Source organism: Oncorhynchus mykiss, chromosome 16 (genome assembly GCF_057628025.1).
Source record: "Oncorhynchus mykiss isolate SJ-2025 chromosome 16, ASM5762802v1, whole genome shotgun sequence".
NCBI lineage: Eukaryota > Metazoa > Chordata > Actinopteri > Salmoniformes > Salmonidae > Oncorhynchus > Oncorhynchus mykiss.
Genome location: NC_143037.1, coordinates 18,627,602 through 18,771,482, shown reverse-complemented (window position 1 = coordinate 18,771,482; position 143,881 = coordinate 18,627,602). Strand labels below are relative to the sequence as shown.

Genomic DNA, 143,881 nt, shown 5'->3' with positions numbered 1-143,881 from the left:
AAAGAATCCCCTCGGAAACATAGCAGAGGCGGACACACAATATAGACGCGGATAGCTAGCCACTGACCCTACCAGTCAGTGGTTTTAAGCTGGTAAAGCTAACATCATGGCGCATGCAAACTACTCACTTGCGAAACACACTCATTGAAAATATCTAGCTAGCTACCGGAGATGTTTACGGCAGGGCTCTGGACGGATTTTCCAGCATCCAACTCCGCCCTTTCCTCTCTGCCAAACCGACGTTGGTTTGAGGACAGACATGTATGCTGGAACATTGGTACATTGTGAGAGAAAACCCACCTGTCTAGAGCAGGGATGGATACCTAACGATATTCTACTATGACTTACAATAGTAGAATACACCCGGTACAATTTCTAAATGTGGTTGTGCATCAGCAGTTTTTCTCATGTTATGTCAGTCACTAACAGTCACTAACAGTCACTGACAGTCACTCAATTAGCCCATGTCAGCTAACACTTTTTTAATTGGTAAGTTAGTCTAGCCAGCTATCAAAACATAGTTTAAAATGACAGGAAATTAGCTGTCAAATGTAACTTAGGGCCCCTAAAATGCTAGGTCTCTGACTGCATGTGTGGGTATGGATGTGGGTATGGATGTGGGTATGGATGTGGGCATGGATGTGGGTATGGATGTGGGTATGGATGTGGGTATGGATGCGGGCATGGATGTGGGTATGGATGTGGGTATGGATGCGGGTATGGATGTGGGTATGGATGTGGGTATGGATGTGGGTATGGATGCGGGTATGGATGTGGGTATGGATGCGGGTATGGATGTGGGTATGGATGTGGGTATGGATGTGGGCATGGATGTGGGTATGGATGTGGGCATGGATGTGGGTATGGATGCGGGCATGGATGTGGGTATGGATGTGGGTATGGATGCGGGTATGGATGTGGGTATGGATGTGGGTATGGATGTGGGTATGGATGTGGGCATGGATGTGGGCATGGATGTGGGTATGGATGTGGGTATGGATGTGGGTATGGATGCGGGTATGGATGCGGGTATGGATGTGGGTATGGATGTGGGCATGGATGTGGGTATGGATGTGGGTATGGATGTGGGTATGGATGTGGGTATGGATGCGGGCATGGATGCGGGTATGGATGTGGGCATGGATGTGGGAATGGATGTGGGTATGCAGACCAGCGAGTCACTGAGGACCCTTATTATGAGTTCAAAAGTTGCCCATCTGTGGTCTAGAGAGACTAATAGCATAGAGTAAGTACTGTGTGTCATGTTTTTCAGAACATCGGCAAAAGGATGTCCTGCACACAGTTCATTGACAACCTGGAGGGTCTGAATGAGGGTCAAGACTTTCCCAAAGACTTGCTGAAGGTGAGTCACTGTACTGTACATTGCTATAAAAACACACATACACACACGAATTGTTGTGTTGTCTAGCAGACCAGGAGAAGACTTACTGTACCTTCCCTCTGGTGAATCTCTGCTCGAGATCGGACAACGTTAGATTATGCTATTAGCTTCTCCCTGTTGTGGGCAGCATAATGGGGTTAGGCTCATCTGGGGCCATTCATTGGGAGCCCACAGGCACACCAGCGGATGCCAGATGAGCTAAATCAGTGGGGTAGCCTGCCGTTGACGTGGCTAATGATGATGCGTTTGATTCGTTTTGTCTGCAAAGGGTTCCCTCAACGCGTAAGTCAACAAGTTGTAATGGTGTATCTATAATACATGTGAGAGAAAGGGGGGAAGAGGGAACCAGGCAATATTTTTCACCCAGAAATGAAGGAATATGAATTCTAAAAATGACAGGCTTTGCTGTTATTAAGTCAGGATAGCATCAGCTCCCCTGCCATGGTACAGCTTTAAGGTGAGAGAGAGATGGAGAGAGATAGATAGAGAGAGAGAGGTGGTAGCTGTTTTATTTATGCACTGTCTATATCTAGGAAGTGTATTTTAAATCATGCTCTCCTCCCACTCCCTCTCTCTCCCTCTCTCTCCCTTTCCTCCAACTCCCTCTCTCCCTCTCTCTCCCTCTCCTCCAACATCCTCTCTCCCTCTCCTCCAACTCCCTCTCTCCCTCTCTCTCCCTCTCCTCCAACATCCTCTCTCTCCCTCTCCCTCTCCATCTCTCTCTCCCTCTCCTCCAACTCCCTCTCTCTCCCTCTCCTCCAACCCTCTCTCTCCCTCTCTCTCCCTCTCCTCCAACTCCCTCTCTCTCCCTCTCTCTCCCTCTCCCCCAACTCCCTCTCTCTCCCTCTTTCTCTAACTCTCCAAATGTTTTCCCTGCCCACTTTCTATCTCTCGTTTTCTCTCTTTCTCTCCCACTCCTTGTTCTCCTCGCTGCCCCAATCCCATCCTAGCTTATCCCAACATCATTTCATTCTGACTAAATGACTGTCATGTTGTTCCCGATAATCTGCTTCATATCCTTCATTCCCTTCCCTCCTTTTCCTGCTTTCCCATTTCCCTTCTATCTCTGGTGTGTATTCCCTGGTCACCCATTATCATAATAATGTTACATTACACACACACACACTCATGCTTGGGCCAACCTGAGCCTGACATCCCCACTAAAATACTCAAAGTAGAGGGGCTATCTCTCTCTCTCTCTCTCTCTCTCTCTCTCTCTCTCTCACACACACACATATGGATTTTTTGGGGGAGTAAACATTTTATTTCCATTTAAATCCTATTACCCCTATCCCTAACTCCTAGCCCTAACCTAACTCCTAACCTAACTCCTAACCTAACTCCTAACCCTAACCTAACTCCTAACCTAACTCCTAACCTAACTCCTAGCCCTAACCTAACTCCTAGCCCTAACCTAACTCCTAACCCTAACCTAACTCCTAACCCTAACCTAACTCCTAGCCCTAACCTAACTCCTAACCTAACTCCAAACCCTAAACTAACTCCTAGCCCTAACCTAACTCCTAACTCCTAACCCTAACCTAACTGAACAAAACATTAAATTAAACATGTCACACTTTTTCAGCTAGTAGAAGTTGCACTGATAAATGATAGTAATAGTAGCCTGCTCACCCTTCTGCAGCATGCGTGCCAGTGCATGGATGCACATTTTTACAACTGAATGGGAACTTGCCTGCCCTCCCATTTGATCAATGACAAAAACATTTGATTAACAACTAACTTTACTAACTTTGGATAACAGTTGTTCAAGTTCAGCATAGCTAGCTAGCAAAGCGATTCATATTTCTTGCTAGCTAACCAAATGACACCTGCATCTCTAGCTGTAGGGGGGGAAGTCTGTCACTCACCCACTCCTTCAATGACATGGCATGACATCCTCCTAACAGCTAGCTAGCTAGCTAACGATAGGCTCCACCATGGTGGACTCAAAATGTCTTGTAGTTGAGTAGCCTGCCTAGGCTACTGATCAAATGTTGCTGTAATAAGCCTATATGTTTCTCATTTACATGGTGTTTTGTTGCAGGTTTACTTTTTGGGTAATTCATTGTCAAACTTTAAAAACCGAAACCAGACTGCAACATTTTAGTAGCCTAGCTAGGATTGTGGCATGTCTGTACACTTTCCCTCCTCTGTGCACTGTGAAAGGGACACACGAAAGAAATTGAATTCACGATGCCAGCTCACTGTTGACTAATTTACCCTCGCTTGTGTGTCCTATTGTACTTTAGTAGTGATTTTTCGCCAGGTGTGAATCCTTTATCTTATAACTTTTTGACAATCATGATGACATTTTCTGTAAGCTACAGCAATGACCTGTTGGAACCTAAACTTGGCGTAGACATTTAGCCGACAGAGATGGTCGCCTCGCTTCAGGTCCTTGGGAAAGTATGCAGTTCTTTTTTTTTAAATGTATTATTTCTTACATTGTTAGCCCAGAAAATCTCAAGTGTTATTACATACAGCCGGGAGGAACTATTTGATATAAAAGCGATGTCAACATACCAACATTACGACCAGGAATACGTCTTTCCTGAAGCGGATCCTTTGTTCTGACCTCCACCCTGGACATAGGATCTTATCCCAGAGAGCGACCCAAAACAACGTGGTCGTCGCAGGAGAGGCAGACCGAACGGCATACTGGTCAAACTTAGAAGGCGAGCACACCATCCAATGCTTCTGAGCATATTACTCGCCAATGTCTAATCTCTAGACAACAAGGTGGACAAAATTAGGGCATGAGTTGCCTTCCAGAGAGACATCAGAGATTGTAACATTCTCTGTTTCACGGAAACATGGCTCACTTGGGATATGTTGTCAGAGTTGGTACAGCCACCCGGTTTCTTCACGCATCGCACCTACAGAAACAAATAACTCTCTGGTAAGAAGAAGGGCTGAGGTGTATGCCTCATGATTAACGATTCATGGTGGCATCAAAACAATATACAGGAACTTAAGTCCTTTTGTTCACCTGACCTAGAATTCCTTACAATCAAACCCCCCACCCCCCCAAGCAGATACCTCGACGGCCCTGAAATAACTTCACTGGACTATATGTAAACTGGAAACTGGATTTTAACAAAGCTAATCTGAGAACAAGGCTTCCTAAATTCTATCAGCATATCAAATGCGCAACACGGGCTGGTAGCATTCTGGACCATTGCTACTCTAACTTCTGCGATGCATGCAAAGCCCTCCCCCACCCTCCCTTTGGCAAATCTGACCATGACTCTATTTTGTTGCTCCCAGCCTATAGACAGACACTAAAACAGGAATCGCCCGTGCTCAGGTCTATCCAACACTGGTCTGACCAATCGGATTCCACGCTTCAAGATTGCTTCGATCACGTGGACTGGGATATGTTCCGGGTAGCCTCAGACAATAACATTGACGTATATGCTGACTCGCTGAGCGAGTTTATTAGCAAGTGCATCGGTGATGTTGTACTGTGACTATTAAAACCTTCCCTAACCAGAAACAGTGGATTGATGGCAGCATTCGTGCAAAACTGAAAGCACGAACCACCGCTTTTAATCATGGAAAGGCAACTGGAAACATGACCGAATACAAACAGTGTAGCTATTCCCTCCACAAGGCAATCAAACAAGCAAAGCGTCAGTATAGAGACAAAGTAGAGTCGCAATTCAACGGCTCAAACACAAGACGTATGTGGCAGGGTCTACAGTCAATCACGGATTACAAAAAGAAAACCAGCCCTGTCACGGACATTGACGTCTTGCTCCCAGACAAATTAAACAACTTCTTTGTTCGCTTTGAGGACAATACAGTGCCACTGACACGGCCTGCTACCAAAGCCTGTGGGCTCTCCTTCACCATGGCCAACGTGAGTAAAACATTTAAAAGTGTTAACCCTCGCATGGCTGCCGGCCCAGACGGCATCCCTAGCCGCGTCCTCAGAGCATGTGCAGACCAGCTGACTGGTGTGTTTACGGACATATTCACCCATAGCACTCACTTCTGTCATCATGAAGTCTTTGAGAGACTAGTCAAGGATCATATCACCTCCACCCTACCTGATACCCTAAACCCACTCCAATTTGCTTACCGCCCCAATAGGTCCACAGACGATGCAATCGCCATCACACTGCACACTGCCCTATCCCATCTGGACAAGAGGAATACCTATGTAAGAATGCTGTTCATTGAGGCCTCCCGGGTGGCGCAATGGTTAAGGGCGCTGTACTGCAGCGCCAGCTGTGCCATCAGAGCCCCTGGGTTCGCACCCAGGCTCTGTCGTAACCGGCCGTGACCGGGAGGTCCGTGGAGCGACGCACAATTGGCCTAGCGTCGTCCGGGCTAGGGAGGGATTGGTCAGTAGGGATCTCCTTCTCTCATCGCGCACCAGCGACTCCTGTGGCGGGCCGGGCGCAGTGCGCGCTAGCCAAGGTTGCCAGGTGCACGGTGTAGCCTCTGACACATTGGTGCGGGTTGGATGCGCGCTGTGTTAAGAAGCAGTACGGCTGGTTGGGTTGTGTATCGGAGGACGCATGACATTCAGCCTTCGTCTCTCCCGAGCCCGTACGGGAGTTGTAGCAATGAGACCACGAAAAGGGGGTAAAATTTTAAAAAATAAAAATGTTTTAAAAAAGAATGACTACTGAGCTGCATTGACTACAGCTCAGCATTTAACACCATAGTACCCTCCAAACTCGTCATTAAGCTTGAGACCCTGGGTCTTGTCCCCGCCCTGTGCAACTGGGTCCTGAAAGTTCTACAGGGAGGAGGTGATGGCTGCAGGGAGGAGGTGATGGCTGCAGGGAGGAGGTGAGGGCCCTCAGAGTGTGGTGTCAGGAAAATAACCTCTCCCTCAACGTCAACAAAACAAAGGAGATGATCATGGACTTCAGGAAACAGCAGAGGGAGCATCCCCCCCATCCACATTGACGGGACAGTAGTGGAGAAGTTCCTCGGCGTACGGAAATGGTCCACCCACACAGACAGTGTGGTGAAGAAGCCACAACAACACCACTTCAACCTCAGGAGGCTGAAGAAATTTGGCTTGTCACCTAAAACACTCACAAACTTTTACAGATGCACAATTGAGAGCATCCTGTTGGGCTGTATCACCGCCTGGTACGGCAACTACTCCTCTCACAACCGCAAGGCTCTCCAGAGGGCAGTGAGGTCTGCACAATGCATCACCGGGGGCAAACTACCTGCCCTCCAGGACACCTACAGCACCCGATGTCACAGGAAGGCCAAAAAGATCATCAAGGACATCAACCACCCGAGCCACTGCCTGTTCACCCCTCTATCATCCAGAAGGCGAGGTCAGTACAGGTGCATCAAAGCTGGGACCGAGAGACTGAAAAACAGCTTCTATCAGACTGTTAAACAGCCAACACTAACATAGAGTGGCTGCTGCCAACATACAGATTCAAATCTCTTGCCACTTTAATAAATGTAATAAATGTATCACTAGTCACTTTCAATAACCTCACTTTAATAATATCTACATATCCTACATTTCTACATCCTACATATGTATATACTGTATTCTATACCATCTACTGCGTCTTGCCTATGCCTCACGGCCATCCATATATATTTTTATGTACATATTCTTATTCATTCCTTTACACTTGTGTGTATTAGGTAGTCGTTGTGAATTTGTTAGATTACTTGTTAGATATTACTGCACTGTCGGAACTAGAAGCACAAGCATTTTGCTACACTCGCATTAACATCTGCTAACCATGTGTATGTGACCAATGCAATTAGATTTGATACAACATGTTTAAACTTTCGGTCGGGTACAAGATTTGTTCAGTGCCATTAGTGATGATGGGCTGGCTTCTGTTGGTCAGGGAGGAGTGTTGTGTGAGTGGCAATGCACTGCCGTTTGGTGTGCAGGACGTTCTTCTTCGATGGGGTTTAATGGCGGTTGGCATCCAATGTTAATGGCGCATTACCGCCACCAGCTGGATTAAACAAAAAAAACATTGCGAGAAAGGTGGAAAACGACATCATACAAAATGAAACACGTCAACTAAGAAAACCCATCCCACTTCTTCAATCCCAGTCCACTCCAAAATACATCCCTTCACACGCTCAGGGGCCTGTGATGGCGGTACATTCACTGACAGGATTTCTTGCATGACCTCGACTGTGAAATCACAAAGACCCGAAAAACGTTCAGCGGCATTCACAATGATTCCAGTTTTTCTCAGACTTGTTCTCCGCTTGTAGTTTATGACCATGTCAATAAATAATACAAAGTACACCTTTTTAACAGGTAGCATTTCACTATGCCTTCGATTGATGAGAACCCTTCACTGGTCGTGGAGGCTCTACTACCATTGTTTCTTCCCCGCCACTCGTTCCTTCCCATCTTCTCACCACCTCCAGATAGGAGACACGCTGGACACTCCTTGCCACCTCATTCTCCTTCACACGAACAGGGCACTCCAGGAATTCAGGCTCATGTTCACCTCCACAGTTGCAGCATTTCACTTCATCTGGCGTACGATACTCTTCCCCTCTGCACACACTTGACACATTACCAAATATTTGACATTTGTGACACTGAAGGGGCTTGTGCACAAAAAGCTCCCACAGGGTATCTCATGAATCCTAACTTGGTTTGAGAAGGGAGAGACTCTTCATGAAAGAACAGGAGCATGGATGAAGTTAATTCCTTTTCTCCGTCCACCATACAGGTCAGTCGACGTGCACCAACCACTCCATCGATGTTTTCAGTTATATCCTCTGACTTTACTTCTTGTGCCACGCCAGAAATAACCCCCTTGATGGGTGACCTGCTGCGAAAATCCATACAGGAAAACATTCCACTCCGGCATCTTTTTGAGTCTTAAAACACGCCAAAAATCGAAATAAGACCACTGTTTGTGACTCTCACCACAACTCCACTCTTTGATCCAAATCCCTCACTCCGACTACAAATGAGTTGAGTGGTTTCCTCCACCACAGCTTTTCTTCTCCTGTTTCCCCTTTTCTTCACCACTGTAACACACTCGTTCTCCCTTTCTGTGCTATTAGCTTCACTCGACTCACTGGCAGCTTAAAACAAAACCTCCGTTTCTGCCACTTTCTCCACGATCAACATCACCCGAATCGCGCCTTTCCTAGTCGTGCAGCACATTGGCAGCGCAACGCGGCCGGTATGGATTGACAACCCAAATCTTTGCGTGGCGGGATAGAAATGTGTAACGCCTTGTGTTTGACATGTGACACGTGCGCTAGCCTATTACTCATGTTATGACAGGCTTGTGATCATTGCCCTTGCTAGATTGATTGTATTGACATTCCCAGCCTTAATTACAGTCGTTTTTGTTATTGAGTCATTGAAACTGAAACAGTGCACCCCGAATGGATGGAGGAAGCAAACAATGTATCAGGACAGCTTTTATTTACAACCTGACAGCAATATGTTGTGGACTACCAGGAAATGTATTGGTGAATTATATTAATCATGCATTGAACTGTAACCATCTATTCTGCCAGCAATGCCAGCAAACGTCATGGGATTTTGAGTCAAATATAATAAAAGCTATTATAAAGTTGGTTTTGTAACATAAACTGGGAGTTTGATATTTTTGACTGATCTTATGATTGTTTGTTTCATATCTGCAAAGTAGGTAAAACACTGTCAGTTACACTCTAAGCCTGAAATAGCATTTTAACAAATTCAGGACATGAAAAAAGTCCTGACTTATTTCTTGTTTTCCTACTGTGTCAGGACATTCTGGTGACTTGTCAGGACATTGTGGTCTTGATAAGATAGGAAAACATGTCCACAGACAGACAGACAGACAGACAGACAGACAGACACACACACACACACACACACACACACACACACACACACACACACACACACACACAGTCACACTACATTCCTCCTCATTTCTATATTATGGTCTCTCAGCCTAAATCTCTCGGTCTCTCTCTCTCTCTCTCGCTCTCTCTCTCTCTCTCTCTCGGGCTCTCGCTCTCTCTCTTTCTCTCTCGGCCTTTCTTTTGGTCTCTCTCTCTCTTGATCTCTCTCTCTGTCGCTCTCTCTCTCTCTCTGTTGTTTCTGTTTTCAGTGTAGCACCACAGCACCCCCACCATGCCACCCTCTCACTCTTTGCCTGCTCTCCTTCCTCTCCTCTCCTCTCCTCTCCTCCCTCCCCCCTCCCTCCCTCCCTCCCTCCCTCCCTTTTTCTTGAGGTTCAAAGTGTTTTATTTTCAGCGGTATGAAATAGCAGTGCCCCCGGAGGAGGCAAACCTGTGTGCTGCTCTTCTCTTCAATCTCTAGCTCTAACATCACACTATCTCTCTCTTTCTCATACTCTCTCTCTCTTTCTCACACTCTCTCTCTCTTTCTCACTCTCTCTCTCTCTCTCTCTCTCTCTTTCTCACACTATCTCTCTCTTTCTCACAGTATCTCTCTCTTTCTCACAGTATCTCTCTCTTTCTCACACTCTCTCTCTCTTTCTCACTCTCTCTCTCTCTCTCTCTCTCTCTCTTTCTCACACTCTCTCTCTTTCTCACAGTATCTCTCTCTTTCTCACACTATCTCTCTCTTTCTCACACTATCTCTCTTTCTCACACTCTCTCTCTCTTTCTCACACTCTCTCTCTCTTTCTCACACTCTCTCTTTCTCACAGTATCTCTCTTTTTCTCACACTCTCTTTCTCACACTCTCTCTCTCTCTCTCACACGCTCTCTCTCTCTTCCTCACACTCTCTCTCTTCCTCACACTCTCTCTCTTTCTCACACTCTCTCTCTTTCTCACACTCTCTCTCTTTCTCACACTCTCTCTCTCTTTCTCACTCTCTCTCTCTCTCTCTCTCTCTCTCTTTCTCACACTATCTCTCTCTTTCTCACAGTATCTCTCTCTCTCTCTCTCTCTCTCTCTCTTTCTCACACTATCTCTCTCTTTCTCACAGTATCTCTCTCTTTCTCACACTATCTCTCTCTTTCTCACACTATCTCTCTTTCTCACACTCTCTCTCTCTTTCTCACACTCTCTCTCTCTCTCTCACACGCTCTCTCTCTCTTCCTCACACTCTCTCTCTTCCTCACACTCTCTCTCTTTCTCACACTCTCTCTCTTTCTCACACTCTCTCTCTTTCTCACACTCTCTCTCTCTTTCTCACACTCTCTCTCTCTTTCTCACACTCTCTCTTTCTCACAACCTCTCTCTCTTTCTCACACTTTCTCTCTTTCTCCCACTCTCTCTCTTTCTCACACTCTCTCTCTTTCTCACAATATCTCTCTTTCTCACACTCTCTCTTTCTCACACTCTCTTTATCACAGTATCTCTCTCTTTCTCACACTACCTCTCTCTCACAGTATCTCTCTCTTTCTCACACACTCTCTCTCGCTACAACACTTCCACTCATTAACGTACATACTAGGGAGCTCATGGCCACTCCTCTGTTTTTTACTTTCCCACCTTTCCTTATTATTTTTGTGCACGCCCCCTTCTTTTATGCATATTTTATTTACCATGAAGTTACAAGGCATGTTGTACAGTTGTTTGTTTGTTTATGTACAAGTTTATATTCATGTTCAAATACATCATAGAGACGCTGTTTTATATCTAGACTATTGTAGAATGTTAAAGGAAATCACATAGAGATCTCAGATCAGAAGATCCCGAGTTGTATAGAGGAGGGAGGGTAAGGTGATATTGGGGGGGGGGGGGGGGGGGGGGGAGAGAATACCTTTTGCATCCACAATACTGGAAAAACACAAAGGGAGCATTTTCAGTTATACAGATTTTAGACAAGTCTGAGGTGATATTTTGGGGAATTTCAACCTGTGCCATATGTTGAGGGATGGCTGGGAGGGACAGGCTACACAGAGGGGTACTAAACTGAACCCTCCAGCTACAGCTGAAATCAGGAACCAGGCGGTATGTAAAATAATGAGCAGGCTGAGCACCCCCGCGGTACCCGTTTCACCGTCTCTCATTCTCTCCCTCTGTACTTCGTGCTCTCTCTTTTACGCTCTAACTCTCTTTCTCACTAACTTTCCCTCTCCTCTCTTCCTCTCTCCATCCCCCCCCCCCTCTCTCTCTCGCCTCTGCAGCCTTTTCAGATTAAACCCAGTGATATGTTTCCCATTAACACTACAATAGAGAGACAGAATGGAGCAATCTCCTGTACTGTGCAGATAGCTGGCTATGGCGTCACACTTATCTCTCAGCCTTCTCAACACAATATTAGGCCTCCATAGCAGGAGTTTAGCAGATTTTCTCGGTTCCAGGCTATTCCTTCTTAATAATATAATAATTATTAAACTAATTATGATAGAGGGTTAGAGGGCATTCATTTTCAATTACTTTGTTCAACAACACTGTTGTACGTTTTTGGAGGGATATTGTTGTTAGGTTTCATAAGTGGATGAATGATGTGCTTATAATGATTGTAATAAGTACAGGTCCACCGTCACACTTCCACAGAGGTGAAAAGATGGTCAAGTCTGCGAGTAGATAACCAATGGTATAAATGATTACTGCTTTAAGAGTTCCTTGGCATACGTAACCCACATGTCTGATATTTCGTGTCCCCCTTTCCTGCGTTGCCTCTCTAAGTCTAACCTAATTCAGTGCATCGTCAGCTGCTTCTAGTAGATCATATTACTGTAACGTGTACGTGTGCTTCTGGTAGCGCACACACTCTGTCAAGCTATTTATACATCTATTAGTCTGTGCCTGGGTGTACCCAATTGATACCAAGGACACTATAAACTATCCAGATGTGCGCTAGGGGCCACTGTCCTGTCCCCTAGTCCCACATGCTATCGCTCAGCCAAAATACACTACCGGTCAAAAGGTTTAGAACACCTAGTCATTCAAGGGCTTTTCTTTATTTGGACTATTTTCTACATTGTAGAATAAAAGTGAAGACCTCAACACTATGAAATAGCACATATGGAATCATGTAGTAACCAAAAAAAGTGTTAAATAAATCAAAATATATTTTATATTTGAGATTCTTCAAATAGCCACCTTGATGACAGCTTTGCACACTCTTTGCATTCTCTCACCCAGCTTAGTAGTCACCTGGAATGCATTTCAATAACAGGTGTGGGATTTATGGAATTTCTTTCTTTAATGTGTTCAAGCCAATCAGTTGTGTTGTGACAAGGTAGGGGGGGTATACAGAAGATAGCCCTATTTGGTAAAAGACCACGTTCATATTATGGCAAGAACAGCTCAAATATGCAAAGAGAAACAACAGTCCATCATTCCTTTAAGATATGAAGGTCAGTCAATACGGAGCTTTGAACGTTTCTTCAAGTGCAGTCGCAAAAACCATCAAGCGATATGATGAAACTGGCTCTCATGAGGACCGTCACAGGAATGGAAGACACAAAGTTACCTCTGCTGCAGAGGATAAGTTCATTAGAGTTACCAGCCTCAGAAATTGCAGCCCAAATAAATGCTTTACAGACACATCTCAGCATCAACTGATCAGAGGAGACTGTGTGAATCAGGCCTTCATGGTCGGATTGCTGCAAAGAAACCACTACTAAAGGACACCAATAAGCAGAAGAGACTTGCTCGGGTCAAGAAACACGAGCAATGGACATTAGACCGGTGGAAATGTGTATTTTGGTCTGGAGTCCAAATTGGAGATTTTTGGTTCCAACCACTGTTTCTTTGTGAGACACAGAGTAGGTGAACGGATGATCTCTGCATGTGTATTTCCCACCACAAATCATGGAAGAGGAGGTGTTATGGTGTGGGGGTGCTTTGCTGGTGACACTGTCTGTGATTTATTTCGAATTCAAGGCACTCTTAACCAGCATGGCTACCACAGCATTCTGCAGCGATACGCCATCCCATCTGGTTTGGTCTTAGTGGGACTATGATTTGTTTTTCATCAGGACAATGACCCAACACACCTCCCGGCTGTGTAAGGGCTATTTTACCAAGATGGAGAGTGATGGAGTGCTGCATCCAATGACCTGGCCTCCAAGGTCCCCTGACCTCAACCAAATTGAGATGGTTTGGGTTGAGTCGGACAGCAGAGTGAAGGAAAAGCAGCCAACAAGTGCTCAGCATATGTGGGAACTCCCTCAAAACTGTTGGAAAAGCATTCCAGGTGAAGCTGGTTGAGAGAATACCAAGAGGTTGCAAATCTGTCATCAAGGCAAAGGATGGCTACTTTGAAGAATCTCAAATATAAAATGGATTTTGATTTGTTTAACACATTTTTGGTTACTACATGAGTCCATATGAGTTATTTCGTAGTGTTGATGTATTCACTATTATTCTACAATGTAGAAAATAGTAAAAATAAAGAAAAACCCTTGAATGAGTCAGTGTTCTAAAACTGTTGACAGTTAGTGTATGTCACACAGAGAGATGTTTGTAGACTAGTCATAGTCAACCACCCAAAGGATTCAGTGTTAAATTATGTAACTAGACAGCCAGAACTTTCCCATCACCAATTATTGGAAAGAATTAGCATTTTGGGGCCCTTGTCCAGCACATAGTTGAGATTTTCACCTTGAGCCCAAACCCCTTAAAACCCCTCTTTTTAATTTGTTGGCTGTTAGCCCAAGCCAATGTGTCACTGTGCAGAGGTCAAAGGCTAGCAGGGCCAGGTATCTACTGTAAGCTTGCCCTCTTGGGGACCTTCAATGCTGCAGAAATGTTTTGGTACCCTTCCCTACGGTGAACCATGGTGGTGGCATCATCATGCTGTGGGTGGTGTCAGCATTGTGCTGTGGGATGTTTTTCAGTGGCAGGGACTGGGAGACAAGTCAGGATCGAGGCAAAGATGAACGGAGTAAAGTACAGAGAGATCCTTGATGAAAACCTACTCCAGGGTGCTCAGGACCTCAGACTGGGGCGAAGGTTCACCTTCCAACAGGACAATGACACAGCTAAGCACACAGCCAAAACAACGCAGGAGTGGCATCGGGACAAGTCTCTTAATGTCCTTGAGTGGCTCAGCCAGAGCCCGGATTTGAACCTGATTGAACATCTCTGGAGAGACCTGAAAATAGCTGTGCAGCAACGCTCCCCATCCCACCTGACCGAGTTTGAGAGAATCTGGAGAGGAATGGGAAAAACTCTGCAAATACAGGTGTGCCAAGCATGTAGCGACATACCCAAGAAGACTCAAGGTTGTAAACGCTGCCAAAGGTGACTCAACAAAGTACTGAGTAAAGGGGCTGAGTACTTAGATTTTGGTTTTAAATGTTTAATACATTTGCAAAAATGTATAAAAACCTGTTTTTGCTTTGTCATTATGGGGTATTTTGTGTAGGTTGATGGGGGGGACTATTTCATCCATTTTAGAATAAGGCTGTAACCTAACAAAATTTGAAAAAAGTCAAGTGGTCTGAATACTTTACCACCTTTTCACCTCTGTGGAATTTTTAGGGTGGGCGGTGCTTTTGCATCTACATTTGGCTGTGTGTCTGTACCCAAAAGCTCTGGCAGCCATTCACCCAGGCCACCATATCTTATGCCATGCTGCTGGGTGCCAGCCTTTCAGTCTGGGCTGAGGGAAAGAGGTCATGTCTGGTGCTAGCTGCCTGCTTAAATTAGCAGAGACGTGGGGTGTAGAGTGCACCCCACCCGCTCCCCAAGCTGTCTCACAAGTGAACATGAGAGAGAGAGAGAGAGAGAGAGAGAGAGAGAGAGAGAGAGAGAGAGAGAGAGAGAGAGAGAGAGAGAGAGAGAGAGAGAGAGAGAGAGAGAGAGAGAGAGAGAGAGAGAGAGAGAGAGAGAGAGAGAGAGAGAGAGAGAGAGAGAGAGAGAGAGAGAGAGAGAGAGAGAGAGAGAGAGAGAGAGAGAGAGAGAGAGAGAGAGAGAGAGAGAGAGAGAGAGAGAGAGAGAGAGAGAGAGAGAGAGAGAGAGAGAGAGAGAAAACATGACATGTGGCAGGTTAGCGTTTTTTGTCATTAATCTTGTTCTGGAGGCAGCTCTGCAGTGTGGTCAATAGCTGGCACAGCTACAACGTCATAACATCTGACAACCTTAAACTTAACCTTAACCACACTGTTAACCCTAATGCCTAACCCTAACCTTACATGTTCATGAATTTTTACATTTTAGCCAATTTTGACTTTGCAGCTGGCCCGTCTAGCGGAGATCGCTCAGTTCTGCCTCAAGGACAATAAACGTCAACCTGCATTTGAACTGGACCTCTCAGCTCCGGCCACGGACTTTGATAAGGTCACACAAGGCACTGGCAGGTGTAAAGCATATATGTTGGACAAACATTATCTCTCATTGGATCTAAGTTGTTGCCCTGTTCTCTCTGTCCATTCTGCCCCTCCCACTTCCCCGCAGTCTATCTTGTCGGTGGTATTTTTTGGGGGGGGCACTGCTCATTAGCATACGGAGAATAGATCTAGCTCCATTGTCTAGCCTCTCGGTGTGGAAACCTGAGTGGTTTCAGTCTTGCGGTCATATCGATGAATCACACGCTGCGTGAGTGACACCCTCATTATATCTCTTGTCAGCCCAATGGCTGTAGATCGTGTGATTAATCCTGTTCCCTTGTCCCTCTTATTGATTCTTAATGTGGCAATCAGCAGTTGAAACAATAACAAAGCCGCCCCCTGTTTTCGGTAAAAAAGCCGAGGGATGGAGCTTGAGAACTGTAACCACTCTCAAATTCATAGACACAGCTATGGACACAAGGACTGACCATCCATGATATCAAAATGATAGTTTTAACCGTGTTTTGAGGCTACATAGTGTTTGTTTACAAGCAGTGCTTATATTTGGGGTTCTGATGGGGTGCGACAGTTGAACTAAGCTCGTGAGGTATTTCTAAGTTATATTCTACACACATCAATGGGTGTATATCATTCATTTCTCAGTCCAAAAATTAATGTAGCAACTGCAGATTGCCCCTTTAAGTCAACGATTCTATCTGACAAGAGGCCAGTCCTCTTCCTTCATGGATCTTCTCATCCCAGGTTGCTGACCAGGGCTACATTTTTCTCCTCTATCTCCTCTATCATGTTTCTTCCCTGACCATACCTTACATGCAAATCCTATTTTCTAGCAGTGGTGATAGGGTTTTAGGTTACAGGTGTGCGATTGTAGCTGGGTTGCTCTTGGGGAAAGGTTCGAACTCCAACCTAATCATTCAGAACAGGAGCAAAACAAATAGGCTTTTAGAAATGGTGCTACTGCATTTTGTTTCGTTGTTCAATAGCGTTTGTCTTGAATGTTCAACACGCTTGTTGCTCACATGCGGGCTGGTTTGAGCTCGTTCGTTACGGGTTGAAGTTATGGATTCTTGTTTAGTTGTTGCTCTCTGCATTGTCGGGAAGGGCCTGTAGGTAAGCATTTCACTGTTAGTCCACACCTGTTGCTTACGAAGCATGTGACAAATAACATTTGATTTGAGAGAAGAAAAAAAAACACACACAAGATATCACAAGATATCACACACACACACACACACACACGTGCATAAACACATTTTCCTGCTGATTCCCACCACTCTCTCCACCACCTGACTGAGGAGACAAGCACCGAATGCTAATCACCATTCAAAGAATATTCAGGAGTGTGTGTGTGCTGCGCGCGTGAGTATGTGTGTGTGTGACTGGAGGAGGGAGTTGGAAGTCTGTGATTCGCTGCCGACAGACAGAGAGAGAGAGAGGGAGGAGAGGGATAGAGGGAGGGGCTCATATAGAGAAGAGAGCACATACACAGTTGCCGTCAGGTCTCTCTCCTCAGTACGATTCCGGCAGCTCTCCGACACAGAACCAAAAAGAGGATGACAAAAAGATAGACGACTGAAAGACAGAGAGAAACAAGGAGGGAAAGACAACAGAAGGAGGACAAGCTTTTCTCTAACTCCCCCTCCCCCCTCCAGAGGGCACAATGGGAAGAGATTTGGAACCGTTGAAAAGAAGCATTGAGAGATGGCACGTTGAAGAACAAGGAGAAGGTGATAAAAGAAGTGAGGGATCAAAGAAGTGAGGGATCAAAAGAAGTGAGGGATCAAAGAAGTGAGGGATCAAAGAAGGAGTAGATGCCGACAAGGGACCCGGACAGATGGACGGACGCTGATCTCCTAAAATAGAGGGGTAGTCATCCCTCCATCATTCTGGTTGACGGACAAAAGGGTGGTCATCTTCCATCTTACACTGGGAGCAACAGGATATAACATAGCCCCCTTTTACTCTACTGGGTAGACTGAACCAGGCAGTCCTACGATATCTTGTTCCCCTCTTCTCTTTTTAACTGGACGTTGGTCTAGTTAGACAGTTCCTTCAATTCTTCTCCTGTTTCTTCATTACTTTTTGTTTGTATTTTGGGGGCAAGTGACGCAATCGAGAGTGCTATTTGGAATCCCTGCTCGGGAAGTGGGAGGAGTCCTATGTGGACTCTTTACGTCGTGTGTGTGTGCGTTTCTATGTGTGTGTTTGTGTTTCTACGTGTGCGAGCCTCTGTGCTTTTTACCTCCTTATTTCCGCCCTTGGCACCCATCTGTTTCATGCTGGCTGTCCTTTCACACCTCTGCAAGTGTTGTGCACCATCTGTGTGTGTGTCATCGTGAGTGAGTGTGTGTCAATGTGAGTGTGTGTCAACGGGAGTGAGCGTGTGTGTCAATGTGAGTGTGTGTAAGTATCTGTCACCCACAGTTACGCCACTGGTCAAAAGTTGGCCAGTTACCATTTTTGGAGGCACAGCCCGGCATACTGTTTAAGCTGGGCAGAAGGGGGACAGAGGGCCCGCTTAGCCAACAGCTGTCAAGGGAACAGTTTGAGAGATTCTACTGTCTTCTCCCAATAGGACCGGTAGGACTATTATTAAACCTCCTGGAGGATCAATTCAATGAGGATCTGATCCAAGAACAGTGTTAACTGATCACCTGATACGCCCACCTGTGGACGGTGTCGCTTGGTTAATACATTCAATCCAAAACATGTCAGTGTGACATTGAGTGGCAATGAAGGAATTGCCATACCATGTTCTATAGATGAACTGTCCGATCATCCATTATTTGATCAGATTCCAGATGACCTAATGAGTGTGTGTGAGAGAGTGTGTACCACAGTTTGATGCTCTCGGGGATGCTGTGAGAGTGACAAGAGCTACGCGCTGTTTCTTGCAACAGACGGCCCTCTATGAACTGTCACTGAACTGCTTGGCCCTCAGTCTCGTCACTGTACTTAAGAGCTGCTGAGACAGACTGACTGACAGACAGACAGACAGACAGGCACCTTTTTCCTCTTGTTCTTGGCCATGCCCTACTGTACAGCTCTCTGAACAGGAAGACGAAATCTGGGTGTATCTGGAACCATCGCTTGGCTGTGTGCAGTGTGTACCTTTCTCTGATTGGCCTATCTAGTCCTGCTGTGAAACATTATCCTCGGGGGGGGCCATGATCGGCGTGAACAGCCTGCACTCGGCGGGGCGCCTGCGCTCGCGCTCCCTGTGCTCGGTCCGCTATGGCCGAGACTTCCGGATGATTGACCCTTTCCGCTACCCCCGTACGCCCCGCTCGCGCTCCCTCAAGCCCCTTATGTTCCCAGACCTGCTGGGCAAGGCCCAAGACGGACAGAACCACCCGCAGGCCCGCAAGAGGAAGAAGGTACAATGTGCCACCCGGGTAAGACACCGACTAACATAGCACAACCTGCTGCGTTAAACTGTTCCACACTTAATTCAGCACTTTGGTTGTGTTTGCATGTGTTAAAGTGGGGTTGTGTTTCAAGCTATTTCTTATTTCTGAAGACATTGTTTATCGCTGTCATGTCAACATACTGTAAAATGCCATGCCTAGCACTGTAGGTGTTTGTAATTTAGGGACATTTTTGTCTGTCAACCAAAGACAATGCAACCTTGTACATCCACAGATTCATACATTTATAAATGACTTTTATAGGGAAAGTGAATAATTTGTTAGTTGAGTAGATTGCAGATTGGGTGATCACCAGGCTGACAGGCCCTTCCGTAATCTAGGCTACCGCATGTTGTGTGTAGTAACCGGTGGTAACACCAGCCCTCAAGGCTAACTCTCATTCGCTGCCCGGGTGCCGTGGGACTCTGACGTAGCGCGTAGGTGAAGGTGACGAACATTCATCCTGATCTGAATGAGGCCGACTGCTCCCAGTGACACTGATTATGCCTCTACACCCTGTCCTCCCCCTCTCTCTCCCACTCTTATGGTTCTGACAGGGCCTCCCCATACATCTCACTTATTCCCACATGAACTCCCCCCCTCACCCCCACACCTCTATTACGTTAGACTCCCCTCCACCGACTCCTTGGCAGTCAGGACCAGTGTTACGTGTATATTAACATCTGTCACTCTCAGCTTGATCTCCTTCCAATGTACTACTACTGTAATGCCAATAATTATGGACCCCCTGTATGTCTCAGCTATACGACTTACTCTCATGTTTACTGTTGTGCTTTCGGTTCAGTTTGCCTGGTTTTCCAATCAGAGTCAAATATGAACAGGATTTGTAATTACATTTCAAATCAAATCAAATTTATTTATACAGCCCTTCGTACATCAGCTGATATCTCAAAGTGCTGTACAGAAACCCAGCCTAAAACCCCAAACAGCAAGCAATGCAGGTGTTGAAGAATGTTGGCTAGGGAAAACTCCCTAGAAAGGCCAAAACCTATGAAGAAACCTAGAGAGGAACCAGGCTATGAGGGGTGGCCAGTCCTCTTCTGGCTGTGCCGGGTGGAGATTATAACAGAACATGGCCAAGATGTTCAAATGTTCATAAATGACCAGCATGGTCAAATAATAGGTCTGAGACAGGTAGCACGTCCGGTGAACAGGTTAGGATTCCATAGCCGCAGGCAGAATAGTTGAAACTGGAGCAGAAGCACGGCCAGGTGGACTGGGGACAGCAAGGAGTCATCATGCCAGGTAGTCCTGAGGCATGGTCCTAGGGCTCAGGTCCTCTGAGAGAGAGAAAGAAAGAGAGAAAGAGAGAATTAGAGAGAGCATACTTAAATTCACACAGGACACTGGATAAGACAGGAGAAGTACTCCAGATATAACAAACTGACCCTAGCCCCCCAACACATAAACTACTGCAGCATAAATACTGGAGGCTGAGACAGGAGGGGTCAGGAGACACTGTGGTCCCATCCGATGATACCCCCGGACAGGGCCAAACAGGAAGGATATAACCCCACCCACTTTGCCAAAGCACAGCCCCCACACCACTAGAGGGATATCTTCAACCACCAACTTACCATCCTGAGACAAGCCCGAGTAATAGCCCACAAAGATCTCTGCCATGGCACAACCCGAGGGGGGGCGTCAACCCAGACAGGAAGATCACATCAGTGACTCAACCCACTCAAGTGACGCACCCCTCCTAGGGACTGCATGAAAGAGCACCAGTAAGCCAGTGACTCAGCCCCTGTAATAGTGTTAGAGGCAGAGAATCCCAGTGGAAAGAGGGGAACCGGCCAGGCAGAGACAGCAAGGGCGGTTCGTTGCTCCAGAACCTTTCCGTTCACCTTCACACTCCTGGGCCAGACTACACTCAATCATATGACCCACTGAAGAGATGAGTCTTCAGTAAAGACTTAAAGGTTGAGACTGAGTTTGCGTCTCTCACATGGGTAGGCAGACCATTCCATAAAAATGGAGCTCTATAGGAGAAAGCCCTGCCTCCAGTTGTTTGCTTAGAAATTCTGGGGACAATTAGGAGGCCTGCGTCTTGTGACCGTAGCGTACGTGTAGGTATGTACGGCAGGACCAAATCAGAGAGATAGGAGTAAGAGCAAGCCTATGTAATGCTTTGTAGGTTAGCAGTAAAATCTTGAAATCAGCCCTTGCCTTGACAAGAAGCCAGTGTAGGGAGGCTAGCACTGGAGTAATATGATCACATTTTTTGGTTCTAGTCAGGATTCTAGAAGCCGTATTTAACACTAACTGAAGTTTATTTAGTGCTTTATCCGGGTAGCCGGAAAGTAGAGCATTGGAGTAGTCTAACCTAGAAGTAACAAAAGCATGGATAAATGTTTCAGCATAATTTTTGGACAGAAAGTTTCTGATTTTTGCAATGTTACGTAGATGGAAAAAAGCTGTCCTTGAAACAGTCTTGATATGTTTGTCAAAAGAGAGATCAGGGTCCAGAGTAACGCCGAGGTCCTTCACAGTTTTATTTGAGACGACTGTACAACCATTAAGATTAATTGTCAGATTCAACAGAAGATCTCTTTGTTTCTTGGGACCTAAAACAAGCACCTCTGTTTTGTCCGAGTTTAAAAGTAGAAAGTTTGCAGCCATCCACTTCCTTATGTCTGAAACACATGCTTCTAGCGAGGGCGATTTTGGGGCTTCACCATGTTTCATTGAAATGTACAGCTGTGTGTCTTCCACATAGCAGTGAAAGTTAACATTATGTTTTTGAATGACATCCCCAAGAGGTAAAATATATAGTGAAAACAATAGTGGTCCTAAAACGGAACCTTGAGGAACACCGAAATTTACAGTTGATTTGTCAGAGGACAAACCATTCACAGAGACAAACTGATATCTTTCTGACAGATAAGATCTAAACCAGGCCAGAACTTGTCCGTGTAGACCAATTTGGGTTTCCAATCTCTCCACAAGAATGTGGTGATCGATGGTATCAAAAGCAGCACTAAGGTCTAGGAGCACGAGGACAGATGGAGCCTTGGTCTGATGCCATTAAAAGGTCATTTACCACCTTCATCTTCACAATAGGATGATCGAGCAGCAGTAAGGGCTCTTCGATACTGCACGGTACTGTCTTTCCAAGCAATGGCGTTGTCTTTCCAAGCAATGACATTTGAGCGTCTATATGTAGAAATCAATAATTGACTCAAATTTGACCATGAATCTCAAGTTAATGACATTTCTCAATGAGCCACCATGGCTATAATTGCTGTTGATACTAGCAACAGTAGATCAATCCATCTGTTTTTCGGGTTCACAAATTGACCCCCAGATTTGATATGTTGAAGACTTTTGTGCTACAAAAGAGAGTGCATTGAAATTAGACTTTGAAATGGGCTGAATACTAATATTCATGAAGCTCGTAACACAGTTTGAGTCTCGATTTGTATACAGTATGTCTCCATAGCGAGGGGACATTTGAGCCCAGAACCTAAAATCCAAATGGTCTGGCTGCTCATGAATATTCAGACGTATTTCAATTAGTGCCTGTATAATAGGAAACGTAGGAAATTAGTTTGAATGGATACACTACATCGAACACATTGTTCATTTCAATGGGTTTGACTGAGAAACCACACCTCAATATTATGTCTAGAACAGTCAGTGGAAACCAACACAAACTGTCAATCAACTCGATCGAATTGAATATCATCAGAATCAGTTTCTCAATCATACAACATTTGAAAATAAATAAGCTCAAACTGATTTCAATGGCAGATAAGACCTACTACCTTGTACAGCCATTTGTCCCATCTCCTTATGAAAATGCCATTGTATATTTTCCCAGACTTCAGAGGATCTGGGAGGGACATGGTGATGATGTACTTCCTGCTAGAGTCCTCTCCATCACGTCAGCTGTCACAGTTGTCCGTCAGTCCCTTCTAGGGCCTTGATCTGAATTCACCGTCAGGGGCTGATAGCTCTGCACTCCTCTTCCCCGAAACTCCTTTCACAGAACCTCAGTGCTAAACGGTAGATCATATTCCGCTAGCATATCCCATTGTCACTAAAAGGGGCTGGATTTGAATAGGAATGTCTAAATGGCTTGGCTGTCACAGGACATTAATAGGAAAGCGAAGCGAAACGCGGTGACTCCAAAAGCCTGTTGTATTTGTCAATGAGGGTGCACACAGAAACTGCAGCCTTTTTCTTCAAATCCTGCTGTGTTATTCCATAGACTCCCCTTAAAGGGGCAATCAGCAGTTGCTACATCCATTTTTGGGACTTAGACATTAAGGATGTCTACCCATTGATTCTTGAAGAATATAACATAGAAATGGTGCACGAGTTTAGGTCAACGGTCGTGTTTGCCCCAAAGAGGATTCTTGAAAGGAAGGAGGAGACAAATGATTGATTGGTTAACTGGCTTTCTGACTGAATAGTTTATTGATTGATGGATTCAACCATTTGTTTCTCCCAGGTGAATCTGTGTACTATTTTGTCGTTATTGTCTCATGGATTTTTCTTCCACAGGCCCTGTACAACTCAATCAAGAATGAGAAGCTTCAATGGACAATGTGAGTTCCACTTTAATGCCTTGTTATCAACAGTATATACAGTATTTGTGCATTTAAGTGTATGTTCTGACACACACACACACACACACACACACACACACACACAGTTCACCTAGAATCCATACACACACATAGTGTTTGGATAGTGAAGAGTATTGGTTGATTCGATAGCATCCTTATTAATGACGTGCATGTTGTCAGGTTGTGATGGAAACATTTGTGTGTCAAGGGTTGCTATTCTGGATCTCAGCTCACTGTGCTTCAGAGATGCCAATTAAGTCTCTGGCTTTCCAAGCTTTGTTGCCATAGTTACAGCACCATGGCTACAGCTACATAGCGACCGTTCTGCTCTTGCCTCTGTGTTCTGGTGCAAGCACAATCACACACTTCTGACGACACACACACACACACACACACACACACACACACACACACACACACCTATCATTCCAATAAAAGGGTCCACATTGCATCCTGTACAAAGGTGTGACCACAGCCTCCCACTAACTTCCCAAAAATAGCAGCACTCCCAGAGCAGCTGACTGAAAGGTGGTCAGAGGAACAGGTCTGGGAACAGATCCACAGAGAGAGAGGCAATCCAGTTCAAACATCTCCACAGAAACAGACACCCAATTAAAATACATGGCCATGATGCTGGGGACAAGAGGCTGAGGATAGACTAGTCATTTTTAGACACATCTATACAGAGAGAGAGAGAGAGAGCGAGAGAGAGAGAGAGAGAAAGAGAGAGAGAGAGAGAAAGAGAGAGAGAGAGAGACCCATCTGCTCTATTATTCCTTCTATTCTCCTAATCTTGCTCTCCTCCATTATTGGCTCTAATCATCCTGTCTTCCATTGTCTCCTCTCCTGCTAGCGTCTATCGCCTGTTAGAAAAAGAGATAAGAAGAACCTATTTCACTGGCATTACAAAATAGACACCACCAGTCATCTGAAAAATCATAATAATACCAATATACCAGTCCCGTTTCAATGATGTATTTATTCATTTGTTTATAAGGGACCATGTACCTAAAGCTACGTACCTCATTTGCATGATGATGTTTTTCATAGATTTTGGTTACGATAAGGATTATTCGGATATCATGGCTGAAATGCTTTCTACCATCACGGTAATCTACGTCAGGTGTTGTGATCACTTCTGCTCTGCATCAGGTGCCCTATTCACAGTATACATATTTCACATGGCCACAACTGTATACAGTCAGTAACAGGTGTCATATGTGTTTTAATGGGAAGTGTCACAGGTATGACAAGACTATTGTGTTACACCACATGACCAAAAGTATGTGGACACCTGCTTGTCGAACATCTCATTCCAAAATCATGGGGCATTAATATGGAGTTGGTCCCCCCTTTGCTGCTATAACAGCCTCTGTTCTTCTGGGAAGGCTTTCCACTAGATGTTGGAACATTGCTGTGGGGACTTGCTTCCAATCAGCCACAAGAGCTTTAGTGAGGTCAGGCACTGATGTTGAACGATTAGGCCTGGCTCGCAGTCGGTCTTACAATTCATCCCAAAGGTGTTTGATGGGGTTCAGTTCAGGGCTCTGTGTAGCCCAATCAACTTCTTCTACACCGATCTTGACAAACAATTCTGTACAGACCTCGCTTTGTGCACGGGGGCATTGTCATGCCGAAACAGGAAAGGGCCTTCCCCAAACTGTTAGAAGCACAGAATCGTCTAGAATGTAATTGTATGTTGTAGCGTTAAGATTTCCATTCACTGGAACTAAGGGGCCTAGCCGGAACCATGAAAAATAGCCCCTGACCATTATTCCTCCTCCACCAAACTTTACAATTAGCACTATGCGTTGGAGCAGGTAGCATTCTCCTGGTATCCGCAAAACTAATATTTGTCCGTCGGACTGCCAGATGGTGAACCGTGATTCATCACTCCAGAGAACGCGTTTCCACTGCTCCAGAGTTTATTGGCGATGAGCTTTATACCACACCAGCCGACGTTTGGCATTGCACATGGTGATCTTAGGCTTGTGTGCAGCTGCTCGGCCATGAAAACCCATTTCCTGAAGCTCCCGACAAACAGTTCTTGTGCTGACGTTGCTTCCAGAGGCAGTTTGGAACTCGGTAGTGAGGACAGACAATTTTTACGCGCTACGCGTTTCAGCACTCAGCGGTCCTGTTCGTTGTGTGGCGGCTGAGCCGTTGTTGCTCCTAGATATTTCCACTTAACATTAACAGCACTTACAGTTGACCGGGGAAGATCTGCCAGGGCAGACATTTGATGGACTGACTGACTTGTTGGAAAGGTGGGATCCTATGACGGTGCCGCGTTGAAAGTCACTGAGCTCTTCGGTATGGGCCATTCTACTGCCAATGTTTGTCTATGGAGATTGCATGGCTGTGTGCTCGATTTTATACACCTCTCAGCAACGGGTGTGGCTGAAATAGATAAAATCCACTCATTTGAAGGGGTGTTCACATACTTTTGTATAAAAATGCATGTTACCGTTAGCTTGCTGTGCAGCAATGTCTTCACACATCCCCAGCCTCAGACCTCAAGAGCTACCTGGATAACCGCAAGCAGATGGTGAGGTGGGGAACATACCATTCCAACTCACAGCCAGTCCCAGCTGGAGTTCCCCAGGGTGGTGTGCTCTCTCCCCTACTGTTTGTGCTATGCATGAACACCCTAGACTCCAGCCTTCCAATCAGAATCCATCCTTTCAAGTGTGCTGATGACCTCACACTCATAGAATTGTTTCCTGGCGATCTACCTGGCCAAACACAAGCCGCCGTCAATGCAGTGGCTGAGTGGGGAAAAACCAACTGCCTGTATGTGAATGAAAAGAAAACTAAGGATATGCTCATCAGCTTCAGAAGGGCTGCTGGCTGACAAGGCTTTTCCACCCGCGGTTGCTGTAAACTGCCTCACAGTTGAGCGTTTGCAGTTTTTCTGACTGATAGGTGTGATGGTGTCAGCTGACCTGTACTGGGACGAGCATGTCCGGTATATCCTAAAAAAAAAGCTTCAACCCAGGATCTACTACCTAAGTGAAGCAAGACAAGCTGGCCTCCCAACTGAAGTCCTACTGCAGATATACTTGACCTTCATTCGTCCCAATCATGGAGTATGCCTCGCCAGTGTGGCCTGGCCTTCCAAAGTGTCTCTCTAAGGACTTAGAAGGCATTCAGAGACGGATCTGCTGCGTCATTGGCACTCCCTGCAACTCACTCCCATCTCTGGAGAGCAGGCATGATGAACCTACAGTCAAGACCTTCAAAGGACTCCTGCATGGCCACACAAATCCTCTGCACTAGTTTCTACCCTACAGAGACCGCATAATCTAAGGAGTTTAAGGCAATACTCTATCGTAGAGGTCCCCAATTACATTTAGCCGTGGGCCAATTGTTCCTTGAGCGGATGGTCGGGGGGCCAGATATATATATTTGGTACACTGCAAATTGACCTCAAGAATCCCAAACACATACAGTATAGTATTTGACAAAAACAGAATCATTTCAAACCTTGATTATATTGGGACATGATCACATATGCCTCTCTATCTATGCGTGGGGATACTTGGGAACAGATTTCAGAAATTAAAATAACTTTGAGCTGATTTCCTGGTGATGTTACAGTCTTATGTCCAACAAAAACAAACGTTTTTTTTTATACGTTATTATAAATACTGTATACTGAACAAAAATATGAATGCAACATGCAACAATTTCAACAATTGTACTGAATTACAGTTCATATAGTCAGTCATAGTCAGTCAGTCAATTGAAATGAACTCATTAGCCCCTAATCTATGGACTGCACATTACTGGGCAGAGGCACAGCCCACCCACTGGGGAGCCAGGACCAGCCAATCACAAATAGAAATACTCCTTAGTTTCATCAGCTGTCTGGGTGGCTGGTCTCAGACGATCCTGCAGGTAGGTCCTGGGCTGGCGTGGTTTTGAGGCTGGTTGGACGTACTGCCAAATTCTCTAAAACGACCTTGGAGGCATCTTATGGTAGAGAAATTAACAGTTAATTATCTGGCAACCGCTCTGGTGGACATTCCTGCGGTCAGCATACCAATTGCACGCTCCCTCAAAACTTGAGATATCTGTGGCATTGTGTTGTGTGACAAAACTGCACATTTTATAGTGGCCTTTTATTTCCCCCAGCACAAGTTGCACCTGTGTAATGATCATGCTGTTTAATCAGCTTCTTGATATGCCACACCTGTCAGGTGGATGGATTATCTTGGCAAAGAAGAAATACTCACTATCAGGGATGCAATCAAATTTGTACAGAAAATATGAGAGAAATAAGCTTTTTGTGCAAATGGAACATTTCTGATCTTTTATTTTTATTGAAATATGGGACCCACACTTTACATGTTGTGTTTATATTTTTGTTCAGTATACAATGCATTCGGAAAGTATTCAGACCCCTTCCCTTTTTAAACATGTTGTTACGTTACAGCCTTATTCTAAAATGTATGAAATAAAATGTTTTCCTCATCAATCTACATACAATACCCCATAAAGACAAAGTGAAAACAGTTTTTTTTAAACATTTTTGCAAATGTATTACAAATACAAAACAGAAATACCTTTTTTACAGAAGTATTCAGACCCTTTGCTATGAGACTCGAAATTGAGCTCAGGTGCATGCATCCTGTTTCCATTGATCCTCCTTGATGTTTCTACAACTTGATTGGAGTCCACCTGTGGTAAATTCAATTAATTGGACGTGGTTTGGAAAGGCACACACCTGTCTATATAAGGTCAAACAGTTGACAGTGCATGTCATAGAAAAAACTAGAAAGTATTACCCCTTGACTTTTTCCACATTTTGTTAGTGTGAAGCAGGTTTTCATCAAGGATCTCTCTGTACTTTGCTCCGTTCATCTTTCCCTCTTTCCTGACTAGTCTCCCTGTCCCTGCCGCTGAAATAACTCCCCATAGCATGATGCTGCCACCACCATGCTTCACCGTAGGGATTGTGCCAGGTTTCTTGCAGGCGTGACACTTGGTATTCAGGCTGAACAGTTCAATCTTGGTTTCATCAGACCAGAGAATCTTGTTTCTCATGGTCTGAGTCCTTCAGGTTCCTTTTGGAAAAAGTGGGCTGTCATGTGCCCTTTACTGAGGAGTGGCTTCCGTCTGGCCATTCTACCATAAAGGCCTGATTGGTGGAGTGCTGCAGAGATGGTTGTCCTTCTGGAAGGTTCTCCCATCTCCATAGAGGAACTCTGGAGCTCTGTCAGAGTTTTTGGTCACCTCCCTGATCAAGGCCCTTCTACCTCGATTGCTCAGTTTAGCCGGGCGGCCAGCTCTAGGAAGAGTCTTGGTGGTTCCAAACTTCTTCCATTGAAGAATCACGGCCACTGTGTTATTTGGAAACTTGTGTTTTATGTTATGACATCATATTTGATGTACGTATGTTTCTGCAAGATGTTCAAATAAACCTACACCTAATCAACCTGTTCACTCTCTTCCTCCTCCGCACCACAACCCCATCCGCCTCTCCTCTACTCTTTATTATGGCTCCTCAATTGACTGATTTCCTTATATGAGCTGTAATTCAGTAAAATCATTGAAATTGTTGTATGTTGTGTTCATTTTTTTGTTCAATATATATTGCATTCGGAAAGTATTCACGTTACAGCCTTATTCTAAAATGTATGAAATAAAATGTTTTCCTCATCAATCTACATACAATACCCCATAAAGACAAAGTGAAAATAGTTTTTTTTTTTTACATTTTTGCAAATGTATTACAAATACAAAACAGAAATACCTTTTTTACAGAAGTATTCAGACTCTTTGCTATGAGACTCGAAATTGAGCTCAGGTGCATCCTGTTTCCAATGATCATCCTTGATGTTTCTACAACTTGATTGGAGTCCATCTGTGGTAAATTCAATTGATTGGACATGGCTCATCTCAGCTTTGTGTTTCTAGGCTTTTGTTTTCTCTCCTCTCTTTAGCTCCCTCGCTCCCTCATTTCCGTCCATCTCCCCGCTCTCTCTCTCCCCGCTCTCTCTCTCCCCGCTCTCTCTCTCTCTCTCTCTCTCTCTCTCTCTCTCTCTCTCTCTCCCTTTTATTTTGACTCAGTGTAGAGTGGGATTCACACAGACCAGCAGTTACCAGGCAACAGGCTAGAATTCTGAGACACATGCTCATCAGCTCTCACTAGCTATCCATCATGCTCTCTCTCGTGTAGAGCTAACTGTTGTTATATACGGCTGGTTACTCATTTCATACTCTTAAAGGGTTACAAGAGAAGCCATTTTGATGGTGGTTTGCTTGTCTATTTTAAATGTGAACTTTTACACATGGTGAGGTAACAAGTGTGTAGTCCTCGTTTTAAACTGATTTCGGGTGGATTGACTGACTAGTGTTGGGAAACATTATAAGAAAGGTTTAGCTTTTAACATGAGTCATCCTCTTAACTGCTGCCTCAGGTCCAGATTATCCCACATGTAAAAAGATGTTAACAACACCCCAACCATGGTTGTAGGATTATCATATCAGTAAAGGGACATGTGGTGTACATGGCTTATACTAAGTACAGTATCTTCATTTTGAGTGGGACTAGAGTGATCATCATTTGAACCTGCCTCAAGAAGCGTGCTATCCGGGATCCTTGGGACATCCCTATCCCATTGAAGTTGACATTTTAAATGGTTAAGGGTAGGGTTAGTTAAGTAAAGGGTTATAGTTACAGTTAGGGTAGGGATTATGGTTAGGGAACACATGGAATGGCATCAAGCACATGAAAACCAAATGGAATGGAAACCATGTGTTTGATGTGTTTGGTCATTTTCCAATCATTACATTTTAGCCATTACAATAAGCCACCCTCCCTCCACCAGCCTCCATTGGTATAAGAATTACTCTCAACTGTATACTAAGATACAGTTATATTTTCATCGTGCACTAAAACACACCGACATTTTCTAGTTCTGTAATAACACATCAATTGTAGCCCATTTATTTGTTTTGTTTGAGGTAATTACACATTTGGGAAAACTATGACTTTTCACAGTTCTGGAGCAGTTCCTCTCTTGATCAATGGGGAAAAACAAAACTGAAAAAAACAGTGACAAGTCTGAAATTAGTCTCAAAAATAGGAAGTCCCTAGTGAAACGGAATGCCCTCGTTTTTCACCTCAAGGCCGCCACGCGATGGATCGTGTCGCTCTTCTACTGCAGTGTGTTTTGATCTAGGAGAGTGGACTGGTTCTCTGGAGACCAGGAGGGAATCACAACGACATGGTCGAGGAGGGAAGGACAGAGGGAACGGGAAAGACACTGAATTAAGGCTTTGAAGAAGAAGAAACACTTTTATTCACTCAGGTTCCCCCTAGGAAGACTTGTGCTTTGTATAAATGTTATATAACCAAGGCTATGCCCACAAAATTCACTTCGGTGTTTTTGGTAGATGACAAAAAGCACAATATAACCAGTGAAGGAGTTTTTACATTTAAACTCAGTTTTTCACAATTCCTGACATTTACTCCTAGTAAAAAAATAATTGTATTAGGTCAGTTAAGACGACCACTTTCTTTTAAGAATGTGAAATGTCAGAATAATAGGAGAGAGAATTATTTATTTCAGTTTTTCTTTCTTTCATCACATTCCCAGTGAGTGAGAAGTTTACATACACTCAATTAGTATTTGGTAGCATTGCCTTTAAATTGTTTAACATGGGGCAAACATTTTGGGTAGCCTTCCACAAGCTTCCCACAATAAGTTGGGTGAATTTTGGTCCATTCCTCCTGACAGAGCTGGTGTAACTGAGTCAGGTTTGTAGGCCTCCTTGCTCGCACACACTTTTTCAGTTCTGCCCACACATTTTCTCTAGGATTGAGGTCGGGGCTTTGTGATGGCCACTCCAATACCTTGACTTTGTTGTCCTTAAGCCATTTTGCCACAACTTTGGAAGTATGCTTGGGGTCATTGTCCATTTGGAAGACCCATTTGTGACCAAGCTTTAAGTCTTGAGATGTTGCTTCAATATATCCACATAATTTCCTTTCCCCATGATGCCATCTATTTTGTGAAGTGCACCAGTCCCTTCTGCAGCAAGGCACCCCCACAACATGATGCTGCCATCCCTGTGCTTCACGGTTGGGATGGTGTTCTTCGGCTTGCAAGCCTCCCCCTTTTCCCTCCAAACATAACGATGGTCATTATGGCCAAACAGTTCTATTTTTGTTTCATCAGACCAGAGGACATTTCTCCAAAAAGTACCATCTTTGTCCCCATATGCAGTTGCAAACCGTAGTCTGGCTTTTTTATGGTGGTTTTGGAGCAGTTGCTTCTTCCTTGCTGAGCGGCCTTTCAGGTGATGTCAATTTTGGACTCATTATGCTGTGGATATAGATACTTTTTTACCTGTTTCCTCCAGCCTCTTCACATGGTCCTTTGCTGTTGTTCTGGGATTGATTTGCAATTTTCGCACCAAAGTACGTTAATCTCTAGGCGACGGAACGCGTCTCCTTCCTGAGCGGTATGATGGCTGCATGGTCCCATGGTGTTTATACTTGCGTACTATTGTTTGTACAGATGAACGTGGTATCTTCAGGTGTTTGGAAATTGTTCCTAATGATGAACCAGACTTGTGGAGGCCTACAATTTATTTTCTGAGGTCTTGGCTGATTTCTTTTGATTTTCCCATGATGTCAAGAAAAGAGGCACTGAGTTTGAAATACATCCACAGGTACTCCTCCAATTGACTCAAATTATGTCAATTATCCTATCAGAAGCTTCTAAAGCCATGACAGCATTTTCTGGAATTTTCAAAGCTGTTTAAACGCACCGTCAGCTTAGTGTATGTAAACTTCTGACCCACTGGAATTGTCATACAGTGAATTATAAGTGAAATAATCTGTCTGTAAACAATTGTTGGAAAAATGACCTGTGTCATACACAAAGTAGATGTCCTAACTGACCAAAACTATAGTTTGTTAACACGAAATTTGTGGATTGGTTGAAAAACAAGTGTTAATGACTCCAACCTAAGTGCATGTAAACTTCCGACTTCAACTGTATGTGTTCGGCCATTGAAACTACTCTTTCTCATCTCTGTCTAATAATGGACAGTCACAGAGGGAGACAGCTGGAAAATGATTGGTTGAAAGGTGATTGGTTGACCTGTTGCTAATGAGGCGTGGTAAAACAGCAACCAGGTTGCTCATCCTTCTGTTTGTTGTCGCCATAGCGATGAGGAAGAGATGCGGAAGTCTTTCTCGGAGCTGGGGGACACCAACCAGGCTGACTCCACCTCTAAACACATGAAGAGCATGGCCAGCGGTGAGAAACACCTAGTGACCATGGCCCAGCCCTCGGGAGCCCTGCTGTACAAGAATGGCTTCCTGGTGCGCAAGGTGCACGCCGACTCAGATGGCAAGAGAAGTACGTGTCAAAACCATAGATATATTGTACATTTATAGCTTATTGGTCTGAACCCCCATTGACCCCCCCCCCCCCCCTAATTCCTCATAGTATGTGTTTTATTCCCTCCTTATCCTCATCGCTGTTTATTTGTTAAGCCCACGCCTCTTTATATTCACACTTTTGTTTTGTTTTGACTGCTATTTTTTTGTTTTGTTTTCATTTCTACATTTGTAAAGTGACTTTGAGTCCTTGAAACGCGCTATATAACTCCCATTCTTTTTACTGTTATTATTATCATTATTAATCATTTAGCCCCATGCTGTTTTTTTATCTACAGCGTACCAATTGTGGTCCACATACAGTAAATTGTATAACTTTCTTTGGAACAATGAGAGTTTGGTGGCTCTGTTCCAACATCCATACTTGCCTACCACTTAGTATGAAGCAATGTATTGAGTATGTATAGGTGTGAAGGTAGTATGGACATTTGAAGGGGACCTACTATGTTTTGACCAAACTATTCTCCTGATCTCAGCACCGCGTGGGAAGAGAGGATGGAAGACGTTCTATGGCATTCTGAAGGGGCTGATTCTCTACCTGCAGAAGGTGAGCAGGTGTGACTACACTTCTGTCACTTCTGTCTCACTTTATGAGCTCGCAACACATTCACTGTCCCGAAACTCTGAAAAGTCTATAAATGCCTGCTCAGTCAACTCACTTTTTACATATTCGTATTCAGTGACATTATGTATGTGTTTGCACCAATGAAAACCCCCAAATGTTCCAGAGAATGTAAGTCTAAAAAGACTGCTAAGATGATCCTACTTTGTTACGTGCTCATACACAATAACAGTTGTGATACACCTGGAAGTATACCCATCTTTGATTGACACACACTGAAATACAGATCTCCCTCTCCAGCCATCCGGATGACTTTCCATACTCTGTTGGGTGTTGATATTGTCAGTATGAGGTAATGCGTAAAGGTTGAGTCCTTGGTTCAGTGCCTTCAGACTGCAGACCTGGCATTGCCGTCTATACCCATTTGGACCAGTGGTCCTGGCCTTTGCTACGGGCAGCCCTGCCAGCTTCTTGGACTTGTGTGTAACTCGGCCACTTTGAACAGAAGCAAGGGTCCCAACCAGAGGCGGTCCCATGGCGACCCAGCTGTGCCAATGATGTATCTACTGTATGTCTATTGGTAGTGGTCTCTGGTCCAACGGTCATGTCTGAGTTGGGCAGAGGCAAGGCACCTACTCGGGTGTCAAAAATACCCATTTCCTTAGTATGGTTTGTTCTGTAACATCCCATCAACAAGTCATCCTGCTAAAAGAGAGGTCGGGACACAGTTATCTTCTAGATTGTCCTGATTCAATCACCTACGGTTCAGTTAACCTTTTACTGCCGTGGGCTAAATCAGGGTCACACAGAGTGTTTCTTGATAGTCTTAAACAAATCTACTTTGAAAAAGAGTATACACCTGACAAACATGGTTATGGGCTTAAACGAAAGAAGACACCTGTACCATGTCAGAGATAGACTACAAATGTTTTCAAATTTGAGTTTGCATCCCAATATTACACTTGAATTAAATCACAGAAGACTGAAATATAACAAAACAGTTTGACATAGAAACACCGGATTATGTGCAGGTTTTTAAAAATAATGTTTATTAATTATGAATTTATAAAAGATAGTAATAACATTCCATCCATGAGGCCACTAGGGGGAGATTTGGTCATTTGATTGCAGGAAAGGGCTACAATCAATTGCTGTGTTTTTTGATTGCTGGAATTTCACACCATAACATCCAGTGCCAACTCACTGATGCTGGACATTCTCATATTACAACTCAATTAGATGACTGGTACTCAAAGACCCATCTGGGGGTTGAATACACTACGCTGTGGTCAGAACTACTGCGATGGTCAATAATGATATCAGGATGTAATCACACTTTATGATGATTGTCATTGTTTGACCATGCAGGGAGAGTACCGGCCAGATAAACAGCTGTCAGATGAGGATCTGAAGAACGCCGTGTCCATCCACCACTCTCTGGCCATGAGGGCTGCTGACTACAGCAAGAGACCCAATGTGTTCTACCTCCGCACCGCCGACTGGAGGGTCTACCTCTTCCAGGCACCGTGAGTCCCATCCCTCGCTTCACTCTTCTTCTCTCATTCCTCTGTAAGATTGAGCCATCCCTTGCTTTCACGAGTTCAGGTTACACACTATAAATTGAATGCGAGATGGTTTATTATTTGGCTTGGAGCCATAACCTGCAACTGCTCCCTGCACAGAACACATCTGCCCTCTGTTAACATCTGCCCTGTGTTAACATCTGCCCTCGGTTAACATCTGCCCTCGGTTAATATCTGTCCTCGGTTAACATCTGCCCTCTGTTAACATTTGCCCTCGGTTAACATTTGCCCTCGATTAACATTTGCCCTCGGTTAACATCTGCCCTCGGTTAACATCTGCCCTCGTTTAACATCTGCCCTCTGTTAACATCTGCCCTCTGTTAACATCTGCCCTCGGTTAACATCTGCCCTCGGTTAACATTTGCCCTCGGTGGACATCTACCCTCGGTTAACATTTGCCCTCGGTTAACATCTGCCCTCGGTTAACGTTTGCCCTCTGTAAACATCTGCCCTCTGTTAACATCTGCCCTCTGTTAACATCTGCCTTCTGTTAACATCTGCCCTCTGTTAACATCTGCCCTGGTTAACATCTGCCCTCTGTTAACATCTGCCCTGGTTAACATCTGCCCTCTGTTAACATCTGCCCTGGTTAACATCTGCCCTCTGTTAACATCTGCCCTCTGTTAACGTCTGCCCTGGTTAACATCTGCCCTCTGTTAACATCTGCCCTGGTTAACATCTGCCCTCTGTTAACATCTGCCCTGGTTAACATCTGCCCTGGTTAACATCTGCCCTCTGTTAACATCTGCCCTCTGTTAACATCTGCCCTGGTTAACATCTGCCCTCTGTTAACGTCTGCCCTGGTTAACATCTGCCCTCTGTTAACATCTGCCCTCTGTTAACATCTGCCCTCTGTTAACATCTGCCCTGGTTAACATCTGCCCTGGTTAACATCTGCCCTCTGTTAACATCTGCCCTGGTTAACATCTGCCCTCTGTTAACATCTGCCCTGGTTAACATCTGCCCTGGTTAACATCTGCCCTCTGTTAACATCTGCCCTCTGTTAACATCTGCCCTGGTTAACATCTGCCCTGGTTAACATCTGCCCTCTGTTAACGTCTGCCCTGGTTAACATCTGCCCTCTGTTAACATCTGCCCTGGTTAACATCTGCCCTCTGTTAACGTCTGCCCTGGTTAACATCTGCCCTCTGTTAACATCTGCCCTCTGTTAACATCTGCCCTGGTTAACATCTGCCCTGGTTAACATCTGCCCTCTGTTAACATCTGCCCTGGTTAACATCTGCCCTCTGTTAACGTCTTCCCTGGTTAACATCTGCCCTCTGTTAACATCTGCCCTCTGTTAACATCTGCCCTCTGTTAACATCTGCCCTGGTTAACATCTGCCCTCTGTTAACATCTGCCCTGGTTAACATCTGCCCTGGTTAACATCTGCCCTCTGTTAACGTCTGCCCTGGTTAACATCTGCCCTCTGTTAACATCTGCCCTGGTTAACATCTGCCCTGGTTAACATCTGCCCTCTGTTAACATCTGCCCTGGTTAACATCTGCCCTCTGTTAACATCTGCCCTCTGTTAACATCTGCCCTCTGTTAACATCTGCCCTGGTTAACATCTGCCCTCTGTTAACATCTGCCCTGGTTAACATCTGCCCTCTGTTAACATCTGCCCTCTGTTAACATCTGCCCTCTGTTAACATCTGCCCTCTGTTAACATCTGCCCTGGTTAACATCTGCCCTCTGTTAACATCTGCCCTGGTTAACATCTGCCCTCTGTTAACATCTGCCCTCTGTTAACATCTGCCCTGGTTAACATCTGCCCTCGGTTAACATCTGCCCTGGTTAACATCTGCCCTCTGTTAACATCTGCCCTCTGTTAACGTCTGCCCTGGTTAACATCTGCCCTCTGTTAACATCTGCCCTGGTTAACATCTGCCCTGGTTAACATCTGCCCTCTGTTAACATCTGCCCTCTGTTAACATCTGCCCTCTGTTAACATCTGCCCTGGTTAACATCTGCCCTCTGTTAACATCTGCCCTCTGTTAACATCTGCCCTGGTTAACATCTGCCCTCTGTTAACATCTGCCCTGGTTAACATCTGCCCTCTGTTAACATCTGCCCTCTGTTAACATCTGCCCTGGTTAACATCTGCCCTCGGTTAACATCTGCCCTGGTTAACATCTGCCCTCTGTTAACATCTGCCCTGGTTAACATCTGCCCTGGTTAACATCTGCCCTGGTTAACATCTGCCCTCTGTTATTATCTGCCCTGGTTAACATCTGCCCTGGTTAACATCTGCCCTGGTTAACATCTGCCCTCTGTTAACATCTGCCCTGGTTAACATCTGCCCTCTGTTAACATCTGCCCTGGTTAACATCTGCCCTGGTTAACATCTGCCCTCTGTTAACATCTGCCCTCTGTTAACATCTGCCCTGGTTAACATCTGCCCTCTGTTAACATCTGCCCTCTGTTAACATCTGCCCTGGTTAACATCTGCCCTCTGTTAACATCTGCCCTCTGTTAACATCTGCCCTCTGTTAACATCTGCCCTGGTTAACATCTGCCCTCTGTTAACATCTGCCCTCTGTTAACATCTGCCCTGGTTTTTCTTTTTATTATTTGTTTATTTTATTTAACTTTTATTTAACTAGGCAAGTCAGTTAAGAACAAATTCTTATTTACAATGACTCTTACACCGGCCAAACATGGACGACGCTGGGCCAATTGTGCACCGCCCTATGGGACTTCCAATCACTGCCGGTTGTGATACAGCCTGGAATCGAACCAGGGTGTCTGTAGTGACGCTTCTGGCACTGAGATGCATTGCCTTAGACCGATGCGCCATTCAGTTAACATCTGCCTCGGTCAATAAACCTGATCTTGACTTTGAAAGGGCTCCCCCCTCCTCTTGTCTCCTTGTTTGCCCACTAGCTGTCTTGAGGCAGTCATGGCTGTTACTACCTCCTGCTGAGTGTGCGTGTGTGTGTGTGCGTGTGTGTGTCTGTCTGTCTGTCTGTCTGTCTGTCTGTCTGTCTGTCTGTCTGTCTGTGAGTGAGGAGGAGGGGGGTGTAAATCAAGAATGCAGAGGCACATGATGTGGCCACATGTTCCAGTCGCCCAGGAGGACCAGCTCTGCTCCAGTTGCAGCCTGTCCCAGATACCTTCCTCTCTCGCTCCATCTCACTTTCCTTCCTTTCTCTCCCTCCCTCTCTCTCACTTAACTTCCTTTCCCTCCCCCCCTCTCCTTTCCTGCCTCTCTCACCCTCTTTTTTTCACCCTCTCTCTCTTCCTCTGTTTCTCCCCCCTCTCTCTCTCGCTCCCTATCTCTCTCTCTCTTCCTCTCTCCCTCCCTCCCACCCTCTCGTCCTCTCTTTCATTTCTCAGCCAGTGTCCAGGTAGCTGTGACAAAACCGTCTGATTCAATCTGATTACTCTCTGGGGTCTCTAATGGCCCGTTAGTAGATAACATCTATTAATTGGCCCCTCAATGATTTATTTCTCAACAGCAAAGCAGCGTTTTTCAATACAGCAGCTGTGATGATAATCACTATGATGGCTTAGTTTAGCTCTATGCAGTAGGGATTGATATGTGTGGGGTGTGGTGTGTAAGCTTGTGTGCGTGCGTGTGTTTGTACAACAAGATCTCATAAACTCTGTGTGTGTGTGTGTTTTGTCCTCCATAGAAACGCAGAGCAAATGCAGTCGTGGATCACGCGCATCAACACGGTATCAGCCATGTTCTCAGCACCACCCTTCCCTGCAGCCATTGGTTCACAGAAGAAATTTTCCCGACCGCTGCTGCCAGGCTCCACCTCCAAACTGTCACAGGTACCCGCCCCGTACCATGTACTCATATCACCAATCACATTTACCATACCACATCACTACCATAATTGAAAACATCCCTGAAGGCACTCTTCAAAATGAATGAATAAATGCTATTATTTTAAATGTCCACAAGGATGATTAAAGGACAAAACTCGCAATGATCTCAGAAATAAAGTATAGACCTACAGAGGTCAAACTAGTGATGATCATGTGCTGGGAGAGAATACATGGCCCTCTGGTGACCTGGGTGGTGAACTCTGACCCTAAGTATCTGTGCTTACAGGAGGAGCAGGTCCAGTCCCATGAGGCTCGGTTCCGGGCCATCTCCACTGAACTGGCTGAGCTGCGCTCGTATCCTCCAGACCGAAAGGTCAAAGGCCGTGAGCTGGAGGAGTACCGCCAGCGGGACGAGTACCTGGAGTTTGAGGTGAGCCCGAGGCGACAGTGTGTGAACTTTTCAAAGGCTACAGGAAAAGAAAAGAAAGAAATTGGAATCAAGTCAAGCGTTAAGCAATTATGCAGCACTGCATTTCTGCCTCGCTCACTTTCTCAGTCCTCTCTCTCTCTCTCCCTTCCCCCCTCTTCCTCTCCCTCTCTCTCTCTCTCTCCCTCTGTCTCCCTCTGCCTCCCTCCCCTCCCTCTTCTGTAATGTAGAAAACGCGCTATGGTACCTACGCCATGCTACTGCGGGCCAAGATCCGCTGCGGCGAGGATGACTTGTCCGTATTCGAGGCCCAGATCCTGGAGGACAATGGCCTGCAGCGCGCCCACTCCAGCCCCACACTGCAGGACAGCAGCCAGGCCAGCCAGGCCTCCCAGGGCAGCAGCACCAAGGAGCCGGTGGGCTGCAGCGGTATAGGAAAAGGCTCCAAGCGCACAGAGGGCCAGAGATACAGCTACCGCCAGGCCGTCAAGAAGTGAGTCAGGGCGGGGTGCTGGGTGGTGATGACGTGGCAGGCTTGTCTCCCTGCGCAGGTTATTTGAGATCCGCGTGAGGGGGGGTTATAGGAGCTTGAAAAGGAGCGGGTGAGAGTTTACTGTATACACCACGCCCCCCCCCCCCCCCTCCCCTCCCATGGAGCCCCCATCCAGCACCCCTGATCTCCTCAGCCAGTAGAGGAGGTGCAGAGGTGCAGGTCATATGGCCAATGCCAGCGGTGTGTTGGGACATGAGGAAGGGAGGAGCATTGGAGAGGTCACGGAGCTTGGACAGAAAGTATTTGAGAGAAGGCTTTCTGGATACACTAATAGACTGTCCTATACCATACGGTAAGACAGAGGGTCCTCCTGTAAGCGGTAGCTCCGCCGTACAGGGACTCCCATCCAGCATCCTTTCCTTCTAATTCTTTGAGGTCACCTCTCTCACAAACCCCTCTACCAACCTTTTTTCTTGACGTTGTTTTTTCTGATTTGGGACCAAACATGTTTACATGTTTGACACCTTAAGTCTCCAATGACTGTTCTGTTGATTTCAACATGTGTTACAGTACTGTAATACTGCAGTAAGAGGAGCTAGACCCTAGACTCATTGCAGTTCCATTTTTTCCACAACATCAGGGTGTGTCCACATTCCATGAGGGAGCCTAAACACTAGGGTACTTGCAGTTCCTGAACTTTTCTTTGGGGCAAATATGGCAGCAACAAGGTGGCTCTAGTGGATCCGTAATGGCAGTGCACTATGCATCAGGATCAGCAATGGAGGTTCAGTTGCAACTCTTCCTCCTGGCCCGAATCAGGGCGAGGGCAGAGGAGAGACTGAGCTCTCATGACTTCAGACACTCCACTCTCTACACATTCTCAGTCTTCTCCCCTCTCAGAGAGGGGGTAACTGTGGCTCCCATCTCTATCCTATCTCCCAAATGGGTTGTCAGAGTGACGGATGTCATTTGAGACATTTCATTATAAACTGGGTGGTTCGAGCCCTGAATGCTGATTGGCCGACAGCTGTGGTATATCAGACCGTATACCACTGAGTATGACAAAACATTTATTTTTCACTGCTCTAATTACGTTGGTAACCTGTTTATAATAGCAATAAGGCAGCTCGGGGGATGCGTCGTGCATAAGAACAGCCCTTAGCCGAGGTATATTGGCCATATACCACACCCCCTTGTGCCTTATTGCTTAGTTGTACTGCATCATCCTCTCAGCAAGAGAGACCCATGGTTTCTTTCCTTTTTCTTAAAGGGGCACTCTGCGATTGATATATACCCATTGACTCTTGAATAATATAACGTACAGTATATATGCCTCATGAGCTTAGTTCAACTGTTGTACCCCATCAGAACCCCAAATATAAACTTGTTTTACTCCTTTGTTTGTAAAAAGTGTAATTGTAAACAAAAACAGAATCTCCACAAAACATGGCTAAAACTACGTTTCTGATATCATTGATGGTTAGTCCTTGTATCCATAGCGCTGTCCATGGATGTTAGAGGGGTTACATTTCTCCAGCCCCATCCCTCAGCTGTTTACCAAATCAGTGGCAGGGTGGATGCTTTGTATTGTTGAATCGCAGAGTGCCCATTTAATAACAGTTGATACTACTCCTACCTAGCCAGTTGCTTTAGCTTTGTCTTGTGGTGGGCTTCTGTTCTTCTTTCTTACTTCTCTGGGCTGAACTTTGTTTTTTTCTCAGCATGTCTGCATTGAGCTCAGCTTTTTCTTTTATGCCTTTTTCTTCTTCCTGGAAAAAAAAGAGAGCAGCAACTGTTTGGGTTGTGTTGTATTTTTATTCACACTGTTGTATTGACATGTCCTCCCTGTTACTCCCTGACCTGTCCTCCCTGTTACTCCCTGACCTGTCCTCTATGTTACTCCCTGACCTGTCCTCTATGTTACTCCCTGACCTGTCCTCTATGTTACTCCCTGACCTGTCTTCCCTGACATGTCCTCCCTGTTACTCCCTGACCTGTCCTCTATGTTACTCCCTGACCTGTCCTCTATGTTACTCCCTGACCTGTCCTCTATGTTACTCCCTGACCTGTCCTCCATGTTACTCCCTGACCTGTCCTCCCTGTTACTCCCTGACCTGTACTCCATGTTACTCCCTGACCTGTCCTCCCTGTTACTCCCTGACCTGTCCTCTATGTTACTCCCTGACCTGTCCTCCATGTTACTCCCTGACCTGTCCTCCCTGTTACTCCCTGACCTGTCCTCCAGGTTACTCCCTGACCTGTCCTCCATGTTACTCCCTGACCTGTCCTCCATGTTACTCCCTGACCTGTCCTCCCTGTTACTCCCTGATCTGTCCTCCATGTTACTCCCTGACCTGTCCTCCATGTTACTCCCTGACCTGTCCTCCCTGTTACTCCCTGACCTGTCCTCTATGTTACTCCCTGACCTGTCCTCCATGTTACTCCCTGACCTGTCCTTCTTGTTACTCCCTGACCTGTCCTCCATGTTACTCCCTGACCTGTCCTCCTTGTTACTCCCTGACCTGTCCTCCATGTTACTCCCTGACCTGTCCTCCATGTTACTCCCTGACCTGTCCTCCATGTTACTCCCTGACCTGTCCTCCATGTTACTCCCTGACCTGTCCTCCATGTTACTCCCTGACCTGTCCTCCCTGTTACTCCCTGACCTGTACTCCATGTTACTCCCTGACCTGTCCTCCCTGTTACTCCCTGACCTGTCCTCTATGTTACTCCCTGACCTGTCCTCCATGTTACTCCCTGACCTGTCCTCCCTGTTACTCCCTGACCTGTCCTCCAGGTTACTCCCTGACCTGTCCTCCATGTTACTCCCTGACCTGTCCTCCATGTTACTCCCTGACCTGTCCTCCCTGTTACTCCCTGATCTGTCCTCCATGTTACTCCCTGACCTGTCCTCCATGTTACTCCCTGACCTGTCCTCCCTGTTACTCCCTGACCTGTCCTCTATGTTACTCCCTGACCTGTCCTCCATGTTACTCCCTGACCTGTCCTTCTTGTTACTCCCTGACCTGTCCTCCATGTTACTCCCTGACCTGTCCTCCTTGTTACTCCCTGACCTGTCCTCCATGTTACTCCCTGACCTGTCCTCCATGTTACTCCCTGACCTGTCCTCCATGTTACTCCCTGACCTGTCCTCCATGTTACTCCCTGACCTGTCCTCCTTGTTACTCCCTGACCTGTCCTCCTTGTTACTCCCTGACCTGGCCTCCAGGTTACTCCCTGACCTGTCCTCCCTGACCTGTCCTCCAGGTTACTCCCTGACCTGTCCTCCAGGTTACTCCCTGACCTGTCCTCCCTGTTACTCCCTGACCTGTCCTCCATGTTACTCCCTGACTTGTCCTCCCTGTTACTCCCTGACCTGTCCTCCCTGACCTGTCCTCCAGGTTACTCCCTGACCTGTCCTCCAGGTTACTCCCTGACCTGTCCTCCCTGACCTGTCCTCCAGGTTACTCCCTGACCTGTCCTCCATGTTACTCCCTGACCTGTCTTCCCTGACCTGTCCTCCAGGTTACTCCCTGACCTGTCCTCCAGGTTACTCCCTGACCTGTCCTCCATGTTACTCCCTGACCTGTCCTCCATGTTACTCCCTGACCTGTCCTCCATGTTACTCCCTGACCTGTCCTCCTTGTTACTCCCTGACCTGTCCTCCTTGTTACTCCCTGACCTGGCCTCCAGGTTACTCTCTGACCTGTCCTCCCTGACCTGTCCTCCAGGTTACTTCCTGACCTGTCCTCCAGGTTACTCCCTGACCTGTCCTCCATGTTACTCCCTGACCTGTCCTCCATGTTACTCCCTGACCTGTCCTCCATGTTACTCCCTGACCTGTCCTCCATGTTACTCCCTGACCTGTCCTCCTTGTTACTCCCTGACCTGTCCTCCTTGTTACTCCCTGACCTGGCCTCCAGGTTACTCCCTGACCTGTCCTCCCTGACCTGTCCTCCAGGTTACTTCCTGACCTGTCCTCCAGGTTACTCCCTGACCTGTCCTCCCTGTTACTCCCTGACCTGTCCTCCCTGTTACTCCCTGACCTGTCCTTCTTGTTACTCCCTGACCTGTCCTCCATGTTACTCCCTGACCTGTCCTCCTTGTTACTCCCTGACCTGTCCTCCATGTTACTCCCTGACCTGTCCTCCATGTTACTCCCTGACCTGTCCTCCATGTTACTCCCTGACCTGTCCTCCTTGTTACTCCCTGACCTGTCCTCCTTGTTACTCCCTGACCTGGCCTCCAGGTTACTCCCTGACCTGTCCTCCCTGACCTGTCCTCCAGGTTACTCCCTGACCTGTCCTCCAGGTTACTCCCTGACCTGTCCTCCCTGTTACTCCCTGACCTGTCCTCCATGTTACTCCCTGACCTGTCCTCCCTGTTACTCCCTGACCTGTCCTCCAGGCTACTCCCTGACCTGTCCTCCCTGACCTGTCCTCCAGGTTACTCCCTGACCTGTCCTCCAGGTTACTCCCTGACCTGTCCTCCCTGACCTGTCCTCCAGGTTACTCCCTGACCTGTCCTCCATGTTACTCCCTGACCTGTCTTCCCTGACCTGTCCTCCAGGTTACTCCCTGACCTGTCCTCCAGGTTACTCCCTGACCTGTCCTCCATGTTACTCCCTGACCTGTCCTCCAGGTTACTCCCTGACCTGTCCTCCATGTTACTCCCTGACCTGTCCTCCATGTTACTCCCTGACCTGTCCTCCTTGTTACTCCCTGACCTGTCCTCCTTGTTACTCCCTGACCTGGCCTCCAGGTTACTCCCTGACCTGTCCTCCCTGACCTGTCCTCCAGGTTACTTCCTGACCTGTCCTCCAGGTTACTCCCTGACCTGTCCTCCATGTTACTCCCTGACCTGTCCTCCATGTTACTCCCTGACCTGTCCTCCATGTTACTCCCTGACCTGTCCTCCATGTTACTCCCTGACCTGTCCTCCTTGTTACTCCCTGACCTGTCCTCCTTGTTACTCCCTGACCTGGCCTCCAGGTTACTCCCTGACCTGTCCTCCAGGTTACTTCCTGACCTGTCCTCCAGGTTACTCCCTGACCTGTCCTCCCTGTTACTCCCTGACCTGTCCTCCATGTTACTCCCTGACCTGTCCTCCCTGTTACTCCCTGACCTGTCCTCCAGGCTACTCCCTGACCTGTCCTCCAGGTTACTCCCTGACCTGTCCTCCATGTTACTCCCTGACCTGTCCGCCATGTTACTCCCTGACCTATCCTCCATATTATCCCCTGACCTGCCCTCCATGTTACTCCCTGATCTGTCCTCCATGTTACTCCCTAACCTGTCCTCCCTGTTACTCCCTGACATGTCCTCCCTGACCTGTCCTCCCTGTTACTCCCTGACCTGTCCTCCCTGTTGCCCCCTGACATGTCCTCCCTGTTACTCCCTTAATCTATGTGTATATGTATAGGGCACTTGTTTATAAGACCTATATAACACTCACCAGGCAGACCCTGAATGTTCTTGTTTTTTTATATATATTTTTACAGTATTTTACAATAGTCTGTCGGACATGCTCCTCTTCCTCTTGTGTACTGTTGTAAGCGTCATTGTACGATGAAATATCAAGAATATAAGAAGTATTTTATTCATATTCATAGTAAACTTATGGCAGACGTTTTATAATAACCTGCCAGCTACTATATTAAGCTTATATTGTATCATACATTATACAGTATATGTACTTTTACAATATATCCTGGTGAATATGCATAAAATAAACATACAGAGTTGATATTATACATTCCCTGTATTTAAACGTCCTGAAAGTGTTCTGTGATAATCATGTGTTTTTACGTAGTATTCTTCTGTATGTAAAGGAGCAACAAAGGCACCAGCACAATCTGAGTATTATCTAAAAGCCTATGTTTCTATCAAAAAATGATGAGACTGAGAAAGGAGACCTAGCGAAGTGGGACAGTGCCACAATCAATTCCCATCATGATTTCAACTCTCTGGTCTGAATTATTTTGAAGAGAGTGAGAGAGGTATTCTTCTTTAAATTGTTTGCATGATTTACTTTGAAGGTATTTGTTACTCTTGTCAGAGAGTAATGTTTTGCTGTTGTTGCTACACAAAAAACAGACATGGAATAATGTAACAGGTGAATGTGAAAAGTGGAATGTGAGAGGTTTGCCTTGCAGGCTACAGATGGGGGGGGGGGGGGGGGGGCAATGCATTTACTGGCGAAATATGTATGGAAGCTTATCCATACCATATCCTCAATCAATGTAGATAAAAAATAATCGACATAGCCATTTCATGACATACCTTCAGTTTCAAACATTCACTGGAGAATGTCATATAGTTGCGTAATATGTTTGAAGGATAGACATTTTCTACTCAGGCTTTCAAACGTCGCCTTGAACAGCTGTGTTGCCAGCATCCTACCAGCAGAGAGAGCTGTTTAGCAGGACATTCAGTTAACTTTCAGCCATAACATTGCTGCCCCCGCACTGCACAAGCTTTTTAGGGTGGCCCATTCGCAGTCTCTGGCTAGGGAGTACTGCGGAGCTATCTGTGATCGTTGACAGATAGTTCTGTGTGTGTGTGTGTGCGCGCGCGTGTGTGCGCGCGAATGCGTACATCTGAGGAGATGTGTTTTTGTTCTGTAGGTTCGTGAATGTCATTGAATGCAGTATGCTGCGACCTGGCTGTTCTGCTGTAGGTTTGTGAATGTCATTGAATGCAGTATGCTGCGACCTGGATGACCTGCTGTTCTACTAAGGAGCCTATTTAAGGAATGTGGCTGAGGAGGATATTCTAGCCGGCAGATTCATGTAATGTTTTGAAGCAGGAATGGTTTATCCAGCTGTGTCCATCGCATGTAGTTACCTTGCTGAAAAAAAAATATCTGTACAATTTTAGTACAGACAATTGAATGTTAAGTCGAAGTTTCACTTGGTGTATTTTGCCTCTCGTCTTTTCCTATCTCACTTCAGCTATTTTTCCATTTGTCACCTTCCTTTTCCATGATCTCTTTCCACTCCAACCTCATACCGTCTCTATTTTTCCCCTTCACTCATCCTCCTCTCTCGCGTCACTTCCTTTCCCCCTTGTCAGTTTGCTCTGCCCTCTGTCTCAGTCATCATCTCACTGCTATCACTCTGCTACACCATCTTTTGGGAAGCTGCCTTCATCATCATTTGCTTGTGTATATTGTTACTATTACTGATGACATATACCTTGAATTGTATTGTAACTTGATGTTACTGCTGTGATATTACTGCTTGGTACTTGTATTTACTGATAGATGTTTGACACTTGTGGAATATGTGATCAGGTTAGTCTATCACAGAAGGACATGTCACCTCGGGACATTGGAGGGTACAAGGTATGAGGGCCCTTTACATACAAATGGACGTTGTGTAGTTCAATCAACAGGTGAATCACACTGAAAATGTCATCTTCGACACACTATTTCTTCATATGTTGGGGTCTATGCAGTACTTGCCCTGTTCCCTCTGGCCCAGGCACTAACCATGAGGGAGAGAGGCACAGACAGTTTGATACGGTACGCTGTCTGTTGTACAGCAGTATGATAGTCAGGACTCCGCGTCAAGCTCAGCGAGCTCTCTATGCCCCACCCTGCCACCCCGCCCCCTCTGACGTTATCACAGAGCAGCTGCAGGGTCTCCATGGCACTGGTTTGCATGGAAACCGCTAGTTCCCTCCAAGTATATCAAATGTGCCTATTTGATTGTGACATTTCCGGGAAATCAAATCTAAATGTTGGCTCCTTGATACTGAAATGAAAGCCTAGGTGTTACTGTATGTTTGACCCTTTCCCAGCCAGCACTTCTGAATGTGACATGTGTGTATATACTGTATATATACAGCATGAGATAATATTATAATGGTCTGCTTTCCTTTGTATTATGTTTAGAGTATTTAATGAAAGGTTAATATATAGAACAACATTTTTGTCCTGCAGTTCATTGTCATGATTTTTTTTTAAATTATAAAGCTGAATGAAGGAAAAGTTGTTGTATTTATGCTGTTTTCTGCTCATGTGTTGTAGACACCACCCCAAGCCACCAATGCATTCAAAACTGTGATATAGTGTACTACAGTGGGGTTCTGACTGATTTCAGTTTTCTTAGACTGCTGCCAAGGAGAGACGTTTGAAATGTTTTTACTTGGGTAGTTCTACTCATTTTTAGCTGTACACGTGTCGACTGCCTGTTAAAACCTCACTTCTTTAAGGAAACATTGTTTGTATATGAGCTCTTCTGGGGAGGCATAGCGGGGAAAATAAAAGTGTTTCAGAAAGTGATTGTTTGTGCATTGTTGTATTTTGTCAAATATCATAGTAAAACGACATAAAATAAGATACCACCACAAATGGGGCCAGTACTGGAACTCCAGAGGACATAGAAATAAATACAAAATGTTTCCCTCATTATGTTGAAATCACGACTTACACGATTTACATGGCCAAAGGTGGACACCCCTTCAAATGAGTGAATTCAATTATTTCAGCCACAACTGTTGCTGACAGGTGTATAAAATCAAGCACAACGCCATGATATCTCCATAGACAAACATTGGCAGCAAAATTACCCTTACTGAAGAGCTCAGGGACTTTCAATGTGGCACCGTCATAGGGTGGCACCATTCCTGAAGTACGTAGTGCTTAAAAATCGTCTGTCCTCGGTTGCATCACTCACTACCGAGTTCCAAACTGCCTCTGGAAGCAACATCGGCACAAGAACTGTTCGTCGGGAGCTTCATGAAAAGGATTTCCATGGCCGAGCAGCCAACAATGGCCAACAATGGCAAACTGAGGAATTCCAAACAAACTGTAGGTGTTACAGTAGAGTATGTGTCTAGTCAGTGAAATGATTTGTATGACCGGAGGAGCTGTCCTTCAGCACCACAACATTTTGACTCACCATTTGGGACTGAAATAACCATTCGACTGTATCCTACATTAAATGTTGGAGTATTTAGAAACCTCAACATGTGATTCACTTCGCCTGTTTTGCTGTTAAAAATGTTCTGTACTACCTGTTAATTGTTATTTGCGACTGCGTTTTTTTCTTCTATTGAGAGGCTGACCTCTCTGTTAAAACTATTTACGAGATTAAAATAAACTTTTATTGGTAGTTTGATCATCTTTCATTGGTAGTCTGAAACCACAGACCTCGATGTTAACGTTTCTTGCACTGAACATTGCACATTCAATCCATTTAAAATAGAAGTGCGACCCCACCTTTTGCATGCCTTTAAAATGTGATTGTAGTGGAGCCAAATCTGGAAGACATCTATAACTGACAGACATAATGACGTTTTTGCATGTGTTAATCACTGATCAAAATAAAAAACGGATGCGCTGATCCACCGTGGGCTCTGCCTCAGCCATAGTCAATCTATCATCAATAAGTCCACTCCTATTTATAGTTTATCTCCTGATCTTGACAAAATAACTTGTGTTATTTTTTTGATAAAGAAAAGCATTATCTTCTGATCTCGACAAAACCAGGGCAAATGTATTTATTTATTTATATATCCTCTCTGGACTGTCATAGGCCAGAGCGTATGGAACAAGAAGAAAGTAAAACTGTGTGTGTCAGTCACGTACTTTCTCCCTCATGGCGTTCAAGGTCTTTGGCATGACGTAATACTGAGCAACAATTTTTGTCGGACACAACAGTTGTGGCTAGATGGATACAGCTACCGACGGAATTGATGCATAAATCGTCAAAAAACGTTTTTTTTGTATTTTCGGGGAGAACGTTAACGAACCCTAAAACGAACTATTGTCCTAACCTTAACCTAATTTTCCTAACCTGCTACGAAAAGTAAATGTCCTTAGCTTTATACAATCTAGTCCTCATCAGGAGCTCAATTATAACCGTATAATACATGTAATAAATATCTGCGTGTGCCATTTCTGAAAAGACTACACAAGCAGGCTACAGGCCTACTTACAGTGGTAGTCTATACACTTCAATGCAAAATATCAACTGTCTATTCATCTGTTAAATTCTACTGTAAGTTATGAACCTCGCTCCCTTTCTGATGCAAAAACTTGAAATTACAATATCTAATAGGCACAATGAGAGATGTGCATGGTAATTCGCTGTATGGCTACTTCGGGAATATGAACTCATCATGGCCAGCAAAGGTGAGGAATTTATTCTACAATGGTTATGATACTGTATATGTACAATGTTAATAAATTAAATATTGTCTACTGAAGAAATGTAACATTACATTATTCAGATGCAGTAGCCTACAAATGTCAATGGAAAAGGTGAACCGTCTGTTCTACTGTTAAACTGCGCATCAGTTCGGGTCAAATAGAGCAAATACTTGAAATGGCTTATCTATTTGCTACTGTGAAGTGGTTCCAGTTAAATAATAGATGGAGCGAATGGTAGACTATCCTAACTATTTCGCGAATATTAAACCATCACAGTCATCGTAAATAAATGAGGCCCCTGGCCCCCCGTTTCATTTTTTTAAATTCAGAAAAGCTGCCGGGTTTCTTGGTGACGTCACATCTAGGAAAGCGCACATTCCTGTCTAGGTGCATTGGTCAGACACAAGAAGATTATCTTTATTTTTCTGGAAAAAAACAGCCAATGACTCTCGTATGAAATAGCAAAGTAACGTAATACTTATCTTAGATGATAGTATAACTCCAATAGTTTCCCAGTTTTGATAGCCAGCAGCGTTAGCTAGCTGTCTGTCCAACGAGCTAGCTAGCTAACGGTAGCTATGTTTACTTCGTCTACGAGCTTCGTTGAACAGTCATGGGTACAACCCTGCGAGGAAAATATGGGCGATTGTAAAGTTTAAACGTCTATATTGGCTATTAATACGTTTTGTTTACGGACATCATCTGACGGTGGAGCTAAGTTGAAGGTACTAGTAAGGCAAACTTGAAAGTTGTTTAGCTAGCTAATGTTAGCTAGCACCACTAACGTTAGCTGTTGTAAGTAGTTTAGCTATCAAGCTAACAGTTAGATAGTAAATGCTTGATTTACAGCATAGCTGGCTAACTGTACATGTTGCCAATTTGCATAGCCAAATGTAACAGTAATCGTTCATGTTATTAACGTTACAGCAATGGATAAGCCTCCTTTCAGACAAAACCAAAACTGTGGAGACTGGGAATTCAAAGAGAGATTGGGCATGGGCAGTTTTGCCCATGTCTACCTGTATCAAAATCATGTAAGTATTCCAACTAGCTAGCGAATGTTAGCAACATTTCTATAGTTAACCCTGGTTGTTCTGGATTTGAATAAAGGTAGCTACACATCCGGCTGCCAAATCAGATCTGGAGATATGTTTACAAGTAGGTGAAAGGTTGTCAACCACTTCCTAGATGTAAACAGTAGGCCTGACTGGGTGGCAGATAATGTATCATAGATACCTGCGTTCTGTTTAGTATGATGTAAGTTGTTGATCTGTATTTGAATAAAAATAAATAAAGATAATGTATCACAGGTCCAATGGCCACCAGTTGAGAGAAACACTTTGTAGCCTAAAAATAGCTTTTGGAATACCTACTGTTTTGTCATTTTCCCTCTGTGAATTCATAAGTACACATCTGTTGAATTGACCAGCTGTTACAGGTTCAATCAAGATAATAGATTATACTCCCCCCCCTTGTTTCCAAGGATACATCGGAAAAAATAGCAGTGAAAATGTGTCGTCTGGAGTTAATACCAAGAAACAAAGACAGGTGGAGCAGAGAGATCCAGATCATGAAAAAGTTTGTCTTCATCGTATTATCCTTTTGTACATCATTGAACGCCACACACATTTGAACAGTGTGACTTCTACCTTTTCACTGATACATTGACATATCGGCATTGGCTTGTTAGTATCAAGTACAATGTTTTTCTTATCTCTTTCATATTCAGGTTGAATAATCTCAATGTAGTGACAGCGCGAGACGTGCCAGAGGAGATGAAGCACATTGCCTTAAACGACCTTCCACTGCTGGCCATGGAGTACTGCTCCAAGGGAGACCTCAGAAAGGTGGACTGCAGAGGATGAATACTTACTTGTCAATTGTCCTTAAAGTCCACGCAAATGTGTCATTTTGATTTGAAACCCCTTGGCACCTACATACTCTCCTTGGGGGGTTAGAGAAACAGGGTTAGCCACAGCGCAGTGCCCCTGGAGTAGCTAAGTGGCTTCCTCGCGGAAGGTCACGACAACAAAATAGTTTTTTTGGGGGGCTTGCTCTGTCACGAGGTCTGAAGTATACATTTTTTTCTTCATATTAGCAGCCATTTGTCTAACAATGTGTTCATGGTTGAATTTGACAGATGCTGAGCAAGCCAGAAAATTGCTGTGGCCTGAAAGAAAGTGAAGTGCTTTCCCTGCTTAATGACGTCGGTATGTACTGTACCACACCGTTGTGTTGTGTCAATCGTTGCTCTGCATAGAGCTGATTTTCTGAATGGTCTTAACAGGTTCAGGCGTCCAGTATTTACATGAAAACAAGATCATACACAGAGACCTTAAACCAGAAAATGTAGTGCTGCAGGATGTCAACGGAAAGGTAACCCAACATTTATGGACCAGCACACAGAATGTATCACCATGCTCTGTTTTAAAACAGTCTACATTTTTGTGCTATTGGTGTTGTAAAGTGTGAAATCGACAATGGTGACATTGTCTGTTATTTTGAAAGATTACTGTTCATCTTGCAATGTTACTATTTCTCATGTTTTTCCTTGTTCAGTTGGTTCACAAAATCATAGACTTGGGCTATGCCAAAGACTTGGACCAGGGGAGTCTGTGCACCTCTTTTGTGGGAACACTGCAGTACTTGGTGAGCATAATATCCATCCCCCCCGCAAGCACTCCTAGATCCCTATTGATTCAACATTACACCACTGTCTTTGTTTGTTTGATAAAACCGGACTTCCATATTGATACATTGCATATCTTTTCCCCAGGCACCTGAGCTATTTGAGAATAAGCCTTACACTGTCACAGTGGACTACTGGAGTTTTGGCACAATGATATTTGAATGCAGCTGTGGATTCCGTCCGTTTCTGCACAATCTTCAGCCGGTCCAATGGTAGTTGTCCCTCTGCATTTGATTGTGTCTCCAACCCCGAAATAAATTAATACAGTAACACAGTTCTCAAGTGCTAGTTTTAATTCTAAGTTATCCTCCAAGGGGCACTAGGTAACCATCCTAAATGCCATTTCAATGTTGTTATTCCTCAGGGCCAGCAAAGTGCGGAGCAAAGGTCCCAAAGACATCATGGCCGTGGAGGAATTGAATGGGGACGTCAGATTCTCCACACATCTACCATACCCCAACAATCTGAGCAGGTCCGACGCCATCACACACTTCATTCTGATGGCGTTATTAGCTACCTGTCGCCTAACATCTTTATGTACAGCAGGGTCCTCAAAGGTTGTGTATGCTGGTTCTCATCATAACCTTTAGCCACAGACATATTTCTACCTGGGCAACCAGGTGCCTGTTCAGTAGGGTGTCATGTAACAGAGCATTGAGATATATAGACACACACACACAGTACCAGTCAAAAGTTTGGACACACCTACTCATTTAAGTACTATTTTCTACATTGTAGAATAACAAGGAAGACACCAAAACTATGAAATAACACATGGAATCGTGTAGTAACTAAAAGAGGTGTTGAACAAATCAAAATATATTTGAGATTCTTCAAAGTAGCCACCCATTGTGTTGATGACAGCTTTGCACACTCTTGGCATTCTCTCAACCAGCTTCATGAAGTCACCTTGAATGCTTTTCCAACAGTCTTGAAGCAGTTCCCACATATGCTGAGCACTTGTTGGCTGCTTTTCCTTCACTCTGCGTCCAACTCATCCCAAACCATCTCAATTCGGTTGAGGTCGGGGGATTGTGGAGGCCAGGTCATCTGATGCAGCACTCCATCATTCTCATTCTTGGTCAAATAGCCCTTACACAGCCTGGAGGTGTGTTGGGTCATTGTCCTGTTGAAAAACAAAAGATAGTCCCACTAAGCCCAAACCAGATGGGATGGCGTATCGCTGCAGAATGCTGTGGTAGCCATGCTGGTTAAGTGTGCCTTGAATTCTAAATAAATCACAGACAGTGCTTTGCTGGTGACACTATCACACCACCTCCTCCATGCTTCGCGGTGGGAACCACACATGCGGAGATCATCCGTTCGCCTACTCTGCGCCTCACAAAGACATGACGGTTGGAACCAAAAATCTTAAATTTGGACTCATCAGACCAAAGGACAGATTTCCACCAGTCTAATGTCCAATGCTCATGTTTTTTGGCCCAAGCAAATCTCTTATTGGTGTGGTTTCTTTGCAGCAATTCGACCATGAAGGCCTGATTCATGCAGTCTCCTCTGAACAGTTCATGTTGAGATGTGTCTGTTACTTGAACTCTGAAGCGTTTATTTGGGCTGCAATCTGAGTTGCAGTTAATTGCCGATTTCTGAGGTAACTCTGGTCTTTCCTGCGGCTGTCCTCTGAGAGCCAGTTTCATCATAGCGCTTGATGGTTTTTACAACTGAACTTGAGGAAAGTTTCAAAGTTCTTAATCTTCCGTATTGACTGACCTTCATGTCTTAAAGTGATGATAGGCAAAGAGAAACAACAGTCTATTTGAGCTGTCGATACCAAATAGGACTATCTTCTGTATACCACCCCTACCTTGTCACAACACATCTGATTGGCTCAAATGCATTAGGAAGGAAAGAAATTCCACAAATTAACTTTTAACAAGGCGCACCTGTTCATTGAAATGCATTCCAGGTGACTACCTCATGAAGCTGGTTGAGAGAATGCAAAGAGTGTGCAAAGCTGTCATCAAGGCAAAGGGTGGCTACTTTGAAAAATCTTAAATATATTTTCATATAACAATTTTTTGGTTACTACATGATTCCAAATGTGCCATTTCATAGTTTTGATGTCTTCACTATTATTCTACAATGTGAAAAATAGTAAAAATAAAGAAAAACCCTTGAATGAGTAGGTGTGTCCAAACTTTTGATTTTCTGTCATGTAGAACAGTGAATAATGTCAGCTCAATTTATGACAACATTCTAAACGTTTCACCTCATTGAGAAGCATAACTTGAAATTTGAAAACCGGGACTCTTAACTCGAGAGAAACGACCCATGACCTGTATAGAGTGAACCTATTTATTTCCCCTCCACCGGGGGCAATGTTAATTTGCGCTGTGCTCATTCAGGACACTGCTGGAGCGCATGGAGATGCTGCTTCAGCTGATGCTGAAATGGGATCCTGTCCAGAGGGGAGGCAAGACCAACGCTGACAGCAAGAAACCCCAGTGCTTTGAAGTGCTGGAACAAATATTATGCATGAAGGTTAGTTCTGTAATGTATCATACTGTATTTATTGAGCTGACCATAGATTCTCTGTCAAGGCTGGCCTCATTTATTTGGTTTGGTCTCAGGCAAAATTCAGTGAACTACTTATTTTTCCTCAGTGAGTGAATGTGCAATTAATATACTTTTTCAGCAAAATGTTAAGTTTGACTGTCAGTGCTTGATATTTTGGATTGACTCAATCTGCTAGCCAGTCGGCTTCCTTTATTTTACCCATATATTCTCTCTCATTTGCAGGTTGTCCACATCCTAAACATGACCACAGCCCAGGTCCACTCCTTCCAACTGGTCCCAGAGGAGAGCCTCCATAGCCTGCAGCGCCGCATCGAGACTGAGACCAAGATTGAGCTGGTCAACCAGGAGCTGCTGCAGGAGACGGGGGTGTCGCTGGACCCCAGGAAGGCTGCAGCCCAGTGTGTCCTTGACGGGGTGGTAAGACTCCTTTTGGTTCCACTCTGCTACTTCGTTGGTGTTATGTTATTTGTTAGAATGTTGTTTTGATTGCCTGGCTTCCCAAACTCCTTGCTCCGGCCAAACGCTACACCACGCCCACGGACGTTAGTTTGTTCTCCGCGGTGAGTCTGGATCGGAGTACCTCCCTGACAATTTCTAGAATGGAAATCCGTTCTAGACCGTCTGATTGGTCGCAGAAACCAATATGTTGGGCCAGAGCCAAAACACATGTGGGTAAAGCGATGTTTAGAAAAATTTGGCATTGATACTGTTTGGTTCGAGATGATCCAATCGCTGATAACTTTGGCTTGTACAACACCCCTCATTTTGACTTCACCACAAACGACTTAAAGGACGGCTGTCTCAGACTGAAGTATGTAGCAAACGATAGAGCAGCGGAATAATTCATTTTGAGTCGTCGGGCAGGTTTCGATGCAACACTTTGTAAATCTTACTCACCTCTTCAGCATGAACATGTTTAGCATTTGACCCCCATGTAAAGTGGTTGTCTTTGTGTGTTGTGCAGCGAGGCTGGGACAGTTACATCATCTATTTGTTTGACAAGAGCCTCACCAAGTACTCTGGTCCCTTCAGTGCTAGACAGCTGCCTGATGAAGTCAACGCTATTGGTGAGTACTGTCTTCTCTGCCCGCTGATAAATGTTTTGAGATGTTAAGCCGATTTGGATCGGAATACAAGCTCATGCAATTAGAGGTAGTGTTTTTTTTTTGGGCAAAAACAAAATTGAGCATTCGGTTAAACTAGTCCTCCTTCCATCGTTTGGGTCAAAAATGTCTTCAGTTTGTTCTTCCTTCATATGTGCCAAGCCTTATGTAGAAGCATGTCGTCTTTTTTCCCCAGTACGGGAAGCTAAGTCCCAGCTTCCCTTGGTGGTGCTGAAGAAGGTGTGGGGCGAGGCGGTTAGTTACATCTGTGGACTGAAGGACGACTACAGCAGATTGTTCCAGGGCCAGAGGGCTGCCATGTGAGTAAGCCAGCACAGCAAGGAAGTGAGATTCTTTACGTTGAGACATTACCATATTACCAAACTGAAATTGCTAAAAGAAGTTCCCAGACTTGCTTTCGAAGAATCGGCCAGTTGCTTTTTCATCTGTGGTGTGGGATTCAATGTTCCCAATGAGCTTTGCACGCGCAGCCGTGCAGAAGCAATGCCAGCCCGCGCTGAGACACATGAGATTGAACTTCGGTGAACTGCACTAGTGTTGCCCCATTAGTTTACACTAGCTTTCAGATCAACTTTTCTGATGTGGGAATTTTGATCGAATTAACATAATGTCAGCCTCTTTAAATGCAGCAAACCTAACTTTGCAAGATTGAGTCGGCGATTTTATTGTAAGCGAAAAAGGTTGCAGTAGAATTAGTGCATTTTGACAGGTAGGAGTGCTCATTCAGTTACGAGTAGATGCTCTTAACTGGTACAGCCTCAGTGTTCAGTTAAAGCGTTCCAGAAATCGCACAGAAGGCTCACGATGTTCACCTTTCCGTTCACGTGCGCTGAAATTAGCTCGAGGCTGGTGTTTTTTGGAGGGAAATTGATCCCGTGTTATCTTGATGTACATTTCTGTCTTTGAACAGACAGTTATTCTATTCTGTGTGTGTGTCCAGGCTGAGCCTCCTACGCTACAACACCAACCTGACCCGGTGCAAGAACGGCATGTTTGCCTTCTCCCAGCAGCTGAAGGCCAAGCTGGACTTCTTCAAGAGCAGCATTCAATACGACCTGGAGAAGTACAGCGACCAGATGCATTATGGGATCTGTGAGTGTCTGCCGGCTAATGATTGGTTGTGCCAAGAATAGTCACCCACATGGCCCTGTGTCTGAAATGGTGCCCTATTCCTTACATAGGGCCCATAGTAGAGAATATGGTGCCAGTTCAGAAGCAACAATGGTTTTGGGTTGTGAAAAGATGGAGTTGTTTTCGTGAGATTTGGTTCTTTTTACCCCTCAGCGTCAGAGAAGATGCTGAAAGCGTGGCAGGAGAACGAGGGGAAAGCTGCTGCTTATGCACAGGTACCAGCAGGGGTGGGGACAAACTTAGGAACCTTGCCGCGTGCATTCCGGGTGTAAAAAAAAAAATATATATATATATATATATATATCATTCCAAATTGATTGTTGGTATAGAACACATCTGCCCTTGTTTTGGTAAAAGGCTAAGGGATGGGTCTGGAGAAATGTAACCACTCAAATTCATAGACAGAGCTCTGGATGCAAGGACTGACCATCCATGATATCAAAATGTATAGTTTTGATGTTATAAAACTGTTTTAGAATGACATTGTTTACAAACATTGGACTAAAACAAGTGTATTTTTGGGGTTCTGATGGGGTACGACAGTTGAACTAAACTCATGACCTATTAAGACGTTATATTCTTCAGGAATCAATGGGTACATATCATTAATTTAGATGTCCCAAAAAAATGGATGTGGTAACTGCAGATTGCCCCTTTAACCACAGGTCTAGAATCAGATTACCCCACCAACTGTTATCGTCAGGTTAATAAAAGTATGACCCTCTATCAGTGCTCAGGGACAACTCTACCTATTACCATTGAAAGACCAGGTGTAATGTGTCTGGTCCACCAGGTGGCAGAGGTGAGCCACCTGGACGAGGAAATCATGTCGTTACACTCTGAGATTGTGGAGCTGCAGCGGAGTCCCTACGCCCGTCGCCAAGGAGACGTCATGGAGCAGCTGTGAGTGTTCTATACCAGGCGTGAATGACACGCTCTGTCTCTCCTCCATGAAACGCATCAAGGGTCTATCTGTCTTGAGTGTCTGAGCGATGTTCTATAGATTCCTGGGGTCATTTCATGTTTTCCTGTGTATCTGCACTCTACGTTGTTCAAACATTCAAACCGGGTGAATCTTTCCTTTTTAAGTAGAAGTGGATGGAACCTTATTGAGATGTCTGGCTTCTGTATCCAGCTAAAGCTAGTAGCTGATCTGACAGCTAACCTAATGTTGTTCTTTAATTTGCATTGCCAGTCATATACATTTTAGAGAAGTGTTTCCCAACCCTGGTCCTCCAGTACCCCCAACAGTACACAGTTTCGTTGTAGCCCTTGACAAATGTACCTCGTTCAAGGGCTTGATGATTAGTTGAGGGCTTGATGATTAGTTGACAAGTTAAATCAGGTGTGCTTGTCCAGGGTTACAATCACAATGTGTGCTGTTGGGGGGTACTCGACGACCAGGGTTGGGAAACACTGATTTTAGAAGAAAAGGTCAACTCTTCTGTATAAAATGAATGTTCTAAAATAATGACTTGTTTATTCGTTGTTTTCAGAGAGGAGAAGGCCATTGAACTCTACAAACAACTGAAGATGAAATGCAGAAGTAAGCCACTTTGGACCAATAAACAGTCACTGCACTGCAGTTGTCGTAAATGTCCATAAGACCGTAGTACTTTTGGATATGGAATAGAATCTGTAATGGTACAACTGTCATTCTAAACGCTACCACCACCTGACACCAGTGTGCTGTTCTTCCCTCAGCGCCTGGCCCTGATGTGAGCAGCGACAGCTCCGAGATGGTTAAAGCCATCATCCAGACTGTCCAGAACCAAGACAAGGTCCTCCGAGACCTCTACGCACATCTCAGGTAGACTGGGTCCGGCACTGTTCAATGGACCGTCACCTCACCCGGGTCATCAACTGAGCGTTGCAGATAGAAATAGCATGAGTAGAGCTGACATGATTCTACACTCTACATGTCAGAGAGGCATGTGTCTGTTCAATGCAATATATTTATCTTGGAATTCTGAACGTTCCGCAGAAATGTGGTGATATGGCTGCCTAGTTGGATTTTGCCCTCTTTGCTATTCCTGAGGTTTTACCGTCTGCCCCCCCCCCCATGCAGTAAGATCTTACTGAGCAAGCAGAAGATAATTGACCTGTTCCCACGGATTGAGAAGACGCTGGAGAACATCAAGGATGCCGACAACACTGTGATGCAGATGCAGGTCAAGAGACAGAGAGAGTTCTGGCACCTACTGAAGATTGCCTGTGTGAGTGACAGAGTGGTAGAACCAGAGTTAAGTTAGTAATAAGGTCATGAGATCTACTGTAAGATGGCATTGGGTTATTTTACATCGTGCAATTTTCTATTGAACTCAGCTAGCTAGGTCATAATAAGTGAACACGTGTTCAGTGTAAGTCATTTGTCTTCTCCCAGGCTCAGAACTCTGCAAGGAACTCGATAGCAGCCAGCCCAGAGTTGTCCAACCCCCTGCAGGTGTCCCAGTGGGCCCAGTCTGCCCAGCCCATCAGCAACCCTCACCCCCTGACCTCCCTACCAGGACCCAACGATAGGTACTGGGCTATACAGTAGACAGACGGGAGGGGTTGACATGTTATATATAGCAGAATGAAAAGGAATGCCCTTAGGACAGTAGGTGACTTGTTCTCTTTGTTTCTCCTTCCCTCCAGTGATGCTGCCCCGCGTCTGCTTCAGGAGAACCAGAAGTACCTCAGTCAGCTGACCAGCCTGATGCAGGAAGCTGCTGACGAGCAGTCCAAAAGCATAGTGGTGAGTTGGGACGTTTTATCTCAGCTGGCAAGACTTGTAATGGAAGCCTGGTATTCTGTCAATGCAGCGTCTTATATTTCAGTGTTGCACGTCACCACGTTTTCTACAGTGTGTTAAGTCACACGCACGTCTGTACTGAAGAAAATTTTTACTGCGTTATAGTTCATATAAGGAAATCAAGTCAACTGAAACAAATTCGTTAGGCCCTAAACTATGGATTTCGCATGACTGGGCAGGGGTGCAGCCATAGTGAGCCTGGGAGGGTATAGGCCCACCCACTGGAGGAGCCAGGCCCAGCCAATCAGAATGAGTTTTCCCCACATAAGGGCTTTATTACAGACAGAAATACTCCTCGGTTTCATCAGCTGTCCGGGTGGCTGGTCTCAGACGATCCTGCAGGTGAAGAAGCTAGATGTGGAGGTCTGAGGCTAGCGTGGTTACACGTGGTCTGCGGTTGTGAGGCCGGTTGGATGTACTGCCAAAGTCTCTAAAATTACGTTGGAGGCAGCTTATGGTAGAGAAATTAACATGACGTTCTCTGGCAACAGCTCTGGTGAACATTCCTGCAGTCAGCATGCCAATTGCACTCCCCTGTAAAAGTTGAGACGTTTGTGGCATTGTGGTGTGACAAAACTGCACATGTCAGTGGCATTTTTTTATTGTCCCCAGTACAAGGTGCAGCTGTGTAATGATCATGCTGTTTAATCAGCTTCTTGATATGCCACACTTGTCAGGTGGATGGATTATCTTGGCAAAGGAGAAATGCTCACTAACAGGGATGCAAACAAAGTTTGAGAGAAATAAGCTTTTTGTGCATGTGGAACATTTCTGGAATCTCTTATTTCAGCTCATGAAACATGGGACCAACACTTTACATGTTGCATTTATTTTTGTTCAGTGTATAACGTGGAATTGAAACATGTAGGTACTTGTTAAGTTGGCACCACTGGTGTGCGTCATTTACCAGTCAACACTCTTCTCTATGTCCACTCCCTATCAGGGTGGGATTAGGTGTCCCAGGTCAGGAGGGTGATAAGGTTCCCTCTTGTCTTTTTCCCAACCTTGTGTTGTATTAAGTGGGCTCAGACATGTCCTTAAGGCTAACTGGCGAATCTCATCCATTCGAAACATGTCTGGGGAGGTTGGCTGCCTTTCCCAGAGGGCACTGAGATTGATACGGTGTCTAAACCACAAACCAAACACCATGGTCATCACTAGTTACCGCAGCCCCGAAGTCAAACCCCACCTAATTCTGCAATTTGTCCTCTTAAAATGTGATTTTAAACCTTAACCACACTGCTAACCTCATGCCTAGCCTTAAATTAAAAACCCCAAAACACATTTTTGTTCATGGTTTTTCACAATATAGACCATTTTGACCTTGTGTCGACTCCACAGTTAACCCTTTGTTTGTTACAGCGACAACCTTAAAGCTTCATTGAGGTCAAGTGTTATGTCATCTCTTTGTAGGAGCAAGATTGGAGCTGGACTAAATATGAAACATTGTCTACGAAACTGCTCAAACGAAATGTGTGAATACATGTCAACAGTAAACAAAGCACTGTCCAGCTCATCCCTGCCTGCCCTCCAACCAAGTAACACTAAGGACAGAATGCTGTTAACAAAATGGAGTCACGGCAGTTCATGTAATTGTACATCTTGATGTGCGGATTTGGCAACTCACTTTAACGGCTAACCTGGGCTTCTTAAAAAGGCAGATCAAAAAATACAAATGCTCAATGGTTTTCTATTCTCCGTTTTCTCATCTATTTGGTGAGGAGTGTGGATGATGTATAATTTTGTTTTTAAATGAACAAAAAAAAAAAGAGTCTGAACACGACATGTCAGTCGTCCATTACTCTTCAAGCAAATGTAACCTTTTAATTTTACCTCGCAGATCATTGTGCAAATCTAAGTACCACTATTCATCAAAATCCATATTTTACTATTATCTTATCAAAGTATCAGAGTAAACTGCAATTGATTGTGAGTCAAAGTTTTGGAATGACAGAGCTGGAAAGTGTTTGGGCTAAGGAAATGGGAGTGATAAGAAAGCTTTCTATGCACGCGCGTTTGTGTTGAGCCCCATCATGTCTCGTGATGTGACACAGCACAAGGAAAAGAGAGGGGGGGAGAGGAAATTACAATCGACCAGCAGCACTTTTGACATTCCCAAGCATCCTCCATCCTGTTTGTGCCGAGGAAGTAGTAGTCAGACATCTGGGGTCTTAGATGCCCTCTAGAACCCTGTTTATCAGTCTGGGCCCTTGTGACACAGCTCTTGTTACAACCATCCAACGGGACAGGAAATGTATCAGCTGTATTTGAAATCAAGTCATGCATCGATCAAGGGGAAAGGGTTTTGACCATATATAAATTGTATTTTGATTGACTAAAAGTATTCTATCATGACTAAACACACTTTACATGGAAGGGGGGGGGGGGGGGGGGGGGTGGAAATCCTAAAGTTACTTTGTGACGTTTGTGTCACCAAGAATGCTGGTATGTTTTTTTCCCACATGTTGAAAATGTTTAAACCTGAAAAATAGAATACCACAAGTTAAATTCAGTTTGTCAGGTGCACTGTCATTCTTTCTTTTCACTTGATGCTCATTGAATAGAAACATATGGCGGGCCATGATAAATGATTGAACGTACCACCCGAGAGGTGTAACAAAGATGAAGTACACACTTTGCTCCAGAAAGACATGTACATTAAATCTATAAGTTGTATTTATGTAGTTTTAAGTGCAATGGATGTTTATTTTGTAGTATTTAAGTGACCTGCTATGTCAGTTTCCCTCTTCAAGGTTTGTCACCATCTGATGTTAAAACCCATGTCTGAATGTTTACTTTTTTTTAGTAATTGTATTGTGTAGATATCAAACATTGACTTGGTATTACAATAAAAATGGACTTGGCATGAATTTGCATTGCTTTATATTAGTTCTAAGAAGCTCATGTTTGTGGTGTTCCTTGTTTCTGCAAGTGGTGCCCACTGTCTATATTTTCTGCTCTACCAAATTCCAATGGTGGATTTTAACTGAGGCTTGCTGAAGACGGAGGCGTCTGTGTGAAGGAGTTGCTTAAAGAATGTTTTGATTATTTCATGGTTTGATCGTATAGAATCATCTAGAGCTACAGGCGACTCTGTCTCTTGTGCTTTTGGCAATGATTTCACACGAGGCCTATTTTACATGGTATGCCTAAATACTTATAACCACTAAATACACACGTTTTTCTTGCCATTATTTCATTACCTACCTGTTATTTCAAGTTATCCGTTTGGAGCACAACATGACGTTGAAAGGGATGTCTAAATTGGGCATGCCTATTAAATGATGAAATTGAAGGAATCTAGGACTTATGTTAACTTTGATTGTGTTCGATGAAAATGGTGGACCTTTCAAACGTTGACTGCCTACTGTGCCAAAGGGATTTAGTTGTTAAACGGGAGTGAGGAGTGTGTTGATATAATGGTAATTATTGTCAAAATTCCACTTTTAACAACCATCAGAATTAGGCAATAATTGAGAGTAGACAAAGTGATCATGTCAGGTGAAAATGTATATCAAATGTTTTACCATTGCAACATTTGATGCAGTCACATTCACTGTGGTTGTCTGAAGCAACGTGTGTTGTAGAGTTTTTCGGTTTGCAACAACGTCAATGAGCGTCATCACTATCTTTCCTTTGCGGTACCTCAAACTGTCCTGATTACCATCTGAGATGAACTTGTATGAGTTCATTTGATTCCTGGCTCACAGTTAGTACCCAGACAATCTTAACATCATCCCAAAACCTACTCTGAGTTGTAAAGTTGTTTTTTTGTGTGTGTCTTTAAAACAGGTATAAACAGGATTCCTAAGCCCTTTTCTGAGATGCTTTGTGGATATGGGCCAAATTCTGTTCCTGCACACAAGCTGCGTTTACACAGGCATCCCAATTCTGATCATTTTTTTCACTAATTGGTCTTATGACCAATCACATCAGCTCTGAAAAAGATCGGATGTGAAAAGATCTGATGTGATTGGTCAAAAGACCAATTAGTGGAGAAAAATCCGAATTGGGCTGCCTTTGTAAACGCAGCCTAAGAGACAGTCACTGATTCAATACATGAGTCACTGACCACTGAAGGATGTGCAGGATATACTGGTCTTGCACTTTCCCCACCCTGTCATTATCACCAATGTTTCTTTGTTTCCGTTGAAAAGAGTCACTCTCAGCTGGCCATTTGACATATTAGTTTTACTGCAGATGTCAGGAAATGATTTAAGAACAGTGGGGGGGTGAGTGCCTGTGGAGCTGGACAGGTCATGTCCGGCAGGGGAATGTAACCTACTCCCCTTCTTGGATAATTTTATTAAATGGAATAGTAGGTCTTTTTGTCCTCTCTTCAGACATGTGACCGTAGCTTTTGTCAGATGAATATGTTTGCATTCCCTTCTTCAAGGGGCAGTTGGTTCTCTCTTCACCTAGTAATTGAGCTTTAGTTGCTTGTTGTTTGTGCTTCTTTTTTGCTCCAAAGAAAGGAAGAAGATATCTTCATCATCCATGGTTCTGTGGAACTTCTCATATTTCTTTGCTCACACGGCATAATTTAAATATAGGCTATTAGTCAATCCTACTCTGTGGGTGTCATCACGTCTTCAGGATCTGAGTTAGTTTCTGCTTTGCATTCACTTTGCAGTGATGGATGAGGAAAATGAATTAAACTATTCAGCGTTTGCTGTGGCCTGGCAAACTGCACTAAAATAGCAACTGCTTGTAAGTAACAACTGCCACTGTAGAACTGTATAAAAATAAACTTGTGGTCGGACTGTCCTGAAGCCCAGTCTAGGACTCTAGGTTTCACGAGGCAAAGTGGTTTTGTCTGGTGTTTTTCATTTAGCATTTTACAATACGAACATTCCTTAATACAAGACCCCAATAACTGCTGTACGTTTTGTTCCGTGTTCCAAGTGTTGTGAATGTACTCTTTTCTAATAATACTTATTCTTTGTAATCCCGCCAACCCAATAACTACTTTTGAAATCTGAGTGAACAATAATATTCATTGTTTCGTTGTTAGTTAACTCCGAAATAGAAAACAAGACATCCTTGTTTCAATGTTAGTGAACCAAGTACTAAACTATTAAAACAAGCACAGACACAGCCATCCCATCCCCCATTCTAATAACAACCAGCAGTGTTTTAATACGTTGATACTGAGTGAATCAGACTGAATCATCGGAGGCCTCAGCATGCCTGAGACCAACCCCTACTTAATGCTACATTCCTGAGCATAAAGCATCTGCGTGCTGATCTTGGACCAGGTCCTCCCTGTCCATGTTACCATGTTCCTTTGGGTCTAAAGGGCCAAACTGATCCTAGATCAGGATTCCTGTCTGCTCTACTCCTCAGTCCGAGCTGACCCAGATCAGGGCCTCTCTGGGGAGTCACTCCATGCTTCCCAAACCATTTCCTTAGTCACTCACGAGACTGCCCAGGAGACTGCCTGTAAATCTGGGAGCTGTTCTGAGTCAGTCTGTAAGCAATAGGCTTTGTGGCCAATAGGCCTATGACTCCTGGCTGGCAAAACCATCTTCTTTTGTGGAAAGATTTTGTGTGTGAACTGAGAGAATCTGTCAGAACTGAACTGGATGTCTAGGATAAGAGTAGCAGTAGTTCCTGTGTTTGGGTTTTTCGTCTCTGGTTATTTGGACAAATCAAGATTTCTCAGGTGTTAGCATCTTTTGAATTTCGGAAGGATAGGGGACCTTCGGCCTGTAACTTGCAAAGAGAGAGGGCTGAGCTCCTCCTTTAGCATCCTCTATTTAGCATTTCTTTGGTAATTTTGGATGGTCACTCATGAGACTGCACAGGAAAAGCATCAATCTGGGAACTATTCTCAAAGTCAGTCTGTGTCAACACTTAATATACAGTACACAGAATGGTCCACTGTATATGGGTCAGCTGGTTAGGGCATGGTCCTAGCAACAACACAGTGAGTTTGAATCCAGAGGCTTTGGATGAAAGTGTCTGGGGAAAGTATATCATAAGACATATTACACTTGAAATGATGTTACATCAACGATTGTTCTTTCATTGGATGAGTGTTCCCGTCATGACCCCCCCCCCCCCCCCCCCCCCCGCCAGAATGAATTAGGGATATTTTAGGAATGGTTTCAGGCTATTAACACCAGAGATATCAAGGGAGATAAAATGAGTAATTGAAGACTGCCGTTGCATAAAAGAAGGGACCAATGCAGACACAGTGGACAGATAAGAGACACCTTTTAATACCACGTGTAAACGCCTATCTCAGAATGTGGACAAGATCAGGACCAAGGATGAATGTTAGCGCCAGGTATAAACGGAGCTTAAGACACTGTAAGACTAGAAATCTTACTGATTTAATGCAACGTTTCCGTTTGGCACATTTGCCATCGAATTAGATATTGACAGAATCCAAACTGAATTTGTCACTGAGCTGTTTTTGTTCTCCTAGATGTAGCAATTGCGCAATATATAGATGGGTCTAGCCTCCTGGAGCAACTGGGGGCATTTCCTGTTCTGTTGGTTGCAACATACACAACCTGTTAGTGAATACTGTATTGTTCTAGTGAGATACATACTATATTGTCAACCTCCAGGCCACTGACTGGAGGTTCACAATGATTCACTATTCATTGAGCATGTATGAAATCCTGTGTGCTCCTCAGCTCGTTTCCCACAGACTCGGGCACCCCATGACTGCGGTGCTTGACACAGAGCGGTTCTGCAGCATGTTAACAAAAACAAGTGGCTAACAGCAAGAGATATTATGAAACCATGAAGTACTGTGGAACTAATGCTCTTAGCTAGTGAGACTTTTCTGCTTTTGGCTTATCGTGCAATTAACTAGGTGACTCCTTGGTGAATTCTGTCTGAGTACAACTATTCAGTTCCACTCGAGCATTAGCTTATCATAAAAAAATGAATGATTGTGCTGTCAGACGAAGGAATGCAATGAATATGTAAACATTTCTTTTAGCTTTTCTTGAATATAAACAGTGCTCTCCCCTTTTTCTCTGTCCTACTTCTGGGCTGAGATGAGTAGTGTCTGATAAAACGAAGACAAACACTGTATTTGTTTAGGCACATTTTTATTACAATCAACAGTTTTCCTAGGCCATTTGAAGAACAAGGATGCATTGGACTGGGTTATTGCACATATCACAATAAGCAGGTATAGTACATACAGTATTTCATTTCAGGAAGCCTATCTCTCACTTGTAACATTAGTAATATCTTAAAAAGAATAAAAAGAACTAATATCAATGTAATAAATACATTTTCGTTAAAAAAAAAGACAATGGCTTGAGCACATGACAAACTTAAAATGAACATTCATATGCATAATACCATGAGGCTCTCCACCTCATATTTTTTTTTGAAGCAGCCTATAAAAACAAGTATAACTGCTAGGTTTATTTAAAAGGGAGTGGTCTACTGTAAAATTATTGTAAAAAAAAAAATAATTATAATAAAAAAAACACTGCGTGAGAAATGCACCAGCAATTCTGTTCCAGCATTTTCCAAACCACTTTTCCACAGTGGTTGAGGAGGACATTTTGAGACACCACCATGTTGATGTTGAGTCTTCAAAGACATTCTCCACAGTTGACTTTAGACTCGGTCCTCCAGGACCTCCTAGAGCCTGAAACCAGGACTAGGCTCCTCCTCAAAGCCTTGTCTTCCTATGAGTCACCATACTGCTCCATGCAGCAGTCATCATCGACGTGGCATGGGGGGAGGCTTCAATGCAATCTTGTGGGCTGCTCCTCCTGAGGTCTGCTGAAAACACAGGGATCAATTAGACAGCCATCTTGAAACGTGCCCTTCAATTCTGGTTACGCAAAGAATTACGAACACAAAATGTATATACATTTTTTTACTTTTACTTTCCTGCAATGCAATGGTTTCAGAAGTAATTTTTTTTAAAATCTAACTGCTACGAAGAATTTGCAAGACATGACTACGAAAAATCTAAACAATTACTTGTGGGTATTTGCTGGGTACCTTTGGTGCTGTGGGCTTGACTGGAGGCACTGGGTAAGGACTGGACTTGACTGGAGGCACTGGGTAAGGACTAGACTTGACTGGAGGTACTGGGTAAGGACTAGACTTGACTGGAGGTACTGGGTAAGGACTGGACTTGACTGGAGGTACTGGGTAAGGACTGGACTTCACTTGTGGCACTGGGTAAGGACAGGACTTCACTGGTGGCACTGGGACGACAGGTTTGATTTTCTAATAGAACAATATAAAACAATTGATAATCAGTTCATGATTAGACTGTGTGTGGAGACCATGTAGTTACTTGTTATAACAGTTGTTATACCATGTTGTTAACACGTTAGTCATTGTAATGGCTGGAATGACTCACCGGTTTGCTACTCAGAGTCGGCAAAGGCTTTGATGGAGGTAGAGGTTTAGTCTGATGATCAAATAAAAATGTTTGAATGAGTTTGGCACGGCAGAATACATTTAGAAGATTACAGAGTTTATTAATATGATACATTTAGGTATTTCAATTGGCATAGCTCACCGCTTCAATGCGAGACTGGGGCTGCACTGCAGGCAAGCTCTTTGGTGGCTGCAAGACAACATTTTCTCATAAATATTCCTCTCCATTTAATTGGCATTTATTTTTCTTTCCAAATATCCCTAGTCTATTCAAAGCATACCAACCCTTAACTTTAGGCAGGCTATCTTTACGAGTTCAGCAGCTGTTTCACTTCTTGTTGCTATCAATATATATTTACATAGGAACTACCTACAACAGGTATGATAATACTAGTAACTCCACATAACAGGTCTGGAGTAGTGGTAATTTTGAGATAATGTTAACTTGTGGTAATGTAGCTCACCTGTGGAGGGGGCCTGGAAGGGACCACATTGACAAACTGAGCGGTGCAGGCTTGTGTTGCAGATGACTCCATGAAGGTGGGTTGGCTAATTTGGGGGGGCTTGCTCAGAGGTTTGCCCTTCTCACCCCTCTCCCGGAACATTGGGTTCAACTGGCCGGAGGTAGAGTGGACTTTCCTGCGCATCACACATCAACATGTTGATTATGTACCAAATCATTTGTAATGACAACTGCGAAGTGGCATTAACAATTTGTTTTAAAAATGTGTATGTTGGTGAAAAAAAAACTCACTTTTTGGAGGTGTAGGTTTCTCTCTTGTTTTTCTTGCAGCACATCAGTCCTGCAACCAGGAAAGTGAGCAGCAGCAACACAGCTATCGCTGCTGAGATACCAGCTACCACCCCAAACTGGTCTGCAATGCAAAACATAACCAATCATTAAGATGTGACATGCATGGTTGTTCATGAAAATGAACAACAGAGTGAATGAGGCGTACCTTGAGGCAAGTCTGAATACTTGACGTCACAGTAGGGTGGAGCCCATTCTGGGTCACAGTGGCACTGTCCCTTGTTGTTGCACACCTAACAAAAGGGTGGGATCACACAGATCATCAAAAGGGTGGGATCACACAGGGTGTGATTGGGTCCATACAATTCTAGCTAAGTTGTACAAACGACTCGAAATCGACAGCCAATGCACTCACCCCATTGTTGTGGCATTTGGATGAACAGTCCTCCGTTTGACCATAGACTTTGACATCTTGGCATTTGTGATCATAGCAAACCTGTGGAAACAAAGAATTGTTCACTTCATTTGCCCTCTCATATGAACACCATGAATTAGTGTCCATGAATTCATATAGGCCCTCCTGAGGGGTGATTTGGAATTCATAAACAGTCTTACCTCATTCACACCACATTTAGTTCCTGTTGGGACCATGTCCAGAGATCTTATCTTATCCTGGTCCACTGCTATGTTGCATGTCCCCCCTCCCTGCATATTGTAGAAGGCCTTCTGCCCAGTGATGGGATACTCATCTCCTCCAAAGCAAAATAGTGTTCCACATTTCATATTCCTAGGAGAAGAAAACCAATTGACTTAGTATTTGACGTCAAAATATGGCAACATGTTTCTTAACACCACAAACGTATGGAAGTCTTGTAATATCTGTTTTTCTTTTTGTAAATTGCCTCGAGGAGGGACATTGTGTGGTCACATTCGATGGGAAACAGGAAATGTCAGAACACAGGAAGTCAGATGGGCGGGGGCACGTACTGTGGTGTGCAGCGAACAAAGCCATTTTTGGTCCTTCCGCAGTGGGCTCCTTCATTGCCACCCAGGTTTAGATTAAAGCAGGAATCCGTGCCTACTTGTGCCGCTAGAAAACAAGAGAACGGTGTGACAGTTATGACATGAATCCTTACTGTAGATGATCATCGTTGCACAATGTGACGTTCAACCTGCACTGACTGAATGAGATTATATCTAGGCCTAGTTTTTTTTCTCTGGAAGGGTTCTGCTTTGTGCTAATGAAATAACGTCATGCGGTTTGGGATGGTTACACCGTGTCATAACTAGTGTAGTGTAAAATGAGTGGCTATGTACTTAAAACGATAAAGACAGATGTACCTGGTCCCCACAGTCTCTTGCAGTGCTGCTGAAGTGTCGGACATTGCCCATTGTAACAGTAGCCCCGACCATAGCTACAAGGTTTCCCATTCATCTGAAAGGTATCTTCTGGGCAATGCTCAGAAGTTCCAGTGCAGTACTCTGCCAAGTCACAGTCACTGGAAGCTCTTCGACACAAACTGGCTGCTTGCTTCAGCTGAAGATTGAGAACAAATAGTTTAGTGGTTGAGGAATTGCTTTATTTGTACAGTGCTTCTCAAACACTACGCTCAAAGCGCTAACTTCAACACGAAAATTGGACTCTACTACTACGGGAAAGTGTATGATTCTTGGTTAGACGCCAAGTTTGGTTCATACAGTAAAAATGGTTTTCGATGACTGACTATGCCCGCTGAAACGTCTGTGTACGCTGTCCCTGATGCTCTGAAAATAATACAAAAAATGGAATAATAAAGTTTATGCAAAATCTTTTTGAGCGCGGACCCATTAAACCATTTTGTTTGTCTGCCTCTTACAGTCCCCTGACTGTCATATTAAGGAAGGATATGTGCAGCACAGTACAAGGAAACACAAGTGCATCAGTCTGTTTCCTGGTATTATTGCTGCCATTTCAACCCTGGTTTCTCCGAACACTACTTCTCTTGTGGTTATGTTCTTTTTTTTGCTTGGTTGTGTGTGTCTGTCTGAGTGGTGATGAGCAGAGCGAGATCAGAGGTGGACGTTACCAGCTGGTCTGACTCATTCAATCATACGGTGATGAGCAAAGAGAGATCAGAGGTGGACGTTACCAGCTGGTCTGACTCACTCAATCATACGGTGATGAGCAGAGAGAGATCAGAGGTGGACGTTACCAGCTGGTCTGACTCATTCAATCATACGGTGATGAGCAAAGAGAGATCAGAGGTGGACGTTACCAGCTGGTCTGACTCACTCAATCATACGGTGATGAGCAGAGAGAGATCAGAGGTGGACGTTACCAGCTGGTCTGACTCACTCAATCATACGGTGATGAGCAGAGAGAGATCAGAGGTGGACGTTACCAGCTGGTCTGACTCACTCAATCATACGGTGATGAGCAGAGAGAGATCAGAGGTGGACGTTACCAGCTGGTCTGACTCACTCAATCATACGGTGATGAGCAGAGAGAGATCAGAGGTGGACGTTACCAGCTGGTCTGACTCATTCAATCGTATGTTTAATAAAGCACCCAGATTTCCCAGGATTTTACATATGACCGAAAATGCACTTACCTGGCAGTTTTCACAGCATGCTCCATGAGCACAGCTGGATCCCTCAGTGAGGCGACAGGTAGTGGGGTCACAGCAGCTATTCTTACACTCCTAGAAGGGACAAAAATCACACCAATCAGTTACAAAAGACAAAATAACAATTTAATCTAACCAAATGTATCATTTAGTCAGTCATCCAAAATGTATCATTTACAGTGCAAACAAAGCAGTCGTGTGTGTATTTTGTTCTCGCCCTTTTATAAGCTTTTGCAAAGTTTTATCATCCTTCCAACAAAGATAAACCTTGGATTGAGTCCGTGGAATAGTGTGAGACGATATAATCAATGCCAGTGCACCTTGTGAGCCTGACTTACCTCCACAGTTCCACAGTCACACTCTTCTCCCGGGTCCAGGAAGGCATTGCCACAGGCAGCCCCCACATACAGCCTATCAGAGCCAGGCGTGTCCAGCAGACATCTGGGATTGGCTCTCTCCAGGAAGTCACTCAGCTGCTCCTGACTGCAGCCACTAAACAGCCCTGGGTACTCTGATCTAAAGGCGTGGGAATGATGGCTCACTTTAGAATGACTAACATAATAACTAACATAGGACATTCCACACTGTGTCAGTGTGTTAGTGAATGTGAAACGCGTGAGTGTTTTTGTATTTACCTGACCCGACCTGCCATGACACAGTTGCCGTTGGACAGCGATGTCCCACAGGTGCAGCCTGAGGTATCATGGGACATGCCCAGGTTGTGGCCCATCTCATGAGCGATGGTTGAGGCAACGCCAATAGGGTTTATGTTGTGGTCCTGGTTGACTGCACCTGAACTTCCAGTGCACATGGCAAGTTTATTTGCCAGTCCGACAGTATCGCCCAAGAAATCTTTACCACTGTTGAAAACAACAACCAAATGTTGGAGGAAAGCTGTAGAACTGTCATTAGCTTTGCAAACCCCCCGAAACAAGACATTTGGCCGTCGTTTCAATGCTATGCATTGAAAACCAAATTTTATATGGATATTTTTTTACAGCATATAATACCAAACATTAGAATGGAAAAATGATTGTGATGAATTGCAATCCATTTCCTTCCACACAACACAAACACAAGGAAGATAAGGCTAACTACTCACGTGACAAACTGGGCATTGTCATGTTTTGCCCTCTTCAGAAGGTCGTCTTGGCGCCACTGGAGAAAACCATTCAGGGTGTTCTCAGGACTGGCTGTGACGTCAATGTGATCCCTAGTAGTCCATATCTCCAACCCCACCAGCATGACCCGGATGTTCAATGGCCGATACAACTAGGATGTAAAGACAGAGGTCTTTTCAATAACTCCTTCATTAATATAAGATATATGTACTAGAGGCAGGTGGGGTGGGGGACTCCAGGCTCTTGTTATTACAGGAGGCTAATTCAATAGAGCATCCTAAGTACCTATAACTAGAGCCTGGACCAGCTCAGAGAAACTCCTTGATCTAACAATGCTCATGCAGCCATTCACAAACAAACACACAAAATGACTTCCTTGAAAAGGTACCTTATCAACATGATTGGCAATTTCCAGCATTCGACCTCGGGTTTGGCTTCCAAATTGTTTGTACTGAAAAAACAACAAACACACATAGGTTAGCCTCCAACAAAGGCTGTCAGGAGACAAGAAAGAAAACATACATCTATATTGATACATAACATAACATACCTCTGCATAGTCAGCCACCAGATACATCTCCACATATCTTTGAGGCCCAGAGATGGGTTTACTTTTCTATAAAAAAAAATGTTTAAAGAGAGAGATAAGAAAACATTGGACTCTTCTTACAAGATAAATACAACATACATAATCTCTGAACACTTTGGATGTGTATTGTGTAAGTAACCAAAAGGAAGCATTAGTAAGTAACTGCGTACCCAGCCTTTGGACTTGAAGAGGCCTAAGAGTCTGGGGGCCGGTCCCTGGTCATGGTCATAGACCGTGCTGTCGTTGGAGTGACCACAGCTGGTATTGTTGGCTCTGAGGTGCTCCTGTCTGTACAGAGCATGCTCCCCATCGGCAGAGTCTCCTAAAGGTTCAACCAGGTAGACTTTCTGCTCAGCCCTCACAAAGCCACTGGAAAGACACATCAGAGGGCGGTTTTCTAAGTGTTGCATTGGAAAGCATGGACAATCAGTTTCTCCCCAATGAACATAGCATTGTTCCATCAAACGATATGATATAGTATGAATAATCAACATCAGTAAGCTATTCAGTATAGAAACTCTAATCATTGTCTTGGAGGTGAAATGGCACTAGAGCCAATGTCATAAAAGACAGGTACATTTCTAAAGGTGTAAGACCTCTTTCGAAATGATTTCAACCCCAAATGTTTGTCATTCCTATTACACATCTGTGGAAATGTTGAATTTCTCAAAAGAGAACTTTGACTTCCAGTGAAATGTCAAGTCATTCAAAGTCATTCAAAAAGTTCAGAAACTGCTGATAGAAAACAGGAAATATATAGATATCTCACTTACCTAATGCCAGAACAGATTCCAACACTAACGGATGAATCCTCAATGCCTTGAATATGACCATGATAATAGCAGTGGTCCTAAAATGTTGAAATTAATACAAGTATTGGTTGAGAACATATGTTAAAATACTCTACACATTAAATCTGCATAACATGCAATGAATCAAAAATGTGACACAACATGTAAGCTATTAATTTAAATGGCTTAAATACCTCATAATTTGGAAATGTTGTCACCCGTCTTCCATCTTCTGAATAGTGTGTTTCAGCGTAATGCCTCCCAATAAGTTGCCTATGAAAAGAGTAAGTAGTAGAACAATTAATATAACTGCTACCAAATATGCTACCAAAACTCGTCTAGTAATTGGTGGACAGTTAAAAATGATTTACCTATTTTTCTCCAGATGAATAGTGTGGTTCTCTCCATCAATGGTTAATGCATATTGTAACTCGTCAGGATAAACCTAGCAAAGATGTTGTTTAGTTGTCGACAATGAAAAGCTATCCTGTTCTTTATAACGTCCCTCATCATTGGGAATTGAAGTATTTCCCTAATTTGCAGGGAACCACTATTACCACTATTACCTAATTATAGAGATATAACGGTATGTAACGGTATGTAAGCAAGCACCTGGTTTGAGAAAATGTTTCTTTTGACCCGACCAGTCAGTCTCTGAGGTCGGACTACATCGTAACGCTCCACATGATCCAATTTCCTTGCGCCCTTGACCAGTACAACTGAAAGAACAGACATCCAGACCTACTTTAACAGTCATCTTTTTCTTATAGTAATTGTCATTGATTTAAAGTCTAGACTGTAGACATTGATCATACCACGAGCATCATACAAGTTATCAACTTTGCAATGTTATAAATAAGTACTAAATGTGCTATTAACATTTGGGCTAATTAGGTCGCTGTCCTTACAAATACTGTACAGTAAAATACACCTTATTTTTTGTAGTTGTTCATTATAATTATACATGAATATATGTGATATAAAGACCTTCAGATAGCAAATATTAAACCATAATGATATATTTTCAATTTACCCCAATACGTGATGCACAACAGGAAAGTATATATAGTGTATCGCATGGCTGGAGCGTAATATCCCAGAGTTTCTCAAATGTGCTGTACGCACCGATACTAATTTGATAGTGAACATAGAAATTAAGCAGCTCTGTTCCAGTGCCGCCTCTCCATGACGTACGTTATCGCCAAGGGGCAGCTGTTCCTCATAGCAATCATGACATCACTCACATATTACCGGAAAACCGGTCGAGATTTATAAGAAGGCTATAAAGCCACGCCTTACGCCAAAATCGATATTTCAGAATTGATTAAAATTAGGTGAAGGTTAGGGTTAAGGTAAGGATCAGTTTTACGTTTTTGCTATTCGGTTTAAGCTTCAGCTGTGTCCTTATAGCCTCTTCCTCATTAATAGGGGTGAGTGGGTTAAACTTAGCCATTTTTACATTCAGCATCACTAGGTCAAGGGAAATATAGTATTCTTTATAACATAGATTTCAGGATGTGGAGTATCCATGTCAATAATCCAAATTAATGTAAACATAACAGTTCTGAAAACATAGCATGTCCAAAAGTGACCTCTTGGCACAAGTTACCAGGTATTGGGTCAAATTAATATAAGGACAGGGTAAATTGAGCCACCTTCACATTCGTGGGCAAGCAACTAAACCCATGAAACTGGTCAGTGAGATTCTTGATATGTTCAGCAAGCTCAGACTCCATGTCATCAGGAAAGACCTTCTCTGCTACTCTATCAACTCTTTTGCACAGGTACATGTTCATTTTTTGTCAATGTTCCTCTTCAGTGTCACTCAGTCTCATTTTTTTCATCCCTTGATGCTGCTCAAATGGACTTCTTCCCTTCACTTTCAAGAACCTCAAAGGGGGGGGGGGGGGGGGCAGACCCCTGCTCGTTTTCCGTTTGTATACACAGGGCATGATGATGTCACTTTCTTCAATCTTTACTAACAACATGCCCCTGGCTTTCAGTAAGGCCAGCGTGTCTATTGTCTGCATATGACTCAACACCATACACGTCAGCTTCTACAGCGGCTGAACGGACTGTAACACTTAACAAAGAGCTGCAGTTTGTTTCAGAGTGGGTGGCAAGGAACAAGTTAGTCCTAAATATTTCAGAAACTAAAAGCGTTGTATTTGGGACAAATCATTCACTAAAACCTTAACCCTCAACTAAATCTTGTAATGAATCATGTGGAAATTGAGCAAGTCGAGCTAACATTAATGATATGCATGTCAATGTCTCATGGGTCAAAGTGGAAGAGAGAATGACTTCATCACTACTGGTTTTTGTAAGAAGTGTTGACAAGCTGACTGTACCGAGCTGTCTATTTAAACTACTAGCACACAGCTCAGACACCCATGCATTACCCACAAGACGTGCCACCAGAGGTCTCTTCACAATCCCCAAGTCCAGAACAGACTATGGGTAGTAGTACATAGAGCCATGACTACATGGAACTCTATTCCACATCAGGTAACTGATGCAAGTAGAATCAGATTTTAAAAACAGGTAAAAATACACCTTATGGAAGAGCGGGGACTGTGAAGAGACACGCATATGCACACAAATGTTAGCACGCATTCTACACACACAGTATTGTTGTATGGTGGTATTATACATGTTGTATTGTAGATATGTAGTGGTGTAATAATGTTATATGATGTACCGTTTTATATTTTGTTTTATATGCAAGTACCTTAATGTGTTTGTACCCCAGGAAGAGTAGTTGTTGCCTTGACTATATTAGCCCACACAGCTACAAGGATGCACTCCCATGCTAGGTGCATGACCTCATATTGTAGCTTATAGAGACCCCAACTGATGTATAAAAGTCTTAAAAACCAAAATCTACTTTGGTTTAGATACAAACATCATGAAACCTATACCACAAATGTATTTAACTTTGTGAAAATACATTTTTTGGACCTAACTTCCTTACCAATTTTCCCAAGTGTTTTCTTCTTCACAGACCCTAAATATTTGGTCACATTATACATTTTGTGTATGGTTTCCTAGAAACAAGGGGTGGCTCAACTTACCCTTTGGCACCCATTCCCCCCTACTGTTTACTATCTAAGGTGTTTTTTTAATTATGTAAGCAAAGATGACAAAGAGAATGCTTGGGGACATTTAATATGTGTTATTGTACACAGGAAGCACACACAAAAAAAACATGAGGTAAAAAACAAGTTACCCCTATAGAGCTCCAGGTTCTTTTATTTCTTCTGAAAGAAATGCATACAGTTCCTGGTTATTTAATTCTATGCCCCTCTTAAAAAGGGGGAAACACCATAGAGCCGGTTTCAAAACACATCAATATCTATGTTGTTAGTTTCTTGAATCAAACACTAAACCGTTTTATGTTTGATACGGGGAGAAATGTCGTCTTTGAAGGTGGTTTTTATATGGGCTGGAGTAGGAGAAATAAATACATATTGCTTGGGTTACCATCAAGCACACTTTGACAATGCTATGCAGCAGCCTTCTGACTTCTCTCTATAGCCATCCTCTCAAGGCGCTCTGTGTAGAACCCGTTGAAATCCAACCTACGGAATCAAATTCAAAGCAGTTTTTACTAGGATTGTAACTATCTTAGCATATCCATTCAAGCAACTATCTATAGACCAGGAGTTTCCCCACTCCGGTCCTGGAGAGCTGCGGGGTACGCAGGTTTTTGTTCCAGCCCGGCACTAACGCACCCATTTCCAATAACCAACTTCTCACAGTGTTCAGTCTGGACCTTGATCAGTTGAATCAGGTGTGTGGGTGCTGGGCAGCAACAAAAGCGTGCGTAGCCAGTATCTCTCCAGTACCAGAGATAGACCTGTGCAGTAGTATACCCACCGGTAGATGATGTTAATCATGCTGTGCTCACAGTCGTTGGTGCTGTAGACGCTGAGCTTGTCCAGCAGGTCCAGGAGCAGTGTGCTGAAGTTGCTGTCAAACTTGCTGATGGTGGCTTCGAAACACGAGTCTGACTGCAGGGCGTCCATGTGCTCCGCTAGGAACTGATGACGGGGAACAACGACATACAGTTGAAGTCGGAAGTTTAAATACACCTTTGCCAAATACATTTAAACTCAGTTATTCACAATTCCTGACATTTAATCCTAGTAAAAATGCAGTGTCTTAGGTCAGTTAGGATCACCACTTCATTTTATGGATGTGAAATGTCAGAATAACAGTAGAGAATTATTTATTTCAGCTTTTATTTCTTTCATCACATTCCCAGTGGGTCAGAAGTTTACATACACTCAATTAGTATTTGGTAGCATTGCCTGTAAATTGTTTAATTTGGGTCAAACTGTTCAGGTAGCCTTCCACAAGCTTCCCACAATAAGTTGGGTGAATTTTGGCCGATTCCTCCTGACAGAGCTGGTGTAACTGAGTCAGGTTTAGTGGCCTCCTTGCTCGCACACACTTTTTCAGTTCTGCCTACAGATTTATAGGATTAAGGTCAGGGCTTTGTGATGTCCACTCCAATACCTTGACTTTGTTGGCCTTAAGCCATTTTGCCACAACTTTGGAAGTATGCTTGGGGTCATTGTCCATTTGGAAAACCCATTTGTGACCAAGCTTTAACTTTCTGACCGAGGTCTTGAGATGTTGCTTCAATATATCCACATCATTTTCCTTCCTCATGATACCATTTATTTTGTGAAGAACACCAGTCCCTCCTGCAGCAAAGCACCCCCACAACATGATGCTGCCACCCCCATGCTTCACGGTTGGACACCTACACCACCCGATGTCACAGGAAGGCCAAAAAGATCAAGGACAACAACCACCCGAGCCACTGCCTGTTCACCCCGCTATCATCCAGAAGGCGAGGTCAGTACAGGTGCATCAAAGCTGGGACTGAAAAACAGCTTCTATCTCAAGACCATCAAACTGTTAAACAGCCATCACTAACATTGAGTGGCTGCTGCCAACATACTGACTCAAAATCTCTAGCCACTTTAATAATTAAAAATAGGATGTAATAAATGTATCACTAGTCACTTTATATAATGTTTACATACCCTACATTACTCATCTCATATGTATATACTGTACTCTATACCATCTACTGTATCTTGCCTATGCCGTTCGGCCATCACTCATTCATATATTTACCTATTCTTATTCCATTCCTTTACACTTGTGTGTATAAGGTGTTGTTGTGAAATTGTTACTTGTTAGATATTACTGCATGGTCGGAACTAGAAGCATTTCGCTACACTTACATTAACATCTGCTAACCATGTGTATGTGACCAATAAAATTTGAAAGCCTCCCCCTTTTTCCTCCAAACATAACGATGGTCACTATGGCCAAACAGTTCTATTATTGTTTCATCAGACCAGAGGACATTTCTCCAAAAAGTACCATCTTTGTCCCCATGTGCAGTTGCAAACCATAGTCTGGCTTTTTTTATGGCGGTTTTGGAGCAGTGGCTTCTTCCTTGCTGAGTGGCCTTTCAGGTTATGTCGATATAGGACTCGTTTTACGGTGGATATAGGTACTTTTGTACCTGTTTCCTCCAGCATCCTCACAAGGTCCTTTGCTATTGTTCTGGGATTGATTTGCTCGAGGAGACAGAACGCGTCACCTTCCTGAGCTTTATAACGTTTGCGTGGTCCCATGATGTTTATACTTGGTTACTATTGTTTGTACAGATGAACGTGGTACCTTCAGGCGTTTGGAAATTGCTCCCAATGATGAACCAGACTTGTGGAGGTCTACAAGTTTTTTTCTGAGGTCTTGGCTGATTTCTTTTGGTTGTTCCATGATGTCAAGCAAAGAGGCACTGAGTTTGAAGGTAGGCCTTGAAATACATCCAAGGGTACACCTCCAATTGACTCAAATGATGTCAATTAGCCTATCAGAAGCTTCTAAGCCATGACATTTTTCCGGAATTGTCCAAGCTGTTTAAAGACACAGTCGACTTTGTGTATGTAAACTTCTAACCCACTGGAATTGTGTTACAGTGAATTGTAAGTGAAATAATCTGTCTATAAACAATTGTTGCAAAAAATGACTTGTGTCATGCACAAAGTAGATGTCCTAACCGACTTGCCTAAATGTGTGGAGTGTATGTAAACTTCTGACTTCATCTGTAGGTAAAGACATTTTCTGATTGGGATACAGAAATGTTATATCTGATAGATTACACTTGAGACAGAATACAAAACATTCATTGAGATCTTTACGATACTATTGTATTTGGTTGTTGTTCTATGTGACATACCCAGGTAAAACCCATGTCATACTTTGACGTTTTACCTTTTAAAGCCATGCTTCAAGTTGTCTATAGCAGTGAGTATCTGCTGCAGATGAGTGAGTATGTGTGTAGTTACCTTGGAGGTGAGCCTCTTCTTCTCTTGCTCCACGGTGCGTTCGCTCTGGGTGGGAGGACCCTCCATGGTGCCGTGCTCCAGAGACAGGCGGTTCATCTCCCGGTCCAGCTTCATGCTCTGGGTGAAGCGCTACACCAGGAAATAGATACACATTTAATAAGGATCAGCAATGAGAGACACTGTATAGTCACACTGGGGGGGGGGGGGGGTGTGTGTGTATTAGGCTACATATCACCATACTGCTAATGTGCATGAGTTGCATGTATTTGTATTCAATTTAAATGCAATACCATTAGGTGTAAGCTACAACAAGCTGCCTTGACATTCCCAGTTTTTGTAGTTTGCGTTCCACATCCACTAACCTGCATGCAGTTGGTGAACATGACACACACAGACATGAGCTTGGAGAAGATCTTGAGCAGCTCTGGGTTGGTCAGCATGCAGTCCTTCAGGCAGTTGTCCAGGAAGCTGGTGTGATGACAGAGCACGTCGTCTATGTTGGAGGCCTGAGAGAGACAAGATGGACTATATTAGGGCATTCCTGGTCAATGCAAGGCTTGGCATGGTTATGACAGTGTGCACTAAACTGCAGCATGCAGTTATTAGGAGCATATTAAATGAATGTAATATTGAAAGTGAGGACTGGAAAAAAACGTTTGACCGCAACAATCTTAGGTCAAAGCAAAGAAAATGCTTGTGGCTGACATTGGTAATGGATGCCAATCTACTACACTAGGCACAGAACAATTACGCCACAAGTAGCTATAGGCTGATACATGATAGCACTGAATGCTATCAAGGTGAGGAGCAGCCTTGGTTACTTTCCACGCACAGATTTCAGGTTGTTCTCCATGATATGCCAGGTGGGCTCCATGACTTCAAACATCATGTAGTACTGGATGTTCTGGACAAAGTTCAGCATGCGCTGTCTCAGGGCAAACGCTGCTGCAAACCTTCAGGGTGGAGGAAACCAGATAGATCATATTAGAACGTGCTATTAGGAAGTTGGCACTAAGAGGAACAAACAAGGAAGTTAAGAAGTTTCGTCAACTCACCACTTGGCTCTGTGCAAGGCGTACTGCTTGGCTGTTTTGTTGCTGATCCACACGTTGCACAACAGCCTCTCAACATGTTTGCAGTAAAAGATGTGACGGAATAGCATCTGGTATCTCGTAAGCGCTTTCCTAGAAAAATACAAACTCTGAATCAGACAGAACACATGGTTATAGTATTGGCATTTAGCATGCCCTGGGTCCCGGGGGGGGGGGGGCAATAGATTGAGAAAAGCTACATTAGGGTAGAAAAGTATATATTTTTTATTTTAATCCCATCTTCAATTGAGCTTTTTTTTTTGCCTTCATTTAAATCAGGAAGTCATACCAAGGTCAGAAGACCTGGCCTTGGATATAGCCCCAGTGTACCGACCTGTTGATGATAAGTGACAGCGGCCACTTGACGATGTAGTCGAAGGAGAAGGCCTCCAGGCCGCTGAGGGCCACCTCGGTGGGGTCGGCATTAATGATGGCCTTCTCCTGCTTGGTCTCGATGGCCAGCACCCGCAGCAGTTGGGTGATCACGTCATGTGGCATCAGGTCAATCTGGGAAACCGGACCAGAGGGTGAGTGGAAGAGTTCAGTGTGACGCCCCTCCCAAAACAGCCACATTACATACCAGTTGTTTAACTCAGTCTTTTATATGTATATCCTATAGATCGTAATTTCCCCTCTCCCAAAAAAACACTTTTGTGTCGTCAGCGAACTTGATGGTTGAGTTGCGTGGCCGGGCAGTCATGGGTGAACAGGGAGTACAGGAGGGGGCTGAACACGCACCCCTGTGGGGCCACTGTTGAAGATCAATGTGGCGAAGGTGTTGTTGTCTCCCACATTGCTCAGATATATTTTTTTAAATTCTCTCCACTATGGCAAAATGTGTAGAATTGCAGAAAATGTACTCTAAAGATGCTTATGGCACCCAAAAGGCTAGGGCCGGCTCTGACTGCATGTGTGGTTATGGATGTGGGTACGCAGACCCGTGAACCACTGCGGCCCCTCATGATGAGTTCAGATTTTTTGGTGGCCCCCACCTCCATCAAAGTTGCCCATCCCTGCTATACAATTGTGATTCTGCCCCTCAGCAATTGTCTATTACTGTGCTAGAGTGCAGCTATAAGAAATGGTCTAATACAGTGAACAGCAATGGACGCACCATTTGAATAACAAGATAATAAATGAATTTAGATTCACCTCAAAGTAGTCAATAGTGCCCCCAGCTGCTGTAAGCAAATGCTCAGACATATTTTGGGAAGGTTACATGAGCCTATTCATCATAATGCATGCATGAAAGGATATTTAAAATCACACCGTGTAGTATGCATTTAGGTCATGATGCTTGAACTAAACCCATTTACAAAACTGAAACTGAATGAATAAGGTAACCACTAGATGGTGCTGCTGTTATCAAGATAGTATAAATTCCAGACTGGTACTCGTCTAGGATATTTAATCAATAAGGTCAGAGGGGTTTGATATATGGCCAACATACCACGGCTAAGAGCTGTTCTTGGTCACGACGCAATGCAGAGTGCCTGGAGACAGCGGTCTAAGGCACTGTATCTCAGTGAGGCGCCACTACAGACACCCTGGTTTGAATCCAGGCTGTTTCACAACCGGCCGTGATTGGGAGTCCCGTCCCATAGGACGGCACACAATTGGCCCAGCGTCGTCCGGGTTTGGCCGGTGTAGGCCGTCATTGTAAATAAGAATGTCTTCTTAACTGACTTGCCTAGTTAAATAAAGATTACATTTAAAATAAATAAAAACCCGGTTTATAATTACCTTCAGGTCATCTTTGAATGGGTCTGTGTTAGCAGTACTCATCCTCAGAGCCAGCTCTAGCAAGGCCTCCAGTCTGGGAGGGACAATGTCATCCACGGGCTTTTTCAGCTCCTCTTCTGTCAGATCCATGAAATGGACAAAGAAATCTCCCTTGTCCATTAAGAAGTAGTGCTTGATTGACCTAGGAAGAATACATATTTTAGCATACAACTCAACAACAACGTCTCCCTCAATGTGAGCAAGACAAAGGAGATGATCGTGGACTATAGGAAAAGGAGGGCCGAACAGGCCTCCATTAACATCGAAGGGGCTGAAGTGGAGCGGGTCGAGAGTTTCAAGTTCCTTGGTGACCACATCACCAACGAACATTCATGGTCCAAAAACACCAAGACAGTTGTGACGAGGGTATGACAACACCCTTTCCCCTTCAGGAGACTTTGGCATGGGTCCCCAGATCCTCAAAAAGTTCTACAGATGCACCATCGAAGAGCATCCTGACCAGTTGCATCACCACCTGGTTTGGCAACTGCTCGGGATCTGACCGTAAGGCGCTACAGAGGGTCGTGTGTACGGCCCAGAACATCACTGGGGCCAAGCTTCCTGCCATTCCAGGACCTATATAATAGGCGGTGTCAGAGGAACGACAAAAATGTTTTGTCAAAGACTCCAGTCACCCAAGTCATAGACTGTTCTCTCTGCTACCGCACAGGAAGCTGTACCGGAGCGCCAAGTCTAGGTCCAAAAGGCTCCCTAACAGCTTATACCTCCAAGCCATAAGATTGCTGAACAATTAATCAAATGGCCACCCAGACTATTTACATTGACGCTCCCCTTTGTTTTTATATTGCTGCTACTCGCTGTCTATTATCTATGCATAGTCACTTTACAAATGACCTTGACTAACCTGTACCCCCGCACATTGACTCTGTACAGGTAACCCCTGTATATAGCCTTGTTATTGTTATGTAATTTACTTGTTACTTAAAATAATAATAATAATAATAATAATAACTTTAGTTTATTTCGTAAATATGTTCTTAACTCTATTTCTTGAACTGCATTGTTGCATTTTAATTTGAGCATACCAAATCAGAAATACCCTATCAAACTTGAATGATCTATTTATGGTTGTGTTGTTGTTGTTTACCTAAGGCGTGCGACCAGCTCCTTCTCCTCCATCAGGAAGTCTAGAAGGACCTTGCTGGCGTAGTAGTATGATTTTTCTATCTGCTCCACGTAGGCTCTCTCCTTGAGAGTGTAGAGGATCTCCTTAGCATCAGGACAAGTCACGTCCCGGCCACACTCTCTCACCACGTTGAGGTACTTCCCTATAGAACAGGATGAGAAGAAAAAAACAGACACAAAAACTCCACTACAAATGATCAGGACCTTGATACTCCTTGTTTTCTACACTATAAGAAAACACTGTGAATTGCACTGGCCATGGTCAGGATGCACTAAAAGGGTGACCTGAGCAAATCTGATGCGAACAGTATGATGCGTCTTACCTGTACTTAAAATTTTGTCTGCCATTTTCTGAAGAAAGGATGGAATTCTGTGCTGTACGATTGTGTACCGCTGATCCCAATACTTGTCGTTGTAGTCCTCCTGGATCTTCTCTTTCTGTAGCTCGTGCTCTTCAACCATGAACTCACTATGAAGACAAAATAAATCATAAAAAACATGAACAAAACAAACTAATTATGTAAAAACCCTAAAATTGCCATAACTCATGTCCAAGTCTGTGACATAATAGAGAAGTACTTATTTGATTAAATGGTAGAAATGAAGAAAAGTGGGAAATGAGTTGCGTGACAAAAAAAAAACCGATACCTGTAAGGGTCCTTGATGATGCCTCTATAGATCCATTTCTCCAGTATCTCAAAGTAAGGGACACTAGCTGCTTTCGTGAGGTAGAGGCACAGTTCCTGGGCTTGACTGTCTCCAGTGTAGTTGAAGGTACGATCGTGAAGGAGGCTCAACGTCGACCCACCCATGCAGTCTCCTTTGTCCACCGAGGAGGCTTTGAGAAGCAGAACATGCAACCAACTGATTATCTTTTTCTTTTTTACTAGGGGCACTCTTTACTTTGGGCAGTCTGCAACAACATATCACACACGACCATCACATCCTCATAGACCACTGGACAAGACAATATCGGCATAACACCTCTGACAGATCTATCTAAAAAGCAATAATACAATTGAATGTCCAAAAGTGCAATGCAGATACAGCTACCAACCAACCAGAATATATATATGATTGTGTGTATGTATGCATATGGAATGGATTCAAGAAATTCCACAAATTAACTTTTAACAAGGCACACCTGTTAATTGAAATGCATTCCAGGTGACTACCTCATGAAGCTGGTTGAGAGAATGCCAAGTGTGTGCAAAGCTGTCATCAAGGCAAAGGGTGGCTACTTTGAAGAAACTAAAATCTAAAATATATTTTGATTTGTTTAACACTTTTTTGGTTACTACATGATTCCATGTGTTATTTCACAGTTTTGATGTCTTCACTATTATGTTGAAAATAGCAAAAATAGAAAGAAAAACCCTTGTAGGTGTGTCCAAACTTTTGACTGGCACTGTATATATGATGCATAAGGATCATACACTGGGTGTATAAAACATTAAGAACACCTGCTCTTTCCATGACATAGACAGATCAGGTGAATCCAGGTGAAAGCTATGATCCCGTATTGATGTCACTTGTTAAATCCACTTCAAATCAGTGTAGATGAAGGGGAGGAGACAGGTGAAAGAAGGATTTTTAAGTCTTGAGACATGGATTGTGTATGTGTGCCATTCAGTCTTTGAATGGGGTATGGTTGTAGGTGCCAGGTGCACCGGTTTGTCAAGAACTGCAATGCTGCTGGGTTTTTCATGCTCAACAGTTTCCCTTGGGTATAAAGAATGGTCCACCACCCAAAGGACATTCTGCCAACTTGACAAAACTGTAAGAAGCATTGGAGTCAACACAGGCCAGCATCCCTGTGGAACGCTTTCGACACCTTGTAGAGTCTATGTCCCGACAAAGTGAGTCTGTTCTTAGGGTAAAGGGGACAGGTGCAACTCAATATTAGGAAGGTGTTCCCTAATGTTTGGTATACTGCGTTTATATATACGATTTATTGTATGATCATAACAGCTTTACCAATGGAGGCTAGGATCTCCATGGTCCTCATGGTAGGCTGGATATAGAACCAGAGCTTCTGCAGAGAGAGCATGCCCTGCCTGTGGAGGTGCTCCAGCTGGGTCACCAGGATCAGGTACTCCTTCATCAGGGTCCTCATAGCCGCCGTCAGGGCGTGGTTCACCTGGCCATACTCAAAGGACGACTTCTCCTCAGTGAAGCTGCCAGACATAAACACAGCCAAACTGTTATACCAGACAAAACACAAACAAATTGTTTGACAATGAAAGCCACGTGATACATCTCCAGATGGTGTAAGGATCACAACTTGAGTCCCGCAGAAACAAAACAAAGTTAAGTATCTAGACTGAGTGTACAAATCATTAGGAACACCGGCTCTTTCCATGACAGACTGACCAGGTGAATCCAGGTGCAAGCTATGATCCCTTACCGATGTCACTTGTTAAATCCACTTCAAAATCACTGTAGATGAAGGGGAGGAGACAGGTTAAAGAAGGCTTTTTAATCCTTGAGAGGGTGGTAGTAGGTGCCAGTCGCACCAGTTTGTGTCAAGAACTGCAACACTGCTGGGTTTTTCACACTCAACAGTTTCCTGTGTGTATCAAGAATGCTTCACCACCCAAAGGACATCCAGCCAACTTGACACAACCGTGGGAAGCATTAGTCAACATGGGCCAGCATCCCTGTGGAATGCTTGACACCTTGTAGAGTCCGTGCCCTGATGAATTGAGGCTGTTCCGAGTGCAAAGGGGGGGGTGTAATTCAATATTAGGAAAGGCCTTAATGTTTTGTACACTCAGTGTATATTACCTTGTTAAAGTTCACTCACCGTGTTATAGTAGAGTAGTATGAGGCGACTGGTAGTATCCTGTTTACCAGCTCCTTGATGGACATGTCAAGGCTGGGATCAATGATGAAGGAGCGGTTCTGCCTCCCGAGGACAGGCTGGGCTGTGATGTCTCTGCCATCCACACCGATCAGCACAAACAACAGATCATCAACCAAAGCCTGCTCCTGGGCTGGCAGGGGCATTGTACCTGATCATAAAACACCAAAGAGATTTGAGGTACATTTTCACACATTTCCTTATTGCACTCACTACATAAAAATGAGCAGTCGCTGCCTTCAGAAAGTATTCACACCCCTTGACCTTTTCCACATTTTGTTATCTTGCAGCCTGAATTTAAAAAAGGATTAAATAGAGATTTTCTGTCACCGGCCTACACACAATACCCCATAATGTCAAAGTGGAATGTTGTTTTTAGAAATTGTTACAAATGTATTAAAAACAAATAGCTGAAATGTCTTGAGTCAATAAGTATTCAACATCTTCGTTAAGGCAAGCCTAAATAAGTTTAGGAGTAAAAATGGATTAAAACAAGTCATATAAAAAGTTGCATTGGATCACTCTTTGTGCAATAGTGTTTAACATGATTTTTGAATGACTACCTCATCTCTGTACCCTACACACAGAGATGATGTAAAAAAAACTTAAAAAAAACTGACATTGAATATCCCTATGAGCATGGTGAAGTTATTAATTACACTTTGGATGGGGTATCAATACACCCAGTAAGTACAAAGATACAGGCGTCCTTCCTAACTCAGTTGCCGTTGAGGAAGGAAACCGCTCAGGGATTTCACCATGAGACAAATGGTGACTTTAAAACCGATACAGAGTTTATGGCTGAAATAGGAGATCACTGAGGAGATTACCGAGGATGGATTAACAACATTGTAGTTACTCCGCAATACTAACCTAATTGACAGTGTGAAAATAAGAAAGCCGGTACAGAATACAAATATTCCAAAACTTGAATCCTGTTTGCAACAAGGCACTAAAGTAATACGCCAAAAAAATTTAGCAAAGCAATTCACTTTATGTCCTGAATATAAGTGTTATGTTTGGGGAAAATCCTATACAACACATTACTGAGTACCACTCTCCATATTTTCAAGCAGAGTAGTTGCTGCATTATGTTATGGGTATGCTTCTAATTGTTAAGGACGGGGGAGTTTGAGGATAAAAAATAAATGGAATGGAGCTAAACACAGGCAATATCTTAGAAGAAAACCTGATTCCGTCTGCTTTCCACCAGACACTGGGAGATGAATTCACCTTTCAGCAGGACAATGACCTAAAACACAAGGCCAATTATACACTGGAGATGCTTACCAAGAAGACAGTGGCCAGTGGCCAAGTTACAGTTTTAACTGAAATCTGCTATAAAATCTATGGCAAGACATGAAAATGGTTGTCAAGCAATGATCAATTTGACAGAGCTTGAAGAATTTGTAAAATAATAAATGTGCAAATATTGTACAATCCAGGTGTGCAAAGCTCTTAGAGACTTACCCAGAAAGACTCACAGCTGTAATCGCTGCCAAATGTGATTCTAACATGTATTGACTCAGGGGTGTGAATACTTATGTAAATTTGATATTTCTATATTTAATTTTCAATAAATTAGCAAACATTTCTAAAAACCCTTTTCCCTTTGTCATTTTGGGGTATTGTGTGTAGTAGATAGGTGAGAAAAATAATACATTTTATCAATTTAGAATTCCGGCTATAAAAACAAAATGTGGAATTAGTTAGGGGTAATGAATACTTTCTGAAGGCACTGTATGCACAAACTTGATGAAATCTATCAAAATGTGTCAAAGTCAGACATATGAAGAACATTCATACCAACAGCCACTGCTGGGTCTCCTCCTGCTGGTGTGGCACCGGTGATGAAGTCCCCAATCAGAGCAGGCCGGTCATACACCCAGTTTGGAAACACTGGGTTGGGCTGAGTGGGGTTCTTTTTGTTGTGTCTGTCCCTCAGCATCTTTCGTGTGACTTCAGCCGACTGTACAGATGGAGGACAAGTAGTAGAACCTACAGATGTATTCAACTTTAGCCTTTTCAAAACTATTTGGTCCGGCCCACTAGTAGTCATACGCCGTGGGCCAGGAGTTTTTTCTAACTACATGACTTCACCAGGAAAAACTCCAGACTCTACTTTACAACTATGTAACAGACTATAAAAAGGGCCAGAAAATATCCTGTCCCTAATTATAAGTAACCTTTAAAATGATGTGAGTACACACCTGGGGCACGTTGGAGCTGGCAGTGACGTTTCCCAGCTTCTTGCGCAGCTCTTCCAGTTCCTGCATTGACATCTTGGTGCTGGTTGGAGGGATAGCAAAGGTTGTGCTTGTACTTGATGTCACATTACCAGTTGCTTCAGACCTTTCTTTGGCATTCTGTTGCAGACATTGGAGCGTCTAGAATATATTAAAACACAACACATTGTTATTGGGACATAATACTGTACATTAAATTAAACAGTGTAGGAATTGTCAGCATCTGAGTAACAAATGCAAAATGATTACCTCTTTGTCCTCGCTAAGCTTTGATAGGAGGTAGACCAGTGGGTCCAGGTTGCGGACATTTTTTGACTTGAGCTCATCATATTTCCTTAGGAAGTCCTCTGGCGTCTTTGAATACTCTACTATTTTGACCTGAGAATTAAAGTTGAATTAGTCAAGGCTATTGGTAGAAAGAGCATAAACCTTTACAAAATTGGCCAATAATTTCCCCATCAATCACCTTTGCACTGTGTGCAGACACTGTTGTGGTGACATATGGTGTCCTGTTCTTCTGCAGTAAATCAATATACACTTCTGCTCCATCACCTCCTCGCACATGAAGCAGACTGAGCAGCTCGTTGACGTCATGATGTATCCGAAACTCACTCATGGCTAAGGCTGTTGAAATGAGAAAGGTCAATAACTAAATAATCCATCCTCTGTCAAGTTCAACTCTAACAGCTTATCCGTTTAATAATGACATGATGGCAGTTAAAAGTTAAAGCATGCAAATGTATAAATGAATGTGGCTGATTGCTATCTATCAATATGTCCCTCCCCTCCACCCTGGTATTGATGTTGCAGCTTCTCTGGCTACATAGGGACACAACTGATGATGCTTTAGATTCTAGTGGCTGCCCTTTCTGGCTTTAGTATAACGAATTGAGCTGGCTAGACCACATAGCTTGCTAGCCTTTTCCCCGAGAACATTCTTGAACTATTTCCTTAATTAGCTAGTTATGAAGCTAGCTTGATGGTCTTCAAATTGACCCAATTTGGTCGAGCTAGATAGCTAACTAACTAGCCAACCACTTTTAGCAAGCACGTTAGCTAAACTACTAGAGTAGGGTCTGAAAATAGAGCTTGCTAGCGAACATTTTAGCTACCTGGTTAGCTATATAAACTGAATCTTGAAATGTATTATCTGGAAACACTTAGCGAGTAAAGGATGATTAAAACATGAAAAATTGATAGCACATTACCTGAAGCCTCTGTTGACTAACAAGCAGTTACCGCCAACTGTCTGGCAACACAACATGTACTGTTTCAGATCTTTCATAATAAATGTTTTTAGATTAAAATAATTTAATAACGTGCTTAATATAAGGAGATGTACAACATAAACAGAGAACACATTTTTCATTTAAATACTAACTATAGTATGACTGAAAATAACATTTATATTTAAACAATGAACTCTTATTTTGGAGGGGGAAAACGACATAGCGGAAGTATACAGTCTTGACGTTCCAACCCGGAAGAATTGTCCTCTTCTGATTAACGTTTGAATAAACAAGAATGGCCAATTTGTTTTAGGAAAACATTGCAAGCGATGTTGCTAAAAAATATCGTATATTTCAACTAAGAAATATAGATGTCTTGTAAGGCATGGACATGAACGAATGTGTGTAACAACGCCCTAATGTCAGCCACCTTGTTGGATAAAAAGAACCCCGTTGTGTTCACGAATCGGTCGGAATTATTGTTACCCTGCAGTGTGGTTGTTTTTGACGAAGGAAATATGGCTGAATTGCACGTTGTGGAGCAGAGTGGTACTAGCACTATAGAACAAACCGAGCACCGTGATGTCCGAGGCTCTGTTCGGCTGGCTTCGTCCAGTCTCATGGTTCCGCCGCGGAGTAGCTTTCCCACCAGTCCCGGGGTATCGAGTACTAGCAGAGTAGTGTTTGGGTTCCCAATGAGAAGCAACCCCAGTTCCCCGTCAGAGCCAGCAGAGAAACCCGGATCCCGCTGGGTTCGCCTCAATGTTGGTGGAACCTGCTTTGTCACAACCAAACAGACATTGTGCAGGGACCCCAAATCGTTCCTGTACCGATTGTGTCAAGAAGATCCGGATTTGGACTCTGATAAGGTAACAATCTATCATAACCGTTATATCATAAATCAAGGTGCATCAATGTAGCATTCATAATGCATTGCCACTGTGAAGATCGTGCATGAGATTACACCCATCACCTAAAGCTAAAATGTTCGAAAATGGTAACACTCAAAGTCTACTGCTCAGCCATTTGATAGTAATGTATGCTTTGATCTGCATGTGAAGAAGCACCAGAAAAACATTTATCTGACACTAATGGCAGGCATGCAATGGGCTTTTTTTCAAACTTTTATAAATATCTTAGGATGAGACCGGTGCATACCTGATTGACAGAGATCCCACATACTTTGGCCCCATTCTGAATTACCTGCGGCATGGGAAACTGATCATGGACAAGAACCTAGCAGAAGAAGGTAAGACTGTCCAAATAATAGTTTTAAAAAATTGTCAAATACAATCCCGATCACACACCATGCTTTTATTTAGAAGCAATGGGATTCTGCAGATGTGTGATACAGGCCCTCTCCTTATTAGTATCATGCCACTAAACTATTGGTTGGCTGTCTCAGGTGTCCTTGAGGAGGCGGAGTTCTACAATATTGCGTCATTGGTGAGGCTGGTAAAGGAGAGGATACGGGACAACGAGAACAGGACATCTCAGGTATGCCAGGGAAAGGCAGACAGGATAAACAAACCTTAGTCTGGGATGGATGATGGCATTGATGCTGTGAAATAACACATGCTAAACCAAACACTAACATTTCAAAGGATGAATGTGTTTACAAGTCTGTGTTTGTGTGTATACTGGCACACGCACACACACACACATACACACACACACACCACTCACTGTTCCAAAGCAAAACACCTACCCGCCAATTAACCCTAATGTGCTCTGGTAGACCCATGTCACTGTGTGGAAACAGGGGCTTTTATTGTAGTATCTGTTTTCTCTCAGGGCCCAGTGAAACATGTGTACCGGGTGCTGCAGTGCCAAGAGGAGGAGCTCACCCAGATGGTGTCCACCATGTCAGACGGCTGGAAGTTTGAGCAGGTGGGCCTAGTAGTCGTCATGTAATACTTGTCTTTAAATCCATAGGTCATTGGTGGTAAATCTGGTAATGTCCATACCTTTTTCCAGTGCCTTAAAATGTTCTTGTGAAGTTGACTTTTTAAGCTAATTTACAATCTCGCTCACCCTTTCCCCATCTCCCCTCACAGCTCATAAGCATCGGCTCGTCCTACAACTATGGCAATGAGGACCAGGCTGAATTCCTGTGTGTGGTTTCCCGGGAGCTCAACAACTCCACTAACGGCATTGTCATCGAGCCCACTGAGAAGGCCAAGGTGAGATCAGCTGCTGAGAGTGTCTGTGAGTCATGTGTTAGGCATGAAGTCAGAAGATTCTCACGTGTAGGGATAGTTCACTGCGACATCAAAGTTTGTCAGGCATTTTCAGACTTCAAAAATGGTGTAATGTATAGATGAGGCCTCGTCATCGGTTGTGTAGATTGAGCTTCACAGTTTTTTTTTAACCCTAAATTAATGGAAATGATAGGCACTGAATATTTTGAAATCAGCCGGTGCCTAATCTCGGAAACCCAGAGCTAAAATATTGCGTAATTATGTCAGATGCCCGATCGAGTTCGAAAAAGATACTAGAAAGAGGAGCGGAAGCAGAGCAGTAGCTGCATCCCCCTCTGCCTGCTAGTTGTGGGCAAGTTTATGTGCCAATTGTCCCCTCCCCTTCTTAAAAAGAAAAAAATGCAAACCTCCGTGAGATTGTGATTTTTTTTTTCCCGAATGATCAGTGACGGAAAAATCTGTGCAGGGTCATTCGATGTCCTTTCAGCAAGCCACGACACCCGTCATCTCAGAGATTGTTCTGAAACAGATAAGATGAGCATTGCAGAAACATTATTTTGTTGCAATATAATTTGATATCGGAGGAATTGCACCCAAATTGGCCATTTATTTATTTATTTATTTATTTATATAATATTAAATTAATGATAGTATCTAATTTGGACCAAACTTTTTTTTCTAACAATGAGTAAGACATGAGGAATCCAACAAGTTGTCAAAAGCCATCCACAGACCACCCACATCCCACGCCAATCCCACCCCAACAAGTATATCCTACAGTATCAGTTCTCTGTTTGACAAGTAGTATGATGCTACGGCTCAGAGTATTGTTTCTTCATCCTATATAATGTATTCTCTGTGAATTTGTTGATGTTTCTTTCCCCTGTTCAGAGCAATGTGTGATTTAAGTTGTTTATGTCCCATCCTACATCATGATATTAGGTGTTCTGAACACTAGATGGTGCTGTTCCTGCTATTAGGTTATTGTTAAAGGGATAGTTCATCCAAATTACAAATTGGTTTTCTTACCCTGTAAGCAGTCTATGGATCAGGTATGACAGCAACCTATGCTTTGGTTTGCAGGTGACGCACACTCACTCACACAATAGACACACATAAGCTATCACACATACTCACACACACACACAGAGAGCCAATGCTGCTGTCACATGTTATAGAGACATTGAACCACTGGACTCTTCCTGTTACACACTATCAGGTTCTAATTCTCAGAGTAAAACACAACGGACACTATGACAGCTCAAACCAAGTTTATTCTTCCCAGAGGATCAATACAGCTGCATTAGAAGATGATATATTCACACAAGCATTGACATTTAAGACTTCCTCCTGAGTCTCCTCCTACACATCTGAACCGCCAATGCATCTCTGTTGCGAGACAGAACCTTAGTGATATCTGTTCTTCCTCACTTCATCTGACCTGACCTCTGCCCCAAAGTGCTCACTCCTCCCCAACTCACGGCTGTCATGGTGCCTGGTACCGGACTATATCTCTTCACCTCCCAGAGGATCCTTCCCATAGGATCCCTGATGGCTAACAATAACATATCCTGACATAATGTAAACGTTATACATTACCCTCTCTCCTTCAGTGACATAAGTATATTTAATATTCTCAGAACCCAACAACACTGTGTATTAAAATACTGTATCCCCAACATAGCTCATTTTAATATTTCTACTACTGTAAATTGTATTTATTTACAGTGTTTATACACCCCACATGTTTATATACTGAATTCTTGCGATAGCTCACTCAAATCAAATTTTATTTGTCACATACACATGGTTAGCAGATGTTAATGCGAGTGTAGCGAAATGCTTGTGCTTCTAGTTCCGACAATGCAGTAATAACCAACAAGTAATCTAGCTAACAATTCCAAAACTACTACCTTATAGACACAAGTGTAAGGGGATAAAGAATATGTACATAAAGATATATGAATGAGTGATGGTACAGAGCGGCATAGGCAAGATACAGTAGATGGTATTGAGTGTAGTATATACATATGAGATGAGTATGTAAACAAAGTGGCATAGTTAAAGTGGCTAGTGATACATGTATTACATAAAGATGATATAGAGTACAGTATATACGTATACATATGAGATGAATAATGTAGGGTATGTAAACATTATATTAGGTAGCATTGTTTAAAGTGGCTAGTGATATATTTTACATCATTTCCCATAAATTCCCATTATTAAAGTGGCTGGAGTTGAGTCAGTGTGTTGGCAGCAGCCACTCAATGTTAGTGGTGGCTGTTTAACAGTCTGATGGCCTTGAGATAGAAGCTGTTTTGCAGTCTCTCGGTCCCAGTTTTGATGCACCTGTACTGACCTCGCCTTCTGGATGATAGCGGGGTGAACAGGCAGTGGCTCGGGTGGTTGTTGTCCTTGATGATCTTTATGGCCTTCCTGTGACATCGGGTGGTGTAGGTGTCCTGGAGGGCAGGTAGTTTGCCCCCGGTGATGCGTTGTGCAGACCTCACTACCCTCTGGAGAGCCTTACGGTTGAGGGTGGAGCAGTTGCCGTACCAGGCGGTGATACAGCCCGACAGGATGCTCTCAATTGTGCATCTGTAAAAGTTTGAGTGCTTTTGGTGACAAGCCACATTTCTTCAGCCTCCTGAGGTTGAAGAGGCGCTGCTGCGCCTTTTTCACGATGCTGTCTGTGTGGGTGGACCAATTCAGTTTGTCTGTGATGTGTACGCCGAGGAACTTAAAACTTACTACCCTCTCCACTACTGTTCCATCGATGTGGATAGGGGGGCGTTCCCTCTGCTGTTTCCTGAAGTCCACAATCATCTCCTTAGTTTTGTTGACGTTGAGTGTGAGGTTATTTTCCTGACACCACACTCCGAGGGCCCTCACCTCCTCCCTGTAGGCCGCCTCGTCGTTGTTGGTAATCAAGCCCACTACTGTTGTCTGCAAACTTGATGATTGAGTTGGAGGCGTGCATGGCCACTCAGTCATGGGTGAACAGGGAGTACAGGATGAATTAACGTATCCTCTGCAGCAGAGGAAACTCTAGGTCTTCCTTTGCTATGGTGGTCTTCATGAGAGCCAGTTTCACTTCATTTCACTTCACCAATTTGGCCTATTTTGTGTGTCCATTACATGAAATCCAAATAAAAATCTATTTAAATTACAGGTTGTAATGCAACAAAATATGAAAAACGCCAAGGGGGATACTTTTGCAATCTTCTGTATACCAACCCTGCCTTGTCACAACACAACCGATTGTCTCAAACGCATTAAGAAAGATAAATTCCACAAATTAACTTTTAACAAGGCACTCCTGTTAATTGAAATGCATTCCAGGTGACTACCTCATGAAGCTGGTTGAGAGAATGACAAGTGTGCAAAGCTGTCATCAAGGTAAAGGGTGGCTACTTTGAAGAATCTAAAATATTTTGGGGTTTGTTTAATACTTTTTTTGGTTACTACATGATTCCATATCTGTTATTTCATATGTTTTATGTCTTCACTATTATTCTACAATGTAGTAAATAGTAAAAAATAAAGAATAACCCTTGAATGAGTAGGTGTGTCCAAACTTATATATATATATATATATATATATTATTTGTACTTGTTTGACATTTTACTGCATTGTTAGTAGCTAGTAATATAAGCATTTCGCTTCACCCACTACAACACCTGCTAAACTGTGTACGCAACCAATACATTTTGGTTTGATTTCGATTTTTGTTTTCCTTTACAGTGTTTGAAATACTAACTTTTTTTTCCTAGGTAAACAAAACCAAAACATATGTAATTTGGGTGAACTATCTCTTTAACAATGGGGAGGGAGTGATTCTTTAAAAAAATGATCACCTGGTCATATCAGGATGTAGGATGGGGCATAAACCCAACAACTTCAATGACTAATTTCTCAGAACATGGTACAAAAATATCACCATATTCACTAAGAATACATTACACAAGATGAACAAACAATACTCAGAGCCGCAGCTCCATACTACTTGTCAAACTGATACTGTATACTCATTGTTGGGGTCAGATTGGCGTGAGGTGTATGGGGGGTCTGCGGGTTGCTTTACACCATTTTCTTGGATTCCTCATGTCTACCCCAATGTAGGAAAAACGTTCAGTTTAAATCGGATGTTAGGTACTATATTTAATTTGATATGATTCCTATAAATTTAAAATGGCCAATTTTGGGTGCAATCAATTGGCTTAATTTCTCAGAGATCAAACACGTTTTTGCCGTTGAACAGACTGTAAAAACACTGTAAAAACACCAGCAACTCAGCTCCAAGTGATTATAATTTGGGAAAGCTGTTCCAAAGTATTCCCAAGCATAAGAGAGAGAGATGCGATCGTATACAAATGTAAGCAAGGTTTGAAATAGTTTTATTTAAATATTATATATGTTTGGACTTCTTGCGATCAATTTGCTGTCAACAACATATTTGTCTTCTTGATACGGCCCCCTGACCATCCTCTCAAGAAAAAATCAGCCAGCGGATGAATCTAGTTGATGATCCCTGATCTAGACGGATGCATTTTCTCTCCTTACAGATCCTCCAGGAGAGAGGTTCACGGATGTGATGAGACTCCCAGGCCTGAGCTCACCCTGCTCAGCTCATGTGACATTTCCTGATGTCCCCTGCACCACCTCAGCCACGGTCCAAACCTTCACCTGTTTCACCTCCCCCTCCTGTGGGTGTGCCTTTCCACAGTGGGGGGTTCCCATCCCCCTCCCCTACAGTGCTGCAACATAACCCCATCGTCATTTCTTATTCTCAGTTATATTCATGAACATTTTGAGGGATTCTGAAGAGATGGCAATAGAGTATTATTAAATGCAACACCTGTTGTCATAAATTGGCTTTTGAAGATTCAGGTTTTGCCCCTGATCATAATCCCCATCTTGTCTATAGTACCTCCACACAGAGCTAAATCATTGTTAACCTTCCACATTCAGGTGATCACACAGTTAGTGGGGAGCCCTTTCCTTGTCTGTCCGGCTATGTCGATTTGGCGGAAATCTGTGATAATCTCCTCAGGACTTTCAAAGGACGAAAAAAAAAAATCTACTGACTGTGACCCGCCCCACCTACAACCTTGAATATCCAACATCTCCACAGCTAGAGCTCCAAGACAGTTCATAGTTGCTTTAGAGGCTGAAGGCGGGGCTAAGGACAATGAAGCCACCAGAATCTTCTACAGCCCTCAAATTCAAATCTGGACCTCAATCTGGACCCCCCCCCCCCATTCTTCCCCCTCTAATCAGGGACAGATTTAAACTTGGGACACAAGGTGGGTGCGATTTTAATTATCAGGTAGAACAGAAAACCAGCAGTAGTATGGACCTTGTAGGGTAAAATTTGAAAAACCCTGTTCTACAGCATCTCTTTTGGTCATCTTGTGCAGTCAGTCCTGCTCTCACACAAACTCTTTCATAATAAAACTAGAGGATAGTGGGGAGGAACAGACCTTTGTCTAACAGAGGCTCCACCCCACACCGTGGTTCATCAGTGACTTTCACTGCTGAGTGCTGAGCATCCATCACACTGAGCATCCATTTTTATTTTTGGCTCAGGTCAAAATTCTTTAGTCACCTGGAGGGCACATCTTTTTTTTTTTCTTTTTTTTTTTTGCAGCCGTGCTAGTGATGTTTCAGTGCAAAAGAAAACACACAACTTAAAAGACTAAACCACACACATGTACACAATTGTCAGGCATGTGAGGAATATACATCTATATATAATGAAATTATATGGAGAAAATGAATGCAAATTATTAATAATTGTCATATTTTTGTGTAGTATGGTGAGTTTATTCCATTGGAGGAGGACATATCACTCCTCTCGGTGTTTTCCCCCATTGACAAAGGTGTACGTCTGTGTATACAGTTCCTCTCTGCTATACGTCAATGATTGGAAATATGATCAGCGACCCAGAGTTTTTCAATGACAACTTCTAAGTCGATTTTTCTGTTCCTTATAACCCTTTCAAACGATCCTTATTTCTCGCAGCTCTGTGTTCTCTTTGCATATCTTACAATTGTAATCGGAGATAAGAGACGGGTTGCTGAAAAGCTGTGATGGCATGTGTCCAGTACAGTGTGCCTGTTGGACCTGTGATCATCTGTAATCTGCCTAGCCCTGTTTCATTTTCATGCCAATTATCACTCACTGTGCATTTGCCTGCTACACACCTTGGCGTATGTTCAGTTAACAGCTTTGCTTTACATTTTGCAGTATGCACTGTTTTGTAACTATAGAGTATGCGGAAATTAATATTTGAAATGCATACTCTGGAATTGTTTATAGAGTAGGTATACCCACAGGAACATTGGGTATTGAAATTGCCGCATGGATTGGGGGAAAATAAGGAAATTATACTTTGTTTCTCAACAAGTGTTACATCTCTCTGTGCCAACCAGCAGTGATGGGTACAAGCTTGTCTAGAGTATCCTTCTCTTATACGCATATCATTGTCCCAGGAGTAAATCCTGGTATTACCCCTATTTGTACTACATTCTGTCATTTTGACTGTGTACTTAAAATAAGTACCCCGTAGGTGATCAATGTCACATAATCTGTACACCTTTTTCCTGTGTATAATGAATATTTGGTGCGATTATGTTATATCGGCATGTGTAAGAATGCGTTCTATTTAAAAACCACACCCCAAAATAATTACCTGTGCTGTCGTTATGCTCCTTGACTTTTTTTTTTGTGTGACTTTTTTTTCTCCCCCCCTTGGAGTGTATGTTGTGCAATTCTACTACTAAACTGGGACAAAACTGCAGTAGCGCACAGACTGTGTTGCTGGAAGAATGACTGACTCTCTGATAGAGGCTCTTTTTCTCCTCTTTGGGCCTTTTTCAAAGCCCCTGGGGGTTGTTCTCTTTCCCTTTGTCTGTCTGTGTCCAGTGTTGTGCCTTTTGACCTGTGTTGTGCACAGTTGTTGCCCCCCCCCCCCTCCCCCCTGGCTTTTGAGGCTCCTCTCGCATTGGAAATGAAACGCTACGAGGCACCGAGGGACCCGTGTGGCGTGGTTCCTCTGTTGGTTCGATCTCCTGTCATTAGTCAGTGAGAGAAACTCCTGGAATAGACCTTGACCGAGTCTATTCTTCCGTCATGACCAGGTCCTGTTTGTTTACGTACAGTGCAGATTATTAGGCTTAACTCCTTTTTCTTTTGTGCCAATACTTTTTTAACCCCCCCGTTTACCCCTGTACCTTAGCTCCTGAACCATTTCTGTTAGTTTGTCGCTGCATTCCTTTGTTTTCTATCCTGTCATAAATGTGCGTAGACTGTAGGTGCAGTTGGCCTTGTAAGTTTACCCCACCACCAGCTGAGGGGCAGAGAACAGGAGACAGTGGTTGTAGTTGTGATTTTATCTCAGTAAAAGGGTCCTTCCACCAAGTCGGTGCCTTTTGACATGTGTAACTTGGTGAAACAATAACATTTGATTTCACCTCATTTTTACATTCTGTCATAAAGAGCCTGTTTTCTCATCTTGAATTGTTTTTAATGCCTATATTAAGTGCCAAATAAAGTAACAGGGTTGACGATTTCATCTTAAATCAGCCATAACTCCACTTGTGACATAGGAAATTGAAAGTTGTGTGCAACAGCGAGGGGCAATTGGAACGCAAGCTTCACAAAAAACAGAATTGTTAAAACACTTCTAACCTGTGTATCTATGGTAACTCAGTTTTCCACAACAAAACACCAGGAAATGCAGAGTAGAAACAGCTAACCTGATTTTACACAATGATTTGACTATTTGATGTTCAATGTTTCTTTTGAAAAAAAATATTTAAAAAAGGAATAGTTTCACCATATCAAAATGAGATCAGTTTACATAACAGGCTTGAATTTCAAATGTATTTTTCTTAAAATGAATCACTAATCATATGAAATAAATAAACTTCAGAAATTGATTTGTCAAAGCAACAAAATAACTAGGGCTTTACAATGATGGTGAAAACTTGGATCTTCCTGGAAGTCCGAAGGTGCATGTTTGCACATGTCCATTGCTGAATTTTGCCCTTTTAATAAGTCTTTATTCATATTTTTTTAAATATTAAATTCTCCATGTGGTCTATATTAAAAGGGCACATCAGGCATTTAAAATGCAATATTGATTGGTGCACAATTTCACTTAAAATATCAAAGGGACGCAAAAGGCACTCATTTCGTGGAACGACCCAAAAGCCAACAGTGCACTTTTCTTTCGGGAAAATGGCAAGACATGTTTATTTGGCTTTCCATCTTGAATTGCATGTTTAAGGCAACTTATGCTGTCTGTTTTGACCCCATGACAATTACACTGACAAAACGTTTTTTGTTGTTGATGTATGCATTCACTTTGAAGCACTTATTTTTCACTCCAGTGAACCCAAATTTCTCCTTTGACATTTACTTGTTTCCTTTTATACTTGCAGATTGGTTCATCCAATTTTGAAATTGAACTTTGTGCTTGGATACAAACGATCATTGCAACAAAAAAAAGTGTTTTCCCCTATCACTGCACTATTCCGATATTTGTGCTATTTGAACAAATCTGCAAAAACACATGCAGTGTACTACAGAATACGATGTTGTGTACTGGAGTTTGTCGGACATCTGTGTTAGTGCAAACTGTATATGGCGCATGGTTGGAGAGCAGAGGGAGGCATGGCTGTAGTAGGTGTACATTTCTTGTGTGGAACAGTGAGTCTGCAACTAGAAGTATTCTCTAATCATGTTTTGTTTCTGTTGTTTTTGTGTCATGTCAATTTAACAGTTGCTAAAATAAAAAATAAAAAACTAGTTTAAAGTTAACCTCACTAAATTAACAGACTCTTTTGTCTATTGAAAACTGAACACGTTTGCAGACCACAACCTTGGATTTAGTATGGACTCAAACTACAAGTCCACACGCAAAATGAAGAGAGGATCATTTTAATCCGGGCTCCTTCTACCATAGTTAATCTGTAACATCTGCATATGTTTATACACATACATACTTGTACACACATTTCAGATGTACTGAAAACTTAAATTATTTTGAGTGTATCAATTTATCAACAATATTCATGTCATGTGACTATTGTCAATGGAGACTGTGGAGAACTATTTTGAAGCTGAAACAACATTTTGTCTGATTTTCCTTTCCCTTTTATTTTATATTTTGGAATTTTGTCTACCAATGCCGTTTCTTTTCAATTGAATAATTTTAACAAAATCCAGTCTGGTTTTTAATTATAAAATGTGTCTCTGTGTTTCAAAATGTGTGTGTAACTTGTTTTTGTACAGCTGTTTAAATTGTGTGTGTGTGTGAAAGTGGATTTAAAGGTCTTATACCACCTCAAATATTATATTTCATCATTTTAGAAAAGTGAACAAATCCACAAGAAATTCATACACTTTCTGATTTAGCCTATTATTGGGTCCCCGTCCCAAATAGCTGCATGTTTCAGTATCAAACTTCACACATAAAGAGATTAGCCTGAGGCTGCTGCAACCTGGTGTCAGAGCATTTCGTATTATTATGTACGTAAATCAGAGACACTCCATTTAGTATGTTACATTTCGTATGGTATCTATTCATTTGTGGTTGTCCGTCACCCCTTTTGTAAGATATGTTACGAATTTGTAAAATGTACTATCCACCTCATTTTCGAACACTTTTAAAACATGGAAGCCAAACGCGGAAACTGTGGATACAACTTACTCCATGCTCGTGCATTATCATATGCAGGTCACTAGAAATCCCTACATTAGCATGATTCTGTTTGCCGATACATACTGACTAAATACACCATTTCACTGTCCTGTTATTGTGCCTGGACCATGTAGGCTAAACTGCAGAGAAAATCCCCCATAACTGATCAAAATGGTTGCCCAATCAGGCAGGCTAGATGCAGTTATTTCTAAATGAATATGCATTCAAAATGCCAGGCTTTTGATCGATTATTCAAATGACATAGGCTATTAACTGCAGTTTACAGCCTAGACTAGAGTTGTGTACTCACTTGAAAACAAAATGTTTCATTACATTGTGTTGTTGTAGGATACCTTTCTTGTCCCTAAAAAAACTGAAACAATAGGGTAGCTTTTCGAGCTGCATACCTGGGTACTGGGAGGAAGCGCGCTCAGCTTCGGGAGTGTACATATTGTAGGCTACGATTTCATTATCTGATCACTTTTTTTTTTCTTTTTCGCTGTGTAAATTGAATGGATATCTTCACTAGATTATTAAGCCTAACATTGAGTTTATGAATTATGGGCTAATATGCATACGCTTCTAATTTAGGTTATAGTCTACATCTCGAGCCTGTCTGACTTTGTTCTGTTGCACAATTGTGCACCTGGCCTCCGCAACCAGGGCTTTTCCTCTTAAATCTCAAGAGTCTCAAAGCCATACTACAAAAACTGGTTGTAAACTTATTTCAATTAATTTTCTTTAGCCTACTAATAGCCTATTGGAGGATAGATGCATGCTTTCTTGTGCATGCTAAATGTAAGATGGGCACGGGCAGGGAGTTGGAAAGGAGAAGCCCATATTTTCCTATAGCAGTCCTATCTTAATACCGGGCTACATCCTGATAAAGTGGCCTGCTAATGTACCTTTCTGGACATTCTAAACAGTCGAGAATAGACCCAAACGGTTGCATAATCAGACCTAGGTTGTAGGCCTCTGCAGTTACTTCAGCATGAAACAAAACAGGACTTTTGGGCGGATATTAAAATTAGGCTGTAAACTGCAGTGATGTAGGCTATATGGTCAAATAATTGTGTACTCACAATTGCACTATGTTAGCCCTGTTATAATAATTGTCAAAAACGTAGGCCTAGAGGCCAAATCAATAGTGGTGCTTTGTGAGCCCGGGGACCACAGAGCGCAGCAGAATGCACTACAGATCTACCATTACATCATGTGTTAATTATTATTTTTTGCACTTTTGACAGGTAAATATTTATCCTAAAACTCTAATATTTAGCTAAGAAATGGCCTAATATCTAGCTAATATTTAGCTTCTTACTTTTAGCTACACATCACTTCTATTCTAGCTGTTCCCGTGCAAGGCAGGCTATAGGCTTCACAAGGCTCTCTGCAATAGACCATTCCAATAGGCTAGAAAAGCTATAGAACAGTAATTTTTCTCATTTTTATTCTAGGCCTAATAGCCTATTCAGGGAAAGAAGCAGGCTTGCTCTTGATAATTGCTGAATGTAAAACAGGCCTACAGCATAGAAAATGCATGTCGGGGAAAGTTGAGGAAAGAAGGTGCATCGGTGTGATCCCTTTTGGCCAGTTATGATCATATTGTTGCACAGGACATACAGAGAGATGAGCAAAGTGAAAAAGGAGACCCAAAGGAATTGGGAAAATGGAAGCCACTTGCAAACCACTTGAGCAGCGAGGCAATGACATGCTGTAAAATAATTGCTACATTTAAATAAGAGTTACTATATAATTTTTTATGAGGCCTACATGTACAGTACCGTAACAGTCAAAAGTTTGGACACACCTACACATTCTAGGGTTTTTCTATATTTTTACTATTTTCTACATTGTAGAATAATAGTGAAGACATCAAAACTATGAAATAACACATGAAATCATGTAGTAACCAAAAATGTGTTAAACAAATAAAATAAATTATATTTGAGATTATTCAAAGTAGCCACCCCTTGCCTTGATGACAGCTTTGCACACTCTTGGCATTCTCTTTTTTTGGTACCCTTCCCCAGATCTGTTCCTTCAACACAATCCTGTCTCTGAGCTCTATGGACAATTCCTTCGACCTCATGGCTTGGTTTTTGCTCTAAAATGAACTGTCAACTGTTGTAGAAACAGAGTTCAATTTCGAGTCTCTTCGCAAAGGGTCTGAATACTTATGTAAATAAGGTATCTGTTTTTTATAAATGTGCAAACTTTTCTAAAACCCTGTTTTCGCTTTGTCATTATGGGTTATTGTATGTAGATTGATGAGGGGAAAATGTATTTCATCCATTTTAGAATAAGGCTGTATTGGGGCCTCCCGAGTGGCGCAGCAGTCTAAGGCACTGCATTGCAGTGCTTGAGGCATCACCACAGACCCAGGGTCGATCCCAGGCTGTGTCACAACCGGCCGTGGTCAGGAGTCCCATAGGGCGGCGCACAATTGGCCCAGCGTCGTCCGGGTTAGGGGAGGGTTTGTATACTTGTCATCCAAGTTCTACTTTTGACTCATCTGTCCATAGAACATTCTTCCAAGCTAGTATCCAGGCGCTTCCAGGTGCTTTTTGGAAAACTTGAGTCAACTTTTTTGATGAGATGGGTCCCATTATGTCTGGAAAAAACCAAACACTGCATTCCACAGTAGAACCTCATAGTAATGGTCAAGCATGGTGGTGGTGGTAGTGTTATGATTTGGGGATGCTTTGCTGCCTCAGGATCTTGACGACTTGCCTTAATAAAAGGAACCATGAATTCTGCTCTGTATCAGAGAATTCTACAGGAGAATGTCAAATCAAATTGTATTAGTCCCATGCACCGAATACAACCGGTGTAGACCTTACAGTGAAATGCTTAATTACGAGCCCCTAACCAACCATGCAGTTTTTAAAAAATTAACCAATATGAGTAAGAATAACAAATATGAGTAAGAATAAGAAATAAAAGTAACTAGTAATTAACAATAGCGAGACTATACACAGAGTCACCGGTTAGTTGAGGTAATATGTACACGTAGGTAGAGTTATTAAAGTGACTATTGTTAGATGAATTTAGTTCTTGTGTTCATTAACCAATTCAATTAAAACACTCTGTCCGTTTCTAAGAATTTGTAAGATTCATATTTGCATAAAATGGACAGAGACCAGTCTCAAAATTAATCAATAGCGTTTATTTCCGAGAGCTCTGGTCATAATACCATGTACATTGGTTTATATACCTCACATTTCGTCATAAATGTCTCTCCTCCTCTCAGATACAATGGCAATATAATTCACAAGCCTTCTCACATTGTCTGCCACCTGTTAAACAATCTACTACAAGCCCAAGGTCTCTCCCCTCCCTGGGTGGGGACAGAATGTCCAGTAAGGAACACAGTATTCCAGCCGGTCTGACGATAGCTCCATTAGTTTCTAACAAGGAACAGAAAGTCCTTGTTCTAATTCTTGACTAAAACCACACACATTATATTCAGTATTATGATTATAATAAGATTCATACATTCATACAGTAACCGAGTAGTATTCTGTTTAGTTATATTTCTAAGCTAAATGTATACATCATTTAGTCATTATTCATAAAAATCCCATAACATACTATGCATAGATGATAACAGGGTAGCGGGAGGGGGGGGGGGGGGGGGGGGTGCAAATAGTCTGGGTAGCCATTTGATTAGATGTTCAGGACTCTTATGGCTTGGGGGTAGAAGCTGTTTAGAAGCAGAGAGAACAGTCTATGACTAGGGTGGCTGGAGTCTTTGACAATTGTTAGAGACTTCCTCTGACAGCGCCTGGTATAGAGGACCTGGATGGCAGCTGTAGAAGGTGCAGCTCTCAATGGTGCAGCTGTAGACCTTTTGAGGATCTGAGGACCCATGTCAAATCTTTTCAGTCTCCTGAGGGGGAATAAGTTTTGTCGTGCCCTCTTCATGACTGTTTTGGTGTGCTTGGACCATGTTAGTTTGTTGGTGATGTGGACACCAAGGAACTTGAATCTCTCAACCTGCTCCACTACAGACCCATCAATGACAATGCTGGTGTGCTCGGTCCTCTTTTTCCTGTTATCAGGCCATCCATCTGTGAGCTGAAGCGGAGCTGGGTCATGCAAAACAATGATCCAAAACACACAATCAAGTCTACATGAAAATGGTTAAAAAGCAATAGATTTGAAGTTTTGGAATGGCTAAGTCAAAGTCCAGACCTAATCTCAATTGAGATGTAGCAGGACTTGAAATGAGCAGTTCATGCTTGAAAACCTACAAAAGTACCTGAGTTACAGCAGTTCTGCATGCAAAAGTGGGCCAAAATTCTTCCACAGGGATGTGAGAGACTGATCAACAAATACAAACAAATGACCTTGACAATTTATTGTTAAAATGAGAGGCCGCCTGGATCTTTTATTTAAAGACCCTTGCTCCTTTCGGTCTCAATGTAGAGTTCGATCTGAAGCCATTCTTGTGATTCTTGTGTTTTTGCTATCTGTTGTAAATAATGTTTGTAGGCCTATGTAGCCAAATTGTATCTTTGATTGTATGTTATCCATTCATGCTTTTTTATATGCCCTATTTATATCTGTAAATCAACCAATGAAATTAAGCCACAGCTGGCCATGATTACAGACACCTGTGTTCTTTCAAACTACAGTGCCTTGCGAAAGTATTCGGCCCCCTTGAACTTTGCGACCTTTTGCCACATTTCAGGCTTCAAACATAAAGATATAAAACTCTATTTTTTTGTGAAGAATCAACAACAAGTGGGACACAATCATGAAGTGGAACGAAATTTTTGGATATTTCAAACTTTTTTAACAAATCAAAAACTGAAAAATTGGGCGTGCAAAATTATTCAGCCCCTTAAGTTAATACTTTGTAGCGCCACCTTTTGCTGCGATTACAGCTGTAAGTCGCTTGGGGTATGTCTCTATCAGTTTTGCACATCGAGAGACTGACATTTTTTCCCATTCCTCCTTGCAAAACAGCTCGAGCTCAGTGAGGTTGGATGGAGAGCATTTGTGAACAGCAGTTTTCAGTTCTTTCCACAGATTCTCGATTGGATTCAGGTCTGGACTTTGACTTGGCCATTCTAACACCTGGATATGTTTATTTTTGAACCATTCCATTGTAGATTTTGCTTTATGTTTTGGATCATTGTCTTGTTGGAAGACAAATCTCCGTCCCAGTCGCAGGTCTTTTGCAGACTCCATCAGGTTTTCTTCCAGAATGGTCCTGTATTTGGCTCCATCCATCTTCCCATCAATTTTAACCATCTTCCCTGTCCCTGCTGAAGAAAAGCAGGCCCAAACCATGATGCTGCCACCACCATGTTTGACAGTGGGGATGGTGTGTTCAGCTGTGTTGCTTTTACGCCAAACATAACGTTTTGCATTGTTGCCAAAAAGTTCAATTTTGGTTTCATCTGACCAGAGCACCTTCTTCCACATGTTTGGTGTGTCTCGCAGGTGGCTTGTGGCAAACTTTAAACGACATTTTTTATGGATATCTTTAAGAAATGGCTTTCTTCTTGCCACTCTTCCATAAAGGCCAGATTTGTGCAATATACGACTGATTGTTGTCCTGTGGACAGAGTCTCCCACCTCAGCTGTAGATCTCTGCAGTTCATCCAGAGTGATCATGGGCCACTTGGCTGCATCTCTGATCAGTCTTCTCCTTGTATGAGCTGAAAGTTTAGAGGGACGGCCAGGTCTTGGTAGATTTGCAGTGGTCTGATACTCCTTCCATTTCAATATTATCGCTTGCACAGTGCTCCTTGGGATGTTTAAAGCTTGGGAAATCTTTTTGTATCCAAATCCGGCTTTAAACTTCTTCACAAAAGTATCTCGGACCTGCCTGGTGTGTTCCTTGTTCTTCATGATGCTCTCTGCGCTTTTAACGGACCTCTGAGACTATCACAGTGCAGGTGCATTTATACGGAGACTTGATTACACACAGGTGGATTGTATTTATCATCATTAGTCATTTAGGTCAACATTGGATCATTCAGAGATCCTCACTGAACTTCTGGAGAGAGTTTGCTGCACTGAAAGTAAAGGGGCTGAATAATTTTGCACGCCCAATTTTTCAGTTTTTGATTTGTTAAAAAAGTTTGAAATATCCAATAAATGTCGTTCCACTTCATGATTGTGTCCCACTTGTTGTTGATTCTTCACAATAAAATACAGTTTTATATCTTTATGTTTGAAGCCTGAAATGTGGCAAAAGGTCGCAAAGTTCAAGGGGGCCGAATACTTTTGCAAGGCACTGTACATACAACTGGTGAACCACAGTGTTTGTCATTATACCTTGATAAAGACAGCTTGGCTGTCGAAATGTTGGTTATAAAATTATTGCATCTGAGGCCATGGAGTGTGCGGCTCTCCTTTTCAAGTGGTCTTGCGTTACTGCCTTATGAATAGGCAGTGTGCAGTAGGATGCATTGATCAGTTGATTGACAGGTGTTTGTTGGACTGTAGAACGATAAACATTTCCAACTTTCCTCGTGTGGATGCTCACCCACATTTTATAGTTATGTAGCCTATATCTTATCATTGTAGTTATTGGCTTAGTGGATGGCCCTTAACACAACTAACGTTATTATCAGAACAAGCCTACTAGTAGGTCTAGCTATAACGTTAGCAAACTTGAAATAAATAAATAATATTACACTTATACTCGTTTCCTTTACTTTAATACTCTATAAATTAAAGTGGAAGTCGAATCGATCACTTCCGTTGTTTGGCTGTTCCCATAGCAATGTTCAAAATGAGGTGGATATGTTACGAATTTGCGAAATGCATGATAAGTTACGAATTCTAGCTAGGAGGCTAACGTTAGCTAGGCTAGGGGGTAGGGCAGGGGTTCCCCAACATTTTTGGCCCATGACCCCTTTTTGATATCTGATTTAAAAAAAAACTTTTTTAAATTGGTGCTATGGAAGTCAAATGCAAAACGTTCTAACAGTATTTCCGATTGTATTCTTAACTCACCATCAGATACTTTCAATGTGGGGCTATAACAGTCAATTGCAAATTAGTCAGACTTAATTTCTCTCATCTCACCACCACTAATGAGGTGGGTGTGCTTGATGCAAGTCACATCGGCGCTTCTCAAAGTCAGGGGAGGAAATTGAAAAAAAATATATATTTGCTAGCTAACTAGATACGTTAGCTAACTAGCTAAGTTAGCTAGCTAAACAACTCCGTAGCCATACCTATGACAAAAAAATAGGGTAGGTTTTACAATAGATCTTTTGTATCTCGATTGAAAAAACCTCTTCTCTTTTTAGACGTAGATATTTCTAGCTATTAAACAGTAAATTACAACGTTACAACCAGCCACCACTTGGTTTACCAGCAAACGTTAGCACATGACTGGAGTTGGCTAGTTAGTTAGCCTGGCGCCAGCTAACTTTATGCGCCTCAGATTTGTAACTTGTTAGCTAGCAATGATGTGTAACATCAGCAACTGTAAATCATTTTACTAACTAGCTATGTAACATAATTGACAATGGTTGACATTGGTTATGATTGACTGTGGATGCATTTCAATCTCACAAAATTATACGCATGACGCAAAATAGGTTTGAATCCTATGTAAATAACAATTATAAACTGGGTGGTTCAGCCCTGAATGCTGATTGGCTGACAGCCGTGGTATATCAGACCATATACCACGGGTATGACAAAAGTTATTTTTACTGCTCTAATTATGTTGGTAACCAGTTTAAAATAGCAGTAAGGCACCTCGGGGGGTTGTGGTATTTGGCCAATATACCACTGCTAAGGGTTGTATCCAGGCACTCCACGTTGCATTGCGCATAAGAACAACCCTTAGACGTGGTATATTGGCCATATACCACAAACCTAATTGCTAGATGTTCTTTACCATTCGGCCATCAGATTTTTTGTGTACTATTCCAAATAGTTTGATGGAATAACCATTTTTAACTCCACTACATTAACACAACTGAACTGTTGTCCTGATTAAAGAAGCAATATCTGTAGCATCAGTATTTGTGGGTTTGATTACAGGCTCAAAATGGCCAGAAACAAATAACTTTCTTCTGAAACTCATCAGTCTATGTACTACTCCCTTCACAGAACAGCACCAAGAGTCCCCGACTGTATTTACAATGAAGGCCTATACCGGCCAAACCCAGATGTTGGGCCAACTGTGCACCACCCTATGCGACTCCCAATCACAGCCTGGATTTGAACCAAGTTGTCTGTAGTTACATAGACCACCGTGCCACTCGGGAGCCCATTAAGAAAATGACTGTAAAAATGGTTAAATCCCCTTGGTGCAAGCAGTAGACTCAGGCAAAAATACACCTTAACTCAGGGACTGTGAAGAGACACACAAAGGTACAGACACATGCATACATTGTGATATTGTTGTATGGTGGTATTAAACATTTTGTATTGTAGATATGTAATGGTGTAAATTATATGATGTACTGTTTTATTTGTAATGTAAGCGCTTTAATATGTTTGGACCCCAGGAAGAGTAGCTGTTGCCAAGGCAGCAGCTAATGGGATCCCTAATAAATACAAATACACTCCAACCCAAATCTATCACACCTGATTCTAATAATTAGCTGGTTGATAAACTAAACCAGGTTAGTTACAACTGGGGTTGGAGAGAACCTACAGGAGGGTAGCGCTCCAGGTACATGGTCTTAAACTGAGCTACATGGGCACCATTTTCACAGGCAGCCCAATTCTGATATTTGTTCCACTATTTGTTCTTTTTTTCAGAACTGATCTAGACCAATTAGTGAAAATATATCAGAATTAGCCTGCCTGTGTACACTCAGCCATAGTCCTGGTACACTAATGCTTTTGAGACCACATTAGGCTACACGACAGATTGGTCTGGATTAACAGTAACCTACCAATGGCCAAAAATGTGAGTGTCCGTAATGTAATTTGTGATAAACATCCATCAACGCTCGTACGTCCTGTCTCCTCCCACCCATAACACGATATGTTTGCTCCATGGCAGGGGCTAGGACTTACAACTGGCTTGTTTATGATGTGGTAGAGAGGGTAAAAATATTCGAAACGGAGTAGGCTAATGGTCGTCAGATATAATGAGTAGCCGCAAAAGGTAAGCAAATTGTGCTAACGTGTTAGTGTAAACAAGCTGATCTTGCTGATGGTCTACAGAAAACAAGTGATCTTGCTTGTTAAGTCAGTGTTTTTATTTTGAGACTGGATTTAAATTAAATGTAACCTATGTATTTTGACGTCAAGTATTTGAGCCACGACGATGATATTCAACAATAATAAGAGGGTAAACTATAGGGCAGGCAAACTTTTCTCACCATCGTAGCCTGTTATCTCGAGGAGCGTTGTCGTGCTGTTGCTGTACATAGATTCAAAGTAGCCGCTCTAGTAATTAGGAGTTCGGATGGATCGACGCCTGTCTTTCTTGGCCCGGATATCTCCAACAGTTAAGATTCCTAATATCAAATAAATTGACATTCCACGTGAGTGGGCTACTAGAGTGCCAAAGCGATTACAACGTATGACAACCAAATGTTACTGAACATTGAATTGGATTTTGCCGCCCAAATTGCATACACTGTACTTGTCTGCCGTCTTTGAAGAGTGGCTCACACACTGAGGCGTTCACATGGGATAAACTACAGCTAAATTACGTGCATCTCATTATGTCATTAATGTGCGCTTAAATGCGAATTAGAGGCCATGTTTGGACATCTTAAAGCCTAATTGCACTCATCATTCGAACGTGTCCCCTACGAAAAAAAGATAGCAGTCAGAGTGCAGTATACCAGCAGTCAGCAGCCAGAGTGCAGTATACCAGCAGCCAGAGTGCAGTATACCAGCAGCCAGAGTGCAGTATACCAGCAGCCAGAGTGCAGTATACCAGCAGCCAGAGTGCAGTATACCAGCAGTCACTGCATCCAAAATACCACTGTTGACTGCAGTTGACTGCAGTTAAATGCATTTTTACTGCAGTTTCACAACTGCAATCTTCTTTTTTTTGTAAGGAATACCACTAAACTAACAGATTACAGCCAGAAATCTAAACTGGAAAAGGTCTTGCACAGTAGGCCATTCATTTGAATTTTTTGACTTCATCAAGCACATGCAGATATGTTCCATATCCTATTCCCTTCCCCCTTCATTAACAGACACCAATAGTGGAAATCGGCCCTTACCTTCATACATACAGAATTACACTAAACCTAGGAAAAGTTAGTATTTTCCTATATATGAAGTGACAGCTGGCTAGTTTTTGCCACAAGCTATGCAAATTGTGTGTCTAAAGCTTTGATACAAACAAGACTACACAACATAGCCAGAGGACAAATCGGGTTGCTCATGTTTTTTTTCCCATCTATTAACCGTCATGTTCATTGCTGAGGAGACTGAGATGGAATATATTAGTGAGCGTCATTCACCATGGCAAACTACTGTACTACTAGGGCATTTCCATAGCATCTGAGCAGAGGATGAACCTGAGGAAAGGCAGCAAGGTGGCAGGGGACTGTGACAGCCTCCAGATGGAGAGCAAGACACCCGAGCAGACGCATAACATCGGGCAGAAGAATGGAGAGATCATGGAATCTGAAGAGGTGGAGAATGGCAAGTCTGAACCCATAGTTCCTGTGGCCATGGATGGGCCCGTCACTGCACCTGATGGGGGTTGGGGCTGGGTGGTGTTGGTGTCCACCATCCTGGTGCAAGCCCTGACTTTGGGCTTTTCCTCCTGCATAGGCATTTTCTACACGGACATACAGACAGAGTTCCAGGCCAGCAACCAAGAGACTTCCTGGGTGCCTTCAATAATGACATCAGTGCTTCATGCTGGAGGTATGGTAGTAGTCACATCCTAGTTTCCATAGATTTCCATAGATTCACCTTCTGATTTTAAGTAGGGCTTTTTCAGGGTTATTTTTGCAGTTACACATTCATATATGCTTGCAGGGAAATGTGCTCAAAGTAAGTTCAGTAATCACTGACAGTCTATTACAGTACAATACTTCCTTACTTTTTAAAACTCTTGAAGCAAATTGTCTAACCCACTCAGCATGTCATGATCATTCACTGTGTACACATTTGATTTACAGTGCCGAGGTTTGCAGTCTAATAATGACTGGTCAGATCAGACACACGCAGACAGACAGACACAAAAAGCATAGAAAAGGTGTACATTATGAGAGTCAACACATCCCCTGTTTGTTTATTTGATAAGTGGGATTTCAGGGGATGGTCTCTCACCCTTACATACACACACACACTAACGCTGTGTAGCGCCACATGAGCTGCCTTCGTTTGGTCAGCCACTCACAGGGGGTCTATTTCTGTTTGGGTTTCAAGCCCTAAACATCTGGGAAAGTTGTGTATGTCCACTGCCTTTGCGCAACAACAAAGAAATCAAAGATGAGCCAAAAGATAAACTGAGCGTGAACCAGTAAGCTGGTACATTACTTATTTCAATGGCCTTGCAACGTCAGGGTGTACTTGTCGTGACCTTACAGTTTGTACTACTTGTTGCGCTTCGGTTCCCTTAGGCGCAGCACTTGGCTCCACTAAGTATGATATTGAGTGCATTTTCAACCACTGTACTTAAGTACATTTAAAACCAGATGCTTTAAGACTTTTACTCAAGTAGTATTTTACTGGGTGATTTTTTTTACTTGAGTCATTTTCTATTAAGGTGTCTTTTTGCTTTTTACTCAAGTATGACAATTTTGTACTTTTTCCATATACCCACTTTTTTTGGTGGGCATTGCGTATACTCACTTCTTATCCCCATGATGCGTATCAAAATAGTTTTGAGGTATATGGTGTATCAAAATATATATACATGTGAGGTGATTATTTTAGAACTGTGTTTTCCCGCAAATTGCATTTTGGAACATTTGCGCGTAGGCCTACTGCCATGTGCACATAGCGGCGCTTAAAATGTGAAAAACATTTTAAGATAAACATTCTAAAATATATATATTAATATATATATATATATTTTAGAATATATTTTAGAATGTTTATCTTAAAATGTTTTTCACATTTTAAGCGCCGCTATGTGCACATGGCAGTAGGCCTACGCGCAAATGTTCCAAAATGCAATTTGCGGGAAAACACAGTTCTAAAATAATCACCTCACATGCAAGCGGTTTCATGGACAGAGATTAAAATATATCTTAGACATTTTAAAAGAGGTGAGATCTAAAGATGCAACAAATATCATATGACTAGGATGATGGCTTTGGCTGCTAGACAATGAAAGAACGTTTATTTTGTTGGATTTTGGCTATAGGCTACTTTAAAGCAAGGTAACACATGCCTTATAATATGAAGTAAAATGTCCAGGTTTCAAACAATTTAAAGGAACAGGAAAAATATAACTCTTCAGGTAGATGGAAAGGCTGTCCCTACTCAATTAAATGTTAACTAGCTCATCAACCTACACACGGGGCTGCAGGTAGCCTAGTGGTTAGAGCGTTGGGCCAGTCACCGAAAGGTTGCTAGATCGAATCCCCGAGCTGACAAGGTAAAAATCTGTCATTCTGCCCCTGAACAAGGCAGTTAACTCACTATTCCTAGGCCGTCATTGTAAATATGAATTTGTTCTTAACTGACTTGTTTAGTTAAATAAAAAACCCATAATGACAAAGCAAAAACAGTTTTGTTTTTTTAAATAGCCGATTTTATAAAAAATAAAACACTGAAATATTACATTTACATAAGTCTTCAGACCCTTTACTCAGTACTTTTGTTGAAGCGCCTTTGGCAGCAATTACAGCCTTGAGTATGACGCTACAAGCTTGGCACACCTGTATTTGGGGAGTTTCTCCCATTTCTTCTCTGCAGATCCTCTCAAGCTCTGTCAGGTTGGATGGGGAGCGTTGCTGCACAGCTATTTTCAGGTCTCTCCAAAGATGTTCGGTCAGGTTTCAGTCCGATATCTGGCTTTTCCAATCAAGAACATACAGAGACTTGTCGTGCAGCCACTCCTGTGTTGTCTTGGCTGGGTGATAAGGGTCATTGTCCTGTTGGAAGGTGAACCTTCCCAGTCTGAGATCCTGAGAGCTCTGGAGCAGGTTTTCATCAAGGATCTCTGTACTTTGCTCCGTTCGTCTTTCCCTCTATCCTGACTAGATTCCAAGTCCCTGCCGCTGAAAAACATCCCCAAAGCATGATGTTGCCACCACCATGCTTCACCGTAGGGATGTTGCCAGGTTTCCTCCAAACATGATGCTTTGCATTCAAGCCAAAGCGTTCAATCTTGGTTTCATCAGACCAGACAACCTTGTTTCTCATGGTCTGAGAGTCTTTAGGTGTCTTTTGACAAACTCCAAGCGGGCTGTCATGTGCCCTTTACTGAGGATTGGCATCAGTCTGGCCACTCTACCATAAAGGCCTTTAAGACACACACTAACCAAACAACAGTGCTATGTGCCGGCACAGTTGAATTGAAAGGTAACTACACTCAAATCATAAAAAAAGTGTGACTGAGAGCGAAAACCTCACACAAAATATGTCTGACTCAGTTGACAGTCTAATTTATCTCATTTATGTTTCAATAGTAAGCCTACTTCCACAGTACAGGTTGCCCTGACTGTGAAATACCAATATGGGATTTATAATTTGAGGTCATTCAGCGTGTATGTCACTGTTTCTCATAGCATTTTTCACACAGGGGTGCCTTTCCTTCACCGGGTGGGCCATTTGGGAAATTTTGGAACAAATTAGAGTATACCCACTTTTCCATGTACCACTACACCACTGCTTACTGGCATCTTACCTGGAACTCCATGTTTGTGCCAAAGCTTGATTGACTCCAATGCAATGAAAAACTGAATATAGACAAGGAGCCAATGAGACATGGTTGTCTTTAATGTTGAGTCTGGTGCACCCACTGCAATGACTGCTTCCACAGATTTCCTTCTAGTAAGCATAACAATGGGATAGGCTAAAATAAGAAGTGGGTGTGTGTGGGGCGGGATCTCGCAGAGCATTGACCCTTCTGTTTTCACTCAACAGCAGATCCTAGCAGTGAAACACAACCCAAACGTTGTTTGACTTACTAGAAGTCATTGTATCTCTTTAGGGTTGTGCTTGGGGTCCCATCTGGGGCAAAAGGCCCTGCACAAACCACCACTTTGTTGAAGATAAAGATAGCCATAGATGGCAGTTATGCTAAGATTGTTGGATTAGGGAAATTCCCTTGTACCTAAGGCTCTAAGTTTTACTGTACTTTCTTTGAGGTCTTTGTGTGTTTAACCAATAGCACGTCTCCTCCTTTAGGTCCATTCTGCAGTGTAATGGTGGAGAGGTTTGGTTGCCGGACGACGGTGATGGTGGGTGGGGTCCTGAGTGGTCTTGGAATGGCGGCCAGTTCATTTACCCACACCATCACTGAGCTCTACGTCACAGCTGGGGTTATTACAGGTCACTAACCTCCTAAAAAAATGGAATCACTCCACAAAGCAGTTAACCCCTAACAACAGATCTAGAATCAGATAACCCTACATCCCAATCTTTACCATCTTTATTTTTAGGGAAGGAAAAAAAAATCACACCCTGTATTAGTGGTTAGGGGCAACCTCTACCTTCTCCCATGCATTCAGCCATGTGCCTTATTCATTGTCTTCTCCTTTGACAGGACTTGGATTCTGCTTCAGCTTCCAGCCCGCAGTGACTATTCTTGGGCACTATTTTATGCGTCGGCGGGGTTTCGCCAACGCAATGTCGTCCACGGGCACTGCCCTGGGCCTGTGCACCCTGCCCCTCCTGGGAAACTACCTCCACACTGAGCTGGGCTGGCGGGGGAGCTTTCTGGTTCTGGGGGCCGTCCTGCTCAACTGCTGTGTGTGTGGAGCTGTGATGAGGCCTCTGTGGAGCCACAGACATCGTGGCCAGCCCCTGATGAACCACGGGCCTCTTCAGCCGGAGGAGGAAAAGCCAAAGGGGAGTATGAGGGCCTTGTGGGGTGGCCTGAAGGCCGCCTTGCACCATCACATGGCCTTTGACCTCTTATGTAACAACTTGCGTTACCGCGTGTTCTCTGTGGGCATCACTTGGATGATGCTTGGCTTCTTGGTGCCGCTGATCTACCTTGTGCCCTACGCCACGGCCCACGACATGGAGCAGAGCCGGGCCGCCCTCCTCCTCTCCATCCTGGGTATCGTCAACATCATGGTGCGGCCGTCCATTGGCCTGCTCTTCAGTCTGCCCTGGTTCAAGGGGCGCTACATCTATGTGTTCTCTGCTGCTGTGCTGATGAACGGACTGAGTAATAGTATCTGCTGTATCGATGCCAGCTTCCATGTGCTGCTGGTGTATGTGGTGACCTATGGCCTGTCCATGAGCGTGGTGGGCTCGCTGATGTTCACTGTCCTCATGGATACGTTGGATATGAGTCGCTTCCCCGCTGCCCTGGGCCTGCTCGCCATCATGGAGAGTGTCACGCTACTGATCGGGCCCCCGCTCGCAGGTACCGAACTCCCTGAGGTGTGTGTGTGTGTGTGTGTGTGTGTGCCTCCCTCCCCTACATGAAAACCAGGCGAGGAGATGTCCTATTCAATGATGAACACATTCATCAAGTAAGTGTTGTAGTGTAACTTGAAGTAGTGCTAGGCTTAAGACAGGCTGTGGTCAGAGGCAAGGAGCATATCCTGTTGCTTGGATTCCACGGACATCCAACCAATCATGTGTGTGTGCTCATGCCTGTTTGTGCATGTTGCGGGGGTCTTAAAGACAAACTTGAATAAGAATGGAATTTTCAGCTCCCTCTTTCCTGGGGAGGGGGCATTCCAGCTCAAATGTCAGGTATGCAACCTACTTCTGTCTGACTGCTTATGTAGTTGGTTGTGTTTCACTGTGCAATGGTAGAATCAAAGACGGCATAGTATGGAACTGCTTTTCCAATAGAAATCCCTGATCACACTTGCAGGCAATGTCATGGCGACGTTGGCCAGCTAAGCTCGTGCATAAACACATCATTGGATCTAACGGTCATCTTGCGCCGAACTGTGCATGTGCAGGCTGTCAAAATCAAAGGCACACCTTCGATATAGTTGTTTATGATGAAAATGGAAACGTGTCACTTTCACCAGGTTGGAGTAATAACATGTTCAACTGCTTAAGACATAGGCTCTAGTCTAGGTTGTGCCTTTTCCAAAATGAACAACTAAGGTAGAATGTTTCACTTCTCTCATTGAGTTCTCAAACCCCGGCCTGGTCTCCTTTACAAGCGTTTCCGGAAGTCATACGATGTTGCGCCTCTGGGTTTAAGAACTTCTGTGGTAATACTCTGTTATTGTTGTAGTTATTCCCTTATGTCATCATGAACTGTCTGTCATGCACTGCTGGGGCTTTACTCATGCTGATTGGCTCCTGATATTGTTGTTTATGTTGTTGTTACAGGAATCCTGGTGGACCGAACTGGGGAGTATTTCTATGTCTTCTTCGCCTGCAGTGCGACTGTTGCCTCATCAGCTGTATTCCTCATGGTGTCCTTCTACTGCCTGGACAGAAAGGGGCAGCAGGTGCCACCGCAGGTCTCCCCACCAAAGCTTGCCAGTGTTAACAATGTGGTCCCCCAGTGCCAGTACAGCAGTGTGCCCACCAAGGGGGACAAAGACAAGGCCTCAGACTCTGAGACTGGGGATGTCAGCTGCCTGTGAACAGCATCATTGTCCAAACACATACCCCAAACTCACAGATGTATATTTCCTATGATTTTGTGATTGTATACCCTGTGCTGCTGATCTTACAGTACAAGTGTATGATAATTGATATGATATCCCAATCTGTTAGCATCTGACACTCCAATTATAGTATACACACTCTTGCCTCTTGACTGTTAGAGTATTGGTGAGTGCAAATGGGTTGAGTATTTAATCCAATGGGTTCCTGCTAGGAGTGGATTATTCATTGCTATTACAGTCTGCATTGTTTATACGGACTAATACTGTTATTGGTGATCGAATACAGTACTTTTTCACACATTCCACAAACCTGTGCCTTTCCCCCTCACACCCTGTTACACATTCATCAATATCAAGTTGTTCAAGAAGACATACCTTAGGAATCCTTCCCCACCCTTCAACAACCAAGATTGTGAAAAAAAACAGATGTGCCTTGTACATGCAATCAATCAAAATAAACATTTAATATCTGTAGGCCTAATAAATGTCATATATATATATATATATACTACACCAGAAGAAACCTCAACTGAATGATGAGTACTGTAGGCCTACCAGTTTATTAAGATGGATATCATTGACTGAGTCAAGTTCTTTATCCCAAGAACTCTTGGATTTTTTGGGGGGCTAAACATTTCTTTATGATACTGTTCATGTCTTGTTCTTATGTTCATTGTGTAACAGAGTTATAGAACGATCAGTAGCTTACTGGTATGACTGAGAATGTCTTGTGTAAAAGTGCAGGAGTTACGAGGACATGGGTGCTATTCATTGTCAAAGATCTGAAGCAAGTACTGTAGGTGTTAGAGATTTGTTACTTCTCAACCTGCTCGTTTTTCAGGTATCATCAAGAAAAGATTACTCTAAGGAACATAGTCACATACAGTACCAGTCAAAAGTTTGGCCACAGCTACTCATTCCAGGGTTTTTCTTTATTTGAACAATTTTATACATTGTAGAATAATAGTGAAGACATCAAAACTATGAAATAACACATGTGCCATTTTTGGGGGGATGGCAGGTAGCCTAGCGTTTAGAGCGTTGGACCAGTAACTGAAAGGTTGCTGGATCGAATCCCTGTGCTGACAAGGTAAAAATCTGTTGTTCTGCCCCTGAACAAGGCAGTTAACCCACTGTTCCCCGGTAGGCCGTCATTGTAAATAAGAATTTGTAATTAATTAACTGCCTAGTTAAAAATGTTAAAGTAACCAAAAAAGTGTTAAACAAATCAAAATATATTTGAGATTTGACAATGACAGCTTGGCATTCTCTCAACCAGCTTCATGAGGTAGTCACCTGGAATGCATTTTAATTAACAGGTGTGCCTTGTTAAAAGGTCATTTGTGGAATGTCTTACCTTCTTAATGCGTTTGAGCCAATCAGTTGTGCTGTGACAAGGTAGGGGTGGTATACAGAACATAGCCCTATTTGGTAAAAGACCAAGTCCATATTATGACAAGAACAGCTCAAATAAGCAAAAACAAATGACAGTCCATCATTACTTTAAGACATGAAGGTTAGTCAATACGAAACATTTCAAGAACTTTGAAAGTTTCTTCAAGTGCAGTCGCAAAAACCATCAAGCGCTATGATGAAACTGGCTCTCATGAGTACCGTCACAGGAAAGGAAGACCGAGAATTGCCTCTGCTGCAGAGGATACATTCATTAGAGTTACCAGCCTCAAAAATTGCAGCCCAAGTAAATGCTTCACAGTTCAATTTTAAATGTTTTATTTAACCTTTTTTTAACTACAGTAGGCAAGTCAGTTAAGAACAAATTGTTATTTACAATAACGGCCTATTAACACACATCTCAACTAGAGGTCGACCGATTATGATTTTTCAACGCCGATACTGATACCAATTATTGGAGGACCAAAACAAAATGATACTGATTAATCGGGCAATTTTTTTTATTCATTTGTAATAATGACAATTACAACAATACTGAATGAACACTTATTTTAACTTAATATAATACATCAATCAAATCAATTTAGCCTCAAATAAATAATGAAACATGTTAAATTTGGTTTAAATCATGCAAAAACAAAGTGTTGGAGAAGAAAGTAAAAGTGCAATATGTGCCATGTAAGAAAGCTAACGTTTCAGTTCCTTGCTCAGAACATGAGAACATATGAAAGCTGGTGGTTCCTTTTAACATGAGTCTTCAATATTCCCAGGTAAGAAGTTTTAGGTTGTAGTTATTATCGGAATCATAGGACTATTTCTCTCTATACCATTTGTATTTCATTAACCTTTGACTATTGGATGTTCTTATAGGCACTTTAGTATTGCCAGTGTAACAGTATAGCTTCCGTCCCTCTCCTCGCTCCTACCTGGGCACGAACCAGGAACACAACGACAACAGCCAGCCTCGAAGCAGCGTTCCCCATCGCTCCACAAAAGCCGCGGCCCTTGCAAAGCTAGGGGAACAACCACTCCAAGTCTCAGAGCGAGTGATGTTTGAAACGCCATTAGCGCACACCCCGCTAACTAGCTAGCCATTTCACATCGGTTACACAAGCCTAATCTTGGGAGTTGATAGGCTTGAAGTCATAAACAGCTGCTGGCAAACGCACAAAAGTGCTGTTTGAATGAATGCTTACGAGCCTGCTGGTGCCTACCATCGCTCAGTCAGACTGCTCTATCAAATCATATACTTAGTTATAACATGATAACACATAGAAATACGAGCCTTAGGTCATTAATATGGTCGAATCCGGAAACTATCATCTCGAAAACAAGACTTTTATTCTTTCAATGAAATACGGAACCGTTCCTTATTTTTTCTAATGGGTGGCATCCATAAGTCTAAATATTCCTGTTACATTGCAGAACCTTTAATGTTATGTCATAATTACGTAAAATTCTGGCAAATTAGGCGGCCCAAACTGTTGCATATACACTGACTCTGCGTGCAATGAACGCAAGAGAAGTGACACAATTTCACCTGGTTAATATTGCCTGCTAACCTGGATTTCTTTTAGCTAAATATGCAGGTTTAAAAATATATACTTCTGTGTATTGATTTTAAGAAAGGCATTGATGTTTATGGTTAGGTACACATTGGAGCAACGATACGCACCGCATCGATTATATGCAACGCAGGACACGCTAGATAAACTAGTAATATCATCAACCATGTGTAGTTAACTAGTGATTATGATTGATTGATTGTTTTTTATAAGATAAGTTTAATGCTAGCTAGCAACTTACCTTGGCTTACTGCATTCACGTAACAAGCAGTCTCCTCGTGGAGTACAATGAGAGGCAGGTGGTTAGAGCGTTGGACAAGATAACTGTAAGGTTGCAAGATTGCATCCCCCGAGCTGACAAGGTAAAAATCTATCGTTCTGCCCCTGAACGAGGCAGTTAACCCACCGTTCCTAGGCCGTCATTGAAAATAAGAATGTGTTCTTAACTGACTTGCCTAGTTAAATATATATTAAATAAAGGTGTAAAAAAAAAAAATGTAATCGGCCAAATCGGTGTCCAAAAATACTGATTTCCGATTGTCGACCTCTAATCTCAACATCAACTGTTCAGAGGAGACTGCGTGAATCAGGGCTTCATGGTCGAATTTCTGCAACGAAACTACTACTAAAGGACACCAATAAGAAGAGACTTGCTTGGGCCAAGAAACACAAGCAATGGGGATTAGACCAGTGGAAATCTGTCCTTTGGTCTGATGAGTCCATATTTACGATTTTTGGTTCCAACCGCTGTGTCTTTGTGAGATGCAGAGTAGGGGAACAGATTATCTCTGCATGTGTGGTTCCCACCGTGAAGCACGGAGGAGGAGGTGTGTTGGTGTGGGGGTGTTTTGCTGATGATACTGCCAGTGATTTATTTAGAATTCAAGGCACACTTAACCAGCATGGTTACCACAGCATTTTGCAGCGATACGCCATCCCATCTGGTTTGAGCTTCGTGGGACTATCATTTGTTTTTCAACAGGATAATGACCCAACACTCCAGGCTGTGTAAGGGCTATTTGGCCAAGATGGAGTGTGATGGAGTGCTGTATCAGATGACCTCGCCTTCACAATCACCTGACCTCAACCCAATTGAGATGGTTTGGGAGGAGTTCAGTGCTCAGCATAACTCCTTCAAGACTGTTGGAAAAGCATTCCAGGTGAAGCTGGTTGAGAGAATGCCAAGTTTGTGCAAAGCTGTCATCAAGGCAAAGGGTGACTACTTTGAATAATCTCAAATGTAACATAGATTTTGATTTGTTGAAGACTTTTTTGGTGTTATTTCATAGTTTTTTTTTTTATCTTTGAATGAGTAGGTGTGTCCAAACTTTTGACTGGTACTGTATGTGGCAACCCTACTTTTTAGGCTATGGCATTTCTTACACACTGGCCCATTTATACTTGAGGCCCCCATTATTGGCCAAATAATTATAATTTTGCACAAAAAAACAACAACTTAGAAGGCCCACTAGGCAAAAATTGGACCAACCAATCTGCTATTTTCCAGAAATGCCAGATGGCCAGTCTGCCCCTGGCTATAGCTCCCTTGTCATGGAACGATTCCTAGGTATTTTTATAGAAAGGTCTATTGTGTCTTGCGCTGGGGCCAAATAGTTATTTATTTCATTTTATACAAATCATTATTTATATAAAATAATTGTGGAAATGATAAATGTCACTTTAAAAAACATAAGTAAAAAAAAAAAAAGAGCAAATAAGCTGTCGTTCGAGGTCAGAAAGGTAGGCTATCCCTTAATGTTCTGAGAACGGAGTGTTCCAATTTGACAAATGTTGTCATTGTATGACATGATGTGGCGACAGTGTAGTGTTGCCTGCCATGTTGCCTGCCAGTTCAAGCTGAAAATAAGGCGGAATAGTTTTTCAGCTGAACTCAAAGAGGAGAATCTCAATTGTATTTCCTTGATTCCTCGCGTCATCTCCTCGCTTCTTCTCAAAACCCATTGGATGAAAATATCAGCGGTCCCGCCCCCCTGACATTGTCTTCCAAAGGATTTTGAGGAGTCGATGAGAGAGGACGCGAGGTTATCGAATTTGAGAATTGTTCCAAGGAAAAGCGAATGATATTCTCCCAAAGCTAAATATTTATATTTACATTATTTTATATGTACTTTTCAAGTTGTCCGTTACAAAGCTATAGTAAAATGTTGTTGACAGAGAGGCTAGGACTGGAGTAGGCTAGACACTTCAACCGCTCGCTCACAGAGACATTGTTGTTCCGGTGGTCAGTAGAAAGGGAAAGTAAAAGTATCCAAGTACCTTACCTTACTTGGTAACGTTAACCTGCTGCACGAAAACAATCAATCAAATGTATTTATAAAGCCACTTTTACATCAGCCAGCAAAGACGATGGTAAGAATATTGTTAGCTTTTCTAAGAAAGTAGAGTTATGCAGGTCGATTGTCAATGTAGACTACCAAATACGTTTTCTGACTTCATATGACTAAACTAGCTGTCTATTGCACTACAGTCTCCATAGATTTTATGATGGGCATGCCATGGGCCCTATCTTTTTCTGAAACTCCCGGTCTTCCATGTATGCATTATACTATATTATAAACTGGGTGGTTGGAGGTTTACTTTGCGTTGTGCTTAAGAACAGCCCTTAGCCGTGTTATATTGGCCATATACCACACCCCCTCGAGCCTTATTGCTTAATTGTATTACTATACAAATGTTATACTATACATTCAGAAATATATACTGCCCATGTGTCTTGTGTGCTCATTATGGATATTCATATCATGCATGTAAAGGCATTGCTATTGTTACGTTAATAATGAGCACCATATCGACATACCTGTTTATTTTTTTTCTTTCCAGGATAAGCACAATTGAGATACTGCTGTAACTCTATCTATTGGCCATGGCTCATTTAAAAACATATGGGCTGGTCCTTCTCTATGACCTAGTGCTGTGGGGGGCACTGTGGACTGGGTTAGTGCTACTTGAGTTCTCCAGTAGTGGAGGACTGGTGGGGTTATGGGCCTTTGGAGCCCTAAGGTGGGCATTGCACCACTCAATCACCCTGGTGCTTTCTGAAGGAAAGCCACAGCCAGTGCGGAGGAGATGGGTGGCAGTGCTCTGCCTCTTACCTCCTGTGTTTGAAAGTGGACGTATGGTCATGGTGCCGGCATCGACTGCCAACGACCTGGGTCTGGTGCCTGGCCCAAGCATGGTGGTCTTGGCCCTGGTATCCTCCACTGTGGCCTGCCTGGCATGGGAGCTGGGCTTCCCTGATGATGGAGGGAACCAAGGGAAGGAGAAGAAGAGGAAACAGGAGGCCAGGGCACAGTTGATGAGGATGGTGCGATACTGCAAACCAGACACCCTCTACCTGGCTGCAGCCTTCCTCTTCCTCAGCCTGGCTGTCATCTGTGAGTATAGCGTTGTGTAAAAGTAATTTCAAATGTGCATATCAAGCACATGCGTTCGTTTGTATTCTGTTATCAATTGTTTTCAAGGAATTTGTTGAGCTAGTTATTTTTGAGCTATAATTAATCTTACTTACGCCAACCTTTCCAGTGAACCGTTTTTGATCGAGCCAATCTTGTTGTTGCAGGTGAGACGTTTATCCCTTACTACCAGGGGAAGGTCATTGATACACTGAGTGGTCAGTACCAGCACAACAGCTTCATGTACGCCATTGGAGGCATGGGACTCGTCTCACTAGGAAGGTACACAGGTTTCGCTTCCTCTTTTAGTTTCTCCACTTTTTCCTTTGGTTGTTTCCTCTCCTCTGTGTTTTGATTTATCTGTGAATAAACAGAGAGAAGAACGATATACCCTTCTGTGATTGTTGATTGACCTGTCTGTGACCGTTCTGTGGTTTTTCCCCTCAGTGCTCTGTGCTCAGGCCTGCGAGGGGGCTTGTTCATGTGTAGCCTGTCCAGACTCAACAAGAGGATGAGACACATGCTGTTCCACAACCTGGTACAACAGGACATACCCTTCTTTGAGGAGAACAAACCAGGTGAGATGATGTACACAGGAACATCCCACTGGGTGAACCAACGTGGAATTGACGTCTGTGCCCAGTGGGATGGGTATTATATCATCGAGGTAATAGAATGAGAGCAAATATTGTCATGCCATGTCCTATTCGCTTGTTTTGGTGGCATGTGATGTGATCTCTATCCTTACTCACAGATGATTCTGGTATAAATATTACAGCTCTTCCACCATTATAATCCAATTGATTTAGGAATGATGTCCTTCCTCCCACAGGAAGCCTTGTCTCACGCCTCGGCTATGATGTGGACAAGATGGGACGCTCTGTGGCTCTGAACAGTAATGTGCTGGTGCGCAGCCTGGTGAAGACGGCTGGTATGCTATTCCTGATGCTGGGCCTGTCCTGGCAGCTCACCCTGCTCACCATGGTGGAGATGCCCCTCCTCACCCTGCTGCAGACCAAATATAACACATACAACCAGGTAACAACACCCAAACACCTACACCATTATACGTCCAGATAGACACAACAACATCCAAACACCTACACCATTATACGTCCAGATAGACACAACAACATCCAAACACCTACACCATTATACGTCCAGATAGACACAACAACATCCAAACACCTACACCATTATACGTCCAGATAGACACAACAACATCCAAACACCTACACCATTATACGTCCAGATAGACACAACAACATCCAAACACCTACACCATTATACGTCCAGATAGACACAACATCCAAACACCTACACCATTATACGTCCAGATAGACACAACAACATCCAAACACCTACACCATTATACGTCCAGATAGACACAACAACATCCAAACACCTACACCATTATACGTCCAGATAGACACAACAACATCCAAACACCTACACCATTATACGTCCAGATAGACACAACAACATCCAAACACCTACACCATTATACGTCCAGATAGACACAACAACATCCAAACACCTACACCATTATACGTCCAGATAGACACAACATCCAAACACCTACACCATTATACGTCCAGATAGACACAACAACATCCAAACACCTACACCATTATACGTCCAGATAGACACAACAACATCCAAACACCTACACCATTATACGTCCAGATAGACACAACAACATCCAAACACCTACACCATTATACGTCCATATAGACACAACAACATCCAAACACCTACACCATTATACGTCCAGATAGACACAACAACATCCAAACACCTACACCATTATACGTCCAGATAGACACAACAACATCCAAACACCTACACCATTATACGTCCAGATAGACACAACAACATCCAAACACCTACACCATTATACGTCCAGATAGACACAACAACATCCAAACACCTACACCATTATACGTCCAGATAGACACAACAACATCCAAACACCTGCTGCCAGATGGACATAACAACAGCCAAACACATAAAATATAATAGGGGAGCGTGGGGGTAAGTTGAGCCAAATAGGTAATTTGAGCCACTCTGGTTTCTTGGAAACCATACACAGATGTAATAATTTGACCAAATATTTAGGAAGAGGTCATCATTTCATGGAGTCTGTGAAGGAAGAAACCACACGGAACAAGTGGTAAACAAGTTAGGCCCAAAAAAAAGGATTTTCACCCCGTGAATTTATTGTGTTATATGATACTTGTATCTAAACCAAAGTAGATCATTTTAAGATTGTACTATACATCAGTTGGGGTCTCTATAAGCTTCAATATGAAGTCCTAAATTAGGCATCCTTGTATCTGTGTGGGCCAATATAGTCAAAATGCTTGCCTTGGGGTATGTTGAGCCAATGGCCATGGGGAAATTGAGACAATGGTTGAGCCAATGGCAAGTTAAGCAAATTGAAGTGTTTTCTTCCATGGCATAATGCAAGGCATTGTTGTTGGGATATGAGGTAACAACAGGGCCTGGCCTATGTTAAAAGTGTCAAAAAAGTACAAAGTGTTTGTTAGGTGTTAAGCCAGTGTTAAAAGACTTAAAATGATTAAAATACAAAAAAATGATTGTGTTTGGGGAAATAAAGATATACATGGTTTTAAAAAGGTAGAGGTAATATTTCAATCAGTACAGAAATTTGTAGGTGGCTTAACTTACCCTGTCCCGTGACTCAACTTACCCCAAACCCGGGGTAAGTTGTGCCAAGAGACCATTTTTTCAGGACAAGTGATGTTTTCAAACCTGTAATGTTTACATGAATTCTGATTATTTCCAGGGACACACAACATCCTAAAATATATGTCGATATCTTTTTAGAAAGAATACAGAATACATATTTCCCTTGACGGAGTGATACTGGCTCAACTTACCCCATTCTACCCTACCTACAGCTAGAACAACACCCAAACACCCATGCAGCTATAACTCTGACAGCAATGCAGACTAAATAAAGACCAAATATAGAAAAGTAATGGGATTATTGACTGGTTAGTGATAGATGCTTGTAGAATTATGATTGATTGATTAATTGACTGACTGACTGACTGCTACCACCCAACAGGAGTTCATTAAGCAGCTGCAGGACTGCCAGGCCCAGATCAAGGAGCTGGCATCCCAGGCCATTGGGGCGGTGAGAACGGTTCGCAGCTTCAGAGCTGAGGAGAAGGAGCAAGATAGGTACAACCAAGCACTGGAGAGGATGTACAAGGTCCAGGAGCACAAGGGCATCATCAGTGCCGTCCACCTTTTACTGAGAAGGGTAAAAATTCAACTAATGATAACTCTAGGATGTTTGAGACACCTGGGTGCTGTAAATAACATGGAGATGTAGTCTATCTCACATGATGTGTCTGTTCCTCCCTACATCCCTACACACTGAAGACCTTTAACTTGTATACAGTACTCTATATACGTGACGTGTTCCTGTATCCAATACCCCTCTGTGTCTTTTCTCTGTCTGGCCAGGTGGTGACAGTGGGCCTAAAGGTGGCCATGCTGTTCCTGTGTCGGAGGCTCATCTCGGCTGGCCAGCTGAGCATTGGCAGTGTGCTGGCTTTTGTCCTCTTCCAGAAAGACATGGTGACCAATATGAAAGTGAGTAAGCAAATGAACCACCAGCAGGCGTTTGAATTCTCAGGTCATTGTTCTGGAATACCTGATGTGAAACTGACTGAAATGTTTTCTTTGTTGTTGTCAGCAACTTGTGTATGTCTTTGGAGACATGCTGTGCACTGTCGGGGCGGCAGCCAAGGTGTTCACATTTCTGGACAGAAAGCCAGACCAGAAAGAAGCAGGAGAGCTGGCTCCTGCAAAGCTTCAGGGGAAACTTGCTTTCTACCATGTCAGCTTCTACTATCCCTCACGCCAAAATACACCCGCACTGAAGGTAAGCATCTATTCATAGGATATGAGCTGTTATGAAAGATTGTATCAATATTCAAAAAAAGCGTAATGGCCCTGCTATTTTCATGGATTTACCGATACCATTACATCTTTTAGTAGGGAGACTTGTCTTTGAACCAGCACATTTTTTAAAATGTAACTATTGAAATATACAGTGCATTCTGAAAATATTCAGACTTTTCCCACATTTTGTTATGTTACAGCCTTATTCTAAAATGGATTAAAAAAATAATTTCCATCTCATTAATCTACACACAATACCCCATAATGACAAAGCAAAAACAGGTTTTTAGAAATGTTTGCAAATGTATATAAACCCCCCCCCTGGAAATATTACATTTACATAAGTATTCAGACCATTTACTCAGTACTTTGTTGAAGCACCTTTGGCAGCGATTACAGCCTCGAGTCCTCTTGGGTTTGACATTACAAGCTTGGTACGCTTGTATTTTGGGTGTTTCTCCCATTCTTCTCTGCAGATCCTCTCGAGCTCTGTCAGGTTGAATGGGGAGAGTCACTGCACAGCTATTTTCAGGTCTCTCCAGAGATGTTCGAATGGGTTCAAGTCCGGGCTCTGGCTGGGCCACTCAAGGACATTGAGACTTGTCCCGAAGCCACATCTGCCTTGTCCTGTTGGAAGGTGAACCTTTGCCCCAGTCTGAGGTCCTGAGCACTCTGGAGCAGGTTTTCATCAAGGACCTCTCTGTCCTTTGCTCTCTTCATCTTTCCCTCGATTCTGACTAGTCTCCAAGTCCCTGCCGCTGAAAAACATCCCCACAGTATGATGCTGCCACAACCATGCTTCACCGTAGGGATGGTGCCACGTTTCCTCCAGATGTGATGCTTGGCATTCAAGCCAAATAGCTCAATCTTAGTTTCACCAGACCAGAGAATCTTGTTTCTCATGGTCTGAGAGTCCTTTAGGTGTCTTTTGGCAAACTCCAAGTGGGCTGTCATGTGCCTTTTACTGGCCACTGTACCATAAAGGCCTGATTGGGGGAGTGCCAGCAGGGATGGTTGTCCTTCTGGAAGGTTTTCCCATCTCCACAGAGGAACTCTGGAGCTCTGTCAGAGTGACCATCGGGTTCTTGGTCACCTCCCTGACCAAAGTCCTTCTCCCCCAAATGCTCAGTTTGGCCGGGTGTCCAGCTCTTGGTGGTTCCAATCTTCTTCCATTTAAGAATGATGGAGGCCACTGTGTTCCTTGAGGACCTTCAATGCTGCAGAAATGTTTTGGTACCCTTCCCCAGATCATTGCCTCGGCACAATCCTGTCTCTGAGCTCTACAGACAATTCCTTTGACCTCATGGCTTGGTTTTTGCTCTGACATGCACTGTCAACTGCTTATATAAACAGGTGTGTGCCTTTCCAAATCATGTCCAATCAATTGAATTTACCACTGGTGGACTCCAATGAAGTTGTAGAGACATCTCAAGGATGATCAATGGAAACCGGATGTACCTGAGCTCAATTTTGAGTCTCATAGCAAAGGGTCTGAATACTTATATGAATAAGGTATTTCTGTTTTTTACTTTTTATACATTTGCAAACAGTTAATACCTGTTTTTTATTTCTCATTATGGGTATTGTTTGTAGCTTGATGAGGATTTTTTTTTGAATGTAATCAATTTTAGAATACAGCTGTAAAGTAACAAAATGTTGAAAAAGTGAAGGGGTCTGAATACTTTTCGAATGCATTGTACCTTATGTCTGTTGGCCAAGCACTTACAGTGCCGTAAGAAAGTATTCAGACCCCTTGAACTTTTCCACATTTTGTTGTGTTACAGTCTGAATTTATAATGGCTTAAATTGAGATTGTATATCACTGGCCTGCACACAATACCCCATAATGTGAAAGTGTAATTATGTTTTTAGACATTTTTGAAAAGCTGAAATGTCTTGACCCAAGTAATCAAACCCTTTGTTATGGCAAGCCTAAAACGTGGGCTTAATAAAGACCATAACAAGTTGCATGGACTCACTGTGTGTGCAATAATCGTGTTTTTATTTAGTTTTGTTGTTACTCCAAAATACTAACCTAATTAACAGAGTGAAAAGAAGGAAGCCTGTACAGAATACAAATATTCCAAAACATGCATTCTGTAACAAAGAAATTAATTTTATGCCCAAAACAAAACATCACTGAGTGCTACTCTTCATATTTTCTAGCATGGTGGTGGCTGCATCATGCTATGGGTATTCTTGTCATCGGAAAAGACTAGGAAGTTTTTTTATGATAAAAATAAACGGAATAGAGCTGAGCACAGTCAAAATCCTAGAGGAAAACCTGGTTCAGTCTGCTTTCCAACAGACATTGGGAGACAAATTCACCCTTCAGCAGGACAAAAACCTAAAACACAAGGCCAAATATACTGGAGTTGCTTCCCAAGACAACATTTAACGTTCCTGAGTGGCCTAGTTACACTTCTGACTTAAATCGGCTTGTAAATCTATGGCAAGACTTGAAAATGGCTGTCTATCAATGATCAACAACCAACTTGAGTTTGAAGAATTCAAAAAAGAATAATGTGCAAATATTGCACAATACAGGTGTGCAAAGCTCTTTGAGAGACTTACCCAGAAAGCTGTAATCGGTGCCAAAGGTGATTCTAACATGTATTGACTCAGGGGGTTGAATACTTATATAATCAAGATATATTCATGTTTTCTTTTTTTTAATCTTTTTTTTTTATTTTTTACCAATGTTCGGATTTTTCTTCCACCTTTTAATATTTTGCGTAGAACGTTAGCAAAAATGACACAATTAAATCAATTTTAATCCCACTTTCTAACACAACAAAATGTGGAAAACGTCAAGGGGTGTCATTACTTTCTGAAGGCACTCTATTATCTTCCTGCCATGCTTGCCTGTATCTGCAATAATTTCCAGTATATCGTTGGTTAAATGTCTCTAACCATCTATCTGCCAGGCTGTGAGTCTGGAACTGCATCCGGGGAAGATGACAGCGCTGGTGGGGCCCTCTGGTGGCGGGAAGAGCTCCTGCGTCAGCCTGCTGGCAAGGTTGTATGAGCCCAAGGAGGGCCAGGTGCTGTTGGATGGACAGCCCCTGCACTGCTACCAGCACCAGTACCTGCATCAGAAGGTACAGACAGGAAACCCGCCATGTCCAATAATGTGCTGTAGTACTTTAGCACGTTGATAGGGCTCTGCTTTCCATAATCCTTTATACATGTGTGAACAACCGTTATGCAAACTAGGACTGTTCAGCTCACTCCCTCTTTATTTTATTTAACCTTTATTTAACCAGGAAGAGCTCATTGAGATTAAAATCTATTTTTCAAGAGCACCCTGGCCAAGATAGGCAGCACCAAGTCATTACAAAAAAAATTACAGACAGACAACATGAAAAACTACAAGTAATCTAGTAAAAACCATTGAATTCACAAGAGTATAAAACAGCAAATTAAAAACATTGACAGGTCAGGGAATCAGCCTCAAAATCCTTCATCAGTGATTTAAAAACACCAATCGGGACAAGTTCTTCCAGTTTAAAAGTATTTTGTATGGTGTTCCAAGACGATGGCGCAGAGTACATAAAAGCCCTTTTACCAAATTCAGTTCGGACATTTGGAACAGTTAACAGGATAAAGTCAAGCGAACGAAGAGAGTACCCACCACATTTCTGAACAATAAAAATGCACAAATAAAAATGTAATAAACCCAAAATGGCTTTGTAAATAAAAGTATACCAGTGACTGAGCCTACGAGTGACTAGAGAAGGCCAGCCAATACAAAGTGCAGTAAGGTTTTGCAGTTTAAAATAAATCTCAAAGTGCCATGGTAAAGAGTGTCAATTGATCTCAAACACTGAGCGGAAGCATTCATATATAAAATATCCCCATAGTCTAGTAAAAGCATAAATGTAGCCTCCTTCTGGCTTCAAAAGAAAAACAGGCCTTATTCCTAAAATAAAATCCCAATTTCAGCTTCAATTTTTTTGTAAGCTGTTGAATATGCCATTTAAAAGTGAGGCCGTCATCAATTAAAATTCCAATATATTTATATGAGGTTACAACCTCAATCTCCTTGCCCTGACAGGTAGTAATAGGTGAAAGGTTCAGAGTTCTATTTCTTGCATTAGAAAACACCACTAGTTTAGTTCTCTCAGTATTGAGGATAAGCTTCAATTGACACAAGGTATGTTGAACAGTATAAAAAGCAGTTTGCATGTTCTGGAAAGCTTTTGTAAGAGACGAGGCACAACAGTAAATAACAGTATCATCAGCATAAAAATGAAGTTGTGCATTTTGGACATTTTTGTCTAAATAATTTATTTAAATAGTGAATAAGAGAGGACCAAGTACAGAGCTTTGGGGCACACCATTCAAGACAGACAATTTAACGGACATAAGCCCATCAAATTGAGTGCACCGAGTTCTATCAGACAGATAGTTATCAAACCATGCAACTGCATGCTCCGAAAGACCTACACTCGACAATCTCTGCCTTAGTATAGCATGATCAACTGTATCAAAAGCCTTAGAGAGATCAATAAAAAGTGAGACACAGTGCTGTTTTTTGTCAATGGCTTCAGTGATATCATTTAAAACCTTCATGGCTGCTGTAATTGTGCTATGCTTCTTCCTGAAGCCCGATTGGTACATTGATAAAATAGAGTTAGTAAATAAAAACTATTTTAGCTGTTCACTCACAAGGGTTTGAAATCAGCTGCCAGATTTAAAAAGCAGGGATCTAAAAGATCAGGACCTGCAGGCTTTCTCTGATCTAAGGATTTCAGGGCTTTATGTTCCTACCTACCACCTGCACTGAGAATGGCAAAAAGCTAAAAGTTCGACCAGCTCTCACTGGTTCATCCACACAGGGTTGTACAGAGACAGAGGACACTGAATCAAACAGCCTACCAGATGATACAAAGTGCTCATTGAAACAATTCAGCATTTCAGTTTTGTCATATATAGCAACAGAGTCCTTCAAAACACATTACGGTAATTCATTAACATTACTGTTACCAGACATAGACTTAATAGCTTTCCAAAACTTTCTAGGGTCATTCAGGTCATCAGTGGTAACAGACATAAAATATTCAGACTTGGCCATCCTGAGAAGAAAAGAACACTTGTTTCGTGTCATATAGACATACCATGTGACTTGTTCAATTGTTTTTAATATGTTTTTAAACCAAACATCCCCAATGATTATCTCTCTTTGAGGTAAGATGGCCCTGGTGTCCCAGGAACCAGTGCTCTTCTCTGGATCTATCAGACACAACATAGAGTACGGCCTCGTGGGATGCACCCTGGAGAAGGTGAAAGAGGCTGCGAAGAGCGCCAACATCCACGACTTTATTTGTACGCTGGAACAGGGCTACGACACAGGTAGATAGTGATGGGTCATCTTGTGGCCATTGTATTGACAATATTCATCAGATTTATTAATTGACAAGCATTGTATTTTCTGTAGAGGGGCTGTTCTGCCTTCATAAAAGCCTGCCAAAAAGACTAACAAAGTTAGCATGTAAGGTGTAAGACTGGAACAACCGGTTGTACAATGCTTGAGGGAGGAATCTGCTGTGTGTCGTATTGTGAGTTACAGGCCTATCTGTCTGTGTAGCTACCAGCTGGCCTAGCACTAATGTCCTGTGTATCTCTCAGATGTAGGTGAGTGTGGAGGGCAGCTGTCTTCTGGACAGAAGCAGTGCATCGCCATAGCCAGAGCTCTGGTTCGAGAGCCACAGGTCCTAATTCTGGACGAGGCAACCAGCAGCATGGACATCAACACACAGCATGCGGTACACATTCAAGACCTCTATAGCACAACAATATTACATGATTTTCATGTCTAACGTAAAACATAGAACTAAACCAACTGCAAAATGAACCTGTCTAACTACAACAGACTACAGACTCTGAATCTTTTTTAGGAGTCAGAATTGGACTTATGCAGGAACAACTCTGGGTCCTAGGTATAGCCTATAACCAGGACCCAATATTGTCATAGAAACTAAATCTAATAGCTTCAGTAACATGATGTCAATAGGGTTCTTAATGCTCTCTCCCAGGTGCAGGGCGTCCTGGCAGGCTCAGTGGGCCTGACAGTGTTGGTGGTGGCCCATCGGCTGCAGACTGTGGAGAAGGCTGACCACATCATCTTCATGGAGGGCGGGGAGGTGGTTGAGCAGGGCACACACCAGGAGCTCATGGCTAGCAAGGGGCGCTACCATCGGCTCAAAGAGAAACTCTTTGAGGACTGATTAGGAATCACACAGCTGTCAGAGAGAGAGAGAGAGAGAGACCCACACAGAATACTTCCATTTATGAGAAGTGAAAATGTTGATTGAACTGCACACTCTATCACGAGGCATGTTTCCATAGACACAGGTTTATTCGACAAAAGCAATGCCGCAAAAAATATTCTTTGTTGGTCTGACGTCATTACGTAATCGACACAACTACATGGTTGTTAAAAAACGACCAACTAAGCATATCCAAAATTAACCGTGTGTATCTATGGTTAAATGGATATGCGCCCTAAGCAGGCAATTGTCGCATCTATTCTCTATTCAAACTTAATAGAAACATAGCTAATGATACTCAATGATCAGACCTGAATATGACGCATGTTAATAGTTTTTTTTACTGCAAGAAATCCACATATATCTATTTTCAATGCTTTGATTCACAATCAAATAAAAATGTGATGTTTTTTTCAGTGGCACTGAAATGTTAAAATTAAAGAACAAGTTTGTGAACACTGAAAATTAGTTTTAAAAATATATGTATAATATATATAATAAACATCTTTGAAAATGAGTGCAAAGGTGATCCGTGTTCGGTTCGTTCAATCAATATCTGAATGTAAACAACTAAGAAGGATAATCATTTAGATTGCATAAATGTATTTTTCTTATGTCATCCATAATATTGAATGAATGCACAGCGATAGAGGAACTGCAAAAGAATACGTGTGCTAGCTGTTTTCAGAGTAAAATCTACAGTATGTGAATATCTGATGTTACCTGACCCATCGCTCCAGCTAGCTAGCTTTTACCAGGTTAGTTATAAATAAGGGCCACCAGCAAGTAATGTAAATTAGCTGCCTTCAATGCTTGTTGGCTTTACTGGCAGACAAGAGAAGGAGCTTATATTAAAAGGCTAAATCTAGCTAGCAACATCATTCACATGTCATTCACATATTTAGATTATTTAGAATTTTTTGGGGCTTGCCTGTTTTGCATGTTATTTTGGCATGAGTACGTGTAACATATCAGTTTGCAAACAATGTAAAAAATATATATCATTGAGTTAATAAAGCTGCATACAAACATGGTCACTTTTTTGTTTTCTTGATTAAGGCAGCTCCAAAATGCAGGTGTTTCAGCCTAGCTCAATGCTTTCTGTGGTGGTGGGGCAAGCCAGCAGAAAATACAGAGCGCTGCGGCGTGATTGGTGTTCTGTCACTCATGGGGACACTACGTCACTGCCAGGTCCAAGGGTAGAGTTCTAAAATTCTAGCCCCTTGGGTGCTGCCATAGAGTTACATTAGAAGTGCCCATCCAAGAAGGCTCAAGGTTATTGGCCACAGATAAAATGACGTCAAATCACATAAACAGTAGCTTTGATTGGACTGAAAAATCTTAGCTAGCAGTCATCATCATGAATCAAGTCGACAATCTACTGGCAAATCCTGTTTAATCCTTGTCATATGAAGAGAAATTGTAGATCAAACGTATCGGTTCTCATCGGCCATTGGACATTACACACCAAGTTGGAAATTGCAAATTCAACAATGAGTGGTTTGGAAGGAATCATTGGCTAAATGCAAGCATTGCAAAGCAATCGTTAGCCTGCTATTCAGTGGAGTGGCTGTTTGGTCCCAAGTCTAAGATTAAGGGTCTCTTTTCCTAGCTGAAAATTATAAACATTCAACATTGGCCATGCTGTCAATGAAGCATTATTTATGCCGCGCCCAAAGCAACTGTTAATTTGGAACTGCAAAGTATAGTGCAATTAATGTATTGTTTAGTGTTGTGTTGTGTAGTGGCTTTGCTGGCATGCATCCCACTTTTTTTGTTGGCCTTTTGTTGGCCAACCCATATTGACATGCTAAAATCACCACTGGCTAGCAATCATACCAAACAGGTGTATGTGCCTGTCTGTACACTGTACAAGGATCATTCAAGGCTATCCAGCCCCAGCTGACATACATTTTGACCATCACCACCTCTCGAAAAATATAACAATCTATATTCAATTATTTTCTATGGTAATTAGTGAGTAAATCTGTGGCCACCACTAAACCTGCACCACTGGGTGAAATTGAAGCAGGCAGTGTTGACAGTGACACTACACATATAGGCAGGCCCTTCTGCCATTTCCATGCCTTTGTATATATTAGAGCCCTCAAACTACACTCTGGACCTTGAAGCCAGTTCCACTGCCTTTTTCATTGTTCCCCTCTAATCATGGACTGGTTTAGGTAGGTGCTATTAATTATCAGGTAGAATGGAAAACCAGAAGGAAGCGAGACGGTGAATGGTGGTTAGAAGAGCGCACTTGTTTCAAATGGAAAAACGTTTCGGTAGCTTTTGATAAAGAAGAACATCTAGACGAAGCAGCTGCTTTATAAGTGGGGTGCACTGGTGAGCGCTACATCCCGAGGGGTTCATGCTGATTGTGACAGCCGGTTAAATGGCGTCCCTTGAGAAAGCAAGAGCAAGATGTATGTCAGGAGAAGTGCAGCATTATAAGGAGAAGTATACTTGGAATACCTAGGAGAAATGGAGGGGAAAAGACAGGCAGAGGAGGTCTAAGAGAGAGGGAGGAAGAGGGTGAGCTTGAGTGGATTAAAAATGGTGGGAAAAGGGAGATGGTTTGTTAATTAACAATGGTAGAAAATGTAAGCAAAGTGAGCTGAAGACAGGTGGAGAATTGGAAGTGAATGAGGTCGAAATATTGGAGGTGGTAGAGGTGTGGTGAAGTTCTCAGAGCCCGAGGCTTGCACAGAGGGTCAGGATAAAGTTGAGTCTGACAGTAGGAGGGAAGTTTTGGGAAAAAGTGGACCCTTGCCTTTTGGCTAATCCATTTGTGGTTTCAGGGTGGGTGAGAACAGAGTTGGGTGCTGTGGAATTGGTGAGAGTAACCAGAAGTGGTCTTGTGATAATTGTTTGGGTTTCTGCTGGTCAGAGGGAGAAGGCGCTCCGTGTTAAATGAATGGGGGCAAGAAATGTGAATTGTGGGTAGCAGTAAAAGTTTACCAACTGAAGGGGAAGATTCCTGGTGTTTGTGATGCTTGTCGTTTGGTGCGACGCAGACATGGTGATATGAGTGGTGAAACAGAGTCATTGTCTGTTCTTTCGAGTTTTGATGAGTCTTTGCCCGACAAAGTGATGTTAGGATATTTAAGTTATCCTGTACGAGCTTTAGTGCCGAATACATTGTTGTTACAGGTGTCAAGCTTATGGGCATGTGGCAGCAGTGTGTAGGAGGGGAGGTGTGAGAAGTGCAGAAGGGCATGATACAAAGGAATGTGTGGCATTGGGGGGAAGTAGTGGTATGTGTTAATTGTAGGGATGCCCATGGGGCTGGGGATCAGAAATGTCATGTGCGAGAGAAGCAGGTTGAGGTTTCCAGGGTTAGAGGAGTGCAGACGTTGTCATATGCTGAGGCAGGGAAGAAAGTAGAGGAACATGAGTCAAGGGGGAGGGATCCTGAGAGGAGTGGTGTGAGTAGTAGATCTGTACCAGTACAGAGAGATAGGCCAACAAGTGATATGTTTCCGTAAGATTGTATTTTTAGCATTTGTAGCAATGGTTACTTCAGGGATGGAACGAAAGCTGCAGAGAGATATTTGGGTGTGCGAGATTTGACATCAGGAGAGTTACAGGGTGTGTTACGTTGTGGTGTCCCATCCTGTCAGATTGTTGGCCTGAGGTAGGACTAAATAGATTGGATGCAGAATTACAATCCCTTACACATCTTCAGTGGAGAAGAACATCCATAGACATGGAGCTGCTGCAGCAGATATGCCACTTCCTACAGGTAACACACACAGCAATGGATGAGCACACAAACGGTCATCAGTTCTGCATAGAAAGGTTTAGTCCGCACCGATAATCTTACGAGATATATTTGTGTATGTGTGAGGTAAGCGTGCAGAGTGAATGTTTCCCATTGTGCTCTGTTAGAGGGTATGTATCTGAAGGCGCTAACCTGTGTGTGGGAGGTGAGGATGCAGACTGTCATACCCTCTGTCCTCTTTGAAGGGGTTAGTGTGTGAGGGCTCTAACATGCCGCGTCTGACGCTGCTCCCTCTGAGGAAGAACGTCCTGAAAAACATGGCCTTCCCCTCCTTTCACCAGGACACACACTTCTCAACCTCTACATACTGTATGTGAGTCTTTCTGTGTGTGTGTGTGTGTGTGCGTGTGTGTCAGTTGTTTTAGTCTGCCCTACTCATAATACTCATGGAAGTGTGTTTTGTTGAGCGATATGTTACCCGTTTGTGAGCGGACCAAGTAATTGGGCGTCACTAAAGCGGAAAGGTGGAATAAACGAGTCAGGAGTAGGTTTTCTTGATTGAACACAGTTCTCTATTGAGGGCATTTGGTCAACAAACACTCCAACATAAATCAATAAAAATCTCCCAAGGAAAAAACATACATCTTCTCCAGATCAAACAGGAACACAATAAGATTATCTCTAAACTACAACAAAAGTCACAGGATTGTCACCGTCTTAGTGGCTCTTCATGGATAGCTCCTCTGTCTTGGTGGCCATCTTCCAGAGTTTTCCCCTCCCCTCTCTGCTGGTTACATACTCTCTCTTATAGGGGAAGGTGAATATGTCATTAGTACTGTCAGCTGTGCTCACTATAGTGAGGAGAATACTCTTCTGGTTAGCGCTTGACATTAGTACGTACAGAGGCCCTCAATCATCAAATATGAATGCTTTTGTGGATATTTTGTATTTTATTTTGTGGTACTGTTTTTGTTTGTATGAGCTGCACTGAAATAAATTTCAATCAACTGTTGATATGGCAACCGCAAGAGTTAGTTATGTCAGTTGGTGTGAATAAAATAATGCATTATATGTTTGTATGTTTTCCATGATTTTTCTGTTAAGAACTTTATCTTTGAGTGTGATAACGTCAGTAACTACTGCTCTGCTGTGATCACCCCATAAATGTGTAAGAACAAAGGTATAAATGAAAGTCATGTTAAGTCTATATGATTTGCTTAGAAATGGAACACTTTGCTGAGCCTACTTTCAACTGGGCTTGACCAAATGAGTCAGGCCAACATGGTTTGGATTTCCTTTCAACTTTAACACCTAGTTCTAATTCAACCACAAAGGACTGAAGACAATGAGCCTGTCTTGGGGGGGGGAGAGCTGAAAAAGTTAAGGGCTTGTTGCTGCCTTATGCTCCACAGGGAGCAAAGTACTATACTTTCTTTAGTCCTTGTCTCTAATGCTGATAAGCCTGTGTGTAACACATGTCCTGTTGGTTGTGGAAGGACTATCGGCGAAATGCAAATGTCAAAAGATTACAGTGGGACCTACCCACAGCTTGCAGTGTGGCAGTCAGTGAGAATGTCAGAGATCAGCCACCTCTGCATACAGCGCAGGAAAACGTGTCCTTCAGAACCTGCCGCTGAAGGATTTGCAGGTGGAGCGTGGTCAGCTGCTGCACAGAGGCCACCACTGCAGGAAGGGAGTCAGCTGCAAGAACCACTTTATATTGCTATAAACCCTCTCTAGGGAAAAGGCCTCTTTCTCCCTACAGCTTAAAATAGGTTGAAAGAAAAATTGAGATGCAGGGCAACATCTCCTGAATGTCATGTCCTTGTAAATCAAGAAAGCAGTCATTTACTGCCACACATCAGCTTGGCAGCAAACAAAACCCAATTTCTCACACAACCCTCACTTCTTACATCTAAGCTCCATTGCCTTATCCACATACCAACATATTAGTATTGACACAATCCAGTCTAGACCATAGAAATTACATTATTTATTGACCATAGGGGCTTATTTGCAGATAACTTGTTTCTTTATATAACATACATACCTACAATAACCCTACTCTTTAAGAACCCATAGCTGGGGAAGTGGTTGGGCGGGTTCACATGCCAGTGGGCATACACATTACACCTCTGTAGCCCACTGCTGCTGCCGAAAGATCGCAAGCAGTTTAGCCTGAGCCATACATTAGCTAGTTACATATGTGTTGCCATGAGGAGACACTGCAAGGGTCTTGGTAGTGGAGAGGGTACTGGCAAGGACAGACTTACTACATCTACTTTCAAGCTGTGTCCCTTGGCTACTGCATGTGATGCACTACTTACCCCGTGGTAGAACCACCAACACACAACTCACAAAGTAGGGATACAAATCTTTTGTACAGTGGAGAGACATTTATTTTGGAAATTATACTCACTTTTGCAGCACAAGACATGCTATGAATAAGATTGACTAGGGATAGCAGGAAGAGGAGAAGTGGTAGTATGAAGTTGGATGTAGGAGTGTTGAACTTGTTCTACATGTACTGTATCTCTTAAACTTGCTAGCTTCAAATGGTTATCTTAACATGGCTTACTTTTTGGTGTACCATATTATTATTTCGCAGGAAAATGAATACCCAATCACTTGGCAGAGGTGATTGGGTATTTAATAATACAGTAAACTACAATGATAGTCCATTTCAAGAGGTCCCGGGATACCTTGTAAACACAACAGAGATACTTGCTGCTAGTTAGTGCTGCCATGTGTTTTAGTGGCAACTCTGTTTTATTTTATATACTGTATATGTTTTTTAAATTGTATTTCTGTGATATACAAGTAAAACAGCTCCATCAGTGGAGGCACCTCAGAGGAGGAAAGGGAGGACCATCCTCCTCATTGAATTTCATAACAAAATAAATATAAATAGTGAAACATTGAAAGTTGTTCTTTTTAGATTAAACTTTACAAAATATATTCACATGTCCCCAAATAATTGATTAAAACACATTGTTTTGCAATGAAGGTCTACAGTAGCCTCAACTACACTCTGTAGGGTAGCACCACGGTGTAGCCGGAGGGCAGCTAGTTTCCGTCTCCCTCTGGGTACAATGACTTCAATACAAAACCTAGGAGGCTCATGCTTCTCACCCCCTTCCATAGACTTACACAGTAATTATGACAACTTCCGGAGGACGTCCTCCAACCTATCAGAGCTCTTGCAACAGGAACTGACATGTTATCCACCCAATCAAAGGATCAGATAATGAATCTAGTACTGAAAGTATAAGCCACAGCGAGCTAGCACTGCATTGCATAAAATCTGGTGAGTAGTTGACTCACAGAAAGACAGTAGTTGAACAGTTAACAAATACATTTCTTTAAAATGAAGGAGAAGCAAGAGAGAGAAAGCTAGCTATATTTTGTTGTATTCTTTTCACTTTCACATAGCTAGCAAATGCAGCTAATGTTAGCCTACTCAAACAATCGGCTCAAACAGAGAGGGATACTGTGTTAGCTAACTGGCTCTGGCTATCCAACACAGAAATGCTTCTAAGTCAAGGTAAGCTTTTGGTTTTATTCATTTATTGCCACCGGGGCCCGCCGGTGTAAATGCTAAACTGCTTGCTGACTGTACACTGTACTGCATGATTGCAGCGGGTTTACAAACATGTTAGTTCTAGTAGTTATGTTGACTATGCTGTTAGCTAATAAAGA

At 43.0% G+C, this 143,881-nt stretch overlaps 7 protein-coding genes across 13 annotated transcripts in view; 5 read left to right on the top strand and 2 right to left on the bottom strand.

Moving 5' to 3' along the window:
- Positions 1-42,363, top strand: part of LOC110491528 (uncharacterized) — a 69,638-nt gene extending 27,275 nt beyond the window's left edge. Inside the window, exons 10-17 of the mRNA XM_036946406.2 lie at positions 1,274-1,363; positions 23,539-23,582; positions 32,790-32,983; positions 33,501-33,571; positions 34,955-35,112; positions 38,808-38,952; positions 39,236-39,379; positions 39,607-42,363. Coding sequence (XP_036802301.2) covers positions 1,274-1,363; positions 23,539-23,582; positions 32,790-32,983; positions 33,501-33,571; positions 34,955-35,112; positions 38,808-38,952; positions 39,236-39,379; positions 39,607-39,873 — 1,113 coding nt within the window. The 3' untranslated portion in view covers positions 39,874-42,363. The remainder of the gene's footprint in view (positions 1-1,273; positions 1,364-23,538; positions 23,583-32,789; positions 32,984-33,500; positions 33,572-34,954; positions 35,113-38,807; positions 38,953-39,235; positions 39,380-39,606) is intronic.
- A 7,877-nt stretch (positions 42,364-50,240) lies between these two features.
- On the top strand, positions 50,241-63,170 carry LOC110491527 (inhibitor of nuclear factor kappa-B kinase subunit alpha). The gene is made up of 22 exons (XM_021565049.3): positions 50,241-50,752; positions 50,955-51,061; positions 51,511-51,605; positions 51,757-51,874; positions 52,168-52,237; positions 52,315-52,403; positions 52,587-52,676; positions 52,804-52,928; positions 53,081-53,188; positions 55,080-55,215; positions 55,474-55,668; positions 56,216-56,318; positions 56,551-56,674; positions 57,316-57,467; positions 57,660-57,721; positions 58,300-58,409; positions 59,003-59,052; positions 59,211-59,316; positions 59,575-59,722; positions 59,890-60,026; positions 60,144-60,243; positions 61,714-63,170. The coding sequence occupies exons 2-22, from the start codon at positions 50,957-50,959 to the stop codon at positions 61,777-61,779; spliced, it is 2,289 nt and encodes a 762-aa protein (XP_021420724.1). The 5' UTR covers positions 50,241-50,752; positions 50,955-50,956; the 3' UTR covers positions 61,780-63,170.
- A 4,183-nt stretch (positions 63,171-67,353) lies between these two features.
- On the bottom strand, positions 67,354-75,777 carry LOC110491526 (zinc metalloproteinase-disintegrin-like 4a). Of its 3 annotated transcripts, none has more exons than XM_021565045.3 (23): positions 75,565-75,777; positions 75,144-75,250; positions 74,903-74,976; positions 74,726-74,804; positions 74,514-74,590; positions 73,911-74,109; positions 73,702-73,767; positions 73,540-73,602; positions 73,133-73,302; positions 72,666-72,890; positions 72,369-72,546; positions 72,016-72,105; positions 70,766-70,961; positions 70,412-70,514; positions 70,040-70,211; positions 69,840-69,920; positions 69,633-69,717; positions 69,428-69,548; positions 69,138-69,312; positions 68,816-68,863; positions 68,654-68,704; positions 68,266-68,517; positions 67,354-68,061 (listed from the first exon to the last, which is right to left on the bottom strand). In XM_021565045.3, the coding sequence occupies exons 1-23, from the start codon at positions 75,608-75,610 to the stop codon at positions 67,999-68,001; spliced, it is 2,721 nt and encodes a 906-aa protein (XP_021420720.2). In that variant the 5' UTR covers positions 75,611-75,777; the 3' UTR covers positions 67,354-67,998. The 3 variants fall into 3 exon arrangements, with proteins under 3 accessions (XP_021420720.2, XP_021420722.2, XP_021420723.2); XM_021565047.3 differs by having other exon boundaries at positions 68,287-68,517; XM_021565048.3 differs by having other exon boundaries at positions 67,354-68,058; positions 68,287-68,517.
- A 1,906-nt stretch (positions 75,778-77,683) lies between these two features.
- LOC110491524 (gamma-tubulin complex component 2) lies at positions 77,684-92,599 on the bottom strand. Of its 3 annotated transcripts, none has more exons than XM_036946404.2 (18): positions 92,421-92,599; positions 90,500-90,657; positions 90,283-90,411; positions 89,998-90,174; positions 89,594-89,756; positions 87,731-87,938; positions 86,902-87,101; positions 85,573-85,762; positions 85,248-85,393; positions 84,887-85,067; positions 83,740-83,920; positions 82,331-82,503; positions 81,961-82,089; positions 81,738-81,858; positions 81,268-81,411; positions 80,906-81,034; positions 78,411-78,574; positions 77,684-78,112 (listed from the first exon to the last, which is right to left on the bottom strand). In XM_036946404.2, the coding sequence occupies exons 1-18, from the start codon at positions 92,440-92,442 to the stop codon at positions 78,037-78,039; spliced, it is 2,691 nt and encodes an 896-aa protein (XP_036802299.2). In that variant the 5' UTR covers positions 92,443-92,599; the 3' UTR covers positions 77,684-78,036. The 3 variants fall into 3 exon arrangements, with proteins under 3 accessions (XP_036802299.2, XP_021420717.3, XP_021420716.3); XM_021565042.3 differs by lacking the exon at positions 92,421-92,599 and adding an exon at positions 91,834-92,102; XM_021565041.3 differs by lacking the exon at positions 92,421-92,599 and adding an exon at positions 91,242-91,944.
- Positions 91,482-102,742, top strand: kctd2 (potassium channel tetramerization domain containing 2). The gene is made up of 6 exons (XM_021565044.3): positions 91,482-92,131; positions 92,403-92,511; positions 92,668-92,759; positions 93,057-93,152; positions 93,320-93,445; positions 98,033-102,742. The coding sequence occupies exons 1-6, from the start codon at positions 91,682-91,684 to the stop codon at positions 98,060-98,062; spliced, it is 903 nt and encodes a 300-aa protein (XP_021420719.1). The 5' UTR covers positions 91,482-91,681; the 3' UTR covers positions 98,063-102,742.
- Positions 102,743-112,141: 9,399 nt separating this feature from the next.
- Positions 112,142-120,341, top strand: slc16a5a (solute carrier family 16 member 5a). Of its 3 annotated transcripts, none has more exons than XM_090202135.1 (5): positions 112,142-112,277; positions 113,915-114,010; positions 117,452-117,595; positions 117,810-118,640; positions 119,573-120,341. In XM_090202135.1, exons 2-5 carry the CDS (start codon positions 113,986-113,988, stop codon positions 119,830-119,832), a joined length of 1,260 nt encoding a protein of 419 aa, XP_090058261.1. In that variant the 5' UTR covers positions 112,142-112,277; positions 113,915-113,985; the 3' UTR covers positions 119,833-120,341. The 3 variants fall into 3 exon arrangements, with proteins under 3 accessions (XP_090058261.1, XP_036802296.2, XP_021420715.3); XM_036946401.2 differs by having other exon boundaries at positions 112,143-112,277; positions 113,623-114,010; XM_021565040.3 differs by lacking the exon at positions 112,142-112,277 and having other exon boundaries at positions 113,500-114,010.
- Positions 120,342-125,158: 4,817 nt separating this feature from the next.
- tap2t (transporter associated with antigen processing, subunit type t, teleost specific) lies at positions 125,159-137,495 on the top strand. Its single transcript, NM_001124243.1, is given in 12 exon segments — positions 125,159-125,204; positions 125,676-126,229; positions 126,415-126,529; positions 126,695-126,825; positions 127,080-127,285; positions 129,342-129,539; positions 129,746-129,874; positions 129,978-130,166; positions 133,114-133,287; positions 135,382-135,541; positions 135,818-135,954; positions 136,225-137,495. Coding segments are annotated over 11 exon segments (2,142 nt in total). The 5' UTR covers positions 125,159-125,204; positions 125,676-125,718; the 3' UTR covers positions 136,417-137,495.
- The last annotated feature ends 6,386 nt before the right edge of the window (positions 137,496-143,881 follow it).

Coding starts and splice junctions, on each gene's coding strand:
- LOC110491527 (XM_021565049.3), top strand. CDS start 50,957: ATGGATAAGCCTCCTTTCAGACAAAACCAAAACTGTGGAGACTGGGAA. Junction 57,468..57,659: donor CCAGATGCATTATGGGATCT/GTGAGTGTCTGC, acceptor TTTACCCCTCAG/CGTCAGAGAAGATGCTGAAA. Junction 58,410..59,002: donor GGAGACGTCATGGAGCAGCT/GTGAGTGTTCTA, acceptor CGTTGTTTTCAG/AGAGGAGAAGGCCATTGAAC.
- LOC110491526 (XM_021565045.3), bottom strand. CDS start 75,610: ATGCGATACACTATATATACTTTCCTGTTGTGCATCACGTATTGGG. Junction 74,591..74,725: donor CAACATTTCCAAATTATGAG/GTATTTAAGCCA, acceptor TCAACATTTTAG/GACCACTGCTATTATCATGG. Junction 74,110..74,513: donor GGAATCTGTTCTGGCATTAG/GTAAGTGAGATA, acceptor GTGTCTTTCCAG/TGGCTTTGTGAGGGCTGAGC.
- kctd2 (XM_021565044.3), top strand. CDS start 91,682: ATGTCAGCCACCTTGTTGGATAAAAAGAACCCCGTTGTGTTCACGAAT. Junction 92,132..92,402: donor CGGATTTGGACTCTGATAAG/GTAACAATCTAT, acceptor TAAATATCTTAG/GATGAGACCGGTGCATACCT. Junction 93,153..93,319: donor ACGGCTGGAAGTTTGAGCAG/GTGGGCCTAGTA, acceptor CTCCCCTCACAG/CTCATAAGCATCGGCTCGTC.
- LOC110491524 (XM_036946404.2), bottom strand. CDS start 92,442: ATGTGGGATCTCTGTCAATCAG. Junction 87,939..89,593: donor AGACCCAGCAGTGGCTGTTG/GTATGAATGTTC, acceptor TTTTATGATCAG/GTACAATGCCCCTGCCAGCC. Junction 81,859..81,960: donor GCCTTGCACAGAGCCAAGTG/GTGAGTTGACGA, acceptor TCCACCCTGAAG/GTTTGCAGCAGCGTTTGCCC.
- slc16a5a (XM_036946401.2), top strand. CDS start 113,650: ATGAACCTGAGGAAAGGCAGCAAGGTGGCAGGGGACTGTGACAGCCTC. Junction 114,011..117,451: donor ATCAGTGCTTCATGCTGGAG/GTATGGTAGTAG, acceptor CTCCTCCTTTAG/GTCCATTCTGCAGTGTAATG. Junction 117,596..117,809: donor CACAGCTGGGGTTATTACAG/GTCACTAACCTC, acceptor CTCCTTTGACAG/GACTTGGATTCTGCTTCAGC.